At 34.9% G+C, this 144,179-nt stretch overlaps 9 protein-coding genes and 1 long non-coding RNA gene across 15 annotated transcripts; 7 read left to right on the top strand and 3 right to left on the bottom strand.

Moving 5' to 3' along the window:
- The first annotated feature begins 18,188 nt into the window (after window positions 1–18,188).
- LOC132308493 (uncharacterized) lies at window positions 18,189–23,906 on the top strand. Its single transcript, XR_009482442.1, has 3 exons — window positions 18,189–18,555; window positions 18,806–18,862; window positions 20,681–23,906. It is a non-coding gene; the product is annotated as an uncharacterized LOC132308493 (long non-coding RNA).
- Window positions 23,907–26,480: 2,574 nt separating this feature from the next.
- Window positions 26,481–28,234, top strand: LOC132308492 (DAG protein, chloroplastic-like). Its single transcript, XM_059806586.1, has 4 exons — window positions 26,481–26,921; window positions 27,468–27,565; window positions 27,655–27,720; window positions 27,803–28,234. The coding sequence occupies exons 1-4, from the start codon at window positions 26,527–26,529 to the stop codon at window positions 27,961–27,963; spliced, it is 720 nt and encodes a 239-aa protein (XP_059662569.1). The 5' UTR covers window positions 26,481–26,526; the 3' UTR covers window positions 27,964–28,234.
- Window positions 28,235–35,181: 6,947 nt separating this feature from the next.
- On the top strand, window positions 35,182–36,531 carry LOC132308491 (uncharacterized). Its single transcript, XM_059806585.1, has 2 exons — window positions 35,182–35,722; window positions 36,149–36,531. Exons 1-2 carry the CDS (start codon window positions 35,287–35,289, stop codon window positions 36,193–36,195), a joined length of 483 nt encoding a protein of 160 aa, XP_059662568.1. The 5' UTR covers window positions 35,182–35,286; the 3' UTR covers window positions 36,196–36,531.
- Window positions 36,532–41,132: 4,601 nt separating this feature from the next.
- LOC132308490 (uncharacterized) lies at window positions 41,133–45,967 on the top strand. Of its 2 annotated transcripts, none has more exons than XM_059806583.1 (4): window positions 41,133–41,597; window positions 43,694–43,877; window positions 45,230–45,323; window positions 45,465–45,625. In XM_059806583.1, exons 1-4 carry the CDS (start codon window positions 41,245–41,247, stop codon window positions 45,482–45,484), a joined length of 651 nt encoding a protein of 216 aa, XP_059662566.1. In that variant the 5' UTR covers window positions 41,133–41,244; the 3' UTR covers window positions 45,485–45,625. The 2 variants fall into 2 exon arrangements, with proteins under 2 accessions (XP_059662566.1, XP_059662565.1); XM_059806582.1 differs by having other exon boundaries at window positions 41,136–41,597; window positions 45,412–45,967.
- A 2,244-nt stretch (window positions 45,968–48,211) lies between these two features.
- LOC132308488 (uncharacterized protein At4g37920) lies at window positions 48,212–55,201 on the bottom strand. Its single transcript, XM_059806579.1, has 6 exons — window positions 54,763–55,201; window positions 53,496–53,908; window positions 52,841–53,009; window positions 50,525–50,769; window positions 49,324–49,511; window positions 48,212–48,739 (listed from the first exon to the last, which is right to left on the bottom strand). Exons 1-6 carry the CDS (start codon window positions 54,902–54,904, stop codon window positions 48,580–48,582), a joined length of 1,317 nt encoding a protein of 438 aa, XP_059662562.1. The 5' UTR covers window positions 54,905–55,201; the 3' UTR covers window positions 48,212–48,579.
- A 953-nt stretch (window positions 55,202–56,154) lies between these two features.
- LOC132308489 (mRNA cap guanine-N7 methyltransferase 1) lies at window positions 56,155–63,870 on the bottom strand. Of its 2 annotated transcripts, none has more exons than XM_059806581.1 (13): window positions 63,467–63,870; window positions 62,951–63,084; window positions 62,775–62,843; window positions 62,582–62,653; window positions 61,087–61,188; window positions 60,467–60,523; window positions 59,540–59,678; window positions 58,480–58,544; window positions 58,299–58,349; window positions 57,786–57,848; window positions 57,200–57,323; window positions 56,934–56,995; window positions 56,155–56,751 (listed from the first exon to the last, which is right to left on the bottom strand). In XM_059806581.1, the coding sequence occupies exons 1-13, from the start codon at window positions 63,543–63,545 to the stop codon at window positions 56,653–56,655; spliced, it is 1,116 nt and encodes a 371-aa protein (XP_059662564.1). In that variant the 5' UTR covers window positions 63,546–63,870; the 3' UTR covers window positions 56,155–56,652. The 2 variants fall into 2 exon arrangements, with proteins under 2 accessions (XP_059662564.1, XP_059662563.1); XM_059806580.1 differs by having other exon boundaries at window positions 62,951–63,087; window positions 63,467–63,868.
- A 7,351-nt stretch (window positions 63,871–71,221) lies between these two features.
- Window positions 71,222–73,672, top strand: LOC132308487 (large ribosomal subunit protein uL2). Its single transcript, XM_059806578.1, has 2 exons — window positions 71,222–71,720; window positions 73,123–73,672. The coding sequence occupies exons 1-2, from the start codon at window positions 71,281–71,283 to the stop codon at window positions 73,463–73,465; spliced, it is 783 nt and encodes a 260-aa protein (XP_059662561.1). The 5' UTR covers window positions 71,222–71,280; the 3' UTR covers window positions 73,466–73,672.
- Window positions 73,673–76,058: 2,386 nt separating this feature from the next.
- LOC132308485 (organelle RRM domain-containing protein 2, mitochondrial-like) lies at window positions 76,059–83,932 on the top strand. Of its 4 annotated transcripts, none has more exons than XR_009482441.1 (4): window positions 76,059–76,270; window positions 80,691–80,850; window positions 81,097–81,359; window positions 83,465–83,932. XR_009482441.1 is itself a non-coding variant. In XM_059806573.1 (4 exons), the coding sequence occupies exons 1-4, from the start codon at window positions 76,144–76,146 to the stop codon at window positions 83,556–83,558; spliced, it is 513 nt and encodes a 170-aa protein (XP_059662556.1). In that variant the 5' UTR covers window positions 76,061–76,143; the 3' UTR covers window positions 83,559–83,932. The 4 variants fall into 4 exon arrangements, 3 of the variants coding, with proteins under 3 accessions (XP_059662556.1, XP_059662558.1, XP_059662557.1); XM_059806573.1 differs by lacking the exon at window positions 80,691–80,850 and having other exon boundaries at window positions 76,061–76,270; window positions 81,097–81,165; window positions 81,253–81,475; XM_059806574.1 differs by lacking the exon at window positions 80,691–80,850 and having other exon boundaries at window positions 76,068–76,270; window positions 81,097–81,165; window positions 81,253–81,359.
- An 861-nt stretch (window positions 83,933–84,793) lies between these two features.
- LOC132308486 (organelle RRM domain-containing protein 2, mitochondrial-like) lies at window positions 84,794–96,057 on the top strand. The gene is made up of 5 exons (XM_059806577.1): window positions 84,794–85,031; window positions 90,267–90,335; window positions 90,415–90,521; window positions 92,373–95,293; window positions 95,820–96,057. The coding sequence occupies exons 1-4, from the start codon at window positions 84,875–84,877 to the stop codon at window positions 92,490–92,492; spliced, it is 453 nt and encodes a 150-aa protein (XP_059662560.1). The 5' UTR covers window positions 84,794–84,874; the 3' UTR covers window positions 92,493–95,293; window positions 95,820–96,057.
- A 23,029-nt stretch (window positions 96,058–119,086) lies between these two features.
- On the bottom strand, window positions 119,087–124,604 carry LOC132308483 (organic cation/carnitine transporter 4). The gene is made up of 2 exons (XM_059806572.1): window positions 123,930–124,604; window positions 119,087–120,367 (listed from the first exon to the last, which is right to left on the bottom strand). Exons 1-2 carry the CDS (start codon window positions 124,363–124,365, stop codon window positions 119,199–119,201), a joined length of 1,605 nt encoding a protein of 534 aa, XP_059662555.1. The 5' UTR covers window positions 124,366–124,604; the 3' UTR covers window positions 119,087–119,198.
- Window positions 124,605–144,179: the final 19,575 nt, after the last annotated feature.

Below are 144,179 nucleotides of genomic sequence, written 5' to 3'. Positions count from 1 at the left end.
GCCATTACGTGCAATTCCTCAGGTGGTTGGTGGATCAATGGTCCATATCGTTGGCATTTATCGCACCTTCGAGAGAACTCCTCCGCATCTCTTGACATGTTTGGCCAGAAATACCCTTGTGTCATTGCTTTATGCGCTAACGAACGCCCCCCAGAATGATTGCCACACACACCCTCATGAATAGCTCGCAATACCTGCTGCGACTCCGCGGGGGTGACACACTTCAAGTATGGGCCAGAGTAGGACCTTCTGTACAGCTGGTTACGCACGATGGCGTACTTTGCAGCATTCTTTTTGAGTCTCCTAGCTTCATCCCTCTGCATAGGCAAAACGCCATCTCGAATATAGGTAATGATGGGGTCAATCCAACTCGGTTCATACGGTATGACGTTGACTTGCCAAGGGTCAGAGTCCAAGGGTTCTTCGAAAATAGATGGCTGGGTCAGTATTCCTACTGGAATCACCCTCGCCAATGTTTCACCGGAACTCGAAGCACTACATGCTAACCGGTCCGCATCTGCATTCTGTTCCCTCGGTAACTGTATGAATTCAATCTTTGCAAAGTCCTTGGCTTTATACAGAACGGCAGAACGATATGCCCCCATCGTGTCATCCTTGGTCGCGTACTCACCATTTACCTGCCGAACAATCAACTGCGAGTCACTATACACAGTCAAACTTTTGATCTGTAGCTCTCTGGCCAACTTTAATCCATTTAGCAACGCCTCGTATTCCGCTTCATTATTGGTGGCTCGGAACTCAAGTCTGAGTGCTTGACTCAAGGAAGTACCCTCTGGGGTTTGTAGTTTGATCCCAATTCCAGCCCCCATCTGGTTAGAGGAGCCATCCACAAAAAGTTTCCAAGAGCCGTATCTAAGGTCTTCTTCCGTATCCTCGGCATCACATTCTAGCAGGAAATCGGCCACCGCTTGCCCTTTAACAGTTGTTCTCGGCTCATACGTTATGTCAAATGAACTCAACTCTATGGCCCACTTTGTCATTCTGCCCGAGAGCTCTGGCTTGTGCATAAGCGTTCTGATTGGAAAAGTTGTTAGAACAGCTATGGGGTGGGATTCGAAATAATGCCTCAACTTTCTTTTTGCATTTACAAGTGCAAGTACCACCCGTTCGGCCTTTGAGTATCTTTGTTCTGCCTCTGTCATTGTTTTGCTTACATAAAATACCGGGTATTGCACCCCTTTCTTGCAACGAATCAGAACAGCACTTGTCGCGACACCAGATACTCCAAGATATAGAAATAACTTTTCTTCCGGATCTGGGGCTGACAGGACTGGTGGATTCTGCATATATTCCTTCAAATGAGTCAATGCTTGTCGTTGCTCATCCCCCCAGACCTGCCTTCCATGGCTCCGAATCGTGTCAAAGAACGGCTTGCAGTGATCTGACAATTTTGAAATAAATCGACTTAATGCAGCTATTCGTCCTATGAGGGCTTGCACCTCTCTGATCGTCTTTGGCTCGGCATTCTTAATCAAAGCCTCTGCTTGAGCGGGGCTAACTTCGATGCCTCTGCGGTTGACCACGTGTCCCAGAAACTGTCCGGAACTCACACCGAACGAGCACTTGGTTGGATTGAGCCTCATCCCATATCGCTTCAGTACATCAAATACATCTTGCAGATGCTTCAGATGATCATCCTTCTTCCTACTCTTTACCACCATATCATCAATATAGGCTTCCACAATCTTTCCCATTTGATTCTTAAAAATTTTGCTAACAAGTCTTTGATAAGTTGCTCCCGCATTCTTTAGTCCGAAAGGCATAACTTTGTAGCAGTATGTTCCTCGCTCGGTGACAAAAGAAGTTTTTTCTTCATCTGCGGGGTCCATAGGGATCTGATTATAACCTGAATAAGCGTCCAGAAAGGTTAAACGCTCATACCCGGTGGTGGCATCCACCATTTGATCAATCTTAGGCAGCGGGAAGCTGTCCTTCGGACAGGCTTTGTTCAAATTGGTGAAATCAATGCATACTCGCCATTTCCCATTCTTCTTCTGCACGACAACGACGTTGGACAACCAATCAGGGTAGTGCACTTCTCTGATAAATCCCTCATCAAGCAGCCTATCGACTTCTTCCGCTATGATTTGATTACGTTCTGGAGCAAATCTTCGCTGCTTCTGTTTCACTGGTTTGAAATTGGGATTGACATTCAGGGAATGACAGGATACGGAGGGATTAATTCCAGGCATGTCTAGGTGACTCCATGCAAATACGTCGGCATTGTGGGACAAGAAATCCACTAGCTCTTGCTGCTCTTCTCTGGTCAGTCTTATACCTACTCTGGTAGTTCGTTCTGGCCTGGACTGATCGATCTGCACATCCAGAAGGGGCTCCTCGGTCAAGTCGACTGACTCCTCCACCCTGTTCTGCTCGGGCGGAGGTTCCTGTAATTGCTATCTGGGGCTTGCCGAACGGACGGGCGCCTTCCCTTTCCCAGCATGCTTTAGTGTGACGGAATAACACTCTTTGGCTGCAACCTGATCCCCCCGAATGTCTATCACTTTATCTCCATCGGGTCCGAGGCACCTCATGACCTGATGCAGAGTTGAGGGTACACCTTGGACTCTGTGAATCCATCCTCTTCCCATCAGGAGATTATACGAGGGGTGAATTTCTACAACCACAAAAGTTTCCATAAGAGCTCGTTCTGCAGCTTGAACTTCCACTTCCACCATCCCGACGGGCTCCACCCTCTTCCCATCGAACCCTAACAAGGGATTTCCAGTGGGCTTGAGCCTCTCTGGTTTAATCTCGAGCCTATCAAATGTGTCCCTCGGCATGACATTCGCACTGCTCCCAGGATCGATCAGAACTCTGCGCACCAAGCAGTCCGCCACTGTTAAACTGACTACCAACGGGTCTTCATGGGGCAGTTGAACACGCTGCAGGTCTGTCCAGTCGAACTTTATCTGCATCGACGGGCTCTGCTGGTGTAGAGTATTCACACTGCTGACCCTTTTCTTCATCTGCGCCTGCCGCAGGCGCGCCCGGAGTAGCTCATCTGACTCTTCACTAGGCTCGGGTCGACCATGGATATCATTGATTATACGAACTGGTTGTGAATTGTGGGAGCTTTGTTTATGACTCCTTTTTATTTGTTCCACCGGTCGATTCTGCTCTATCGCCGAGCCTTGAACATAACTCGCGAACTCCCCTCTAGCTATCAACATCTCCACTTGCCTCCTCAGGTTCCTGCATTCGTTAGTCTGATGACCGAAATCGGAATGGAAATCACAATGTTTAGTTTGATCCCTCTGTTCGAGGGGTTGCCTAATTGGCAGTGGTGAATGAAACTTATTTTTGTTCTCCTGATACAGCCTCGCCAGAGTGACCTTCAGCGGAGTAATCAGCTCTTCCTCCCTGGACCTTTTTTCTGCCTTCCAAGAGGTCTGACGTTGCGGCTGAGCCTGCTTCTGCCTGATCTTTGCCTTGGACTTTTCCTCGATCGACACGAGTGACGCTGTCCGAGCATTAGCTGCCTCCTCTTCTTCTAGGCGCACAAAGCCATCGGCTCTTTCATTGAGTTCATCCATAGTAGTCGGCGTGTTCACTACCAGACTGGTGTGAAACGGAGTTCCACGTGTCATGGCTAACTTGAAGGCTTGAACTGCTGTAGAAGGGTGGCATTCGATCACCATACTCTTAGTGAGATTAAACCTGGTAAGAAAAGCCTGGAGACGTTCATCTTTGTGCTACCTCATCGTGAATAGGCTCGAGATGTCCTTCGGCGGGCGCTTGTTCCCATAGTACTGGCTTATGAACCGATCGCACAGGTTTCTGAAGCTACCAATGGAGCTCCTAGGCAAGTTTTTGAACCAGCTGAGCGCCGGTCCGGCTAGGCTTGTAGGGAAACATTTGCACATTAAAGAGTCGTTTTCCGTATTCAAGGCCATTTTCAACTGGATATGGTACACATGATCGATCGGATCGGTTGTTCCGTCAAACAGAATAAAGACTGGCATAGCAAACTTCCTTGGATGCGGGGCATTCAAGATCTCGTCGGTGAATGGTGAATCAACCGTCCGAGCTGCGGATCGGAGAGCTTCATTTTCTCTCTGGAGTCCAGCGGTAGCTCTGTGAGTTACGGTTCTGCCCTCCGAACCGCGATGAGTGATAGTAGCCATGGAGGGCCGGTAAGACGGATCGAACGACCGTTCCTCTATGAACTCTCTTTGCCAAGGCGACGCTACTCGACGGCGATCAACCTCTATCACTTCCTCTCGGTCGAACCTTTCCCGATACGGATCGAAGGTTATGGCTTCATTTCGTCTAATCTGCTCATGTCGCGGATCAACGTGAGTCGATCCTTCGTGATCCTCAACTCGACGAACATTTGGCGGCAAATTGTCCATCATCCTTTCATCACGGTGGTGAGCTGACTGATTGTTCTCGTCCTGCTCGCCTTGACGCGCGATATTAGATTGAACACCTCCTTCACCGACCGGAAGTGGATGCGAAACCGCAGGTATTTGCCGATGTTGCATTCCAGCTTTCAATTCTGTATTCTCTTTTTTGAGAGCTTCAATCAAGTTCATCAACTCCTCAAGCTTTGTTTGCTGGACAGCCTCCATCGGATTGGAGCTTTCACCTATCATTATTCCTGAACGGAGTAAAGGCATTAATCTCAAGTTCGCGAGTAGATCCGAGCTTCGTGAGTGGGAATTTTTCAGATCTGGTTTCGAATTCTCCGAATTATGCTCACCGTTTACGAGATCTGAATTGTTTGAACTCTAAATCCGTCAGATCCTGCCACAATCGAACAACTCGTTGTTGCGTAGATCTGAAGCCACTTCTGCCAAAGCTTCAAGAATTGTAATTCCTCCAGAGTAGGTCACAATCGCTCAGATCTGGATCCAAATCCCAAAGATCGAGTCTCGATCAACCGAATTGGTCTGAATCCACTCGATATTCCTCATTGATCAACCAAACTTCCATGCGATTCCCACAGACGGCGCCAATTGAAGATGCAAGAAATTCATACCCTCTTTCTCTCTCTAGAATTCTTACACTTCAACCAAAAGATCCTCCTATTCTTTCCATTCCTTCCCTTATTTATAGATATTTACAAGATATTTACAAATATTGACGGATTGCTGGATCTGGGCCTGTTCCTCCATAAGTCCTGGTCACCTTTGATGGGCTTATTCGCGTTCGGCCCATGTGGCAGTGTCTTTTTATGGGCCGACCCAGCTGTACGGACCGGATGTCGTGCTTGCAAGTCAGATCCGGCCCATGTCGTCCTGGGCCTCCTCAATTAGTCAAAGACAAAAACATTTTACATAGAAGGAAAAATATATATATTTTCCAAGACAATTAAGAAGAAAAAACTAGAGAATATTGATAATAATGAACCTAATATGGAAATGATAAGTCAAATCAATAAGTTGTGGAAGACCTATTCAACAAGATTCTGAAAAACAGAATAATGTCAAATGAATGAAGGTACCACACTATAGTAACTCTTATAAAAACAAAAGGAATATACAATATTATTGTGTCCAGTTAATGGAGTCACTCTGTAAGCCTATAGAAAATAGTGAGTGATTGAAGAAAGATTAATGTAAGAAATAATTGTGCATCATTATTTAATACATATGTATATACGCATTCTTACAAAGAATGTTCTCCTCAATAGGAACACCCTATCAAGGAAAATTTATGAGCGCTTCAGCTCGCACTTGCATTCGTCAAACTGATTATGTGAGATTATCTCATTCTCAATTCAATAAATAGGGACGAGTTCACGTAAAAGAGTCTAAAAGATAAATATGCTAATTATGAAAATTTAATAGTAATAAGTTGAAGTAAGAAAATGAATTAAAATCTTTTTTTTTATCAACATTCGTCTGATTATTTTTTTTTTTAACATGTATCTGATTAATACCATAAAATAAAAAAATAAAGTTTTGAAAAAAATAACCACCTAAAAAAATCTGTGTTTTTGAATTTTTACTTTCATTCATTTATTTGGGAGCTTAAAAGATTTTTAATGGAGTTGATAGGGATGAAGACAAATTATATGTCCGTGGGATCCACAGCCCCGCCAATACTTTTCCGGAGAAAAGCGTAAAATCCGCGAAAAATATTCGGATGGGGTGTGCCTGTGTTGTGTGGGGGACCAGCCCTAGAGTCCCGTCACGTGTACCGTTGACCTGACCTTTGGATTTGGATCTCTCTCTCTCACACTCACTGGTGAAACAAGCACATGATGCCCTAAAAGAGGGCCCACTACCACTGCCCAATCACAGCACTCAAATCCACGTGGATCTGTCGTCTGCAGTTTGTTGCTTGGTCGGCTTTATAACTTGGGAAAAATATTAACAATCCCCATACATTCATTTTTTTTTTTCTTCTTTTATTTTTTTCTTTTAGTCTCTAATAAAACTAGCAAAATGACACTGGTAATTCATATTAATTTTCCATTAATTAAAAAAAAAGTATTTTAATTATAGGATTTAACCTTCCCTACACGTCATGTGTTTCTTAATTTCCACGGCTAGTGATGGAAACTTTATATATGTGTTAAACGTGGAACATTTAAAAATAAAACAACTACTACTCCCATTGACAACTCAAAATGGCATATCTATAATTTACCACCTTCCCTTACATTATTAAAATTTTGAATTATATGTGTTTGCATTTAAATTAGACATTTGTTTCACTTTGGCCTACCATGAAAGGGAGCTTAATTCAATAAATAAATAAAAGGTAGAAGAAACATGATTGGATCACATCTCGAGCCACATCAGCAACCTTCTCGACCATGAGAAAAATTTCTATCAAGTGTTACAGCCCTAGCTCCTTTGGTTTGTCCATATGTATATATAAATATACAGAGTTATCTACTTTTATCTCATCAACAGAGTCAAGGGATCAAGACAAAACGAATTTTAAGTGTTTACATCAAGCATGGGTAAACCGTTAACCTCAAAGGTCACATCCATGTCAACCGAAGGATGACACGTGTGACAATAATTTAAGAAACCTTACTAGTTGCAAAAATATTTCAATATAAATTGGTTTTGGACCTTTGGTGATCCAACTAGAGCCCATTGCAATTACACTAAACTTTTATGATTATAAATCTTATTACATTATAGCAATATAATTAACGAAAATCTAATCAAATTAATATCTATCTTGTTAATGGCCACCTTGCAATTAATTAAAAACCTTTTTAACACATTTAAGATAGCTAAATTAACAATTAAATGAGCAATTTAGGCACTAAGGTCATGTAAAAACATTTAATTTAATTATATGAATAATCATTCTGCCTCTCTAGATTGAACTACGCATAAATTGAAGCTTGGTATAATTAATTTGAGAATTTTCTTTGGGTGGCCACAAAAGAATCTATAATTACATAGTTTTTTTTTTTTTTTTTCATAGTAAAACTCGAATTACCCATCGACATCACCAACCAAACTAGCCACATATACTATTAAAAAAAATATCACGCAGGGGAAGCTTAATACTTTTCCACATCATCTCATTTAATTAGTGTCATCAGTCGCTTTAAAAAGACAATTTTGAAATTTAGGTTGGACACCATAAGAAGCTACGTAAGTTTGTATCCAAAAGATACATATCCATGAGCAACAACAATGACTAATCACTGACATTCTCTCACTAAAGGCTATTGATGTTTGAGTTTGATGCTATTATATCTTAACAATAATGGCGAAAACGAGATTTTTGAAGGTGATTGAAAGATTTAGAAGAAAAGTAGTATGGATAAATTAAAACTATATGGTCGATACACACAGTATGTAAGTTTTTTCCTTTTGAGACAATTGGTCCAACAATAAATCCATGATGGCGATTTGGTAACAACAATAATCAGCAATTTAATGGACAAAATACCATTTGACACGAGAGAGAGAGAGAGAGAGAGTGTGTGTGTGAGAGAGAATTAATGGGATGTTGGTTCCCACAATACAACTTTACACGCATAGTATGACAATGCCAACATTTGAATAACACAATTGTGAATATTTTTTTAATTTAATTCGACTAATTGATTAATAATCAAATTCAACCAATCACATGAATTCTCTTTTTATAATTTTTTCTGTCATTTATTATATTTAACTTTTAAAATCGTATCGTGTACAAGTTTATCCATAAATTTGTTTCATTACTAAAAAACAAAACTCCTAATTCCGCATTCACGAAGGCCTACTTGATTTTCACCTCCACTTTCAACTCCAATTGTCATTCATGTACAATCACTTCTCTATGTTCTTGACAAATATATTTTAATCTTTGTATCAGTAGAGTCTTTCAATAGTCTCTTTTAGTTTTTCGTGACATTTTTGTCGACCTATTCTCATTATTTGACCTGATATTTTTAGATTGGCACTTAATTCATGTCAATATTAATATCTCAAGATGCATTGTCAAATATGGGACCTTCATGGAGGACCCAAGATTGAAATATGTGTATGTATTATATATGTATATGTTTATAATAATAAATAAACATATACATTAATAAATAATAGTAGTATTAATCTAAGACTAGCTTACTAAGAACCACTCATCCAAAGTCCGGCCGTTGGCCAAAAGTTCACGTGAAATGTTACAACATTGAGTGGAACATCGAGTGGGGAGAAAAGTGACGGCTAAACTTGGGTGGTTGTGGACGCACACTTCTGTGTCATCTCACACGTGTCTATTCCTTGTCAAGACGATGCAAATCAACACGTGTGACCCCTACAGAATGTTGACCTTTGACTGGCCCATTCCACCCCACTCACACGTGAAGGATATCCGCTCTGTTTTCTTGCCGGGCCTTGCCACGAGGCCCACCTAAAGGGCCCAAAACTTTTTGTCATCAACAGTTATAGTATGTGCAACTTCATGGTAGTGCTACGACTTGCAACCTAACTAACTCCTATTGGTTCTTCATAATTTCGTATTTATATTCAAATCAAACAACATATTTAATAAGCAAGCATGTTTCTTGCCTGATCATGTCACATAGCAACAAATTAGTATATAGTCAATATTATTTTTGTTTATATAATCACTACTGTACAAATCGCATATCTCATTTCTAATACTTTCTTCAGTACCATATCCCTATGGGTTCGAAACGGAAAACATCTCCGTACACAAAAGGTAAGGGAGCAACCCTGCATACGTCTAAACTTTTTCCAAATCTCAAAATAACAAGAGTGTTGTGCACTGGCCTCAAGGAAGGAAAACGGAGCCGAGGATGATGTACTTCATGACGTGATTCTCTACCAACTGCTCTATTTCCTAGAGTTGAATATAAACAAATATGTATTGAATATATATACACACACACACATTATATATAACGTGTGTTGCCTAGATTTCTCACTACATGACCAAATCCCTGGATAACAAGTAGTAGTAATACTTATTATTATCCTGTGTGCTGATGGGGCTGTTGAGAAGTTCATATGTCTGTCTTCCCAACATCTAGCATTCCTGAATTAAACTAGTTTTGTCTTTCTCAATTGTGCTAATTATTTAAATTAAATCAACAAAACAAAGTAAGAAAACAAATATATAAAACCTATTCTATTCTATGTAGAAAGCATTTTGTTAGACAAGATTGATTAAAAAAAATAACAAGAAGAACCACTCTTTCTGACCATTACACATCATTATTCTCGTGTCCACGATCTCTGGCGACTATTTGGCTACTAGAACATTGTTGTTCAAACCTGAGTTTTCAGCTTCCATCACTGACCATGACTTAAACAATTCTAATATAAACAAAGACAGAGACAGTAACACTTTTATATAGTAACATATAGTGTTTTGTGTTCATTGCTGTTAAAACTTAAGTTCTAAGCTTCCATCACTCGTTACGACTTACACAACAAATCTAATATAAACAAAGAGAGAGGCATTAACACTTATATCATATACTAATGTTTTGTGTATTGAATGTAATGATGATGTTTATCTACCATTCACAGAAGACTGGAGCAACTATTATGGATAGATGATGACAATTCTTCTTTTTTATTTATTCTTTTAGGAGTTCTGTTTTCAAGATAATCTAGACGATGATGCTAAAAGATAATTTTCATATCCTTCATTTATACCTATATATTGATATATATACTAAAAGATAATTTTCATATCCTTCATTTATACCTATATATTGATATATATATATATATATGTGTGTGTGTGTGTGTGTGTGTGTTTTCTATGCTTCCCCAATTCAACGGAGCTGATGGAATGGACTTGGAACACTTGGATGAACTAGTTAAGTCATTTGATCCAAGCTCAACCTAAAGGTGGGCATTCCAGCTGGACCTAGGCCTGTCAAACAACCCTCTAAACTCTAAAGATTGGCCTAAATAAAGTCCTGAAGTCAGGAACTAGTTCAATGATCTCTTTTTCTTTTTCTTTTTTTTCCTTTTTATTTTCTTTTTTTGTCTGGCAAATAATACAATTACCTTTCTCGCTACAAGAAATTGAAAACTTGAGAAGATACTACTCTTGGTGATTTGTTAAATATCTTAAGAAGTGAAAAAAACAAAATGATACCTTACTTTGCCTTTCTTGTATTTGAATCTAGAACTTATATAGCTTAAAAAGCTCAACAATATCACAACAAACAAGTTCTTTAATTTCAAAGAGAATAGAAGCATATGAAATATGAAATACATAAAAATATTAATAATAAAAAAGACAAGGTGGAGTTAGGCACAGCTCAAGCTCAGTCCAAAATCAAATTCGGGCTTAAACTTGAGAGCAACCTCCTGGTCTAGTCCTAACTCAAACTAAGCTCAGGACAGAAACATAAGAGCAGAACTGGTAGATTTTGGGCTCGTCCAGCCCAATGACAGTCCTCAATGGACCAGTACTGACATTGCCACTCCAGTATGAGATTTCTGTTGTGGCAGTGAAAACAAGATAGTAAGGAGATTTTCTTAGGCATAGCTCTCTCGTCCTCTCTAATATCCGCCTCGTGCTATAGAGGTTGATGGATCCATAACTGTAAATAGGCCGGTCCTCAGAATTTTTCTCAAACTTAACTGAAGTGTGATCATATATCTAGAAATCAAGACAATATGGTTGTTTTGATAAATTTTTTACCTTTTTTTGGGTTTTTTTAACTGTATTCTGTTTTTTTGAGTTGTGACCCGAACATATTTGTAGAACACATCTTAGTATAGTCGTTCAGAGTTGTGTTCAAGGTTGTATTTGTTATTTGATTATTGCACTTAATTTTCAATCACACAGGATGTCTTCTTGTAATATACCATTGATATCAATGAATTTCTTCATTTTACCAAAAGAAATATATGTATTGGTAGAACAAATCAAAAATCAAATACGTTGGGATATATATAGATGTCTAAACGTCTTTTTCATTCTTTTTCCCACCTTAAGCCTGCGTGTTCTGTTTAGAAATCCATTATTCTTATTAGAAAACCAAATCAGCTAAATAATTAAACTGTTTTAAACCTCCTGTTTTTACTCGTCCACAGGAGGAGAGAGGGAAACACACATTGTACAATAATTGATTTCTTGTTGGGAGGAGGTAAGCATAGATAAGGAAATCATGCCCTTAAAACCTAACAGCTTTAAGCCTTTAACTATACAATTTTTTTTTCTTACTCTAAACAATTTCGAGGAATTGACTTCTGTAATCCATTCAGATTTTGATGATCGATTTCCTAAACAGTAATAAAGGACATGGCACAATTTATGAAAATTTGGCAAGTAAAAAAGACTGACCTGTCATTTGCTAATGATTAGATACGTCAAGCTTCCAACCAGATGCTACCGAAAAAGACAGACAAATGTTTTCTTCCCCTCCCTGGTGTTGGCAGTTGAATCCAGGGAATAATTCTGAATTCCACATCTTTCACAAGTCGAGACATATGGAGAGAGAAAATTTATCAGCTGGCATTATAAAAGACAGCTTGAATACATGTTCCAAATCCAAAGCATTTGAAAGTGACTACAGTGAAGCTATGAAAAAACAACTCGACCATAGTTCCCTTGCAACTAAATATCATGAATCTATGCAAGTACCACCTTTTTTGGTTGTTCACTTAAATAACATTGTTTCTTTTGTTTCAGAAGAAATCAGCATTCTCAAATTACAGTCCTTACTAAGCAACAACATCAGAGGATTCTTAATCTCTGTGCGTGTATTTATTTATATATATTATCCCCACAGAGACAAACAAGCCAAACAGCTTTTCAAGCTCAAGCAGACTGGAGTAGAAACCACATATAGACTTGGTTTATTAAGTATTTGCGTTGACATTACTTTTACTCCTAGTAGTTTAGATTTGGTAAAACCATCAGAAAAGCTGTTATTTCAGTGTTTAACTATAAAGAGGAAAAATAGCAAACAAAGCAAGTTTATTAAACCTGCATTATCCTCCACAAGTAAAACAATTTTGAAGAAGAGTAAAAACACTAATTATAAATTAGGAAGTGCTCTAAATTAAATGACAGTGATAATCTTTTTGTTGCTCTGGATATTGATGTTCCAAAATTTTAATACAATGCTTCAGCCTAGAATAGATTGAATACTGCCAGAATTCTATGTTCTGATCACCTGGTACAATCAATGAATATCACAACCACATATCTCTGTTGCATATATATTCCGCAGCATGTGCCAATTATTAATTTACTTATCAAAAGCTGAGTTAGGTTTTTCACCCAATGAGTATAAATGCGATATCAACTAAAAAGGAAAGGCCCTCAAGTCTATTGACAGGCAGCACCTGACAGAAGCTTGTTTCCTAAACCGGGTTATAAAAAAAAATAAAAATAAAAACTAATTTGGTTGATAACTGGAAATCTAGACTCACATTAAACATAAAAATTCCGCACTAGCTGTCAATTAGAATAGGTCCCTGAAGGAGACTGGCAGTATCTAATAAGCATAAAAAAACGGATACTTCACAAAAACAAGGGAACCATGGCAATTACAAGTTGTTGGAGATGTAAGAACCAAGAATATGGCCACACCTGTTCCTAATACATGTTGTACATTTGTGGATGCTTTGAAAGAGAAACTCCAGATAAGAAAGCATTGAACATGGCAGCATCCAACAAGAAGCAGACATCAAAACATACAACAGAAAGGCCCATATACATAATATGTGTTGTACGTGTTCGAACTTAAAACCAAAAAACAGAAATAAAAATAGTCGTGCTATACATTCTGCCCAAAGACTCAGAAAATGTCTAATCGAGTGACATGTTGTAACAAGACGGCCTAGAGAAAGCTGATCCACACAGAACTAATAGAAGTTTTGTTCCATGTTATTAGTTTATTTATTCAGACTATTTTTTGGATGAATTATTATTTTCTAAAATATCCAATAAATAAGAAGATGTTTATTTTACATTGAAACTTTTTGAAAAAGAAATAAATAGAGCTTTTTTGTCAATGACAGAAAGTGTGGATCATATTTGGTTTTCCTTTCATTTTTCTTGTGTGAAACTTAGTATTATGAGTTCAGAATTTGGTAACCTTTCAAAAAAGTAAAATAAAAAATAAATATGTATAACACATATCATATAAAGCAAGAACAAAAATAAACATTGTAGACAAGAATTATATATTATTATGTCCTAGGCAACTATTACACATGATCTTCAAAGCATATTTAGCATGGCGTTTGATCGTGTATGCTAGTTGTTGATAAATACTGTTTTTATTAATGGAACTATACAAGGGATAAATGCTAAATTAGAGGTACAGCAAGAAATTCTATAATTAAAGGGTTTTAAGATAAATAATATTAAAGCTAAGCACAAAGAATATGATTTTTACATATTGTGATTATAATTGAAAGTGTGAATTTCATAAAATAGTTTAAAAGGCTATACATTATGAGATATTTTGGGTGGCTATGAAATTGAAAACGTTGTAAAATGAAGATGGTCGAGATGTGGATGTTGAGAAGGATGCGGGGTAAGATTTAAATTAGAAATCTATACATTTGGAAAACAGTTGAAGTAGAATCCATTGTGGTTAGAGTTAAAAATAATAATAAATAAAAATAAAAATAAAAAATCAACTTATATAGTTAAGTCATTTGCGGCTACAACTAACAAATGTATTAATAAGGAAGAGTGACATGATCATACTAGAAATGTAAGGTAAAAAGGAAGACCAAAAAACAAGATTAACATGGATTTAGATACTAATTGGAGATAGGATACCATGTTAAGTTTATAAACATTCATTTACAACACCACTGCAATGACAATTTCATAATTACCCTCATATAACTTTCATTTTCATTGCATTTAATCCCATAAGAAGAGAGAGAGGGAAAGAAAAAAAAAAAAAAAGTTGACCCCATTGGGGTGATAGTGGGTGTGCGTGTGCTGGTTGTGTTTTTAAAAAAACTATGAATCATCATCGTCATCAATCCTTTGATGAATGATTCAAACAAACTAAACAATGATCACTACAACAAATAATAGTATTAGGGACAAATTTTTTAGCAAAAAAATTAAATTTGTTGCAAAAGGCTGCAATTTGTGACAAATTCAAATTTTGTTGCCTAATGTATATTTTTTTGCAACAAACATGTAAATTTGTCGCCTAATGTGTAATGTTTTGCAACAAAGTACGAGTTGGTTGCCAAAGGCACTATTTTAGGAGACAAATTCTGGATTTTGTTGCCAAGTGTTAAATTTTTTGAGACAAATATTTATTTTGTCTTAAATTGTGAATTTTTTGTCAACAAAAATATTATTTGTTCCAAAAGATTTGACATTTAGTGACAAATAGTTTGTTGCCAAAAAATACATTTTTAGACAAAAAAGTTTTTGTTGCAAAAAGTTAATTTTTTGCAACAAATCTCTTTTTTGTCTCAAATTGTGAATCTTTTGTTAACAAAAATATTATTTGTTCCAAAAGACTTGACATTTAGTGACAAATATTTTGTTGCCAAAAAATACATTTTTAGAGACAAAAGTTTTTGTTTCCAAAGTCAATTTTTTACAACAAATTTCTTTTTTGTCTCAAATTGTGAATCTTTTGTCAACAAAAATTTTATTTGTTCCAAAAAACTTAACATTTAGTGACAAATACTTTGTTGCCAAAAAAAACATTTTTAGAGACAAAAGTTTTTGTTGCAAAAAGTTTATCTTTTGCAACAAATCTCTTTTTTGTCTCAAATTGTGAATCTTTTGTCAACAAAAATATTATTTGTTTCAAAAGACTTAACATTTAGTGACAAATACTTTGTTGCCAAAAAATACATTTTTCAGAGACAAAAGTTTTTGTTGCGAAAAGTTTATTTTTTGCAACAAATCCCTTTTTTGTCTCAAATTGTGAATCTTTTGTCAATAAAAATATTATTTGCTCCAAAAGACTTGACATTTAGCGACAAATAGTTTGTTGCCAAAAAATACATTTTTAGACACAAAAGTTTTTATTGCAAAAAGTTAAGTTTTTGCAACAAATCTCCTTTTTGTCTCAAATTGTGAATCTTTTGTCAACAAAAATATTATTTGTTCCAAAAGATTTAACATTTAGTGACAAATAGTTTGTTGCCAAAAGATACATTTTTAGAGACAAATTTTTGTCGCCAATTGCTAACTCTTTGGCGACAAATCTTTATTTTGTCTCAAATTGTGAATCTTTTGGCATCAAAATTATTATTTGTGCCCGAAAAAACTAACTTTTGTGACAAATAATTTATCGCAAATAATCTATTTCTTGCTAATTACTATAATTGGTAAAAACATATTACTTATGCTCATAGGTAGAACTATTCATGGCCTAACCTGAGTTATAGCAAAGGTCCAAAAAAAAAAAAAAAAAGTTTCTTATCAGCCATTCAGCTCAACCCAATCCATAGTAAAACAAAAAGACCCAACCTTGCAAACCAAAGTTACAAACAAAATTTATAAGGCCTCAAAATTGATAGGCCATGGATGATGGGCCACCTAAAAAACAAAATTTAGGGCATATCATTTAACCTTGCCAATTGTCTCCAATCTGGTCCATTCTTGTTCCAAACCATTTACCACACACGCGCGCCCCGCTCGCCGGGTCCAGTCTTGATTGTAAAGTCCGGTTAATTTTTTATTAAACGGAATTGGGCTTGCTATGTGGACTGAATTTAATTTTTTGCTGGGCTTATTTAAATTGGTTTTTTCATTGAATGGGTACAGTGCGATTGGTCCAACCAGTGCATTAAAGGGTTGCAGCTAGTTATTTGAACCAGTACGTACGTGCTTCAGTTACCAAAGAAAGAATGGTCGTTGCACTATAGCGGGGCGAATCTTTCTTAAGGATATAGAATCAAATGGCCAAATTGAAAACATAAATTATATATTAATTATATACAATAATTAATAATTAAAAAATAATTAAAATTTTCATACTCTAATTACTTAAACTTATTTTAAAGACTCAAAAAATCTATACGATTATTAAGAGTACAAAGAATTCCAATACATTAGATTGTCACATTATTAGGTAAAGTTTTAGTACATTGTTTTTTTATTTTTTATTCATAAAATATTTTTAATAATAAAAATTTACTTTTTTCTATTATATTCTCTTTCTAACTATTTTAGAACTATAAAGTATTTATTTACCTTTTTCCCTAATTTTATTCTCTTCATGTCTGTTTCCCAAATAATAATTTACCCCTTTTTTTAATTTTATTACATTTCTAACTCTTTCCTAAATAATAATTCATATTTTCTCTAAATTTATTTCTTTTTTCTATTAATTTTTAATAATATATATTTTATTTATAATACATTATTAATAATATAAATTTATGTTTTCTATTTTATTCTCTTTTTAATTCTTCCCTAAATATAAATTTAACTTTTTGCCTAATTATACTAGTTTTCTAACTTTTCCCTTAAATAATAATTTAGCTTTCTTTTTAATTATATTATATTTTTTATATATATATATATATATATATATATATATATATATATATTGAAAAGTATTAATTATATTATCTTTCTAACTCTTTTCTATATAATAATTTATGTTTCTCTAATTATGTTCCATCTCTTTTGACAAGACCCCCCTCCCAAAAAAAAAAAAAAAAAAATCCAAAATAAGTTATCTCAATCTGCTGAATTAATTATCACATATGTCTCGATAGCCGTGTTAGTGCCTTTGGTGAATTTTGAAGTGCCAGGCTTTGATTCTTTACATCTACTAATTTAACTTCTAACATTTTTGTTTTGTAAAAATAATAATTATTATCTCTTTTGATAGGATTCAAAAAAAAAAAAAGTCATAAAGAAAATAAATAGGGTATAAAAGGTTAAAGTTTATACTATAAAGAATAAGTTGTGATATTTTAAAATAAAAGATGGTCCATTAATGAGTTTAGGGATTTTTTTTGTCATTTTATTTAAAAGAAATAGGGGCCGGAATGCAAGTGTAGAAAAGTGAAATGCGAATATCGCCACCCATTATGAAATTATTTTATGAAATAATCACGTTGAATTAGTATCGAGATCATTCAAGATGATTTTTAGTGAACTTAATTACGTACTTATCAAGCAGTTAGATACAATGATTAATATTTATTTTTAAAACATTAGAATTACCAGAGTATTAATATGTAAGTGAAGTTATACTCTAATTCATTTATTGGTCACATGATCAAAATTTTCTTAATCACAACCCTCTACTAAATAAAAAAATCAATTGAATTATCCATTACCATGGGATTAATGAGAGATTATTTTAAAAGAACTAATTAAACTTTTTATTATTATAAAAATTAATAATTCTAAAAGACCAAGAGATTAAGTTCTAAAAGACCAAGAGATTAAGTTTGGGTCGTATCTCATAAGTTTTGTCTGGGTTAAAATTGTTTCATGACAAATAATGGAGTAACTGTAGCTGTTAAAAATTAAGATAATTTAAAATTATAATGAAGAAAAACAAATATAAAAAATTTGTTATGTTGTTTTATAAATAGACTGATATTTTTTCATTAAATTGAAGAATGAATTTATTTATTTTGAAAGATAGATTTTTAATAATAATAAATAAATAAATAAACACAAACTTCCTATTTTGTGCTAAAATTCTAAAAAAAAAATTGGAACTCCCGCCCAACTTTGGGCGCCAGCACTAATTGGAAAAGGAGAACCAAACAGGTGCAATATCTTAAAAACCTTATACCAAACAGGTGCAATATATTTTTAGGTTAAATCATTTCAGCCGCCCCCCAATCGCCTCCATGTCTATTCTCGTTCTCACTGAACTTCGGGCCTCCTCTCTCTGCAACTGCAAACTACAAAATCTACAAGAATCAGAAGTTCAAAACCCATATATTTCAGTTTATCTATCTTTCTGCAAGAATCAAAAGTTGAAAACCTATTACCTATATCAAAACCCATATCGGCATATCATCTCAGATTGTTCAAAAAATCAAAACCTCCATTGCCCACTGTTCCAGTTCGGGTTCGCCGTTCGCAAGCTTCAGCCGCTGGCCCGCTGTCTCTCAACTCTCTAGCTTGCCCCCATCTCTCTCTGCAACCGCTAACTTATATGTAAGGGTTTTGTTTTAATTTTTTTTTCTAAATCAACTAATCAAGGTCCGTAATTCTTGTTTTGCAAACTAAAATCAAGTGTAATCTTGAGGCATTCAGTGGTTCGATTGAAGCCCTAACATACCCCAGTTTGATTGGTGGCCCTCACCTAGTTCGATTCCCCTATTTTACTTTTTGTTTCCATAAACACTGTTTTTTTCCTTCTTTATGTTTGTGTATTTGTTAAAAGATTTAACTTTTTGGCTCTCAGGAAACCTAGCGGCCAACTTCACCTCTCAACTCTGTCCTCTCGCCGGCAACAATCATGGTAGCATCTCTCTCTATCTCCACACACCCACACACATATATCTATCTCTGTTTTGTTGAACAATCTGCACCCTCATTTCTTTTGGGAAAGATTAGACTAAATTTGGGCATTTTCTCTTAGAATAAATTTGGGTGTTGTCTCTTTTTTTTTTTTTTTTTTCAATTCTTATTCATTCTTAGATCTGATATACTAGTCTTTGGCATGGGCAGTTGTATTCCTAAGGTGCCCTATTGTGGAGCTTGTGCATTAACTTTACATATATCCAATCGAAACAATTTAAGAGTTAAAAGAGACCTTAATGTAACTGTAATACTCAACATTTTATGTTTGAAGAGCATAAATTATAATCATGAGAGTGAAGTTGGAGATCAAATAGGAACAAGAGGAAGAAACAGGGTGATGGTAGGATGAAATTATAAGTTAACTCTCTCTCTCTCTTTGTCGCTCTCACTGTGTGTGTCACAAGACAGTTGCACTTATTTTCAGTTGCACTTATTTTGCCACTATTTGTATTTAAACTTTGTTTACTATTTTGCTCCATAATGTTCATCCTTTAGCTTGTGATCATAGGGAATAAACTAGGATGAATGTAAATTAACTTCGTGATGCTCATCCTTTACTGTACAATACATACATATATATGATTTTGATTATATTTTCTTTGAATTCCAATTATGATCCTTTTTTTTATGTTTCATGTTCTGATATTGTTTAGATTTTTGTGATAACCTTCATCCGCAATCACTTTGATAATAGGACTTGTTTGAGCTTACAAGGGTCATAAATGACTTCTTCATAACCATAGACAAAGCTGCTGCTAGGTTTCAATTTTGTTAGTAAAATCAGAATATGCTTAGTTTTTCAAAGCACTTAACAGAATATCAGTTGAGCTATATGGTGCTAATTTTTTCACCCTAACTATGGTGTTACTTTACTATGTTCAATATTTAAAAAAAAAAAATGGATCTGTTGTGGTAGATTGATGAATAGATTGGTTGATCGTTTTCTTTGTCTTTGACTTGGTGATATATGCTGTTGATTCAGGTTGGAAACATAAACAATAAGTTGACTTTATTTTCAAGTTTCAACATATTACAGTTGTAGCAGTACACTTCACTAATAAACTTGAATATAAGTAAGGTAGAAAGAGCACCTCAATTAGAAAATAAGTGCAATTAAACTCAAGGAAAATAGAAAATATGGCAATGACTCAATGAGGCTCATCTGATCATCTAAGTGAGAATGATTCCATTTGAATGCTCCATAAAATTAATTCTAAGCATCGAGTTTAACTAGTGATACGTCCTGCAATGCTTGTATCAAGGAGACTAATATATGGAAATATTGGGATTTTTATAATTGAGAAAAGTATAGAAATATTTTGGCCCACTATTTAAGTTTTTTTATTGAAAGGAAATAAAATTTTTAGAAAGATTATATACTACATGAAAGTGAAAAAAAATTTGGAGCTTTAGGCAATCGCCTACCTCTTAAGGTTTGAGCCGGCCCAGTTAAGTAACTTTCTTTTTCACAAAAAAAAAAAAAAAAAATATATATATATATATATATATATTTTTTCCAACATTTTAGATAGGTGTTCGGGCTCTGGTGGACTTGGTTAGGCTCGATAAATTTTCAAAAAGCTCGAACTTGACTCGAACTTGGTTAATAAGGCTGTAAGCTTATAAATGAACCGAGCGGAGCTTTGGTTCCTTCATATTTTTTATGATCTTTTTTATATAATTTTTATTTTATTTTATGAATTTTAGTTATAAATATTTTTGAAGTTAATAACTGAAATAGGATCTCCCTTTGCAGGATTTGAAAGACTAATTGGTAAATTTGGGTTGAACTTGAGTCTTGAACAAGCTGAAGATAAAGTAAATCAAGGTGCTAAGGAGAAGGTAAAGGATACGGAAGAAAATACAGAAAGGCAAGGTTATTATTCTTACAATTATATATATGCATTTCTCTTTTAAAATTGTGAAGAATCATAAGATTTTCTTTTATGATTGGTTCTTGCTAACTTTGATGATTGTGTTTTTTGTGGCTAGCTGAGAATTAGTTTTCGCTGTTTCAGCAGAACACTTAATGGGAGGATTAAGAGGTTTGATTTTGAGAATCTAGAAATGTGCCTTGTAACTGGAGTTGCTTAATTTTTTTTTTTTTTTTTATGAGTATAACTGGAGGTATTTAATTCTTAATCGACTTTAACCATAAAGCACAAAGTAACTGGGTTTTCAGGTTACGCCTTTGTCATATACTTATGTACCCATACCTCATGAACTCTTATGATTATGCTGGGGCTATTTTATAAAGTTTTTAGCTTCATGCTGAAACTTAATAATGTTAAAGAATGGCTTTACCAATTATGGTCTCTGTACTCAAGTTTGCTGGGAGGAATGAATGGGTACACACCTATATTTTTATTTGTACTAAGTGGTTGCTTGAACTGAAATTCAGTAATGTATTACTCAATATAACAAGTACAGTGAGCATGTTTGGGTATCTAGGAGTTCCTTTAAACCCATGGCTCTTTTAGTAGTAGATTAATAGTTTTGTTTACTGCACAACTTTTTTCTATGACTATTTTTGCTTATGGAAAATAGTTTTAACTCAGTTAATATCTGTTATTTGGTTTATAAAGTAATGGAATACATGGACAAAATGGAATTTGAAAATTGGATTCATATAGCCAACTTTAATAGTTGAAAATAGAGTTGGTTTGTTGAGTTGAGATGTTATAAAATATTTAACTAGGAAAAAAAATGTTATAAAATATTTAGTATTGATAAATTACTTGCTTTTTATTCCAATCTCAAGTATTATTCTAATTTTTATTAGGAGAAAACTTTGACAATCTTATGCTTTACTATTTGTTTGAGGACACATACCTACACCCAATACGTGTAGCTGAGTCCAGGTGACATAGCTTAAGTGTAGAGAAGAAGTTGGAAGCTTCAGCAAATATTGTGGGATAGGGAGATCTTGTTTCCTTATAATCAAATCCTAGTTAAATGCTCATATTGGAAGTGCTAACTGCTAAGGCTAATTTCTAGCCAAGTAGCCAGGCATGAACCCAGGATACTGGAAATCTTCAATTGTTATCTTTTCTTTCGGCTTTCATTGGTCTTCTTTGTTGGTTTTATTAGGTATTATCTTTGAGAAGATTTTTGTCCTTTACTTTTATTCCTTCTTCACTTTTTCTTGACAAGTGAAATTTTTTATAAGAATTTGGATGAGAATTATTTCAAATGCACTCTAGAACATACAAGGGGAGAAAAATATACCAAAATGCAAGGATGCATTCAAAAATACAGTAGGATAGAAGTGGGTTATGCTTACTCTTGACCTTGATTGAGCTTGGGAATAACTAGAGCAACCAGTTCACTTCATTTTCAGTGTCTTTTTGGATACCTTGTTAATCTTTATGCCTATATGAAGGAGCTAGTATTTTTAGTTGAAAGGTAAACTCATACCTCTAAATTTTACTGACTAGCTCCAAGACTCAAATGACAACTGGAAGTTGCGGGTATGTGGAGGCCTTAGGATATCACTAGGATGCATGAATTGTTTTCAGACAGAGGAATTTACAATCTTCATGCCCCTCATGTTTTCGCACTGAAAAGTTTTTTTTTTGGGTATTAATTTTGTGAGCAAACCCCTCTCCTTCCTCAGACGGCCTAGCTACAGGTTGCAACTGATGATTCGTGGGCAAAACGTAAAAAAGCTTGGACCATTTAATTTGGGATCATGAACTTAACTCAATAAAGCCTTAGCTCCAAGACTCAAATGACAACTGGAAGTTGCGGGTATGTGGAGGCCTTAGGATATCACTAGGATGCATGAATTGTTTTCAGATAGAGGAATTTACAATCGTCATGCCCTTCATGTTTTCGCACTGAAAAGTTTTTTTTTTTTGGGTATTAATTTTGTGAGCAAACCCCTCCTTCCTCAGACGGCCTAGCTACAGGTTGCAACTGATGATTCGTGGGCAAAACGTAAAAAAGCTTGGACCATTTAATTTGGGATCATGAACTTAACTCAATAAAGCCTTAGCTCCCAAATACTGGGGTACCATTTAATTTGGAATTGTGTACTTTTGGAGGGAGGTGTGTGAGTATTAACTAGGAAAAAAAAATTAGAATCGTGTACTTAACTCAAGAAGCCTTGGCTCCCAACTGATTGGGTTAAGTTGCATAAATTATTTTAAACCCAATCTAGAGTGATATCCTACATTTTTATGGAACCAAATATATGGACAAATGTTGATAGAATGTTTCAATAAGGTTTTTCACGTTTTCTCAATTATTTTTCTTTTTTATGTTTAAATATGCAATGTAAAAGATTCATTGGCATTAGTTCATCCCTCAGACTAGTTCATCTATGTTAAGGTAGTTTTTAGCAAAGGGCCAAGGAACCTTGGACTTGGGGCAAAATTTAGTATTTGTAATCATTCCAAACATGTTGGCTTTTGTATTAATGTGAATTGTTTAAGATATTTTTTTGTGCTGCCTTAATAATTATTTGTTATCTTGTGATTTGTTATTTGGTTTGTATTTTTGCATTCTTAGTGTGTAAAAAAGGCCTTGAAAATATGAGAAGAGCTTGTAGAAACTTAAATTTGTTGTAGTGGTTTTAACTAATCATAATTTTTCTTATTTTTTTGACAGATTGCATGTTGCTGGGATTATCTTTTTGACTTTTTGTTGCAGGCCCATTAACTATATTTTTTGTTTCATATTGGCTTAGGATAAACTAACTTTTGTACTTTTGGTTCTTACATGGGATTGGATTTATGGATCTCCAATCTTCCCATTGTTGGCAGATGACATGTAGATGGTATTAGTTTTTGTTATAGTCTCATTGATTATGTTTTTTGTTTCATATGGGCTTAGGAAAAATTCACTTTTGGATCTTCCAATTTTGTTGGATATAGGTTTAATCATTTTCTATGTATATGAATCTTGTCTTGATGTCATATTAGGAATATGTATGGATGATTAGATATATGAAAAAGTATTTTACTTTTTCATTTGTAAAATATTAGATTGTATATTTTGTAATTGATAATTTGTTTAATTGACATGTTTGGTATTAGTGAGAAAAAAAGATGTCTTATAAATTAGTTTATTGAGTGGAAGAAAAATATTATTGAAAACAAAAAAAATAAAAACCAAATTATGATTTTAATGCATTTATTCACAAATTTTAAAAAATTGGCAATTAAAAATATTTGTTATTAAATATCAACACTTGTGACAAAGGTAGTTTTGTTGCAAATTGCACTACATGAGGTGACAAATATATTTTTGTTGCAATTGTTTTATTTTTTAATAATGAATTCAATTTTGTTGCAAATAGATATATTTTTAGAAACAATCTAGTTTTGTTGCAAATAGATACATTTTTTAGAAACAATCTAGTTTTGTTGCAAATTATTGTATATTTAGCAACAAATTTCTTGGATTGGAGTTGTATTAAGCAACAAATTTGTGGAGAAATAAGGATAAATTGTTTGTTGCCAATTGTCATATCTTTAGGGACAAGTAAATTTCTTGTTGCAAAAAGATAAACCTTTTAGCAACAAAAGTCCTTTGAATGGAGTTGTATTAAGCAACAAATTTTTGGAGTAATGGAGACAAATTATTTGTTGCTAATCATTGTATTTTTTGTGACAAGTAAATTTCTTATTGTAAAAGATTGAACTTTTTGCGACAAAAGTTTTTGTTGCGTAAAACCTTTTGTGAAGCACTTATAGGGACAACCTCGCCACAAAATTTTTTTTTTGCAAAAAGTTTTTTGCAACAAATTGTATGTATTTAGCAACAAAAAGTTTTGCCCCTAATACCAATATTTGTTGTAGTGGATAGACGCATTTGTTAGTATCTAAAAAAATTAATAGAAGAATTCAAGCGTTGAAGGGTTACAACAAACCTATTTTATATTGCGAATGAAGAAATTCGTAGTGGGTTTGGCTTTTTTTTTTTTTTTTCTGGTATGAATACCATAACCTTCTTCCCAAACGCCGATGGTCCATATTCTGTGATGCGTGGAGAGTTTTTGTACAAGAACATGGGTCTCGCTACTTATAGTATTGTCAATTCCTTCAATCAAAGTTTTAAACCCAAGCACCAAAAACTGTGTTTGCCCCTCGCCTTTTTTTCACCAAAAACCCTTCAAAAATATTTGAAGGACACTCATTTGGATCGAGACCGTAAATGTCACACAGTCAATTTGACAAACGAGAGTGCCGACTTACCACGAGAGGAAAAAAACTCCTCCAATGACACTAGGGTTGATTCTTGGGTGGGCCAATCTGAACCCGCATTTTTATAGCTTGAGCAACTATTTTTTACAATGAAAATTGGATTTGAATTGAAAATCTTCAAATCATTTGAATTTAGATTGAGATGCTTACAACCAATTTCAATCCAAACTCAGACTGCTATTATTTTTATATATATTATTTTACTTTAAATATATTATATATAATATTTAAATTATAATCATTTTTTTCTTTTTTAACTTTTTTTAAAAATGTTAATTTATTGTATTTTATAGAGTTAAATTACATATTGATAAAAAGAATATATAAATCTCTTATATTTCCTTTGTTCTCACACATTGTGTTTGGTAGGAGAAAAAAAAAATGAATGAAAAAGAAGAGATGAGGATGAAACATATTTTTGATCTCCCTTCCTGTCTCTGACCTTTTACAAACAATTGATATTGTTTGATCGACTTGTCTCTAAATCTAAGATAGATGCATCCATACTTTAAACTATGAAAGTTTACTCTCTTTAATTTTTTCACCAACGAATGATACACCTAATTTTACTTTTACGCTAAATTTATAAAACACTCATAAAGTTTACTTTTTTTAGCAAATAACACCCCTCTTTTACTTTGGGTATATAACTCTTTTTAAAATTTAAAAATGTTGCAAACTATGACTTTTCAGTTGCTAACCATTAGAAAAGTATTGTTAACAAATCACGTGTCTCGCACATGACTAATTAATTGTATTAAATAAAAAAAAAAATAAAAAATACCCTTACCCTTTTGATATATAAAGGTCTTAATAGTCATTTTACATTAATTGAATTTTTATTTTAATTGTAAGAAGGTCATTTTAATATTTTTATCTCTCCATTAATGACTGAATGAGAAAAAATTCTTGTTCGCCCCTGAAATAAATTTAAAGGCTTTTTAGAACTTAACTATATTTTTGTAATCACTCAACTCATTCATTTTAACATTTTCATTTTTACATAAAAGCATCGTTTTTCCCTCATCAATCCTCTTAAGCTCCCATTCTATCCATTTTCCATCATACTCATTGTGTTTGAAAATTAAATTTACCTTCGTGCCAATTTGATTTATCTTGCCTTCTTTTATTGCTTTTGTTGCTAATAACACGATGGTACGTAAATATCAGACAGAGAAAACCCACAACATATCCAAACCTTAATTTCGAAAACAGATTTTATAACCAGCCTAGTCCAAAACCAATCAAGTCCAAGCCCAAGACAAAGCCTAGCCCATCCCATCCCATCCCATCCCATATTCACCCACTCGAGAGAAAAATCTGAGCACATATATAAATATCCTAATCTCACTCTCAACTCTCAAGTCCTAACCTCAGGTTCTCTCTCATTCCAATGGCTTCAGTCTGCAACGCCTCTTTCGTAACCCCCCAAACCCTAATTTTCTCATCCTCTCACCTTGTCCCCAACCCTAGACCCTCCGTTACAAAACCCTCATCAACCCCTGCTCTTCAACTCGTCTCTTCGTTCAGATTCAACTCACTGACTCGCCTCCCAACTCGTCCTCTCTCAACCTATCATGTTGCTTCCACGACGCCGGTTCGAGCCGCTCTCGACGGAGACTACTCGCCGAAGAGAAGTAGCAGCAACGAGACCAGGGAGACGATAATGTTACCGGGCTGTGACTACAACCACTGGCTCATCGTCATGGAGTTCCCCAAAGACCCTTCACCCACCAGAGAGCAGATGATCGATACTTACCTCAATACCCTCGCTCAAGTCGTGGGAAGGTTCGCTTTTTAGCCTCCATTTTCTTTTTGTGCTGTTTGTTTCTCGGGAAATATATTCATTCTCCGTTTGCGGCTTGCGAGAGAATGTGGGAGAAAAAACTTTTAAATATGGGATTTTCGAGAAAGTAAGAAAATTATCCCAATCTGTGCTTCTCATTTTTTGAATGTTTTAATAACCAATACAAGATGAAAACATTAAGTTGAAAATTGAACTCAATCATTGTTGTCTAACGTTTCATTCTCAACTCAGCTCATATAATGAGCTCACAAGCATGTGAATATTAAGTTTCCGATTTTATTTTGTTTTTTAAGAAACACCTTTTATTTTGGAGGAGATTGATTAGATGACTTTATGAGAAATTTAGTGCTTATCTATAACGATTTTAAAAATATTTTTTGCACTATATTAAGTAAGGCATCTGTTGATAACACATAGTTTTGAAAATCTTAATCAAGAAAAGGGGGCTTTTGCTCATGATATATTTCCTTTTTCCTCTTCGTCAAATGGTTGTTGTTGAGTTCACATTGGTTTTCTTTGTCGAGCAGCATGGAAGAAGCAAAGAAGAATATGTATGCTTTCAGTACCACTACTTATACTGGATTCCAGTGCACTGTGTCCGAGGAAACGTCTGAGAAATTCAAAGGTATGTAGATATAGCAAGTGCTTGATTGTTCAAAATATATGTTGTGGTGATGATTTATGTGTGTCAACATGTATTATCTCCTTGTGTAGGATTGCCTGGAGTTCTTTGGGTGTTGCCGGATTCATATATAGATGTTAAAAATAAAGATTATGGAGGTCAGTTTGCTTGACATGTTTGTAATTTTAATAAGTAGATGTGTGTTAACATAATCAGTAATGTTTCTTATGTGGTTTTTAGGTGATAAATATATAAATGGTGAGATAATTCCCTGCAAATACCCTACCTATCAACCAAAGCAACGCAGACAATCTAAATATGAGAGCAGAAGGTATGAAAGACGAAGGGATGGTCCTCCCTCCGAGCAAAAAAGACCAAGACAAGAAACAACACAGACATAATCTTCCTCCAGATGAGCTACTAATTCAGTATTAAATGTCTATGCATGTTTTGTTCTCCGTCACTTAATGCATATCATAATGATAGAGTTGATGATGTAGTTTTGTGTAATCTTTCATTGGCAGTTTGTTAATGCTTGATCACTAAGGGCGTAAGGCAGTTGTTCTCTGTAGTGCTTTAATATTTATAAAGGTATGTGATGGAAATACTTTTCAAAGTGTACTCACACATGTTACTGAGATTTCTAAATGGTGTACTTTTGTTTGGATGAAAGATTGTGATATATGAACTCGTGTTAGACAAGTCACTGAGTAGATTATGGCAACCAAACCCACCAAACCCCCCCCCCCCCCCCCCCCCCCCCCCCCTTCTTTTCTCAAACACACAGTATATATTCCTATATCAAATATTTTGACAATTGGGACAGCAGATGAATTCGTGTCAGACATGCTTTCCAACAAGAGTCCTTCCTTTGTTATAAAAAATCATGCTTTAAAAGCCTATCTTCTCATCATATTAGGACAATTGGCAATTCTTTTGTATGCCACCTGGTCACATTTTCATTTTAAGCTATTCTATCCCAACTCTCTCGAGTCAGTAATTGAAATGCCAATTGGGATCTTAGAAAACCATTTCAAGCCTGATACATACTGTTAGGAGAACTTTTAAAAGAGAGGAACTTGCATCTCAATATGCTACATGGACTCTTCAAGAATGTGTGAAGTACCCGTGTTGTAGCATGGCACCGGGATCTGGGTATGAGATGTGTGTTTGACACATCTGGTTGGATGTGCACCTAATAAGCTTTGTTATATAATTGCACATAAAACTTTATATCTTCCTTTTGTCACATATTGTTTCACATGAGTGAAGCGTCTATAGTGAATATTTCGTATTACATTAAATGGATTTTTAACTCCAGAAAAATATATATATATATATTGATAAGATGAGTATTTGGAATGTACCCTTGTCATTAGGTTTGGGGATTTGATAGTTCAAATGCTTCTGACATGTACTTGCACCTGACTCAAGCAAGTCAAGCCTATATAACATAATTTGTTTGTTGGTTACGAGGGCTGGTGCTAAGAACGTAGCTTTTTTAGTTGGATGATTCTTTACAATTTTCCTTGGAGTCTTTTGTATATTTTTTGATCGGTCCACGTATTCTCAAAGATGTATATAGATACTTCCCTCTTTGTATATTTCCGCATTGTGCCCAAAGCAGAATATGTTTTTGATAATCATATTTAATTGAGCAATATTATGATACCAGGTCCATAATTTTCTCTCAAGTTAGTCATGGTTATCTTGATAATTTCTTCCTTACTCTTGATGTTATCCATGTTAGCTAGGAAGGAATTCTAAGCATCAAACTGCATCTTAATCTATCCATGGTACTGGCATTTAGATTCAAGAAAAAATCGGGCATAGTTCAGGAGAACCATAAGGATATGATATGAAAGGACTTTAACCGCAGCATCTGCATAGTTTTGGTTTTATCCTTGAAATTATCATTCAAGTTTTAATGAAAAAAGGTTACAATCCCAGCCAAAACTTGTCTCGTGTGGTAAAGGGATGGGGTGAGGTTAAAATAGGTGTTTCTAAGTAGGAAAAGAATAAGAAAAGAATGATAAAGCCCCATAATTGCACAAAGAGATCCTCCTGATAGCTATATGCTTTCCTATCTTAAAATTTGTCTTGACATCCTTATCCAACTTTATGTATGGATCTAGAATTACATAGCTGCTCTGTTCATCTGTTTTGGTTTAATCATGGATATGAAAGTCTTTTATGTGTAGATGTAGTAGAGTTTGAAATATTAGGTTTATGATAAAGATTCTTGTCCGAGTATCGAGTTTTGCTTTTGCTTGCTGACAAAAAATTCTGTAAACAAGGCATGAGTGAAGACTTTCAAACCAACAATCAGACATCTTTTGACTGTTAAAAAATTTCTCTCCCCTCTGTTGTCTATCATTGTGTTTCGACTTCAAAGTTCAAACCCTTTTTTTTTCTTTTGATTTCTGGGAAGAGGGGGTAACGAGTGCCAACAGAATAGGAATATAACATTGTTGAACAGCCTGACAAGATTAGTTTAATTTATTTATTGGTTTTCATGTATTGATATCTTATTTGATTGACAACACACTGCTCTCTACTCTCTAGCATTTCCATTTAGAATTACAGCATTTATGGGATCACTTGCTTAGAATATCAAGGAATGAATTATCAGATTCCTGAATTAATTTTGGCTCGCTATCAAAACAAGTGTGGGATTTGAAAAATAAAATAAAAAACTATTGTATTCAATTCAAGGCGTTTTTCACCTGGTTTCAATTGCAGTAATGTTGTGTGCATAATTGTTTAAGGTCAAAGACACTCTCCATCCATATGCACCCCAATGTGTTGTGCTATGGAACATAGTCCGATGTGAAGATCTAACGCTTCCTTCTACAAATTCAAGAATCGCCATGGTGGTGAAAGCTCTGCACGACTGGATTGATGTGTTGGATTTGAAATTGAAAGAAATTTAGTTGGATTCAGTGTATTACTGAAACTAGAACCTTAGGTCCATTCCATCCCGATGTGACCTATGTTACAAATCATCCAGTATCTTTAAAATGTCCGAGAACATAAAAAAATAAAAAATAAAAAAGCTCGCTCAGATAAGAAGGAAAGTAGAATTGCAGAATCACACACTCACACGCACAGATAAACAGAGCTAAAATGATTCATGTCCTTTTCATCATCAAAGAAGAAAAAGGTGTTCCACTTTGGATTCTGAGCATTATTTATCGGCACAATGCAATATGTTAATCAATCATATAAATCAGTTGGTATTAGTAGATCGTAATAGTTGAGATAAAATGGGTGGATTAGGTTTACAGTTCAAGCCTCTGTGGAAACGAAATTGGTTTATGTGTTTGTATGTCATAGTTTCTTGGGAATTTTTTTTTTTAAAATAAAGGCAAAAAAAAATATTGTTACTTGTGAAGAAAAATAAATTAAAGACATAAATTCAATAAAAAGTGATATTTGACACTTCCCCAAATATACTCTCATACTGCAATATCGAAGTATAATTAGTATTGAAAAGTGGAATGTGAAATATTCCTCCTATATTTGAAAAAATATACATATATATTATAATATTCCTCCTATATGTGTTAATTTTTTAGGATAGAATATGTTAAAATTATATATATATATATATATATATATATATATATATATATGTTAAAGTATTTCATGAAATTGGAATATATTTATATATTTTGTAGTACTTTGGTGGCACACTTCAGAGCCAAATTCTTATATGATCATGAGAGCAAAGTAAAGAATGATTCCTTTGTGCTTCATTGCATCACTATGCGATATATTTAATTTTTAAAAATGTTTGTTTTCCTAAAGTGTGTTCTTTCATAGATATTGTTGGTCCTGTTTTTAGGCTCTAGATTATTAGATGAAATCTTGTTTCTATTTTATTTATTTAATTTTTTTTTAAAATAACAAAACAAACACATTCACACTTTTTGTGGACTTGAACCCTTTCCTTCTCGCGGATGGGAAAGTTGTGCCGTTTAATTTGGGTAACTTTTAGTGTCCTTGTGAAATTTTACAGTCACTATAAATAATTAATTAATTTAACTGGTATCACAATATGCATGGAGTAAAAATTTCTTACTCCGTAAAAATCGGAAGAAAAAAAATAGTCTCCATTCCCCTCTCACTGGAAACTATCCGGTGAGGGATAACTCGGCTGATGTGGTAAAATGGATAGATACTGTAATTTGTCTTATACCCTTTCTAATTGTACATAATTGTTTATACTTTGTATATACTTTCCTATACTCTGTATTTGATTTTCAATTTGAAATTCCCCCCAAAATGAAAATTCAACTTACCCCCAAAACTGATATATATATATACAAATCTGAAATATCCCTTTCATTTCTGAAATATATATACATTCAATCTGAAATATTCCTCTCATTTTTTAAATATACAAACTGAACTCTATGATCAAGTGCAATCGACAAAGAAAGCAACTAAGAAGCAAACATAGATTTTGGAGAAGAAGAAGCTGAACTTATGACGTTTTATGGAAGACAAAAGATCTCTGTTCAAAGAAGCTCCGTTTGGAAAAATCACCATCCAGTCCGACGAGAAGCTGAAGCTTTGATCATCCAATCCGGCGAGAAGCTGAAGCTAATTTATACATCTTCTTTATGCACCATATTATTGCATATTTCCAAAATCGTATTTGAGTTGCAATTTTCAATTTCTCCCCAAAAGGAAAATTGACCTTCCCCAAAACTCTGTTATATATACCATGTCTGAAATATTAAATTGGAAAAAATTTGAAATTCAGTGAAGAAACTCTCCCCAAAACTCTGCTATTTATGTTTATGTGTAAAAAACTCTCTTGGTGAAGGTTGAAGAGGCATAGTAAACAAAAAAAAATTTAGTCGGAAAAGTGACCATATATTCCGGCGCTAAGCTAAAATTTTCAAAAAGGAGAGATTCCCCCAAAATATTTGCGACAGTCTGGCGAGAAGCTGAAGCTCCGATCATTATAAGTATTAAGTTATTATTTTGAATTTCTTATAACTTTATTAATAGTGATATATCAAAGTTTATCTTATATGGCGGCAATCCAGCGGTGATTATTGGTAATCAAAAAATTTGAAGGCCGGGTTCATCACTTACTTCTTGTAACAGCATACAGATTAATTTATTATGTTCACAACTTATTAAAACATGTATTATATATGAATTACATATTGCATCAACATATTTTCCTAACACGTTAATAAGAATTACAATTCCTAATTTCCACAACTCAATTTCACAATTCCTAACACGTTAAAAAAAATTAATTTCCACAACTCAATTTCACAATTCCTAAATTAGTAATAAGAATTACAAATATTTTCAATATATATGTAGGAAGATTTGCATATTCCATCATTTACTTTTTGTAACATCATACAATACAAAGTTGGAGAGATCAAATTATTATTATCACAACTTTTTAAAACATGTATCATGTATGAATTGCATATAACATCAACATATTTTCCTAACACGTTAAAAAAATTAACTTTCACAACTCAATTTCACAATTTCTAAATTAATAATAAGAATCACAAATACTTTCAACATATATGTAGAAATATTTACATATTTCATTACTTACTTTTTGTAACAGCATACAATACAAAAGTTGAACATATCAAATTATTAATATCACAACTTTTTTAAACATTTTTCACGTATAAATTACATATAGCATCAACATATTTTCCTAACACGTTTAAAAAATTAACTTCCACAACCCTAAAATCTATATAATTAGTCAATTATTTCAAAACCCTAAAATCTCAAATAAATTTATATTTGGATACTGAAAATACATAATCAATGTTTAAGATTTGTAATTTTAGTGAAAAGGAATGGAATAAAATATTTTTGTATATAATATATTGTTATACATATATTTGGATACTGAATTATACTTTGTATATATATAATGTATAATTGTATGTTGTATGAAAATTTGTAATTTTACTGAAAAGAAATGGAATAAAATATTTTTGTATATAATATATTGTTATACGTATATTTGGATACTAAACTATGATATATTTTTGTATATATATAATGTATAAGTGTATGTTGTATTGAGATTTATAATTTTACTAAAAATGAATGGAATAGAATATTTTTGTATATAATATATTTTTGTATATAATATTTGTATATCTATTTGTGTATATATATAATGTATAAGTGTATGTTGGAGATTTGTTGTATTAGTACGTGTGGTTAAAAAAGAGTAAATCAATAATTTTGTTAACTGGGTGCTGAGTTGATTTGTGTCAGGCGTTGATGTGGCAAAAAAAAAAGGCTGAGGTGGTCTAATCTCAACACTTAAATTCTCACTTAATTCTGTTCAATGAGAGGTGCACTGGGGAGCAGATTTGGATCAAAAAAAAATCTTGCAAATAAGGTAAAGTAGGGACGGTGTTATTAGTGTTAGGTCCACGTGTGGTCAAATCATTAAAATGGATACATAGCTAGATACAGATGAGGTCCCTCCCTCTCCAGACCTCTCTTCCTCATGGGGTATTGCCATCATTGCTTATCAAAACTTGTGTCTACCCCGTGCCACAACAGACTCAATTCCTTAATGTGTGAGAGGTGTTTTATTACTTTAAATGTGTCATTATATAATGTAGTAACCAAAACACCACTCTATTCAAGTGTCGGACCTTCATTTCTTAGCTACACTCTTCATTTCTATGCAAAGTCATAGAAACTTCAAATTACTTGTTTACCCTTCATGTGGTGCTCACCCTTCTGCTTCCGGATGGGTCAATTTGACTCCCCATCTCTTGACCGTTGCGTTAATGTTACAGATTCTCTCTTCCACAATAATATACTGCTACTGCACATCATTTATTTGGCTATTGCTCATCTTTGTTTCTATAACCACCTTTGGCTTTCATATTTATTAGATTGATTATAACTGTTAGCCTTGTCCACTTGTTTTATGCTTCATGTTCTACATGCAATGCCATTGCGGTGTTCTCATCAACATTTCAAGTTTGATTTTGTTATATTTTCAATTCGTAAATGGCTATTTAAGATTCATAGTCATTGGTACATCATTAGTTTTGTTTGATTAAATTAGTTAAACCAAAAGTAAATTGAGTTCAAATATTTATATTTGGTCTTGTTACTATTAAAAAAAACTCTGCATCGAAATCAGGACCTCATGACTTACCGCTTACACAAGCTTATGCTCTTTAAAATATCAATCACTAAACCAAATAAAATTACAAAGAGAAACAAGATTCACATAAAGTTGGGAAGTTGTACACTAGTTTTTCCAAATTGTACCATTGCAAGGCCAAATCAAACTAAAAAACACAGTTTGATTCCGAAACCCTATTGCTAAGGTTTAAAAAGAAATTAAAAAAAAAAAATCTAGGGTTGCAAAAACATTTTTAATTTCATCAATTCAAATTTAAACGGTGGTCAAATGCTTGACTTTCTTGATCTTAGCCTACGCACAAAGCACCAAACCTTAAGCCCATTTTGTTAGTACAACATTAATCAAAGTAATTAAAACCAAATTAAACCCTTGGTCCCCCCACCCTGCCCACCACCAAGGGCAAATTTGAAAGACTGTTTCTTGGATCCTTTAAAATTCGTCTTTTCACTTTCTAAACTCCCTCCCTCCTCATTTCCCCAAACTCAGTAGTAAGCCACCCCTAAAACCCCTGCCCATCTCTCTCTACACAATTTCTCTCTCGCTCATGGCATCCCTTCAAAACATCTTCCCTCTTGTTTTAAGCCTACTGGGTCTCCTCCTTCTCTCTTCACCTCTGTCTCACTCCATGTCCATCCATGACCTCCTCAGAACCAAAGGCTTACCTGCTGGTCTCCTTCCCAAGGAAGTCCAGTCCTACACTCTCTCTGAATCTGGGCTTCTGGAGGTCATCCTAGATGGCCCTTGTTTAACCAAATTCGACACCATGGCCTTCTATGAAAGCGTTGTCACCGCCAATTTGACATATGGTGGTCTCACTGGAGTTCAGGGTATGTCTCAGGAAGAGCTTTTTCTATGGTTACCAGTCAAGGGCATCATTGTCAATGATCCTAAGTCAGGTCTTATCTTGTTTGATATTGGCGTCGCTCACAAGCAGCTTTCTCTTTCGCTCTTTGAAGATCCACCCAATTGCAAACCCCAAGGTAATTTTATGTGTTAAGTCCATCTGATCACCATCTTTCTTTTATTTTGAGATTTGTTTAGGTTAAATTGAGGTAGGTTTTTGTTAATTTTTTGTGGGTCTGAAACAGATTTGAATTTCAATGGCTGATTTTAATAGTCACATCCATAGATATTCATTCATAATAAAGAAATGGTGTTTTTGAAACTTTATATATTCTATGTCTCCTCCCAACACCGAAAAAAAAAAAGAAAGGTTCACCATTTTTCACTGTGTGCTACTTGTTTTTTCATGTGCTTTATGTTTTGGAAATCCAAGTTTATTGTTATGTGGGTGTGATAAAAATAAATAAATAAATAACATACACACTCAAAAGCATAATTCTTTTCTTTTATTCTAATTTTTTCCATTTACTAGTATTATAATTTATAATTGTGTGAATCTGCAGGTGTTCTGGAGGTGAATGCCATGAAGGAGAAGAGATTTGAAGCTTAAAGATAGAAGGAGATTCCACTCATATTTGTTACTTTAATTTTCTGTGTGTGTATATATATATATATACTAGTGATGATATATATATATGGTTGGTTTAATTAGGATGTTTCTAAGATGTTGGTGTGTCTAAAGATTTTGGAATCGGATCTCCTCATCGGAGTTGAAGTGCTAATGTTTCTAACTTTTTTTTTTTGAAATTCCTGTGCCCTAATCTCGAAAGATTAGATTACACCCGAAAGCAAAGGATCTATAATATCTCATTTATCCTTTTGTTATAGTAAATCTCATTTTGAGTTGAGTGAAAGCAATTGGTTGTGTTTCCATTTCAATTCAGTAGATCCTAACCACTTGCATTCATTGTTGAGATAAAGTTTTTTTTGATGAAAAAAAAAAGGCCCACCCTTCACGGGAGAAATTTCATTTGTCGTACAGGCAACCACCACTTTATTGGATTTATCAACATCTTGGACATTTTGAAAACCCTCTTTGGTTATGGCATGTTGAGATACATCACATACATCCACTAATGGCAATGGGGACTGCCTTTATATTACGCGGGAAATGTGTGGGGGTAGCTTTGGGACCCACAGTTACCTTCATCCACTATGGGCTTGTACACTCTACCCTTGAATATTACCATGCCATATGCCCCGTAACATATCTGGTTATGTGGAGAGGGGGAGAGTGTGTGTGTTTCTGTCACTTTGTCGAACTTAGTCTAGACATTGGACAGTAGTATGGTCACTGTTAAAGTCAACCTTCACATAAAACCCTAAAAACATGTTCACGGAGTGTGGGGCAACAAGTTCTTGATGATATGTTTGTTGGTCATTTGTAAGATTTTTTCATTTGGGAATCTGGATTTGGAGGTTGCTTTTCCTTTTCATGTTAAGTGGGGCTTCAGCAAGGTCATGTAATCATGTTATCTTTAACCATCATGCCCAATTTGAATAGTTTGTGAAGACAAATGAAAAAAAAACAAAACAAAACAAAACAAAATTTGTTCGTCCTACATAGAAAAATATCCGACCGAGCATGCATAAAAATCTTTATTTTCATTTAAGACAGTGTTTGGGTAGTCAATAAAAATTGATCAAAGCTAATCTCCTCATATATATATATATATATATACACACACACACACCAACATGTATCATTTTTAAAGCATGATAGTATACACTACTATATAGTAATATGTAACGTGGTGACGTGATGATGCATTATTATTCATGCTCTATATAATGAGAGCTCCTAATAAAAAATAAGGGTCAAATTTCGGACAGAAATACCCAAATTAAATAGAAGTGGTCACTTTCTTGATTCCTGAGCAACGGGGTTTTTATATTGTGGTTTACCGGCTCAAATTATGTAACTTTTTGTCTGCCAGGGGTTGTTATATAATTATATTGTTAATATGTAATTATAGTATCATTTGTCAAGAGATTGATTATTATTTTTTAAGAGGGATGACAGTTCATCTACTCAAAAAATAACTGATTAAGAAAAACAAAAGGTTATAGGTCACCAACTTTAGATATTTAATTTATAATAATAAATTGTCACTAAGTTCATCATTACTATATAAATGATTATACATTATGCCATCACTTCATAAAGCCAAAACTTTCACTATATCCTTAATTAGTATAATTATTTACTTTCTTTTTTTTTTCCCAATTTACATACCGTTTGTTAATTAGGTTTTTATTGCTTCCAAAGAAGAATTGTATAACTCAATTTTAAGTTGAATCTATAACCAAACACACAAGGTTAGATAATAGTTACTAATTAGATTAGGCATAAACAATGCATGAAAATAATCTATTCTTCATTTTACAACTTCTATTTGTAAATATTTTTTTACAACTTCTATTTGTAAATATTTTTTTGAAACTTTATATTCTCAAAATATATCTAAAGAAGACTTATTTTAGAAAGAGTTCTAAATTAGGACACATATATATGTATAATCAATAATTAATGAATGGGGAGAGGAGGAAAAAAAAAAAAAAAAAAAAAGAGGTGAGATATGAATATAAATTAATTAAGAGTTTTAATACAAAGTGAAAGGAAAGTTTTAAGAAAATAATAAGATAAATAAATAAATAAATATTTTTGGGACCTTCTATTAAAGCGGCCTCTGCTGAGGGCCGGCACTCGATCAAATAATTATTCTTCTACTTCTAAACAACCAAAAAAAACTTTAGTTTGGTTTAGATAAGCATGTTACTTTACTCTATATGAATAATGAATTGAGGTGTTAAAACAATAAAATAAAATAAAATGATTTAAAGATATCACGAATTCAATTTATGTGACCATAGTTTATGAGTGGAGATTTGTACCATATTGAATTTGGATTGTAAAGTGCTTGAGTATAAATAAGTGGGAATGCAGTACTACCCAACAGTTTAAATTTTTAGATAAATGGGCAAGCGTGATTTGTTACAGTTAGTATTAGAGTCAAACCTAGTCCTTAATCCAACGAGGGCATTGTAAGTTCGAATGGAAGAGAATGTTACAAATGGAGATTTGTTCTACATCGAATCTGAATAAAAGAATGATTCAGTATAAATAATTGAATATACAGCATTACCCAATAGTCCACCCATTACAACTTACCACTGCATTCACAAAAATTAATTCAACAATAATACAAAATGGTGAAGCCCAGCACCACACTATCATAAATTAAATTCAATTACTGGCATGTCACAGGAGTTGCGTATTTATTTGTTTTGTGTAACATTGCCAGGTAAAGTCTAAAGAGGAACCTTCGTGTAGCATTCATTCATTTTATCCCACTTCTTTCCACATTTCGTGAAGTGGTCATGCTACGCACAACTCTCTATCTTCTCGTGTAAGGATTGGTTAACTATGGAGCCTTACTTATTGATATAAAAAAAATTTTGGAGTATTTATACATAGTACATATAAGTAGAAGGCTTCATTTATATATTTATGTCATTTGTTGTAATGAATTGTCAAACCTACTTATTTAATTCGGTCCATTTATACATGAAAAATGATATTTCAATCGAAATATTTGATCGATTACTTTGGCAGAAACTCCGTAGCCTATCCAACTAGGTCACTTTCATCTCTTTCTCTCTTTCTCTGTCATCTCCTCTCTCTCCTTTCTTTCTTTTTCTCATTATATTTCTCTCTAATATCTCTTTGAAATTTTTTTATAAACTATGAAGAACAATATAATCAAACAAATAAATACACATGCATATTTACCTTCCAAAAAAAAAAAAATTACACATATGATACAATATATAAAAATATATATGAATATGATATATGATATGAAGTTGCAACCATACTTTAAAAATCAAAAGTTCTTTCGTTTTTTTTTAGTAATTAAAAGTTCTCTCTCTTCAAGTTAAGATGGTAAGAAATATTGTTTGAAGAGACGAAATGAAAAGAGAGAGATTTGATAACTATCAAAAAAGAAGAACTTAGCTTAGAACTTGACAGCCTGGGAAAGATGAATCTGCGAACGCGTATATTGTTTCTCCTTTTATTTTCTTTCCTTTTTTTAATTGTTTACCTGGACTGCCATGTATAACTAATATGCCGAAATTATTGGTCCATCTATCACTACCCTTTATGCATAAATAAAGAAATGGGGCCCTCCACCTATATATACTATGTATAAATAACCAATCAGAAACATTTGGTGCAACAATTCTGTGCAACAAATCGGTGGAAATATTATTACTCATATATTAATATGTAAACTTGTTTGATATTCTATTAATTTTAAATATTGAATTTATTAAGATTGTTTCAAAAGTTAAAATCTGAATGTTGTACGCATATATTACATTTTTACCTTAAATATCTTCTACATATAATATTATTATAAAAGATCCTATATTAAAACATAAATATGTATATAAAATAATAAATTTCACCAAAGGAATATATTAATTTATTAATAGATATTAATGTCAAACTTGATCATAAAAATTTCAAAATCAACATATAAAATAAATAATTTATGAAAATGAAATATTTATATAGTAAATTTGCATCACAAAGATAGTGTGAGTGTTTTATTGCATGATTGTTAATTATAAACTTAAGTGAACCATAATATATGTATTTATTTATTTATATTTTGTTGAATATTATGTATATTTACATGAAAATTACAATGAAACATTTGAAAAATTGGAATAAACTAAAAAATATTCATCAAAAGGAAATAACAACTCTTTACTTAATGAATATTATAATGGGCCCTAATTTAATTTTGAGCAAGAATTAAAGGGTGTTAGGGAAGAATCAAATCATTAAAATATGTAAGTGATAAATTATATTGCCTTATGAGTAATTCAAACTGTTAACCTGTGTAGGTTTCATTAGTCAAATTTATCCTTCAATTATATATAAGTAGAAGATTGTTGAAATGATCTTTGGTGATCTTTAAAATTTCTAATCAACATGAAAAATTTACTTAAAAGAGAATGTAAATGGAAGATTTTGATTGTGTAGAATTTATGAAGATTTTCAAAAAAGAATAAATATGCTATTACCCCTTTCTAAAAATGAGATCCCAATCTTTCTTTTTTTTTTGAACAAAAAATTCGATACATGGTAAAATTTTGACACAACACGCAATCAAAGGAGCTGAATACATGGTAAATTTTTATTATTATTTTTTTTTAACTAAAAAAAGGAGCTGAATTGTCATTAGGGTTAATATCCCCAATAGTCAGATTAGATATTCGTGTATAAAAAATTCACACTACATTTTTTTTCCATTAAATAAATATTTTAATATAGCAGTATATTTCTTTATCGGGGAAATAAATTCAATCTTATGGATACTTCAATAGTCAACGTGGCACAGTCCTAATTCACCGCAAATACGTCTCTCTCTTTCCCACTAAATATTTCACTATATATATATATATATATAATTCCACATATAATCGTCTCATCCACTACAAATCTAGAGATTGGAATTGGATGCTTTTCTTGTAGCGCAACGCAATCCCCATTTCAGATTTTCCTTAGGGTTTCAATATCGCGAAAATGGGAGGCGGAGGAGCCATGAGAGCTGTGGCTAAGGTGGCTGGAATCGGCGTCGTCAGCGGCGGTTTTCGTGGCATCCCCGCGTTGTCGCCTGCGGAGCACCAAGTCGCCGCCGCCGCTTGCAAAGCCTCTCGTCCTGCCTCGGCGATCCTTTCGTCCTCAGACGACGGCAAAACAAACGTCTTGAATGCTGCTGTACAGAAGCCGTGTTGGGACGACTGGGAATTCGCCGGCGGAGAGGATGAATTGATCTTAGAGTCCGGCGAACCTATGCCAAGGCTTGTCTTCGGAGAGGTTGCGACTCTTCAGGAAGCGAAAGAGGCCACTTCTGAACTCAGCGACGCTGTTGACAAGTATATATTTTTCTCCAATTTCTTGTCTTGTTCAAGTTTTTGATTTCTATTAATTATAATTACACTGTATCTTGCTTTGTCATAATATAATACAAAGATTTATATGGATTTGTTGTTTGTGAAAAAAAAAAATTTAAGAACTTTTGATTTATTTGTTTTTTTTGTTTACCGATAAAAAAAAACTTAATGACCTTTTGTTTTACATATTGAATTACTTGGAAGTCTTTGCCGCTTTTTTCCCGGATGGTGGGAGAAACCAGGTCATGATGTATAGGAAGACGGTGCTTGGTAGGATGTGGATGTGGATGATTCATGATTGAAATAAGTGTAAATGTCCTAGTGGTGTTGTGTTGTCAGCGGGGCTTGTTAAGATTGTGGGTTGTTAGTTTTCTTTCTCTCGTTTTCTCATTTTCTCACACCATGATTGATTGGATTGGATGTGTAGCTTATACCTAGTGCCATAATACCTTCTGTATTGCATCCCAATATCTTGGGAATATAAGCAAATGCATCTGCTGATTGTGCTAATACAGCACTACATATATACAGGAAGCACTTGATAAATAAATTCCAACGTGGCCTGTTACATGATATGGGTGTTGTTTTAAAATTTGGGTGCTTTTCTTCCTTCTTTGAAGAGATGGAGCATTTTGTTTATATTAGTTCATGACATATTAAACTCGTGTCTTGAATCCTTTATATATTGGTGAATGAAATGTCTCTTGTAAACTCCCCGGGGGCTGCCAGGTTTACTTCTGATTTTTGAGTTGTGATGGCAGATCTCAGCTCACTGTTTTCAAAACTAATGTGTTTGGGGTGCTGTTCAGATGTGGCGGTTCAGAATTTTTAATGGTTTGGGAAAGCTTCCATTTTTTTTCAATCACAGATTGTACAATTATGGTTCCGTGTTGCAAGGATTGTTAATTCGAACCTAGGTCAACTGTGTAGTTAACTCTTTTATCCTTGTTTTGGGAATTTTGGAGTTATGATAATATAAGTAATGTGATTTGTGGAGTTGAGTTCTAGTTGGGTTGTGGGTAATTGCTGTACATGGCTGCTCCTTAGAAGCTCTACCACTTTCTATCTAGTAACCATATTTTTACTGAAATAATATAAGTGTGTAACCAGGTTAGAGTATTAGGTTGACAACATAGGTTGAATCAAGCTTAGACGAGCAATGCCACCGGTTAACGGCGAGAGTCAAAGCACCTTTCAAGTAATAAAGTGAGTGGATCGACAAACCGTAGTCCGAAGATGCTTTGTAGAAATCCCCGGTCTAATTAATACAATGTTTTCTTTTCTTTGGCCATGTCTAATCTTGGGTCAGGATTTTCTTCTTGTAGTTCTGAATTTGAACCACTCTGACATGTCTATATAGAAATTGTGACTTAATTGTGAAGAATTTTCCGGAAGAATAATTGCTGATGATAGCTGCGGAAACAAAATTAGTTTTGACATCAGAGAAAAGTTGATACCTTTATGAGCAAAGCTTTTAATATTTTGAAGCAGGTTAGAGTGTCAATGGCCATTTCCTGACACTTCTATGCAACGTGCTAGGACTAGTTAATAAGAAGAGAGGTAGGAAGTGCTGGATGTCAAAGGTTGGTAGATACCCACTTAGAGGTTGTGGTTAGAACTTGATGCTCTTTGCAATTAAGTTCCTCTTTTATTGAGTGGTATAGTTTTTCATTAATGTTGGTTCTTCTTTTCTGTTGAGCCGTTGCAGCTAAAGCTTCAGAAATGTTTATTGCAGTAGACTGTTAGGAATTCTAGGTTATGGTTTGTAATTTGGTGACAGTGCATGTTGATATCCATTAAGATTTAGTTCAAATGATGAAACATCAGTTACTTGCTGCTTTTGAAGCCTGTATATCAACAGATCATCTAAATTTCATGTTTGTTTTGATTTCCTTATTTAACTCAGGATAAAGCTAGAATCTTATTAAGTGGGCCACAAAGTTCTGGTTAATTTTAGTGATTAGTGTTCAATTTTAGGTTTATGGACGATGTATCCTAAAACATTTGTCTTCTGCCTTTTTTTAAAAAAATTAAACCAGTGGGCATTATCTCATTTTTACCTTGACATGTTTTTTCAGGATGTATCTGTCTAAGTCTACTGTGGGCGAGGAACCAGTTAGAGCTGGTCTCGGTTCCAGCTTGTCCTTGCTTTCAAATTCAGAATATTTAGAGACCAAGGCCTGTGTTACCAGTGAGACAACACCACCTCCGACAGGTGCTCTTCAGGCATTTAGGCTCCTCAATGAAAATCCTTTGGCACAGGTTCTGATTTGAACTTCTTATCATTGTTTTTTTATTATAGGATCTTGAGTCTAATCCATGCGTAATAGGAAAATGAGAAATGAATAAAATGCTCATGATGAATAGAGGAACAATTAGAATGTAATTGCTGATGCCTCTGAATGATAAATCTGCAACATCATATGGGTCACTGAATTGTATGTTTTCTTTCTGTGTTCTTTTATATGTACTAAAGATTTTTGCTGTTTCACACCTTGAATTCTTATTTCAAGTGGTTTATAACTCTTGTAAAAAGTTACATAATTCCATGAGAGTTCTCAAATATATGGAGTCAATTGAATGTGGTCACTACCGTTAAATATTCTTATTGGCATTCCAAAGACAATATTGGCAGGCGTATATGTCAGATGCCTTAATTAAATGTGACTTGCATGTTCTATTTGGATAATATGATTTTGGCCTTTTTGTTTAGACTTCTTGTTGATGAAGAGATTTCCAGATTTTGTTGTTTGATTCAAGTGAAACTAAATCTGACCAAATTTGGCTAGATATATATTATCTTGTAGAAACTCTTGAAATTGAACTGAATATCTTGTAGCCTTTTTGGAATGCAATAGATGTCATTGATGCTATGTCACTGACTCACTGGATAATAAAATGTTGCAGCACTGGTATTTGAGAATGCAAGAGCCTAACTAATTCTGCATGAACTAGAATATTGTGCCTTATCTGATGGAATAAGTTGTGGATTGTGTTATATACCTATAATTGGGTTGTTGAATGTATGTACTTGGGTTCTATTTCTCACCCACGAGCTTTTTATCTTTACCAAAGAAATTGTGTACTTGAAAAAGTACTTATCCAAATTGTTGGAGTTCAATTTGTAACATGTGGGTACATCCAGATACCAGGAAGTGTTATGCTTGATAATTTTTAATCAGATAGCTCTTGGGGTCCCAAATTCAGGAAATTAGCTAAAAGATTCCTTTTTAACAGTGTATTTTCAAGAGTTTTCGACTGCGTACTGTGCTAAAGCAAAAGGTCTCTCTACCAAAAAGGGTGCAGCTTTAGTTCTTGTTTATTCTATAACATGGGGTGAAAAAAAATGTATACGCCTGATAATTATGTTCCCTTTATATATTCTAAAAATTTATGATGTGTTACATGCTATCTCAAAAGTGCTAGATCTAAACACGTACACAATTTTTTTTTGCTAATTATGAAGAAAAAAAAAATCAGCTCTGTTTTATATTGCTGGCCTTTCGCTCCTTGTTCTATGTGCTAGTTTTAGGCTACACACTACATAATTTGATAATTTGACCAATATATCTACTCCATGGATATAATGAGTGATTTGGTTTGTTTGTGCGTAGAGTGTTGTTGCTTCAATTGCTTCTGACCCAAATGTGTGGCAAGCTGTATTTCAAAATCCGGAATTTGTGAGTTACATCGACTTAAAAAAGACTGGTAAGAGTTGATCTGTCTTCCATTCATTTATTTGATTTTTGTTACTTCAAAATTTTATAATCTCTCATGTCAAGTGCTCCTATAACAGATAAAAATTCTGATGTAAACAAATCGTTTGCTGATGCTGAAATCCAATGTCAGCTTTATCCAGAGAGAGTTGATGATTCATCAAAATCAGGGCATTCTGAAGAGCCTGGAAATGGGTTTCTGGATTTGCTGCAGGACGTTAAGCTAACAGTGGTTGATATGATGAACAGCTTATCTGATTATTTTCAGTCTTTCTTTGGAGGTTCGTCCGCAGAAAAATCTGCAACTGCTGATGGAAGTGGCCCATCAACCTTTGTTGATAAAACCCTGGGAGCATCCTTCCTAGGATTGGCGGTCATGGTTATTATGATGGTGGTGCTGAAGCGAGGTTAAACTAAATAAATACTCATTTATTTGAAACATACATATCCATGTAATGTTTCTTATGTTTTCTTATTTGGATAACACTAGTTTGGATTGTCGCTGAATGTGCAAACTGCAAATGATCATATTTCATATGGCTTATTAGTTGCTCCGTGATTACATGAGAAGTTACTATGTACGGCTTTTGTGGCTTTGGGTTTTTGAATAATTTTTTACTATTATATGTTTTGGCATTTGTGTTTTTGGTCGAACTTATGTATTTTATCCACTGCAGGTATTTTCTGAGTATAATTTCAGCTCAATTTAGAATCTCAGCTTTATTTTTTTGAATTATCAAACTTTTGGCTTTTGCCATGAAAACTACGTTCTCCTAAATAAGCACATTGATATAAGTGGTCAACACCCTTATCATTGATAGCAATTGGTGAATTGGCTGCAGTTTCACATGGCTGTAGATGAGAATGCCAATACAAAATTGTGGTGGATTTGAACTTTAATTCCGGTTGTGGATGTGATGATTGATCGTTGGCTTGGCGCTTATCCTGGACATATAATGAAAGAGCCAAAGATGCACAATGGTTGTGGAGGTGAGAAGCCGAATCATTGGAGGTTGTGATTGTGGCCTTTCTCAAAACCCTAGCACCATTTGTTTCATCTAAGGAGAGAGATGGCGATGCTGCAATGAGGTCATTGGAGGTTGTGATTTAGGACTTTCTCATAATCCTAACACCATGTCATTTACCGTACATCTTTCTGTGGTTCATCGTATTAACCAATTCAAAACCTTTTTTCAAGGGTATGATACCGTTACACATCTCCCTCACTTCTCCAACCATAAGAACCAAACCCAAGCGCATCTCCCTCACTTCTCCAACCATAAGAACCAAACCCAAGCGCAAGTACGAAGTAGCCTCATTTGAAGTACCTTGTACTAGTGGGAAGTTTCCTACTACCCAATCCTTCTGCTTTCCTAACCGACCAAGAAAAAAATAAGTTTAGTTTTGTGTACTCGTGTGTGTGAGAGAGAGGAATCCTAATTTTAAAAAAGAGGACACGAAGCACCCCTGCGAGTGAGATCCTTAGATGGATGAACCATATGAATATATATTTTCATTTATATGTTCAATTTACTTAATTTTTAAAGGGTTTGTTGAATAAATCTGTTGAAAAAGAGTTGGTAACCTCTTCTATTTTTAAAATTTCAAAAGTGCCTTTTTTATGTGTCAAGAATGTTGGTACTAATTTTGTATACATTTAAACATTAAATAGGCCTGTTTGGTGTGCTTCAAGACTTGCCCAAATAAAACACTCTCTCTCTCTCTCTCTCTCAATGGTATTATCTCTCTCTAAATTTGTTTTCTCTTTTCTCTTTGTTTTAAATTTTCTCTCTATAATATCTTTTTGTGACCATTTCTCTATCTCAATTTTTTCTCTCTAAAATATCTTTTTGTGGCCCATTTATATCTCTAATTTTTTTTCTCTCTCTCTATAATATCTCTTTGTGGCTATCTCTCTATCTCAATTTTTTGTCTCTCTAAAATATATATATATATATATATATCACTATTTTTTTTTCTCTCTTTCTAAAATATCTCTTTGTTCTAATTTTTTTTTTTTCACTATAATATCTCTTTATGGCCGTCTCTCTACCCATCTCTCTCTAATTTTTTTTTTTTTTCTCCCTAATTTTTTTCTCTATCATATCTGTTTGTTTTAAAAAAAATTTCTTTCCATAATATCTTTTTGTAGCCGTTTCTCTATCTCAATTTTTTCTGTAAAATACCTTTTGTGGCCGCCTATATATACATCTCTCTAAATTTTTTTCTCTAGAAATTCTGTGGCAGCCAATATTGTTTTTCTAATTTTGTTTTTTCTCTCTAAAAATCCTTTTGCTCCCAATAGTATCTCTCTCTAATTTTATTTTTCTCTCTAAAATTTCTCTCTGTGCCAATCTCTCTCTAAATTTGTGTTTTTCTGAATTCTTTTCTTATTTGTTTCTTCTTTGCTTTGCTGTAATATTTTGTTTCTCATTTTTTTTCCTCTTAAATTTTGCGTTAACAGCAATGGAATTGGTTAGAAATTCAAGGAGCCAATCAAAACCACTCATACCACTGCATCTAACATAAATTAGAGTAAAGAACATAATCAACCAAAATGAGCAAAAAATTTATAACATCAGTAATTGTCATGGTGTATTGCATCTCATCATTCAATCAAACCATGACCAAAGAGAGTTGAGAATTGACTGAGACACACATCTCCTCCCTCACCAACTGTTTAAGTATACTGCAAGCGTACAGCTTCAGTCTCAACCACAATAAACATTAAAAACAAGTTGTAACACCGTGAGAGTAAGATCGTTCATGTTTTAAGAGAGCGACTGAGGAGGTGCGTAGTGGTGTCTAAGGCTTTGGGTGTGTTTGGTGGACACAGCACCTCATAGAATAAGTTTTCATGCATCTTATACCAGCAATACATCCTTAAAAATCCTGAATTTGCATAAGAAAATTTTCCATTCATATTAACGTCATATACCTCTAAAAGATGCCATATTATACATCAAAACTAACATGATACTATAGTTGGACGCACTCCAATTAATCTAAGATGATCAAGCATATGTGCAGTGTCGTATAGAGAGGTTCTCCTATATCTCGTGCCCAAATTCCGACGAGTCATCATCATCTATCACCTTTTGTAGCTGAATACAGTTCTCTGGATATTTTCTAGCAATGGACAGCCACAATTAAGGATTGACATCCATGAACTTCGAGAAATCCACAGTAAGATTGAGGATTTTCAGACCAAGGAACCTATAAAAGCTCATGGGAACTATAATTAATAGTCACATGAAGTTGTTCTGGACTAGCTTCTTTAACTCTTCCAGTTTTTGGATGATCTTCGGGTTCATCAAATCCCTGGCTTCCCTTATAAGAGTGCCTTCTCTGCTGAAATGATAAGCATCCACCACTGCCTTAATCCAGGTGTGCAATTCCTCTGGTGTCCTGTTAATGTCATGCTATCGTCACATCAAAAAGATTGAGAAGCAACAAAATTTACAAAAATCCTCATCTGTGTAGTTTCTAAAATAAAAACAAACATATATATATAAAATAAAATAAAAATCGATCATGATTATTGTTTTTTAATGGATTATTCTGTACCAAAGGACACTCAAAAAGGAACAATCATATGATTGGCCGTCAACAGTACAGTGTCAACACTTGGACAATTGTATTATATTCAGTCTATGTAGAACTGCATTTAATTTCAACAAGAGTAATAATACTTGCACCGATCACTTAGGCGAATTGTTAGGCCTAGTATATATGATTGGTCATTAATGCATTAGATAAGGAAGTGGAGGGTCCCATTTTTTATATTTGACATGCATTGACTAATCAAATATAGTAGGCCTAACAATTCTGCGTAAGTGATAGGTGCAAGTATCATTACTCTTTCAACAATGAAGTAATTAAGTTTTAAATACATTCCTACTTGGGCAATTATATTATCTTCAGTCTGTAAAACTGCATTTAATTTCAACAATGGAGCAATTAATTAGAGCAATTAAGTTTCAAATACATACGTGTATAGGAGGTCTACATCCTTCCCTTCAAGTTCTGATCCCGGAGTGAACGCATCTTTCAGGGCGCATAATTGCTCCTCAGGATCCTCAATTGTGAGAAGATACTTAATTATCCTAATCTCCTTTGGAATAAGCCTTTGAAGGTTACCTCTTGCACTCATGTACAAATGATACAATATGTCTTTTACCTGGAGCATGACAAATAAATAAATAATGACAACTAAAGCAGCATTCAGAGATTATCCCATTTTGTTATTTACATTTGAAACAAGTCATTTCTCTGTTCCCTCCCACCCCCAAAATAAAAGTTTACTTAATTCTACATGTTCTTTCAACAATATTGGTTCCAACTTTTCTATTTACTGAACATATATATACAAATCTCCATTGCATGTGATGACTTCATTCCAAAGCACGTGCAATGGTGAACCTTTCTTTCTTTTCTTTCCTTTTTCTTTTTTATTGCATAGATATAAACTGCAAATATTCACCTAGTAACAGTGTTGAATGGTTATTGTGAGTTGTAGATGACAAACACTAATTGTAAGAAACAAGAAACTTGATGCAGATATTTCATCACATTCCTGCATTATGACTATAACAGGTTTTAGGACCAACCTAATATGCATCCATTAAATGTTGAAGGACCCAACCCAACCCAACCCAACCCACCCCCAACCCAAACCCAAAAAAAAAAAAAAAAAGTCAATTGGTTATGATAGCACTGCACCTTCTCCCCCAAAAAACAAATATATATACACACACTATACTCTGAGATATTCTTGGCCTGCCACGTCAGCTTACACATCACCAGGTGTGCACATTGTAGCTGTTTTTCCTCCTCTACAAACGAAGGTTAATCGCCTTATAGTATTGATATTGGACCTATACACTACAAATGAGACGGTTAAGTCACAAGGGCCACAACATCACTATAAATACATTATATTCCTTTCTCTCCCCTGCTTTCTGTTATCTTGCCTATCATCATACTCCTGAACGCAGAAACAGTGGAAGAAGTTTGGTCTACCAACAGATTGTTCACCATATTCTTATGGGTGGCTCAAAAGATTAAGTAAAATTTCCAATATGTTCAATTATCATTGAAGACTTCCAAAAATCACAAAAAGCCAGAATTACCACCTGAGTTAACAAGTAGAAATTTATAAAGAGGCATCTTCTGGTAAAGCAGTTAATATACCTCATCTTTCATCATATTTGACTCCTTGGCAGCCGACCAAGCTTTTGTGATCATAAGCACCAATGCTGAATCAAGTTGATTTTTCTCAGCCAGATTGTCTATCTTTCGGCAAGCAGCATCTAAAGAAGGAGAATTAATTATATCTTGAAATTTCAACTCCGCAGCATTCAGTGCTTCAATACTTTCTGATGCAGTATCATATGCCTGTACAGCAGCCAAGCACATGTTTCCAAGCTTTGCCAAGTCTAATCAGACAGAAAAGTGAGATAGTATCAGGGTTGTACACTGTAAATAATTCAAACTAAGGGATGCAATTCTATATCCAGCTATTTGGCAAGCAAAATCCATAGGCCCATCACGTGAGGACAGGACAGGCCTAATTTTATCAGCCAGGTTACTTAGAAGGCCAGGAAATCCAGGCCTGCAAAGGCCTATGCAGGCCCAGTTTTCCACTCAAGTGCTCAAAATGTCTAATCATGTAAATCTCTTATCTTCCTATTGGCTAATTTTAATTTTATGCGCATTTAATCTTAAATATGCGAAGGTTTGAATTCAAGACTTCGTTCCTTGTGAGTATAAAAAGGGTTTTCTCCACAACAAGAAGTTAGGTTGGGTTGGACTTGAGCCATTAAAACGTAAAGACAACATGGCAGTGTCTCAGAATTAACTATGGATTTCAAATACCAAGCTGGAATGGAGCAAGGCTGTCAAATGTAAGTCACTGTGCATTAAGCCAGTGTGAACCAGGCAGATTCTACCTGTTTGTATGGAGAAAAAACAAGAAATTTCCCCACAAAATTGATCCCACTAATGTACATGGAGCATGCAACAATAGCAAGATAGCTATTAAAAACCCAAACTATTGAACTTGATATAATACAGAAAACTTCACCCAGTTCTATGCTACATAGAAGGAAAGACACAAAGGAGCCTTTATGAAAACAAAGAAAAGAAAAAAACAAATACTGATCTTTATTGCTGACAACCCCCAAACAAACCCCCACCCCTCTTTTCCGCTCCTCTTTTCAGTCATTAGCATAATAAGTTCACAATGGAATATACAGTGGCAGCTCTGGATATAATTTGTTGTGGTGAACAGAGATTATTTTACAATTTTTAAAAGATAAATTATTTCATATTAAATAAACAGAAATAGCAAACTTGATCTAATTGGATTGTCTTCCTATTAGAGGTTTAGAAAATCTCTCTGAGCTTTCATTACTTATGTCTCAATTTAAATCAATGCATCTGACTCCTGTTTCCTCTGCACTTCTTGCTTAAACAACTTGCATAACAGCCTTTTTTTTTTTTGGTTACAAGATATTCTTTAGTTTATACAAGACACAAACAAAGCAAAGTAAAAATCACCATTGGTAATTGACCTATACGTATATAGTGTCTTGATTGGAATACGACCTACGCAAACCATCAGAGGCATTGCCCAGGCAAACCTGAATGATGTTTTGATTATTATGGTTCTATTTAGGTTCTGGGATTTACGACTAGTAGTAAGAGTAAGAAAAAGAAATTAATTAAGGAAATGCAATCGAAGCCAATGATTTGGGGAAATATGTGAAGTAGGTGTTCTTTGTTAACGCAGCCGAGACCCTTTGTCCCAGCCATTGTAGCATGTTTGTCTCCCAGGGCATAAGGGGCATGATGACTTGACGTCATCCTCTCCTATACAGAATGGTAAAGGGTCATTAATTGTTAAGCAGACCTGACTACTATGCTATACCCTCATTTGAAGAAAACTAAAGCAGACTCAAGTTTGTGAGAAGTTTTCTGTGGTCCGTTGCTCCTTCAAGACGACCTCTGTCTCCACTCTCCAGTATCCTACATTATCGTATTAATAATCCCCTCAGAAATCAACTTTAGATAACTTGGCCAAGTAAGCTCAACAACTAGTGGATATAACACGTTACATAAATGCTACATTGTTGTATCTCTTAACAATTAACAGAACAAGTAAAAAATACTCTATGTAATTTGTTTAACCGCTTAATGGAATCTGCAGTGGGTGACAAAGACATATACAGGTTTAGCCAATCAGGTGCTCGTAGATATGGATCCAACTCCTAACTCTTTGAACTAATATCCAATGAGAAGGAGCAATACATTGGTGACATCAATAAAACAATTAGAAACTACTCAGTCATCAGTATGTCATACCTCCTGAAACTAATGACATCACCCAGATGGACAATAAGGACATAAGAGATAACAAGTTGAACAAAAGAAGCTAGCAGAAAAAAGAAAAGAAAAGAGAAGAGAAGAGACAGACAGACAGAGAGAGAGACAGGCATAAAGTCTCACCATTTTGTTCCACTGGATTGTCGTAATAAGATTCTGCTACAGTGTGAAGATGCATAAAGAATTCTTTTGTAAAATCTTTACGACGCCTAGCAACAATTTCATTGATCTCAGACGGTGCCCCCCTGATCACTTTAAGAAGTTCATTATGTCTTTCAACATCTTCATCAATCTGCAGAAAAGAAGTTCCAAGTGAATTCCCAAATAATCACACTACAAACAAAGCTTCTTAGCATTGCTTCTTTTCTTTTTCTTTTCTTTTTTTAACTTATCAAAGAATAAAATAAAAATAAAAATAAAAAACCTAAGAAAGGGAGCATGCCCATTTACCAGATAAGTTGACCAGTATGTAACTCCAGGAAAAAAAGAATTATTATTATTAGCAAGGAATACAAGGAACTGCATGACCAAGCATCTATGTTAAAGATGTATCCATTTAGCGTTTGGGATGGGATTGTTGTTCATGGCTACATGCATATCCCAACAAGAGACTAGCAGCTTCTTCACATTTCTTTTGTTGTATAATATTCTAAAACAAAATACAACATCAATCTTTGCCTTCAGATAACTAATTCTTAATTCAATAAATGAAATTAATCGAACATCATTTTAGCATTTTATAACTTGACCAACTTTAAGTCAGAAGAAAAATAAACACCTCTTTTAGCTTCCTTCCAAGCCGTAGTAGCTTGTGTTTCATACCAGGATTGTCCTCACTATCCGCTCGGTCCAAACAGCGCTTATAGAAGTGAGGCCGGATATCGCTCCATTCTTTGCTGAAAGCTATCAATCTTCTCCAGTCGGTTGGTGTGGGCTTGTCAACCATGAAAACCTCAATTAGCTTGTCACAAACCCGAATCATTTTATGGTCATCCAAGGCTTCGATATCATCCTCACTGTCCCTTGTTTCAGCATTCCTTGTGATCTCTCCATGATTGGCTGTGGGATCAGATAGATCAGGAAAGGGATTCTGTTCTTTGGTATGATCATTTGGTACCACGGGTGTATCGCCAACAACAGCTGTGCGAGAGGACCACTGCAGCCTGACTGGATTAACCAACAAACTCTGACCTGGCATTGCAAATCAGTCATCAATTACAACAACATGGCCTAGCTCACTTTCGAGCATGACAAAGCACTTGAAGGAGGGCAGATTGATGATTGAGCAATATCTAACTTTCTCATAGAGTGACTTAAGGAAAATGAACCTGTCGGAATTCCTAGAGATAGCTAATGCACGAATGAAGTTTTGATGACTCTAATAAGTAAATTACCTAAAAAGTCAACAGAAAACAAATTAGAAAAATGTTGACAGACCATAATGAATTCTGCTTTCAGCCACCTTCAATTAGATGCAATGCAAATTAACAATCCATCGCGCACAGAAAGTTGATAGAACATAAGAATTGTTCAATTATGTTTTTTTTTTGGTTCTAATCCTCCATTTACTGCGAAAAAATCACAAAAATAAAATAAAACATGGAATTTAACAACTGCTGCCACAACCAAATCCTGTTATAAGAATCCAAGTTCTCATTGTCTTCTCCACATTTTTCTTGGCACAAAATCAGAGCATGTCCTTTCCTAACTCCACTTAGTCTCAAGCTTCCTTAAACACACTATTCAACCACTTCAATTGAACCCAATTCATTCAACAAGTAACAGGGGCGAAAAATACTTTAAATACATCAACAGTACTGCATCAGATTACCACCATTACACCATCTATCATCAGATTCGACTATCAAAATTATCTTCACACGCTACTTAATAAAAAAAACAAATAGTCCATAGCCCATTTAGTTTTCGAAAAAAATGAAAAAAAAAAAAAAGTTTTATTTTTAAATTTCCTTTTTTTCCATTCTAACAATCTCTCAGCAACCAAACGTAAGATAAGTGGTTCGGATAAAAGTAGCAAAACTTACTTTTAGATTTAGAAGCGAAATACGATAGATTTCGATTTGAATTCCTGATGAGAGAGAGAGAAGGGGGGTAGTCTCTAGAATTAGAAGCGAGCAACGTGACTGAGAAGGAACAGTGTGGGTGGCTGAGAGCCATAGAAGCCATCTCCGTCAAACGTATTTATACCTTTACTAGTTTCTCTATCTAGTCCTTCGAAACAGCCATATCTATCAACACCTTACCAAAGAGAGAACATTTCGTGGCGGTGAACTAGGGTTTCAAAGCTGCACTGAAAATGCTATTATTTTGAAGGTGCAGCAATGGTGATACTTACTAGGGTTTCAAAGCTGCGAGTTTTGGTTTCTGATTGTGATGTATGGGAGTCAGGTTTTAGGATTGAGTTTAGGAGCTGTGCAGAGAGGAGGAAGAGTGCATTTGATTGAATGTTCGAGACAGACTTGGTCTTTGGAATGGCGTCGTTTTGAATTTTTGTTTTTTAAATTGGTGACATGGCAGACTGATAATCATTGATGTGGCACCGAAATAGAAATACTCCTTACCAAATATATATACGGAGTATCATCAATTTTATTAAAAATATATATAAAAAAATCTTTGGTAAGACTCTGTGCATTGGAGTTAAATAATTATAACCATAATTGTAGGATTTTTTTTTTTTTTTTTTAAGGTAAGGAAGAGGGACTTAGAGCTTGCTTAGTTTGTAATTATGAAAACAGTTCTCAAAATTTATATAATATAAAATAATTTTTAGAGAACAATAAAAGACAGTTTTACAAAAATAAACCTTTTTATAACGGTGTTTTAAAAAAACTGAACCAAACAGAATTTTTTTGTGCAGTTTTTTATTTTCAATTTTCTGTTTTCTTAGAGTTATAAACCAATAAGACCTTAATTCCTCATCATTCTATTCGAGAATGTGCGGAAATATTACTAGACCTGATTTAAATCAGCATCATTCTATTTGAGAATGTGAAAAAATACCACTAGATTTAATTTAAATCCTCATCATTCTATTTGAGAATGTGAGAAAATACCAACCACGTAGCCGGACTAAAATTACTTGGGAGAAATATGGTGACAGCAGATTCTGTTATCATGAATCCATTGTGTTGCTTTTATTAAGTTATTAGTTGGAAATTTAGTTAATTTTCTTCCCAAATGAATTTGACAGGTATACAACACAGTAAGGAATAATGAGATACACACACACACACACACACACACACACCACATTGTGACATACCGTTCCCCACATAGCTGTGCTTCTCATGTTAATTCATGACTTCCAACGTCAAATAACAACTAATGCCAATCCAACTCATTTGACATCATAACTTTTAAGGAGAAATATAATGGTACTTCTATTTTTTTTTTTTCTTGTTTGGGAATGTCGCTGGATGTGCAAACTGCAAATCAACATCTTTCATTATTAGCTTTTCATCTGCCGAGGAGAGTACTTGGATTTGGTAAATTCAGTAACAAAAAGAGTCTCTGGTTATCTAATACTTTGGCTCTCATAATACCGTTGAATGTATAATTGAATAGAATTACATATTCAGATCGAACATAGCATATATTTTTGCCAGCGTGGTGACCCGTGCCTTTGAAATCAGTCACCTACTGCTGCTTCAATGCCTCATCCAAAAAAATATTAATGTTTTTAGTTATTTGGAATTTGTCTTCAGTTAGAAGCAGCAGCAGAAGGTAAGCAACTCTGCAACATATTATTGCGATTTCTGCAAAACTGAAAAGCCATGCGAAACTATACAAAGAACTCATGGAGTAGAGGAAAATAAGACCGTGTGTTCCCCCAGCTATGAATTCCCTGTGCCGGTCATCCTTAACATTGTCCAGCTTGAAGATGAGTCTTCGATCTTCATATTTATGCGGTGTTATAGTTCATTGCCAATGTACCTAATGTCCTCCTTTGATAAATGCATCTTGCCTTTGTCCTGTCTTGCATTTACCTGTGCTTGGTCTGGCTTTCCTCTCTGCAAAAACAAAAATTGACCAAAAGCAACAAATAGAGTATCAAATGATACTGAACCGTCTGCCAAATACATGTGCAGTTGCACGCGCACAAACATACAAAGCAAAAATGTTACTTGTGGTGATCAACGATGATATCTATCTGAGTTTAATTTGTTAACTATACAAGGAAGGTGATTCGTACCTTCTTCAAAACAAATGACAGGTATAAATAAGCTACTTCCCATTCATCTGGTGATAGTGTACCTGGATGTTAAGAAGACAAAATCAAGAATCAGCGTATCAAAGAGTATGTGGTTCGCTATAAACATCACAATTTAAATTTCTAAAACCAGGACGGATAATAACTAAAAAAGAACGATCGACATGATTCCCAGCAACATACATCAGAAGTAAGGAAAGTGGGAAAAAGTAACAAAAAAGAACAAAAACTGACACAACCAAACTTACTCTGGTCTTGGTTTCCATCACCCAGAGCACCGAGTCTCCTCATTAGCTCCACAAATTCTGGTTTTTTCAAGTACTCATCCACAAATACATGCGAGTTTTTTACAAAAACTAGCTCCAAGTCATACTGCACATTTCAAACATAACCAAGCTATATGAACGAGACCATTCTGCATTCCATGCCAAAAAGTCGTAATTTTTCATATTCTATGAGTTGCAAGAGCAAAGACACAACAAAATTGGATCCGAACATAACAAAATAAGTGAGTGAAAACTTATATTTGACTCGCATGTTATTTAATTTTTTTGCTCTTTTTTATTTTCACTTTCACAACGATTTTCAAGATTTTTAGAATGATTTTTTTGCCATATATGGAAAATGACGAAAACCAGTTTGTTACAAGTTACTTTAAAATGCGAGTTGTCACCCGCCCAAATATATACGGCCCTTTCTTACCCCACCATTTCCTTGTTCGGACAACAAGTGATGTGCCATTTAATGGCAAATAGAAGGAAGGAAAAGGTAACATGCATGAATGATGTTCAGAAGCTTAATCAGAAAAAGAGTGTCTAGCAAACAAATCTGTACCTCTTCTGCCAATGATTTGAAGAGATGAAAAGGAACAATCCATTCAGGACAATCGACAGCATCCTACAACAAAAGGGCACAGCACTCTACAGATTACTGGCAGAATAATATATAAAATCATGACTTGAAGGTGAAACATGGAACAATAGAACACTAGTGACGAAATAAAAATAACCTAGAGATACTGCAACCAAACAACTGGCAGGAAGAATTAGTTATTTTTTTGGCTAAGCGATACCAACTCATCATCGTATCTATCTATCCATATAAAAGTGTATGTATATATATATATATATATATATATATATATAGAGAGAGAGAGAGAGAGAGAGAGTGATAGAAGTACAAACCAACTTTATAATACAAGAATGCACATCATTCAAATATAATTATAATTAATGGATCAAAAATAATTGCATGCATCATATAGAGAGATGGAACAGAAACAGCTATATTAGAGAAAATATAACCAACATTGGAGAGAGACAAGGGGAAAATAAAAAAGAAATTTACCTCTAGGTGGAACTTGTATTTTATACCGAAGGGGCTTGAAGATTTAAATTTCTGAACACAATACAAATATTTTTCATCATTAGAGGTAGTCCACAATAGTAAGCACATTAACAAAAGAGAATGTAGCTGCCAAAGGAGAGAGAGAGAGAAAGAAAGATGAAAAAAGAGCAAAAAAAATTACCTTATCCGAAAACTCTTCATCAAAACTTATATGGTAAATGCTATTGCCAAAATCCAGTCCTTCAGCTGTATATCCACAGTGAAAACGAGAATGGGAAAAAAGAATTGTCATTTTTTTATGCTTGTATGCTGAATGAAAACTTTGAATAACATGTGCATATTATATGGTTAGGTTATAAACGGTTCATAAAGATAATACCTACTCTAGAACTGCATAAAACAATATAACATGGATAAATTTCAAGTTAATGTTACCTTTCTGATTTTGTGAAGTTCGATCCATTTCGGTTTTTCATTTGATGAACTGAAAAGTCTCCTCATTTTCTCCTACCTCTTTTATTAAGCATTATTTCATAAACAGTTTGTAAATATCAGGACTCTATCAATGACATCAATTCTATATTGATTTTATTCATCAAGTTGTTCTAAAGTATCTTTTCTCTTGGTCACCAACTCCTATAGAATTCCATTGTAGCTCATTTGGAAATCCAGTGTTCCCAAGGACTGATGAAACGTCTTTACCGGGGAAAAAAAGGGACTGATGAGATGCAAGAGAGCACAAGAAAATATCATTGCCAAAAATCCAAGACATGCAAAATGTGGTGAAATATTCTGCTTTTTTGGTCAATATGATAATTGAATCTTTTTACCCCAGACAAATGGAGTGTGTTATAAAAATAAAATAAAAACTATCATATGGTATAAAGAAAACAAGAACAACTCTTTCGAGAAGGGTCACTGCAGGCAACCTTGTGCTATTCTTCTTACGGAGTAATATTTTTCAACAAGAAAAAAAATACACATGTAAAATATATTGTGTACATCATTTATCGAGGCCCAAACATTTCGAAAACCCATAACATAATCCCACGTAAGTTGGCCTATGCACCAACTGTCTGATAAATTACTTTTTGAAAATTGGAAGTGTAAAAATAAGAACTAAAAGAAGACAATAAAAGGAAATTACGTCAATTGTCAAAAGAACTTCAGATAAGTGAGCTGACACTCAAAATGCTAATTTATTCATAGAAGGAAAATATAAATAAAATAAAAAATAAAACCTTCTCTGAGCTTTTTAACGATAACATTGGCATCTGGCATTGTCCCAATGAAGATGCCACCTGGACGAAGTAATGCTGATACATTGGCCAAGGCCCGTCTTGCACGTGCCTCAGTCGACCATGAGTAATGCATGGCAAACTGCAAAATTTCAAGTATTGATGATTTACAACCATATTCTTCTGAATCTTGAAGAATCATAATCAATTGATACCCATATTTTGCACAATTCACTGGATAACCAAGAGTACATGGAAATTCAAGCACAGAAACACAGGGAGCCAATTTAATGAAAGCAGTTGAAAACATACAATCAATTTTTAGACAGAACCTTTATAACCTATTAGACTGAGTGATAATACTAAGGGAACCAATATAACATCAACACCAGCAGAAAGTCTACAAAATAGGAGTAAGATTCTGAATTTCATAAAAATTATCGAGGAAAAAGGGATTGACACTAACAATTCCACTAGAAAATAGTTTAGAAAGACATTTAAAAGTTGAACAGACCTCGTACTTCTATATCAAGGAAACCATACTATAGCAAGCGATATCAGTTCCTGTAACAGATTATAAGAATCCCCAAGGTCAATAATCTTCAAACAATTATCAACCCAATGAAGACAAACAATGGCTTGTTGGCTATTTTAAATGATGTGCTTTTATTTGTAATAATTTCCACATAACAATTAGAATTGATACTAAAAATAACAATCAAACAGCAAAATAACAGTTTCAAAGACTGACAAAGTACACTATAATTTAGATCAACATTAAGATATTAAGATAACAACATTATAACTATAACTAAAAACTTAATGTTGATTTTTGATAACAACATTAAGATATTTTAGATCAAATATTTGATAATCCAAATTGAAAAACGACACTTGCTTTGTTGTGTCAACTGCAAGAGAATGACTCACCTGGCAACTACAAATATCAAAAGGTCCATCATCTTCCAAAACTTTATCCAAGGGAACCTGATATTCATCAACACAAAATAGGATTCAGAATTACTTCCATTGATCTGTAGATAAAGCACTTTTACAATAACCAAAGTATCTCATACCATCGGTGGTTTCAAGGTAATTTTATCCTCGATAATACCAATCCATTGGGTAAAATGATATAGAGAAGGAAGAGGGGAGAAAAAGGGGGAAACAAAGGGTGCTCCTCCCTGCTTGGTAAATGGTAAAGAAATGGGGACATGAAGGGAGGAGGGAGGAGCTCTCACTCCCTGCATCTTTTGTTCCTGCACATAAGTGGATGGAAAAGGGGAGGGAAGCATTTTTCTTCCCCTTTTTGGTCCATGGTCAAATCACTCAATACCCCCCTTCCTTCTTTCCCATTTCCGTTCTGCAATAACCAAACAACATAAGAGGGAAGTTTCCTCCCTTTCCCTAGGTAAAGCTCTTACATTCTCCATAACTTGTCTTTTAACTTCCAGCCAGAAAAATGTGGAGAAAAATAAAAACTGAAACAAAAATCGATATCTCCAATGCTCGAAAAAGTCACATAAATTAACTTCTGTAATTCCAGTTACCTCAAAACAATCTCCACATATAAGTCGGGCAGGAAATGTGAATTTTTTGCGCCGCTGATGATGGTCTGCATCACCATTGTAGCGCATACGACAGTCTTCTATCTGTATATAACAAACATGTAACAGCAAAAACAGTTGAGAAATAATTCAGATAACAAAAAAAGGTCACTGCGCACTACGAAGACTTATCACTGTACAATGAAACAAACAATCTATCACTTGACAAATATAGATTTCCAAAAGTTGACACTTATGTATAACAAAAAGGGGATAAAAACAGAGAAATATAATTCAAGAAGGCAGGAATTTTGAGAAAGCTGATACACGTAGCATTAGGCTTCATTCAAGGCTAAAGGTAGAAGATATGACAAGGGAAAGTTAAATTTATATTTTCCCATTGTGTGAAATGATGTACAACAAATGCACTTTTATAAAAATAAATAAATAAAATCACTGATGGGACTTAACATCGTTGCACTTGCACATACTGGAGACTTTTACATTCACTCATCTCATATATACAATCTGATCTATTCTTCCAAGGGTCACACTTTGGCAGGAGGAGCACTAGGTAATGGCCTTCTAAAATTTCCATGCCAGATTTCCATAAATTTTGGTCCATGTTTGCTCTCTCATTGGTTACAAATTGTCATCTCATCGTAGTGGCGGACTGATTGGAGACTACTACTGACCAGTATACCAAATCCATTAGTTCTGCACCTTGTCTAGATTTTGGCAGTACCTCACCCAAAATTACTGACCATCAGTTCCAGAAGAGGAAAATGAAATCAAAATGCCTTCATCAACGCCAGAAATAATGGACATTTGAGGTAATAATGAATCTTAAAGAGGATAAAGTAGAAGTAAGAAAAGTGGATTTTGGGACAGCGGCAACAGGGACCATTACATAGTGTTGGTCCCACCTATGCAGAGTGGTGGAAGGGATGGATTGGATATTGACCTATTTTTTGCAGTGTTTCACATATTGCACTTAATTTTTTACATTTAACTGCCCAAACTTTTACCATTGCACCAAGTAGTGACATGGTGCAATATACTGATTTACTGGCCAATAAAAAACACTAGTTTAAGTGATATATGGGCATCAAGAGCCTCCCCATTTCATGTGGAATGCTCAACCTGCTTAAATGTGTGACTGTTGAAAACTTTTTTAAATATTTCATACAAGTGTTCTATACAAAAAAACTTGTGCACTGTAAAAATGTGGCCACACATGGCACAAAATTATGGAATAATTGTTAGAAAAAGCTTTTGTGTGTTCATTCATAGGAGAAGTCCATTACACAATAATATCATATTGATGAAGATAAAGTCCCAACAAATTAATATAGAAAATTTCACCAAATGTAAGTAGAACAATGAATGCCCAAACAGCCTGAAAGAAATTCTATCACACATTAAATCACAATCAAATCCAGCACAATGTACGTGGAAAAAAGTTAAACAACCAAAGTTGAATATTAAAGCACTTTACCGATCCTTCAGCTATATCAATGCCAACATAATATCTGATCTTTGCCTTGTCCCATTTGATTAGATCACCGCCCTAATTAAAACATGAGAGAAGAACAAAAATATTTTGTTTCAATTGAGCATTATATACATATGCATAAATACATAGTAAAAAGAAAACTGCCAATTTATTTGGCGCAAGGGACCTAAAATACCTTGCCACAAGCAAGATCAATAACTGCATCCCCTCGGGATGCATAAAGCCGAATTAAGACACTTTTAATCTGCTCAACAAGAAAATTAATTGATAAAATATTGAACAACTTAAACACGTTATATAATCATAAATGAAATTGGGAAACAGAAGGTTCCAGGGAATTGCAAGACATACCCAGTTGTTGAGTTTCTTCAAATGTATAATTGGACTAGCTGCTCTCTCTTCCAGAGTTTGATTGGTTCTCGCACTGTAATGGTCAGCCACTTTCCGGGCAAAAACTGTACTGTCGTCCTCTAAAAATCGTGAGTCTTCTGTATATGTAACACAAATCACTTGAACAGATTAACACAAATAAAGCAACGCTCTTTGGCTTAGAAAAATGCAGCAAAATAATAGATTGTTAAAATGTATCATCTTAATGTTACTTTTTCTCGTTTTTTAACACCTGGTGCACCAAATTAATTATAAAACAACAAATTTACGTGTCATAAAAAAAAATAATAATAAAATAAAAATCCATTTTTTCAGTATATACTGCTATCTCAGCAACCAAACGGATAGTAGTTTTTCTAAATTCGAAATCCCATGACCATAAAAATAGTAAATTAGCCAAATAATTAATATTTGCTTGATGAAATCCACAAATTAGAACAAGGGAAAATTGGGGTTTTACAGAAAGATGAAAATTACCCTCTGGATTGTATCTGAATCTGGATTGAGGCGGTCCAAGAGAAGCGGATGATGAAGATTCGTCGTAACCTCGCTTCATATCCGATTGGCGTAAAATCAACACACAAGATTGAAGATGAAATCAAGTTCTTATCTTTGAAACAATCTCTGAACTTTTGATTTCGTGCAAGAGAGACGTTCTTAACACCATATACGAGATTGAAAGTTTTTTTTTCAGTTTGAAACAGAGACCATGAATGGAGGGAAAATAAAGGAGTGAGCCAAAAACAGCGAAAGGTGTTCGACTAATGTCTCAGAGAAACTATATATGTACTTTCGACATCGTTTGCGTGATAGGGTGTGATATACATTGATGATAAAACTATACGTACACGGTTATAAGGTATGGGCAAACCGGACCAGATCAGGGCATCCAAAACGGCGGTGGTTGGCTATGTTATTTTTATTTTTATTTTGGTGAATTCCACCTACACAGCTGCGATATCCCACTTACACCCCTTTTATATTTCAATATTCCACTAAAACCCTTCACTGTGACGGCCTTTTACTTTAGTAATTAAATTGTGTAATTTTATAATTTTGCCCATCAATTATATATTACTAATATTTATAAGGGTTAAACGCGATATTATGTCAATTTAACACTTGAAATGCCTAAACTACCCATATAAGAAATTAAATAACAAATAATAATGAACTTCCATATATTCATGGGATAATTACACTGACCTCTCTTGAAGTTTCGTCAATTTACACTGACATTCCCTCTTGTTTGCTATATTACACTTACCTCCCTCGAGGGTTGTATATAAATAACATAGAGCTCCCCTCTTTTAACGAAAAATACTATTTTTTGACGAAAAATGATGATGTTAGCAATTTTTTATTTATCAAATTCCCATTTTACCCTTGTGAGCTTCGGTTTGGGTGACCATCATCTTCACCGAAATCGACGAGTTTCAATTCAATATAAATCCACATCTCTCTCTTATAAATTGGGTGGGGACGGTTTGATCAAAGAACTCTGCAATGGGTATCAATTGTTGATGGACGGTGATAATGGCCATCACGTTCGAGAGCCTCAAGAGGAACTCTGACCTGTTGGGTTTGCAAGACTTGACAAATGGTGATCTGATGAGTATGTTGAAAAAAGACGATTTTGACGGTGATGGAGTCCTCAATCAGATGGAGTTCTGCTTTCTCATTTTCAGATTAAACCCTGATTTGATGGTCAATCTGAATTTTTGTTAGAATAAACTCTTCAACAGGAATTCAAATATTATTGTTGATTTTCTTTACTAATTTCTCTATTGTTTGCATATTAATCTCTTACTTATTCAATTGTTGTTGTTGGGTTCCAAAGTATACAGAAAATTAAAGAAATAAATGAATCATTGGGCATCGCTTGATTAATTATTGTCTCTGTGTCTAAGTTTTTTTTTCCTTCCACATGGTCAAATCATGGACTCATAAAATCAACAATGAGGTTTATAGAATAATGGGTTATTAACAGGTATCAACAAAGGAAAGAATCATCCTTTTTCATCAACAACTTTCCATTAAGACAACTAGGAATTTAGTGCTCACCGTAACTTAATATGTGTGTGTGTGTGTGTGACTCTGTGTGTTTCTTATCTGGTAAGAAGTTTTAAAGGATAAGTGCAAGAAAGACTCCTGAAGTATACATTTCATAGCACTTTTAACCCCTATTTAAAAAAGTGTGCAAAAAACACCATTATTCTTTTAAATTTGTGCAAAACCACCCTTCAATTAATATAATGTCCATTTTACCTTTTTACTCTTCCAAAATTGTCATACCAAACTAACCTTATTCTTCTTCTTTTTCTTTGTAATGTCCTAAATACCAAACAAAAAAATCCAGAAAGCAAGGATTTCGGTGGAGATGTGGATGGGGTAGCGGCTAGCTTGAAGGAACAACACAGCAGCGAAGATGGACGACGGGACAGAATCGGCCGACAAGGATGGCTAAACGGCCGTGACGAAGAACTGCGACAGTGCGCTGGCGAGATAGATCCGGCTGGGACAGGCGAGCAAGGTGGTGACGGATCTGGCAATGTGGACCGGTGAGCAAAATGGTTCTCAAAAGGGCAGAACGGTCGCGACGAGCTCGGCTGACTGACAGAACTAGTGGCGGTTCACGAATTGCGAGGGCAGTGAGCTTGGAACAGTGGCCGGCGAATGAGATACCCCTCGGATCCGAGACACGGGTTGATCAGGCCCAGGCCCAAACCCGAGGGAATATCAAACAATTAATATTTTATAATGAACACGGAATACAAAAATAAATTAAAAAATGAAATTAAAGCTGGAAGGAACTAAAAATAGAATCCGCAAAATATTATAATTATTAAAATCCATCAAACCCAAACTCCAAAACTCCATCAGTTTACAACTTAGGAATCCATCTCTAGTGGACCCCTATTAAACATCCAAACGGAAGATAGAATAAATGTAATAAACGTCCAGAAATAAAACTATAGAGAGAGCCCTACATCGTCGGAAGAGTGAATAGAGACCTCTGCTCAGCACGAACACGTCTTAGCCTGGAACTGTCGTGTACCTGAAAAATAGAAGTGGGTCAGGCCCACGCACAAGTTCTATATTACTACAATCCAAATAGAGGCCCGATACGCATGTACATCCTAAACAATTCAACAATAGCTAATAGTCCATAAATATACATATAGTCACACTAAAGGACTCTCACTGGACTACAGGCCGGTCTCAACCTGAATAGAGGTAACATGCTAAAACGCACACGAAGTGGGCATATGTACCTATACCTAAACAGGGTACACCTCCAACCATCGTAGCCAGCTACACATCCCGATGCATATACGCTCCCTAGCCATCGGTCCTGAGGCTCAAACTCATGCCGAGGCACCATAACAGTACATATATAAAATCCATCCAAAATCCCTGGTATTGCCACTCAACAAGTAGTTGCCATGACAATACAAATCCACGGGACTTAACTTTTAGTTAATCCCATCCTTATTCCAAGTAGGTGGGTAATGGTATTCTTTTAAAAACCAAACCCATCCTTAGTATGCCACCGTCCCATACCGGTGCCTACTTTCCAATCCTCCAGTAGTCAATAATACCAAAGAATCAAGTATATATCAACTAAATTCCAACATCCAACATTCAATGTTAGCAGTCATAAAATAAGTATTGATAAACAGGGTCACAACAACAATATATACATGCCCAATTTAAGTTGTTCCATTTAGTCTGATATAAAGACAGAATTTATTAAAACTTCTATTTAACACCTTACAAATGACATACAGATATGTAGGGTATGTATCACAAAATCCTAACCTCCACAGTTGATACTAACTATGATAATGTAAGCATCAAAACAATATTCACAGTATGTATGTAGACATGCTCAAATTATAGTGTTCCACAAAACCAATCTAGTGTTAAACTCAAATCCTCATAGTATTTAAGTTCCAACAGTTTCTATTACAGAAGTTAAGATAGCTATCATCTAGACCCATCCTTCCAATAATTTATACTAGCAGTGGTAAGGAAAAACGTGAACCACATAACCACAATTCATCCACAAACATGCTTAGTCTAGGTTGAACAAGCATATAACACTACTGTAACTACCAGTTTCATAGCAAAACAAATATCATTTTAGTTTGGTTTAATCTTCATTAATCCTGGAATCATTTAAGAGTGCAAAGAGTATGAAGCCTAAGGGAAAGAGTAAGGATAGAATCTTGCCTCAGAAACTTTTGTTCAAAGTTTCAACGTCGTCTTCTAAAAAAAAATCCCGGCGAGTTCCAAAACCCGGTTACTGTTCACGGGTATGAAATACTATTCCCGAACTCAAAATCTAATCTTCACCGTTCAGATTGTGCGACACTGAGTCATGAACCTATCCTCCAAATTTCAGCTCGATCGTACCACGGACGAAGCGGGATCGGATGTTTGATGAAATCTGGGCAGAATGGAAAAAACTGTGCGACCCGGTTACTGTTCACGAGTACGAATCACTGTTCCCGAGGTCAAACTCTGATCTCCACCGTTCAGATTGTGCATCACTGAGTCGTAAACCTCTCCTCCAAATTTCAGCTCGATCGGACCACGGACGAAGCGGGATCGGATGTTTGATGAAATCTGGGCAGAATGGAAAAAAACCGTGCAACCCGGTTACTGTTCACGAGTACGAATCACTGTTCCCGAGGTCAAACTCTGATCTCCACCATTCAGATTGTGCATCACTGAGTCATGAACCTCTCCTCCAAATTTCAGCTCGATCTAACCACGGACGAAGTGGGATCAGAGCTTTGATCAAACCTTGGCAGAATGTGAAAAACTGCATTTTTCCTTCTCCACTTCCACAAAACGTGTGCATTGTTTAAAAAAAACCCTACACAGACGTCTACTTTATACTTATAGAGTTTTCCTAAACCCTAGGTTCATTTAAATCCAACTCACAATCCTAACCGGCCCATCCAATTAACGTAGAAACCTACGACAACTATAATATAAAACCCTAATTTATACTGTAATTGAAACCTTAGTTAGATGTATTTACCTAATTACCCTATTCACTATTAAATACTTAATAAATAATAATTAGTAAACCCAATTAAACCAAATAAGACACACATAAAATAAGACACACATAGAATAATTAAACCAATTACACTTAAACCATTAATGCCAATTAAATAATTAAAACACTAACAAGTAATTCCAATCAAATAACTAAAAAAATATATTATTTAAATAAATTAAATCACCACAAAAGAAAACAATTAAGCACCTAATAAAAAAATAATGACACATAATCAAATAAAATGGACTTAAATAGTAAATTAAATACCATTAAATATCAGGAATATCCTTTTTAAAATTAGGGATATTACAGCGAGCAAGGGGGAATCTCGGCTGGTGGTGGCGATGGCAAGGAACAGCGATTCCGGTGATAGGTTGTGGAAAGGACTGGTTCGGCCGTGAGCTTGCCCATTCCGGTGACGATTCCGGCAATGCGCTGTGGATGTGCCCAATTAGCCGCTCTGGTGACGTCGTGCCCATCCAAGCCCAGCCTTTCCGCTCGATAGATCCACATCCGTCGAATCACAAAGAGCAATTTGAGGAAGAGTCGTTCATTCGACCCGTAAGCCGTTGTATTATTGATCAAATTTCTCTGGTTTATTGTCTCTTTTTTTTTTTTTTTTAGAATTGGGTCTCTAGTTTATTGTTGTCATTCTATCATTCTCCGGTCAAATTTCAGTCCACTAAACACCAACCCTAATACCGATGAATAAATAAAAAGAAATATTCCACTATGACTAGTGACTATATTATTCAATTCTCAGTCTAGTCCTTTAGACCAGAAAAGTAGTGCTGTTAATAGAGTTTTGCAACCTTCCAAAATTTGTGGGATTATTTGGGCTAGTTGCTGGTAATAACAACTTGGAGTTCTTGTGGGATTATTTGGAGTGGGTCTTGACAACTTGGAGTGCTTGTTCACCAACCGATCTGCAACTCACTGAAGAGATGACGAGTCTTCTACAGTGTTCCGAAGATGAAGGGCCAAACCCTTTTAAGTCATTTCACAAAATATATATTTTTTATATATATTATAAAATGTGTTGCTAAGGGCATTTTGGTCCATTTTGTATAAATAGGACCTATTTGCACAAATGTCATAGTTTAGGGGTGTTTTTTTTGTACGGGAGGGGTGCAATGTGCACTGTAAACATAGTATATGGATGTTTTTTGCACTTGATCCAAGTTTAAAACAAAAGTTCCAAAACTCAGTAAGTTGCTTTTAACACTAAGCCAGGTGGCCCAAGTCACTTTACTTGGTGTTCAACACATTTCCTTTTCTAAACCAAAATTCCCATTATCTAAGATTTGTAGAACAAGATTTCCATCTTTGCTGATACTCGAAGCTCCCAATTATTACTGTAAATGGATTGTTTTTGTACTCTATGCCAAGGTACCGGAACTTCGCAAAGCTATACACATGTAAGGTGAACTTCTCAGTATATGTATGTGGATTTATATATATATATATATATGAAGTCGCAGAGCGGTCGCCACTATGGCTTTCACCAGATTGTACTGGGTTCATCTCCGTACCGTGATGTTATTATAAAGAGAGAGAGTGGACAAAAGGTAAATTAGTAATTGTACTTTTTCCATTAACGTCATCCATCTTATATGCATGTTAGGGGGGTAAGTGTAATATGACAAATAAGAGGGGAGGTTAGTGTAGGTTGACGAAACCTCAGGGGAGGTCAGTGTAATTATCCCTATATTCATTGATCTTATATATATATATATATTGATACCCCCAATTTTGGAACGCGGTTGATCAAGTCCTTGCCAAAACAAATTAATATTTTAAACTAAACACAGAATATAAACGGAATAAATAATACCACTAAAAATGGAAACTAAATAATAAATAAATAATTTTTTGAATAAATCCAACAATTTCCAACTGTAAATAATCCTCCATAATACAATTCAGGAATTCTTAATAAAATCTTGTTGTTGAAAATAATAATAAATGTCTAACGCTGAATAATAAAGACGTGATGAAGAATCCTATAATGACACTGGAATAGTGACGAATAGTAATCTGTATTTTGTACGAACAACCTCTAAGCCTACTACTGACCAGGACCTGAAAAAAATATATCAAATGTAACGAACAAGTTCTTTCTACAACAACCAAAACAGAGATTTGATGAACGATACATCCCTAGTTAACTCATGCGAGATGTACATAATCGATAGATATATATACACACACACTAAAGGGCCGACTCAATCGAACAATGAGTATCTCATGCAAAGTACCCACAAGGTGGTCACGAGTGCTCCTTCTACCAGGGCACACACATGTAATTACTTATATCTATTCATAATATACGCCTCAATCATAACCACTCATCACGAGACCTCAAACCTCCTACCACAATTGATTTTCTCTCCTTAGTTCACAACAACTGCTATCTCCCTCGCAGCACAGTAACTCTGTTTTTCTCTTCACACCATTGACATTCATCAATCATCTTAAATTTTCTTTTAATCTTTAGGCGGAATGATGAGGAGATAAAGACACTTATGGGTGTGTAAATGTATTTTAATTATAAATAAATAAATATATATATATATACATACACGTTTACACAAAATTTCAAAAATATTTTTACACTGCAAAGTTATCTAAAAAAAGTGCTCTTACAGTTTACTTTTGAATAAATTATTTATGTCATTTATTTTATTAAAAAAATAAAACAAATCAATAGAGTGTAAGACTATATCATAAGATTCCATACCCAATTTTAAAACTTACAAGCATGATACATCATTACAAATAAAGATGATATTAGTACTCCACTTATATTTCAAACCCTAACTCATCTTAGCAAGCATTGTAGTTGGAGTAATTTTTAAATTTTGTTAAACATTATTTTTTAAGAAAATAAATTAAATCACAAGCAAAATTAGAAATTTAGAAGAAAAAAAAATCTTAATAGTTAGACCATCGTTATAATAACAATTATAATTATTAAAAGAACACCCTTATTTACTGTTTGCCATGTCCTATATTCCTATCCCTACTCTAACCGAGAAATAAGTTCACACTTCACCAAACACAAACCGGGCCACAAATTTCCTCTCAACCAAACAAAACCTAGGGCAACCCTAATCACCTCCTCTCTCTCTAAAACCCTATATACATACAAACTCGTCTCATTTCCGCCTCTCCATTCCCTGCCGCCCCCAAACCGAGAGAGAGAGAGAGAGAGATGGGTCGTGTGATCAGAGCTCAGCGTAAGGGTGCAGGCTCAGTGTTCAAGTCTCACACCCATCACCGCAAAGGACCGGCCAGGTTCCGAAGCCTCGACTTCGGCGAGCGCAACGGCTACCTCAAGGGCGTTATCACAGAGATCATCCACGACCCGGGTCGGGGTGCCCCTTTGGCCCGCGTCACCTTCCGCCATCCCTTCCGATACAAGCACCAGAAGGAGCTCTTTGTCGCCGCCGAGGGCATGTACACCGGTCAGTTCGTGTACTGCGGCAAGAAGGCCAATCTCATGGTCGGTAATGTCCTTCCTCTCAGATCCATCCCCGAGGGTGCTGTTGTGTGCAACGTCGAACATCATGTGGGTGATCGTGGGGTCTTCGCTAGGGCTTCTGGTGACTATGCTATTGTGATAAGTCATAACCCAGATAATGGAACATCAAGGTATAACACAAATTCTTCGTTTCTATGAAGTATAAAGTTCACACACAGATGTATATGTATATATCATATTAATGTTCATTTTTGTTGCTTATTTATGTAATTTATGTTTTTGGGATTGTTTGTTTATCTTATTTCATTTAGTGTTATAGAAAATTGATGTGGCTGTTGAGTTTAGAATATGTTGATCTGTTTGTACGGCTGAATTTTTTGTAACTTTTGGCGTATTTTTTTCAGTTTTAATCTGTGTTTAGATCTGTGTGATAACGGGAATTACTTGTTCTCTTTATCGCTGCACAATTGGACGCCTTGCTTTGTAGATTTCACAAAATACCACATTATGTATATTGGCGCCATTTTTTTGGCTCTGTTATTGAATCGGTGTTATATCTTTGCACATATTTTTGTTTCCTGTAAGTTGATTTGCTTATAGGGGAATCCACTTCAGTGCTCGTTGATCTGCATCCGTCACTGTAACAGTTTATTGCATTTCATATGAATATGGGAATGGAGGTTCTATAATTTATTGTTAATAGATGTTATTTGATGGTGTAACAGAGGATATATGAATTAGGTGGCTTAGATCACATTTGATTGCTATGGTGGATTTTCTTTCTTGATTAATTGTTAAGTGTGTTTCTTATATGCTTGTCAAATTTTATGCATTCTATACATATGTAAATATTGTTATGTAAATTATACATATGGTCCATATGGAAGCTTTACATGAATACTTTATTGGTATGTTTTCATGTGACATTAAAATTATAGCTGCTTACCTCGCATTACTTTACTTTTTTTTGGTGTGAAATCCTTGATTTTGAAAGTGTACTTCTGCTTCACATTTTGCATTCTGTTAAACATCAAATTCCCGATACCATTCAGAAAATTGATTGTGCCTAAAGTTTTTCTATGTAAATCCTTCACTCATCAAACACCAACAAGCAAGTATTACTTCAAAAATTTTAATGCTTACCTTACATTACTTTTTTGTTTCAATATTTTTTTCGAAATTACACTGTTGCTTCATATATTTTGCATTTCAGTACCACTTAGAAATAGATCATGCTTAAAGATTTACATTTTCACTCATCAAACACCAATGGGCAAGTATTGTTGTTGTTGTTGTTGTTGTTGTTGTTGTTGTTGTTTTATTATTAATTTTTTTTTTAAATATTCCATATCATGAAATACATCAAGCTCTGGGATATACTAAGCAATCTTTTACATCTTAATTTTGATGTTTCTTAAAAGGTTGTCTTGCTTACTTTACTGTTTTCTTTGTTTGGGTTGGATATGTTGAAATTCATCATTTCCTGATATCATTGTTTCTAATCTCTATGTTTGATGATATTACAATCTTGACATAATTTTTTGGTTTCACACATAATTGTTCTATTGATAGGATCAAACTCCCATCAGGATCAAAGAAGATTGTTCCTAGTGGCTGTCGTGCCATGATTGGCCAAGTTGCTGGAGGAGGGCGTACTGAGAAGCCCATGCTCAAGGCTGGGAACGCATATCACAAGTTCAGGGTTAAGAGGAACTGTTGGCCAAAGGTCCGTGGTGTGGCCATGAATCCTGTGGAGCATCCTCATGGTGGTGGTAACCACCAACATATTGGTCACGCCAGCACTGTTCGCCGTGATGCACCACCCGGGCAAAAGGTTGGTCTTATTGCTGCTAGGAGGACTGGTCGTCTCCGTGGACAAGCTGCTGCTACTGCTGCCAAAGCTGATAAGGCTTAGATAGATTTAACAATGGTGGCTTTATCTTTGTTATGTTCTTTCCTTAAACTGTGTTTCAGTCCAATATTTACTTGCAACATTGCGGTGATTAGGAGGATAGAAGATATAGTAAGTTTTGTCTGGAACTATTATTGCCAGTGTTGTTTTGATTGTTTTATTGACATGGTTTTTAATCTGAAGTGCTCTTTAAATTACGTGGATCATTAATTATGGGCGTTGCAGTTGTAATGCTGTGAATTTTACTTGATTTGCACAGGTCTCCTTTAGAAAATTGTGTTTTGAATTGCATAATAATACTCCATAGCATGATGCTTAAAGGATTCTACATGTGAAATTTTCAGAATTTTGAAGTTGTTTGGTATTGTGTGATCTCTACCTAGGCATGATGCTTAAAGGATTCTACATGTTATTTCTAGGACATATATTTTTAGGCACTTTTGCTACCTGTAACCTATCCTTGTTAATTTGCTTCTTTAGATTGTAAAGATTATATTTTAACCTTTCTTTCCATCAAAATATTCATCCTTAGCAACCCAAAACCCACTACCTGAACAAAAATGGATTGGTTTATAGGCATTAAAATGTAATTTTTGTCTAGAGTTAGGTTGTCAAGTACGCTTGAATGGTGGGTCTGCTGAGTAGTATGCAATTGATTTTGTAAACATTTGTTTGGGGAAGGTTATAGACTTCCTAGTCAACTAGAGTTTTGTAGGTCGCCTATTTAATTCATTTTCTTTTTTCGTTAATTTTGTATTTTACTTGTTCATTGCCATGTCGTCCTTCTAAAATAGAGTGTTGCTGTATGAATTCTGAATGCAATCATTTCCTATTACCAGAACTAGAAGAAATAAAGAAACATAAGAGGCACACTATTGACATCTTTAATAGCCTCAACAAGAAAATGGGAAAAAACAAAAGTTTCACGCTTTACTATATGTTCTTTATTAGTATTATCCTTTGATCTTGTACTTTTGACAAGTTATGGGGATTCTGAGTCACTGTTGTTTTCCCAGATCTCCAGCATTTTTCTACTCTTAAACTGTTTCCTTTTGTTGTCTTTTTAGTTTTTGGATGGATGGTTTAAATATTTGCAGGGTACGCAAAAGGAAGATATTGAAATTACATTCTTGCTTAAAGATATACATTTTTCACTCATCAAACACGAACGATGGTGGTACGATGGTGGTGTTATAAATTTTGATTTTGATTCTGATTCATTTTCAAATTCCATTCTTTAAATTTTGATTTCTTGTATAATAATAACCCTTGAAAGATTAATCTGTGGGTAGTCTCATTATGACTTTGTAAGTCATTTTTTCATGGCCTACTTGCTTTTCAATTCGGTTTTCTATACCTGGTTAAAAATTTCGAATATGAATTAATCTCAGATTATGAAGCTCATGCTACAAGTGTTTCTGTTATCCCCTTGTATAGATTTCTTCATTTATATTATTCAGCCTCAGAGACTTTAACTAGCCACAGAGGCCAAACAAACCACTGAACACTTTCTCTAGCTTTCAAAATCAGCTGGCTGAGGCCATAGGTATAACGTTGCATGCTCTTCTCAAAAGGTTGACTCCTCGATCCATCCAAAGCACTTGAGTTGCTCTCATAGCCGTATAAGTGATTTCCGGTACCTTGTCAGAGTCTCACAGAGATAAAATTACACACCTGCACAGCAAAAAATACACACCCACAAACACAGACATATATTATGGTATTAATAAACAATAATATAACATATACTTCGTATTACATAGATAAAATTAAACACAAGTACTCGACAATATACTTTTGTTACCATGCACAAAGATAAAACTATCCTTAAATGAGTTTTTACTTTTAAATTTCATATTTGTTTCGAAAAAAAAGGACAATAGGCCATTTGATTTTAAATTAATATATATATTTTATCTTTTAGTTTAGAAGTTTTCTTGTTGCTCATTTGTTGGAATAGCAGGACCACTTGGAATGGGTTCGATTCCGATTTAGCTTGAAATTATACTAAATCAGACCATACTATTTTAGTCCGTCAAATTAAGTTATTTGTATGACAATGGGGTTGGACTTTGCTTGGGCTTGCCTACTCTTTAAAAAAAAAGAAAAAGAAAAAAAGAATCTTGATTTGAAATCGAACCCAATTGTCAGAAACAATTAGAATGGATTCGATTCTGATTTAGCTTGAAATTAAATTAAGGTGTCTATGTGACAATGGGGTTGGGCTTGCCTTCTTTGTCCTCTTTTGGTCAAAGGCCTACCTTATTTCAATTTAAATTTGCTTAAACTTTGGAGAAAATAATAATAATAATAAAATTTTAAAAACCTAATCTTAATAATTGAAGTTTTTAAGTGATAACTAAAATAAATAATTTTTTTTTTTTTTAATTTTTAACTTTTATCATTGAGTGATAAAATGATATTTTTGTAACATACGTAGTAATTTTTTACCCACATTTTATATTAAAATTACAGTACTATTTTTTAGTAATATATAAATTGCTTTATCAAACAAATTTTATTAATTGGATAAGGTTTAATCCGTTAATCAATTTGATCAAATGAACTATCAACTCTCTCATTATTTAAACGCCCTCGCACGCATCTCGCCACACTGTGTGTGTGTGTGGGAGAAATCCATCTAAGCTGTGTGTTAGGTTTGGGGAGGAGCTTAACCCCCTATGGCTATGAGAGCAGCAGCGGTGGCGGTGGTAAAACCGCGTGGGCTTAGAAGGCTTTTCTGCACTCAAACGTTCGTTCCGTCCCGGTCGCCTCCTGTTGAACCCTCCACCCAACTTTTGGTCACCGGTAAGTGTCTCTATGTATCCGAAAATACCATTGATTTCTTTGATTTTCCTCTCTTCAATATGTTATTGATAATCTTGTTTTAATTTCTACTTAGTTCTCAACGTTACTATTGTTTTATTGATCATACTTTTTCATGGTTAACTTTTAGCTAATCTGTGAATCCCGTTGTTAATTTCTACTTTGTTTGTTGACTGAGAAAATGGATATTAAAGGGAAAATGTTGCTTCTGGTTCATCAAGAAATGAAGAGTCAAATCAACTGAGTCAAATACATGGTGAATAAATTTTTATTTTTTTGGATTAGAATTTATTAATTTCTAAACAAAAACATTAGTCATTTGTGTATGATATATTATCTTTGATGTTTTGACTGCATACTTAACACCTTTGGGATTACCTACTAAATTGGCACTGTAGCCTTATGAAAGTGTAGCGGTACATTGATGCATTCAATTTAAAAGCTGCCGAACATCAAATGTGTTGACTTATCAAAAAAAAAAAAAAAACATCAAACGTGTTGGTATACGGGCCACAAATATTATACTTTGCCATAAGTACTTTAGGTGATTCGTTCATGCCCTCATGGGTGCCTCTATAGGCGAGTTTGACCAGTTTGGATGTTGGCCCTTTTAGCCTATTGAGGTGTATTTGGTTGGAGAGGAATAGGAGGTCATTTAAAGATGTTTAGCTGCTGGGATTTAAGATGAAACAGTTGTCATTGATCTCTTTGTTTTGATTGTTTTCAGGGTGGTGGAAAAGGGGTTATTGTTGTTATTGCATGATTTTATGTTGGGTTTTTGAATAAAATAGTAGGAATAATTGGTTCATTGTTGATTTTGGATGCTTTTAGCTGCAGCTTGGTTTGCATCCTTCTAAAGCTGTCTGCATGTGTTCTGTACTCATAATTTCATAAAATAATTTTGTTGTTACAATTGCAAGGGCCATCGTCCGGTGGTAATCATGACAATTCATAGTGCTGAGAAGCGAAACTAAGTGGTGGATACACACGTAACCTTCAGCTTCTTTTTGCATGAAGTGACAAAACCTGAACTTGAAATTTCTTGTTTATGCTTGTGAGTCTGAGCTTTTAGAATTATCTCAAGTAATTCCATTCTTCTTACAAGTTTGCTTTCTGTTTTGAAAATGTCACTTAATGATGTTCTAGACATATAGTATTGTTCCTGAAGTGTGATATGTGTTTGAAATTGCAAATTATTTTAAAATTATCGAAAAGTTTAGGAAGTAGGAGATATGCATCTGAGAAATATATCATAACTACTAGGGTAAAGTGCAAAAGAATCCCCTTGAACTATTCTCCATTTAGCAAATAACCTTTGAACTACAAATGTGGCGAAAAACCCCCTAAACTATCAAGTTTTGTTGCAAAATGCCCATTCTATTGATGTTCCGTTCTCATGTCCATCAGGTGATGGGTAATTTTTCATTAAATAACCAAAACACCCTTATGAAGATTAAAAGATTCTAATGCCCCTCTTATGATCATTGTATCCAAACAGTCCCAACTTAAATTTCCAAATCGTTCACTGGACCTCAAATATACATGCCATTCGTTTTGCTACTAGAACATTGTGTGTCCACATTTTACTTAGGGAACTATAACTTGTGGTGGATGAGAGAATCAAATTTAATGTTCATCTTGTTCTTGCCACTTTAAGTCCAAAAAAATTTCAAACGGGAAGATTCAAATTTGTGTTATTGGTGGTAGAATTCATAGGATTTACTATTGTGGAATTCAATTCAGGCACACATGTTCTTTTCAGAGCTTGAAAAGCCCCGATTGTTGATGTCTCAACAAATACAGAGCTTGAAATTTGGAATCTCGCGGTAGTGTATATATATATAGAGAGAGAGATGATGACAGAGTGATATATATATAGAGATGGTGAATCATTGACCGGTGTGTTGTTTTTCAGATCTCGTCGCAGGAAAGAATGGTGAATCAGTTACTTGCTATGTTTGGTATAGTGGAAAAGAAAAGAAAGGATAACATTAGTTAGGAGGGGAAAAGAAAAAACAGGAAAGGAGATGATAGTGTTAATTGCTTATCGTATTTGGTTGATTAATAAAGGAAAAGAAAGGAAATGATAGTAATCGTGTTTGGGGAAAGAAATGAAAGGAAACTATTGTAATGAATTTACAACCATACCCTTTCTCATAAAGTTTTTCTTTTATAAAAGTAAGGACAAATTTGGTATTAACAAAGTTACATTAATACATTAGCATTTCCGTCCCTTTCCCTCAATTTCTTTTCATTTTTGGGAGGATAACAAAAACTACTATTCATGCCTACTTCTATTCTTCCTAATCCTTCCATTTCCTTTACTTTTCATCCAACATTCCTACCAAATACAATTTTTATTTCCTTCCATTACCATTCTTTTCTTTTCCTTTCATTTCCATTCTTCCAAACTGGTAGGGTTTGGCTTTATTTAACTTTGTATGATTCAGTATTTCCTTTTGCGATGATTCGTTGTGTTGGACGAGTTCGCCGGAAGGTGCTATTATTTTCGCTCTTCATTATTAGCGTTGAACGAAGGCTTTACACCCTCATATGGTCCCCCTTGGGTGGGAAAGGAAGGAGCCCAACAAGCTGGGATGACAAAGACCAGGAGAGGAGAGCGAAGGATTTTGGCTTTTTATCTTTTAACATTCAGATGGAGTTTTGTTTGCCTGTAAAGCAACGGGATAGGATTGGGCGTGTTGTTGCTTTGTAATTGGTAACGTCATCCTTAAGTGAATAATTCTCAAAATGACGTTGTTTTGAAGATGGATAATTTGTCTTTTAGCCTTTCTGTCAACGGCAAGTGTCACATCTGTCCTTAAATGCAACATTTCGTAGTTCAGGTTTTTGTTTTGCAAATGGGGCATAGTTCAAGGGTTTTTTTTTTGCACTTTACCCTAACTAATATGATATGATACAAATATACCATAGAAATATTCATGTTATGTAAAGTTGTAGTGAGTTATTTTGTACTTTTTAGCCCTTGGATGAGTTTATTTTGTTGTGGCCTGTTAGGTAGATATATCATTTCACTTTTTATTTGCACTATTTGTTGTAACTCCAATGTAAATGGATTGTTTGCATATTAAATCCTTGTGCTCATTGAAGTAACTTTTTTGAATTTCCTTTCAATTTCCTAACACCTTTGCAAATGTTTACTTATTTAGACACGTCCACTTGACTAAGTAGGTCATCACCATCATCCTTGCCTTAATCCAAATGAATGGGGTCGGCCACACAAATTCTCTTTTCCCTTTCTTTTTGATTACACGTCGTCTCACCTATCATATATAACTTTTAAAATCAGTTATAATAACTTCATCCCACATTAGTTTTGGTCGCTCCTTTGCATCTTATCGTTTATGAAAACTGGTTCCATCTTCTTAGTCATTGTATGTGTCCATACCATCTAAGTGTACTCTCTTTTATTTTTTTCACTAATGCATGTTACTCCTTATTTTTCTCTCACTTCCATTAGTAATTCTATCTCTTTTAGTCCCTCTGACCGTTCATCTTAATATTCTCATTTCAATACATGAATGTGTTGTCAGCGTAGCCTCGTGCACGAGGCTCCTGCCATTCCGGGTTCTGGGGAGGACCAAATGTAAGCAACCTTCCCTTTGCATGGAGAAGTTGTTTCCGGTTTTGAACCCGTGACCTCCAGGTTACAATGGAGTAACCTTACCATTGTGCCAAGGACCACCCCAATACTACATAATGAAAGTGAATATTTTGAATAATCATTTGGTTTTGAAATGTGACCATTATTTTATCAAGATCTAAATCTTTGTTAAATTTTTAATTCATATACTCATTTTGTTAATATTTTCTATGCATGATTCCTAGTTATGCCTGACAACCACTGTGGCTCGCTTACTTGAATTCATACGCTTTGTTTTAATTCTACTAATTTTCAATTCTTTTGATTCTATGACATTTCTCCAAGTTCTTAATTTTATTGTTTTGTTTTCTTTGGATATCCAATATCACTGTATCATTGATAAACAACGTGGTGGAATGTCTCCTTCGAAGTCTTTTGTTATTTCATATAAAATTATTGCACATAAATATGGGCATAGCACTGATCCTTTGTACAATACTACCTTTATGGAGAAATAAGCAGTCTCACCACATATTGAGCGAAATATATTTTTGTGTTCTTATACATATATTGGATATTTTATTATTTGTATAAAAGTAGGGAAGTGATATCACGATTAGTAGACAAGAAGGGGATTATTTTACCTCTCTCAATTGCAATTCAGCTTCTAGAAGTTTAGGTTTTTGAAGTTGACGGAAGAAATCTTCTGTAAATATTTTGTTACTGTAATTATTTTATGGATTCTACAGACAACTTCAGGCCGTTTATTTACTTATTTAATACCTTTCTTGTCCGCAGATAGAATTTAGTCATGGGATCAAATATATATATATATATATATATATGGAATTTAATTAGTAGGCATGTGACTCATTGCTTGTTGCAATGGTAAAAGCTCGAGTAACAACTGTGATGATGTAGATTCGAGTCTGAGAGTAGTCACTTTGTCCAAAATAAGGTATTGTCTCTATCCAGTCGTCCATTCCCAGCACCCTGTGTAACTTGCATGCACTGTGTTATGAATTTATGTCCATATAATGCCTTGTTTACTTTTGAAATCATTTGGGCTCTTGTGAACCCTTGAAATTGGCAATCTTACTGTTTCTTCTTTTAGGAGTTGTATATGATAGCTTTTAATATTGTGAGGTAGCAATTTCTCAAGTTACTGTGAGTTTGACCAGATTCTATTTCCGCTGTATTTCAGATCTTAGCAAACGAACTACTTCAGACAGACTTAAAGAAGCCTTTTCGAAGTTTGGTGTAGTGGTTGATGGTCTGTTCTTCTCCTACAGAAGCAGTTAATTCTTTTTTATGAAAGGTTCTTTAATAATTGTTAACATTGATTCTCGGCACGTAGCAGCTAGAGTAGTGACTGATCGTCTATCTGGATATTCTAAGGGGTATGGTTTTGTAAGATATGAGACTATAGAAGAGGCTGCAGCAGGTATAAAGGGCATGGATGGCCAGGTGAGCTGGCAACTGACCACACACTTTTATGTTTTCTTAATTACACAAGAGGTTGGCCATCACGCGCGCGCACGCACACACACACGTACTAGCTCACTCATGCAAGAAGAAGAAAAGTAAGTTGGCCTATAACTTTATGCTAGACATATTGAAAAAAGTTTTACCTCTTTTTCATGTAATTTTTTTTTTTTTATCAACAATATCCTTGGGGTTTGTTTGGTTAGCCGGAAATTGATGAGGGAAAGTGAAAGGAAAAGAAACTGAAGTAAAAGAAAAGAAAATTATGTTTCTATCATGCATTTAGTTAGCATGATTTTTTGTAAAAAATCTATGGGAAAATGTTGTGTCATTAGTTTGGTTAGCAAGAAAGTGAAAAGAAAATGATTTATATACCAAAATTACCCTCATGAATTCAATACTAAGTAAAATACATCATACAACAAGGATAATAAAAAATATAAATAATTGATTTATGAATAAAAATATATGTGCGTGCATATGTATATATATATAGTCCTAATTTAAAAAGTCAGAAAATTATAACTTAATTAGGAATCCTAATTTAAAGAGTTAAAGAGTTAGAAAGTTGTAATATAAATAGGAGTCCTAATTTATCAAAAAGAAGTCGCTTCTTTTGTGAGTCTAAAAAGAAGGAAGAAAAATAACTACCGAGGGAACACATGATGATACAACTTTCACGTAACTGAAATTTTTGCGTGTTTTATAGAGGAAACATTTTAAGGAAAATCAACCGGTTGCGGGAATATTACTTTCCTGAAAATTTTCCCTTTCACGCTAACCAAACTACCAAATAATTTAAAAAATTTCCATTTCTTTTCCTTTCTAGCTAGTTGACTCTAACCAAACTAACCCTTGATGTAGTCAACAAGAAACTCAAGGAAAAGAAATTGTAAAAAGTGAGAGATCTTGGAAATTTGTTGACTTTCACGACGGGACTCAACTGGGACTTGCATAATCAAGTTTCTCTGGTGATTCATATTTTATGTTTTCATTAACTTCATACACTGCTGGTTTAGATTTATTTATAATTTTTTTGTTTTTTAAAATTTAGGGCTGAAGGATATTTTTATGATTTTTAGATTTCTGGATAATGGCAGTTATATGGGGTCTATCAGTCTTAGTTTCATTAACCTTATTTATTTCATATACTTTTTAGTTGGTTTAGATTGGTTTTATGAGTCCAAGGTTTATGTCCTAGTTGGAGTAGACAGAGTCCAGCAACCTACGAACGTACTTTTTCAAGCTCATTGAAAATCAGTTCAGAGGAAATTTTCAGAATTTTAAAGTAGTTGGGTATTGTGTGACCTATACCTAGGCATGATGCTTAAAGGATTCTACAAGTGATTTCTATATATGTCATGCATTCCTCCTCCTTTTTCCTTATTTTTTGGCACTTTTCAACCTGCAACCTGTCCTTGTTAATTACTCCTTTCGACCATAAAAATTATGAACCTTTCTTTCCATCAAATATTCAACTTTAGCGACCCAAAACCCATTAACGGAACAAAAATGGATTGGTTTGAAGGCATTATAATGTAATTTTTTTCTAGAGTTAGGTGGTCAAGTATGCTGGATGGTGGTCTGCTAAGTGCTAACAAGTATGCAATTGATTTTGTAAAAAATTGTTTGGGATTGCTATAGACTTTCTAATCAACTAGAGTTGTGTAGGTCGCCTATTCGATTCATTCATTCATTTTATTTTTCCGTGAATTTTGTATTTTACTTGTTCATTGCCACGTCGTCCTTCTAAAATTGAGTTTCCTGTATGAATTCTGAATGCAATTATTTCATAGTACCAGAACTAGAAGAAAGGAAGAAATGTAAGAGGCACACCATTAACATTTTTAATAGCCTCAACAAGAAAATGGGGAAAAAACAAAAGATACACGCTTTAGTATATGTTCTTTGTTATTATCCTTTGATCTTGTACTTTTGACTGGATTTTCTGATTCCCTGTTGTTTTCCCCATATCACCAGCATTTTTCTACTCTTAAAATTGTTACAGAAGTGCCCCCTTCCTCTTATTTTTTATTTTTAAATATATATTTTTTTATGATGATTATTTTTTCTTGTTGTCTTTGTAGTTTTTGGATGGATGGGTTGTATTTTGCAGAGTACGAAAGACCAGGACCACCACGTGGCCAAGCTCCCCCGTCTGAGAACGATGGATCTCCATGACCATGAGCATGCGTCCATTTTCAATTGGATAAGCTGGTCTTGTTATTAAGATATATTGGACCCTTTTTGTAAGGGGATAGCATTAAGAAGATATTGAAATTACATTCTGGCTTCACTGTGTTACATCTCGTTAAATATCTACTTCCAGTACCTTTTAGAAAATAAATTGTGCTTAAAGATTTACATTTTCACTCATCAAACACCAAAGAGCAAGTGGGGTGGTGATGGTAGTTTTGTTGGTTTTTCTTCTTATTTTATTTTATTTTATTTATTTATTATTTTTTTTAAGAACACAAGTTTATTGTGTAGAAGCAAACGATCTTACAAAAAGATCAAATACAAACATTTATGAAATGCTTCATTATGTTTGTAAAGAGCATTGGGAACTTGGTTCTTTACCTCGATAATTTTTTGTGTAGAAGCAAACCGTCTCACAATCATTTGCCGATAAATCTAAGATGATGGAAAATATATAAATATATTTGCCGATATAACTTGTAGAATTAGGCCAGTTGAATAAAATAGAGACAAGCTAATATGATATTATGTGATGCAAAAATTATTTTAAAATAGAAATTTTATAGAACAGTGTTAGAACAATTATGTTGTGATAAATAAAAGAAGTCAAGTTAATCTGGATAAAGTTATTAAAATTAACTTTAAAAGCTAAATATAATAGGTGAAATGACATAAAATAGAAAAGATTGGAACGTGAGATTCAGATTCAGTTATCTTATCTATTAATATAAGAATAATACCACTATTAATATAAGAATAATACCATGATAACGAAACTCATTACTTTTCAGTAGTTGGTTAAAGACTGACTTGAATCTCATTTTTTTTATTATTTTTCATTGCCAATATCTTCTAATTTTATTTATAAAAGAAATTAAGTATCATTTGAACCAAGTTAATTGTGCCAATTCTCTCAAAAAGTCATGTTAATGTCCTCCATGGTAATTAGTAATTACACAGTTAAACTCACCCAACATTTTGTAACAACATCGTTGCCCTTTGCTGTTACCGTCAGCAACGGTCAATACCGTGTACTGCTGATGTCATCCACACAAACTTTCAAATGACAATATTACTCATGTTAATTTGTATAAGTACATCTGAAGAGTATGAAGACAACACTTGCTTAGCCCTGAGTGTAGGGGTAGTTTAGTAATTTGATCAAATGAACTCTCAAGTCTCAACGTAAATATCTGTATACATGTGCCAACTCTCTCGGTACTCTAGAAATCTGACTAAAGCCCTGTGTTCATTTCAGTTTAGGGCATTTCTAAAACCCTCGCACACATCTATATCCCATGGCCATGAGAGCGGCCGTAGCGGCGGCGGCAAAACCGCGTGGGCTTAGAGGGTTTTTCTCAACTTTAACTTCAACTTCCCCGTTCATTCCACCGCCGATGACCCAAATGGAAAAGCCGCCTCCGGCTGATCCCTCCACCAACCTTTTCGTCTCCGGCAAGTATCTATATATCAGAAAATGCCATTAATTTCTTTTAATTTTCCTCTCTCTCTTTTATTTTACTGATGCATCATACATTTTCACGGTTAATTTTGAGTTTATATGTGAATCCAATTGTTACTTAATATAGGGGAAAAAATCCACGATTACTTTGTCTGTTCACTGAGAAAATGGATATTAAATAGAAAAACTTTATTGCTTATGGTTCATCAAGGAATGAAAAGGCAAATCAACTCAGCCAAACAAATGGTGAATAAAGTTTTTTTTTTTTGGATTAAATTTTATTAATTTCTAAACTACAGAATCAGTCATTAGTGTATGATATATAATCTTTGATGTTTTGATTGAAGAGTTTGCTGCCGTGAAATCTTTTTATATTTTTATGTTTGATTTTTAAGCTTGTTTTATTTCTTTAGTTTAACCCCTGCAGTTCAAGTGTATGTAACCTTGAAAGACGGTTATGCAGCCTAACACCTCTTGGACTACCTACTGAATTGGTACTACAACCTTATGAAGGTGAAACGGTACATTGATGTACTCAATTTAAGGGGTGCCGAATGTTAGATGTGTTGCCTACGGACAACAAATACTCTTGGCTAAGTACTTTAGCTGATTAATTCATGGATTGTCTCTATAGGTGAGCGAGTTAGACCAGTTTGGATGTTGGCCATTTTAGCTTATTGAGGTGTATTTTGTTGGAGAGGATAGGAGGTCATTCAAAGATGTTGAGCTGCTGGGATTTATGATAAAACAATTGTCATCAATCTCTTTGTTTTCAGGGTGGTGGGAAAGGGGTTATTAATGTTATTATATATGATTTTATGTTGGGTTTTTAATAAAATAGTAGGTATAGGTTCATTGTTGATTTTGGGTGCTTTTTGCTGCAACTTTGTTTGCTTGCTTCTAAAGCCTTCTGTATGTGTTCTGTACTTGTAAACATATTTTTCTTTGTACAATTGTAAGGGCTATTGTCTGGTAGTAATCATGACAATTCATAGTGCTAAGTAGAGAAAACTAGGTGGTGGATACACACATAACCTTCAGCTTCTATTTGCATGAAGTGACGAAACTTGAACTTGAAATTTCTTGCAGATACACACGTAACCTTCAGCTTCTATTCGCATGAAGTGATGAAACTTGAACTTGAAATTGAAATTTCTTGCTTATGCTTATGAGTTTTAGCCTTTTGAATTATCTCAAGCAATTCCATTATTCTTACTAGAGTGCTTTCTATTCTGAAAATGTCACTTAATGACATATAGGATTGTCCCCAAATTATGATATGTGTTTAAATTAAAAATTACTTTAAAATTATTGATAAGTTTAGGAAGTAGGAGACATGTATCTGTGAACCTTACTATAACTAATATGATAGGCTTTCAATTTCTTAACACCTCTGCAAATGTTGAATTATTTTTAGACTGGTCCACTTGACTAAGAAGGTCGTCTTCACCATCATTCTTGCCTTAATTCATATGAATGGGGTCAGCCACATCATCACACCTATTATATTTTACTTTTTAAAATCATTTCGAACTACTTAATCCCACTTTAGTTTTGGTCACCCTCTTTGTCTTTTACCTTTTATTAAAATCAATCTTCATCATCTTACTAACACATCTATAAGTCTTCATTGTATGTGTTGATTTTGTTCATACCATCCAAGTATACTCTTATTTTTTCACTTATAGGTGTCACTTCTTATTTTCCTCTGACTTTCATTAGTAACCCTACCTCTTTTAGTCACTTTGACCATCCATCTTAACATTCTCAATTCAATACACAAGTGCCAACACTTGGTTCTATATTGAATAGTTAACCTAATAACGTATCTATATAATTTTCTTTTTAACCTATTTTATATCTTTTACCACTAACTTGTCTTTATTTTGTCCGCTCTAATCCAATTCTACTAGTTATATCACTATCTGTCTCTTTGTCCTTTTGTATTACGATCCTAAATAATGAAATTGATTATTTTGAATAATCATTTGGTTTTAAAGTGTGACCCATTATTTTATCAGGATCTAAATCATTATGAAATTTACATTTCATATACTCTTTTTTATTTTTTTATTTTATTTATGCATGATTTCTAGTCATGCTTGACAACCACTCTAGCACGCCCACTTGAATTCATACACAGTTTTAATTGTACTAATTTTCAAATCTTTTAATTGTATGGTATTTCTCTACACTTCTAATTTTATTGTTAAGTTTCCTTTGCGAATATCCAATATCACTATATCATCCATAAACCACATGCACTGTGGAATGTCTCCTTCAAAGTCTTTTGTTATTTCATCTGAAATTATTGTACCTAAATACAAGCTTTGTACTGATCTTTGGTACGATACTACGTTTATATAAATGATAAATCATTACTCTCACCACATATTGAACGAACTATATTGTTGTGTTTCTTATACATGTAGTGGATATTTTTATTATTTCTATAAAAGTAAGGAAGTGATAATAGAGTTTATATCTTGATAATAATACAGATAATCAGGAGTGATCCTTGATCTAGAAATACTGTTGGTTTTACATATGTCAAATGTCAATTCACAATTGGTTTACAAGAAGGGGACTGCTTATTTTCTTTCCCCCTCATTGGTAATTCAACTTCTAGAAGTTTAGGTTTTAGAAAGTCAATGGAAGAAATGTTCTGTAAATATTTTGTTGTTGTAATTATTTTCTGGAGTCCATAAACAACTTCAGGCCTGTTATTTACTTATTTATACTTTCTTGTACCGCAGATAGAATTTAGGCACTAGGATCTAATATATTTTAGGGTTAAGTGCATTAAACCCCCCTGAACTATGACCCAATTGCAATAAACCCCCCTAAACTAAAAATAACCCCCTAAACTATAGAATTGTTCATTCTAGGACAATCCGTCAAAATTGTTAGTGGAAAAAAGTTTACTTTTTTGCCCTTAAGGTGAAGCAGCTGTTCTTTTATTTTCCAACTTAATATGCTGACATGACAAGGCAATCTTATTGACCAATTAAAAAGAGACATCACATCATAAGTTCATAATACTATACTGCTTGTTATATCTATTTCTCACGGCAAACAATCCTTCCCTTCAGTTATATTATATGCATGAAGCTCTCACAGAATTATATATGTATATACATATATATATAGACTGAATCATTCCTTGCTAACTTGCACTTCATCGTTGTTTGATCCAAACTCGGCCATTGAAATCATCTTCATTCTTAATTCCAAACTCAACGGTAGATTTCATCTTGACATCTTCAACCTTATCACAATTGTTTGGTTATATTGATTTCTAGCGCCATACAATCCCTTCATTTGCACATGATCTACGGCAAGAGTTCTCCAACAATTTATCTATTGGGTTTGGATGGATAGGGAGGGACAAAAATAGCAAACTTAAAAAAGAAAATGGTGTCAAAGAGTCGTGGATGGTGATGGGTTTGATTGATATAATAGAGTGAATGAGTAATTAGTAATATACAGAAAGTTGGGTTATCGGTCTCTGTCTCATTTTTCTTCATTCTCATCATCGTCGAGCTCCTGGATCTCAATATCTTTGCTGCTTTTGTAGCTGAATGTTGGATTCTTATTCCATGGCTCACTAGATCCTTTCCGATCACGTTCCATCCGGAGTTCTTTGATTGGGTTTCAGAAAAACTCTCTCTGATTCTGTATTGTAGAGAGAAATAACTTTTTGAGCTCAACATATACACTTTATATTTTTTTCCTCCATTGAAGCTATGTTCTCTTTCTTCCTTCCTTTCTTGAATTAGTCTGCAAAACAAACTCTAAAAGATAGGCAACAGTTCCATCACATTAAAAAATAGTTATCAATCATCATCTTCAATTCCATAACAGAATGCAGGGATGAACTATTCAAGAGATAATCAAAATTGGGCCTTTTCTCTCTCTACAATACAGAATCTGAATTGGGTTTTTCCAATTTAAACCATAGAAATAGTGAGTTGAAAAATTAATCAACTAAATGTGGATCGAACGAGCGATAATGGTTGAGAATTAAGAGTGAACAAAATTTGAGTTTATTCTCTATGGATTTCCATCTGTAGTGCTCTCTGTATATATATGGTTATCTCTAGCTCACATACATACATACATACATATATACATATACATACATACATATACATACATATATACATATACATACATATATACATATACATACATACATATACATACATATATACATATACATACATATATACATATACATACATACATATACATACATATATACATATACATACATACATATACATACATATATACATACATATACATACATATATACATACATATATACATACATATATATATATATCTTTCTATGGGGACCAGTATTGTTTTTGTTGTGTTCTAATTTCAGTTGACGTGGATCTTCAACTTCTAAGGGGGAGAGAGGCAGAAGTGGAGAGAAATTTATTGGGGTTATCTGTATAAATATGGTTATCTCTAGCTCATAAACATACATATATATATATATATACACATATACCTTTCTATGGGACCAGTATTGTTGTTGTTGTGTTCTAATTTCCTTTGACATGGATCTTCAATTTTCAAGGGAGAGAGAGGCAGAAGTGTGGGAGAAATTTATTAGGGTTTGAATTGTTTGACAAAGGAAGGTGGGAACATGGATTGGGATTTAAAATGAGTTAACCCAGTAAATATGGGCCATAAGGGTAATAGTGTCTTTAAAAAAAATTGAGTTGGTCACGTGAGCTGCAGAGGTGAAATCTCTGTGCTGAATCAACGGAAAGTTTGACGGAGTGGGTATTTTGCAAAAATTGAAATAGTTTAGGGGGTTTACTGTCCAAATAATAGTTCAAGGGGGATTTTTTGAGAAAGAGAAGAAAGTTCAGGGGGGGTTTTATGCACTTTACCCTATATTTTATGTTAATTAGTAAGCATGTGACTCATTGCTTGTTGCTATGGTGAAAGCTTGAGTAGCAAGTGTGATGAGGTAGATTCTTGTTTGAGAGTAGCCACTTTGTGCAAAATAAGATTGTGTTATGAACTTATGGCCATATAATGTCTTGTTTGCTTTTGAAATCATTTGGGCTCTTGTGAACCCTTGAAATTGGCAATCTTGCAGTCACTTCTTTTAGGATTTGTATGTCATGCTGCTTTAAATATTGTGGCGGTGGCATTTTCTTAAGTTACTGTGAGTTTGACCTGATTCTATTTCTTCTGTATTTCAGGGCTTAGCAAACGTACTACTCAAGAGGGGCTTAAAAAAGCCTTTTCGAAGTTTGGTGAAGTTGTTCATGGTAAGATAAGTGAGATAAATACATATATTTATCAAAGCTTCTTTAATAATTGTTAACATTGATTCTCTGCATGTTGCAGCTAGAGTAGTGACTGATCGTATATCTGGATATTCTAAGGGGTTTGGTTTCGTAAGATATACGACTTTAGAAGAGGCTACAGCAGGTATGAAGGGCATGGATGGAAAGGTGAGCTGACTACTGACCACACTTCTTTGTGTTTTTTTTTAAGTTTTGAAGTACTTGAGAGGTTGGTCATCACATGTACATGCACGCATACGCGTGTTCTTTCACACATTCAATAAGAAAATTAAGTTCGCCTATAACTTTATGCTAGACATACTGAGAAAAGTTTTACACCAAAAAAAAATATATATATATATATATATATATATTTCAAGTAAAAAATATTATTTATTTACAATATCCTTGATGTAGTAAACAAGAAACTCAAGGAAAAGAACTGTAAAGAAGTGAGAGATCCTATAAAATTGTTGACTTTCACGACGGGACTCAACTGGGACTTGCATAATTAAGTTTCTCTGGTGATTCTTATTTTATGTTTTCTCTAACTTCACACTGCTGGTTCAGTTTTATTTATATATATATATATATTTGTTAAAATACAGGGCTGAAGGATATTTTTATGATTTTTAGATTTCTGGATAATGGCAGTTATATTGGTCCATCAGTCTTAGTTTCATTAACCTTATATTATTTTGTACTTATTTCATATGCTTTCTAGTTGGTTTAGATTCGTTCAATTTTAAGTTTTAATATATAGATATTCTTCAAGGTTTAAGTCCTAGTTGGAATAGAAAAAATCCAACAGCATACCTATGTACGTTTTCAAGCTCAATGAAAATCAGTTCAGTTGAAAATTTCAGAATTTTAAAGTTGTTTGGTGTTAAAGAAATTTAGATTATTGTGTATATCAAATTAAAATGGCTAGCATTATTATCATTATTGATCAGTAAAATTCATGAACGTAAAAAGAGGGGGTTCTTTTATGGTAAAAAATCCATTCATCTCAGTTATTTCCCAAGAAAAAGAAGGAAAGAGAGGGTCCGTTGAATTTCCAGTATTCTTGTTCACCAATAAGTTACAGAGACTTACTTCCCATTTGAATTGCACAAAAAAGACTATTTATCTCAGAGGAATCTGCGGAAAATTCTGGTTGTGTGACCTATACCTAGGCATGATGCTTAAATGATTATACAAGCAATTTCTAGATACATTATACCTTTCTTCTTTTCCTTATTTTTAGGCAATTTTCAACCTGCAACCAGTTCTCTTGTTAATTACTCCTTTTGACATAAAATTATACTTCAACCTTTCTTTTTATCAAATGTTTTAACCCTAGCAACCTAAAACCCACTAAAGGAACAAAAATGAATTGGTTCATAGGCATTATAAAGTAATTTTTTTCTAGAGTTAGGTGGTCAAATATGCTGGATGGTGGGTCTGCTAAGTTTTTCTATGTGTGCAACTGGTTTTGTGAAAAAAATTATATATATGAAGGTTAGACTTGTAGTCAACTACAGTAGTTTAGGTCAATTCATTTTCTTTTTCCTGAATATTGTATTTTCCTTGTTCATTGCCATGTCGTCCTTCTAAAATTGAGTTTCCTGTATGAATTCTGAATGCCATCATTTCCTATTACCAGAACTAGAACAAAGAAAGAATTGTAAGAGGCACACGCTCTTAACATCTTTAATAGCCTCAACAAGAAAATCGGAAAAAAACCAAAGATGCATGTTTTAGTATATGTACTTTGTTATTGTCCTTTGATCTTGTACTTCTGACAAGTTATAGAGTTTCTGAGTCACTGTTGTTTTCCCAGATCACCCGCATTTTTCTACCTCTTAAACTATCGAAAGATTTATGTTTGGGGGATTATGGAAGTTTTTAAATGAATGGAAATATTATCTAATAAATCAGTTACAGAAGGGCAGCACTCCTCCTCTCTCTCTCTCTCTCTCCCCTTTTATACATAAATATATATTTTATGATGATTGTTATTTTTTCTTGTTTTTGTAGTATTTGGATGGATGGGTTATATTTGCAGAGTACGCAAGAGTGAGACCACCACCTGGCCAAGGTCCCCCATCTGAGAACAATGGTTCTCCACACGCATCTCCATACAATCGTCAATATTGAATGGAGTCGATTTTCAATTGGATAAGCTGGTCATCATTAAGATATTGTTTTGCTCTCAAAAGTGAAAAGCATTTCTTAATTATAATATCTATTTTGCCTCGGTGAGAGGTTTGGGTGGTCTTCTACTGTCTCGAGCTCTTTTAATTTGTGGAGAAGGTTAGCCTCACATGAGACCGGTTATGTTGAATCGAGAATTATATGGATTTAAATTTGTGCACTTTAAAACATGACTATGTGCTACTATTTGTGTGCGCCATTCATAAGCATTCCGTGAAATTTCGTACTTGTTAGTTGTGAGCCTGAATTGTACCTGTTTGAATTTTAATTATTCTGTTACCTTATGGGTGATTTTTAGCAATGAAAATATCTTTTGTTGTAAGAAATTTCTAGTTTTGGCACCCAACACATATTTAGCTCCTCAATCCTTCTGGTAATAGACTCACCGGATTCACATTTGTTCTTGTGCGCTCCAAACGGACACGGCAAATCTACACAACTTGATTAGTCAAAATTTTACTATTTTTAGTTGGACCCCTATGAGAATAATTCGCAGGGCTAGAGGATGATTGTTGTATGTTATTTTAGTAGCTTTTGTTGTTGCTCTGCTGCTCCTACTGCTAATGTCTGTCACCGTTGATTTCTTTTCTTCTCTTGTTTGTTGCTATTTCTGCCCTTCCATTCGTTTCGATTTTCAACCAGTTGGCATTATGCGAAAGGTCTCATTCAACTGATCTTGCTTGTCTATGTGGTAGACATGTTCAGTAATTTGTGGAAGGTGACACGATAGCTCGTGAAGGTTCTGCAACTATCGCGTAAATGCAATGTCCTACCGTGTTTGTTTTAGGCCTTAAATCATAGTTCGTTTTGCTCCATGCATGATTGTTTTTAAGCATGAACTGAGCTGTCTACGTGAAAGTGAATATAGGGACTCTGTACCCATTCATTTAATGTATCCCTACATAGGTGTACAATAATGAACCAGCTGTATAATCTTCCAGTGGCCCTAATGCCTTCCTATCGAAGCAACTGGGCATATCTATATGACACTGATAGTAACTGGACACTGGATATTTCAAACTTGTACTCTCGTTTCATTTAATTCGAATAAATTTAGATATTATATGGCATCAGTTGGAAGATAAGTATCTAAAACGATTAAATTTGCATCTACATGTGGCCTTTGGAATTGGTGGCGATTTCGATTGTTGAGTAGTAGTTTTCTACCTAGAAGGTTGGAAGGGTAGAAACAGTGTTGATAGAGAGAGAGAGTATGATAGAAAGTAATGTTGTGCTGAAAATGAGGCAGCTGAAGACTCCCTGCTCTCGTGGCCAGAAATTTGTGGTGCTAATGTGTTTGTGTTGCTTCTCTTGATATGATATGCTATGCAACTTTTAATGCCATTATTTCAACTAGATTGAAATTGATACGTGTAACGGTCATATCATTACTATAGATCCCTTAAGCCATAAATAATTTCCTATATAATTCTTTGGTTGATTACTTGCTGGCTTATATGTTGTTGAGAAAATAAGGTAAAAAAATATGTGCATGTGATGGTTAATTAAAGTAAGACATGAGTATATATATTAATTTATTTATAAATACATTTTAAACATGGATTTTTTTTTTTTTTTTTTGTGAGAATGGTAATACAAATAAATACAATTTTGTTCGCCCCGGGCTCAAACTTTGACCTAGTTCTTCCACAAAAATCTATTAATTATAAATTTATTAAACATTAACTATTGAAATGCGTACCTATAAATTAAACGTTTTGGCATTTGCTATCCCTAAGTACCTTTAGTTAGGTAACGAATTTAAAGGAAACGCAACCGCACGAAGTTACATGCATGGGACAAGGCTTTTCAGAATTAATTGATAATACTAGTATGATGTATGTCGGTCTTTTGATAAAATGAAATGAGATTTTAAAGATTGTTTGGACTCAAAACTTGTTCGCCCATAAATTTGTGAATCAAATCAGCTTAGTTCCTCAATTCACGAACCATATTATATTTTTAAATTTTCATGATATTTTATTTATTTTATTGCTTTCTTAATCAACAAAGAGGCACTGAATTTTTCAAAAATATTTTTTTAAAAAAACCATATTAATAGTTTGTCTTATTCATGGTTAAAACTCCAGCTCAATCCGTTTATTTAACAGTTGAACATTAAGCAATTCACTTCATTTTTATACAACCATATTTTTACGTGAAAATGATTACAGTATTACTCTAACTTCTGTCTTAAATTCTTAATTCATAATTAAAATAATAATTTGGGGGCAGTTTATTAGGCTCTTAGAAATTCTCTATAAAAGGTATGGTAGCTGAGCCAAACCATAGAAAGACTTTCCAATGCTTCCTCGCCTCACTCTGTAACCACATGATTCTTACAATTTCATAGCTCTTCTCTCTCTCTCACACACACACACCCACACACACATATATATCTGATTTATGAAGTTCTTGTTGGAAATTGTCTCCTGCTACGGGTCTAAGAATTCTCGTCCGAAGGTATCGATGACAAATCCGCCGTTAGTGGAGGAAACACGGTCTCTCGTGCCTCTGGCACCGCCGCCGCCGTCGTCTAGGAGGAGCTGCAACCGGTACCGCAGCCGGAAGCGGGGCAGGGTGGCCTCCTCGAGGTCTGGCTCTTTGGTCGAGTGGCGTCCCTCCCTCTTTGCAATTTCCGAGGAGAAAGATGATCGGTCCATTACCGTCCGATCTAAGTACCCTAAAGAGGAAGTTTACACCGACGGCCTGAGTTCACGTCAGAAGCTACAGCGACATTCTAGGTTATATTCCATTCTTCTTTACAATGGCCGTTAAATATATATATATGTATATAGATAGATTGAAAGGAAGTGTTGTCTATTAGAATGGACTAAAAACTCGAACTAACAACAATCATACTAGTGTAGGAGTCATTTTTTGTGAAGTATAATTAAGGTTTAAAAGGCTTTTTGTTGAGTTTTTTGAAAAAAACAGTTTTGAAGAATTTTATAAGAAGAATACAATTATTGAAAATAATTACTATATCTGGAATTAAATATTTTTTAACATTCAATTTTTATAGAATGGTTTCACCAGTTGTATTATGCGTGTTTCGCTGTATTATCTAATTACATAAAACCATTATCACAAACTCAATATCTTTATTATTTTATGTTTCAATGTCAACCTGACTAGTTTGGAATCTAAAGAAGTATTACTAAACTTTGTGTCTGCTTTGAATTTGGAGTTATTGTTTGGTCATGTGTTATTTGCTACTTGTATGATTGGTTGAATCTATTTGGTGACAAATATGTTGGATTTTTACAGACAATCGCCGCCTTCAACAATCATTCCGGCATTTTCTCCGACTCCGTTTCTATTTTGAAGCACGCGCTTCAGCTTCATTTTCGGTTCATCCAAAGTCGTGTTGATTTTATGCGTCAATAATTCTGTAAATTTTATGTGTAATCTCAAGACCTTTTGATACCAATTGTAAGATCCAAACAAATATTGAGATGTTGCATCACATTTGAAATTTCAAAATGATAATTTTTTTTACCTATTAGCCTAAGCAAGCAGGGACGGACTATAGCATATTCAGTTTTTTTTTTTTAATTTTAATTTTAATTTTTTTTAATTTTATTTTATTTAAATTACATGCCTATAAATTACAAAAAAAATCCTACGTCCCTCACTTAATTTTCTGGGTCTGTTCTGTAAGCAAACCCAAAACATACAACACTAACGGAGTAAAAACAAGTCAAAAGATTACTCAAATAGCCATTGATAACGATGATCTCGATTTTATAGTGGTGCCCATCACAAGATCTTGTATGTAACATTTAGCTGCTTGAATTTTTATCATAATATTGAAGATAAGTGAAGGATAGCATCTGCATACTCACCTACCAGAGTACAAAAATTAAGTGACAAGTGTCTTTCTAATATAAAGGATAATGCTTAGTTACACACTGGTGAGTAATTTCACCCTACTTATCCCTTATGTGTTCCAATAAAAAAATAACACATCAACTTTTTTTTTCAAAAAAAAAAAAAAAATCGACCCGTTTTAATTAAGTAATCATCATTTCTCTTTTTTCTCTCTTTTTATTCGATTCCCAAACCCACGTCCTCCTCTATCCATTGTGGGAATTAAATTTGCCCCTCCCATCTACATTATTCTTTGAGATGTTTGTTTTCAATTTCAATCCTTTATTATTCTTTTGTTAATTTTCTTCCCTTTTGTGATCTGTTTTGGGTTTATCATATAAATTAGTTATGATAACTCATATCTTTTTTTTTTCTTTTTCTTTTTCTTTTTTTTTTAAAATTTAATCCATCTGTAACTTGAGTTTGATTCGATCAATTTGGGTGTCGGCCAAGTATACGTCATATCGGTAATCTAGGTGATTGAAATATTCCATTTTGAAGTTTATGGTATAACCGAAATTTGAGTCAAATCAAATTGGGTATTGCTGGCGAACTTTACTGCTATGAACATGTTTGACTCATTGGGGTCTGTGGAGGGAAAAAAACTCCCTCCAATAAAAAGCGCACACGTCATCACTACACATATCTACATTCCAAGGACATATAAGGCCCATCATGCTCAAGCCCAAATTGAGGGTATTTATAACCCAAGACCATTGTTATTTGTCCTCCAACCTCCATCAAGGCCGAATCAAGAGGTCATCAGCCCAACTTGTTAATATTTAACATTCGGTCCGTTACTCAAGCCCAGCCGGATCAAAATATGTTCAGCCCAGTTATTCAAGAATACACAAGTCCTACCAGTTGAAGGATTTACCGTAGAAGGAAAATTCTGAGATAGGAAGTTTTGTACAAGGCAAGTTTTATGTATGGAAAATTAGACAATGGAAAAAATTCTATTAGTAAAGAATGTTTATATAGAAAGAATTGGAGGGCAAGCAACGCGAGTCCTACCATAATTTTACAATCTTTTGTATATAAATAGAGGTTTAGACCTCCAATAAAGGGATCAAGCAATTCTACGCTTCTCTATACACTGTTCTTATTTATTCTTATTGTTTTTTGAGTGTGTTGTTCTATTTTTCTCAATCATTATTGGTTGAGCGAAATTTTGCACCTACACTTTGGCGCCGTCTGTGGGAATCGTATAAAAATATACTCCCACTTGTTCTTCAAATCAAATCCTTAGTCGTATCTGGAATGTCAAACGGAGAGTCAGCAATGAATCAACAGATAGAATTGATGCAAAAGATGCGAGAGGAGTTCTTGCACCAATTTGAGACACTCCGGCAAGCAAACGATACGAGTGTCGCCCAGATAGCTGCGCTTCAGCAGCAGACTCATACGCTGCACACGGCAATGGCCAGGCTAACGCCACAACCACCACCAGGCGATGCTGCAGCACCACCCCCCACCCAGAATTTACCTCCAGTTCACGAGCCTCCGGTCAACGGGACACCACCCAATGGGGCTCGACCTAATGAGGTTCAGCAAAAGCAAGGGACGAGGTCCGAGGCGGTTGCTTCGGATAATCTCCCGTGCCGCACACAGGACGAACAGGCCGAGTCCAGCCATAGGCTTACGGTATGGTCTAATGGCGTTCCAGATGGCGCACGCGTACAAGATGCCTTCGACGAAAAGAAGCTATTAAGAGTTCAGACACCAGCTGAGATGGCTAAAGAGCACAAGAACTCCTTGGTCAAGACCCCCTTTACTGACGATGTGTACCTTGTGGAGAGACCAAAAAAGTTCACTATGCCATCCTTCACCCAGTTCGATGGGGCAGGAGACCCCTCTCGGCATCTCGATCATTATGCGCAAAAGATGGCACTGGACGATCATAACGATCCGTGGATGTGTAAGGTTTTTCCTACCAGTTTAACCGAAACAGCGTTAGAATGGTTCAGGAATAGGCCACACAAGTCTATCCCTGATTATGAGACCTTGTGCACTATGTTCTTAGCCCAGTATTGCGGAAATAAGAAGCAGAAGAAAAGTATCACCAGCCTTTTCACCATAAGGCAAAGGAAGGGAGAAACTCTGCAAGATTTCTTATCCAGGTTTAATATGGAGGCCTCGGAGATAGTAGATTGCCACCCTGCCACGGCAATCGAAACATTTAAGTTGGCAATGATCCAGGGAACCAAGTTTCACACATCCTTGGTCAAATATTCCCCCCCGGATATGCAGACTTTGAACGCTAGGGCACAAATCTAATTCGGTTGGAGGAAAACGTAGCCCACCGTGCACAGCACGCTACCCTCGTCACAGTGGAAAACAAGTCTCGAGAGAAAGCTGCGAGCACAAGGATGCAGAAGGTTCCTCATACCGCCACACAAGTCACCCAAGCGCCTGAGAAGAGGCGAAGGACAGAGGACAGGCTTACCCTTCTCCGTACTACCTTAGCGTGCCTATTCCAAGAGAATAAGACGAGGTTCGCAACTCCTCAGCCCATGAAACAACCCTTGGAGCAGAGGGACAAAAGCAAACATTGTGCCTACCATAGAGACTATGGGCATACCACCAATGACTGCAGGTCCCTTCAACGACAGGTAGAAAGCATTATAGCGAGAGGAGAGTTGGTGGAGTATCTCGCCACGAAGGAGTACGTAAACCTCGGGAGGTTAACCCTCGACGGGTAGAGGGCGGTCAGGTAAAGGTTATCCATGCTATACACAGAAGGTCAGAGGATGATGAAGAGTCTGAAGAGTTGTACAGATCCAGGCTGAGAGAGGCTCATAAGTTACGAAGATTGTCTTCGGTAAACACGGTTGCACCAGGCAGCATCAACATTGGATTCGGTAACAATGATCTGTCTAGAGTCCAGCGCCCGCATGAGGACCCCTTAGTCATTAGCCTCCTGGTAGTGAATTATATGATCAGGAGGGTGCTGATAGATCCGGGAAGTAGCGCCAACATCATTACAAAAACAGCTTTTGATCAGTTGGGGGTTTCACCATCGTCCATCAGGCCAACTTCCAGCCCCCTAATGGGATTTAATGGTACTAAGGTGAATCCGCTTGGGGTGATCGATCTATCCATTACTGCAGCAAAGAGGACTCTGAAGGAGAACTTTGTCGTGACGGAGATTCATCTATCTTATAACCTCATTATGGGGAGAGGTTGGATCCATCGTATGAACGGAGTCCCCTCTACCCTTCGTCAAGTAATGAGGTGTTTATCCCCAGATGGCAGGGAAGTCATCGACCTCTGGGGAGACCAGGTGGCTGCAAAAGAATGTTACATGCTAACGCTACATGAAGCAAAGAAGGCGTCGAAATCACCTCAGTTGGAGGCGAATCCCAAAGGCGCAATCACATAGCAGTTACAGTATCCTCTGCCGAAGTATCTCAAGGTAGAGGAAGAAGCCGAGGCTGAAGCACCTACCGAGGAGTCCCTCGAAGCTATAGAGGTAGTCCTCGAAGACCCTCAGAAGGTCACCTACATTGGCTCATCTTGCACAGCCGAAGAGAATGAAGCATTGATCGGGGTCATTCGGTGCAATTCAGATGTCTTTGCCTGGGATCACTCGGACATGGTGGGGATCGATCCTATGGTCTCATGCCATAGTTTGAGGGTTAACCCAGAATTTAGGCCAGTCAAGCAGAGGCACCGACGGTTCGCACCTGAACGGAATCGCATAATAGCCGAGGAAGTAAATAAACTATTACAAGCAGGATTCATTCGAGAGGTGCAATACCCATAATGGCTCTCAAATGTAGTAGTCGTTCAAAAGAAGAATGGGAAATGGAGGGTATGCGTAGATTATACCAACCTTAACAAAGCTTGCCCAAAAGATAGCTTCCCTCTGCCCAAGATTGATCAAATGGTGGATGCTACGACAGGTTATGAGAGGCTCACATTCCTCGATGCATACTCCGGCTATAATCAGATTCCCATGAATCCTGAAGATGAGGAGAAAACCGCTTTCATCACAGAGACGGGCACTTACTGCTACAGGGTGATGCCCTTCGGTCTAAAGAATGCCGGAGCCACCTACCAGCGACTTGTCAATAAAATTTTCAATAATCTACTGGGGAATACAGTTGAAGCTTATATCGACGATATGGTGGTCAAAAGTATACGGAAAGAGGACTACCCGAAGCACCTCCAGGAGGTCTTTGATACTCTCAAGAGGTACAATATGAAGCTGAACCCCACCAAGTGCTCCTTCGCCGTCTCGTCAGGACAGTTCCTCGGGCACATTGTAAATAAAAGAGGAATAGAAGTAAGCCCAGCTCAGGCAAAGGCACTCATACAGAACCAAGAGCCAAAAACCCGCAGGGAAGTGCAAGTTCTAACCGGCCGAATTGCGGCTCTCAGCCGGTTCATATCCCGATTATCTGATAAGTATAAACCTTTCTTTGATGCTATTCGATCCAAAAACAAAGATATGTGGGGACCTCAGCAGCAGGAAGCTCTCAATCAATTGAAAAACTACATGACAAAGCCCCTAATCCTTTCTGCTCCAGCGCCCGGAGACACTCTCATCCTGTACTTGGCAGTATCAGCTGTAGCAACAAGCGCAGTGTTGATCAAAGAAGGAGGCAAGGTTCAGCACCCAATCTTTTACACAAGCAAAACGATGACGGATGCCGAGACACGGTACAGCAAGACGGAAAAGGTAATCCTGGCGTTAATTTATGCCAAGAGGAAACTTCGACATTACTTCGAATCTCACAGCATAGTGGTACTTACAAATCACCCTATACGAGCTATCCTAGCTAAACCAGACTTGTCTGGTCGAATTACAAAATGGGCTATTGAACTTAGCTCTTTTGACATCACCTATGCACCGGAGGTATCTCACAAGGGGCAGTCAGTAGCGGATTTCCTACTAGAGTATGAAGATCAACCTGAGGAACCGACACTTCAAGAGCCGTACTGGGAGTTACGGGTTGATGGCTCTTCCAACCAGAAAAGGGCAGGGGCCGGGATTGACATCACAACACCCGAGGGTACCAAGCTGCAGCAGTCAATTTTGCTAGATTTCCCAGCTACTAATAACGAGGCCGAGTATGAGGCGTTGCTTGCCGGACTTCGGCTAGCTAAACAGCTACAGGTACGGTGTTTAAAAGTTTTTAGTGACTTACAACTTGTGATCAATCAAGTGACAGGGCACTATTCTCCCAAGGAGGAACGTATGAAGTCATACAAAGATGCTGTAGAGAGTGCTATCCGGGAGTTCGATCAAATCGAATTCCATCAGGTACCACGAGATGAAAATGCCGAAGCAGATCGATTGGCTGCAGCCACATCATCTTCAGATGAAGAGTTGATTCGGCTTGTTCCAATTGACGTTCTCGAAGAACCCAGCATTAATCCCCGGCAAGAGGTGATGGTAATCCCGGAAGTTCCACACGAGCCATGCTGGATTGATCCAATCGAGGCCTACCTCAAGGAGGGAGTTCTCCCAAATCAAAAAGCTGAGGCAAGGAAGCTTAGGCTTACCGCGGCTAAGTACTCAATCATCAATAACCAGTTGTACCGAAGGTCATTCTCCGGTCCTTATCTTAAGTGTTTAACCCCTACTGAGGCTCTCACAATTCTAAAACAAATTCATGAAGGAGATTGTGGAAATCACTCGGGAGGAAGATCCCTTGCACACAAAATTCTAACCCAAGGTTATTTTTGGCCATACTTGGCTCGGAATGCCGAAGAATACTCAAGAAGATGTGACAAGTGTCAGCGCCATGGTCCAATAAAGCATCAACCTGCCGAAGGTTTGCACACCATGGCTAATCCATGGCCGTTCGCCCAATGGGGGATTGATGTAGTAGGACCGTTACCCAAAACCATGGAAAAAAAAGGAGCATGTGCTTCTGGCTACGGATTACTTCACCAAGTGGGTGGAAGCTGAAGCCTTCTCTAGCGTCACCCACGAAGAAGTAAAGCATTTCATTTGGAGCAACATTATTTGCCGGTTTGGGGTACCAAAGGTCATCGTAATGGACAATGGTAAGAACCTCGATAACAGAAGTATAAGAAAGTTCTTTAGCGAACATGGAATCCTGCAAAAATTGGCTGCAGTTAGTCATCCACAAGGCAATGGGCAAGCTGAAATAACTAATCGCACGATATTTGGGTGCTTAAAGAAAAAATTGGAGAAATTGAAGACAAAATGGTACGAGAATGTCCCTCAAGTGCTCTGGGCATATCGAACCACTCCAAGACGACCCACGGGAGAAAGCCCATTTTCTATGGCATATGGATCCGAAGCTATCATTCCTACCGAGTCCATAATCCCAACCCTTCGGACATCCTTGGTACTGGAAGGGAACAATGAGCAACAACTCGAACATAGCCTTGATCTTGTGGACGAAAGGAGGATGCAGCAGCAATTCGGCTCGCGGCATACCAACAGCAGGTGTGTAACAGTTATAACAAACGCGTCAAATTCAGGAGCTTTGTGGTAGGCGATTGGGTTTTGAAGCAGGAGACAGCTCATGCAAAGAAACTGGAACCTAATTGGACCGGACCCTACAGGGTTACCAAAGTAGTGGGGAAAGGAGCATATCGTTTGGCCGAAGCTAGCGGACGTCCCATTGCGCGTCCTTGGAACGCAATACACCTGAAAAGGTATTTCCATTAGTTAAATTTGTCAATTTTACTACAAATTCTTCACAAATAAGGCTGAGTATGTCCATAGTCAGCCAAACTTTTCTTTATTTTGCTTCTATATTTAGTACAACTCTACTCTATTTTTGTTTCTTTTTATAAAAATGGGGGGCCATACTACTCTATGATTATGCAACTTTTATGCATGCATCGCATTAGGCAATTTTTACGCATGCCAAGTCGCACTATGCAATTTTTATGCAATTAGAAGCAAGCTGCTAAAAAGCATTCGTCACAATGATTTTTTAAAAAAAAAACAAAAAAACATGAATGATGGCCTATGCTTAAAACTTTATATCCCACATCGACAAAAAAGTATGTGCTACATTCTGTTATATATGGGAATATTCAAATAGTTAATTACGGTGTAAGGAGGGCCCACTGGTATTTAAGGCCGTCAAGCTCGATACCAGAGGCATTCCTTACACCGACCTTTTTGACAAAATTTAGTCTATATCCCACATCGGATAAAAATAGAAAAGAAATGCGATTCATATATGCGTGGTCCACAACATTTGGTTGCCAAGAAGGGAGTATCAGTGGAGGAAGAAAGTCTCCAAAGTTAACAAATAGGAAACTTCACAGCCACTGTTACTCGCTTTCTTGGCCTCTTATCATTTTTGAATCCTCGGCCTCATGATAAGTTGTTTGAGAAAAAAATATAAACAAACTTCCCTTCAGGCTCAGGGCCAGGGAGTAGTTCATTCGCTTCGGACCCTAAGTGTTCGGTTCGGCAAAACCTCCCCTCAGGCTCAGCGCCGGGGAGTAATTCATTTAACCTCCCCTCAGGCTTAGCGCCGGGGAGTAGTTCATTCGCCTCGGACCTTAAGTGTTCGGCTCAGCAAAAATCTCGCTCTGGACCCTAAGTGTCCAGTTCGGCAAAACCTCCTCTCAGGCTCAGCCCCGGGGAGTAATTCATTTAACCTCCCCTCAGGCTCAGCGCCGGGGAGTAGTTCATTCGCCTTGGACCTTAAGTGTTCGGCTCGGCAAAACCTCCCCTCCGGCTCCGCGCCAGGGAGTGTTTAATTCGCCTCGGATCCTAAGTGTCCGAGACAGCTTCGGACCCTAAGTGTCCTATTCAACACTATTCCTCCACACTCAGTGCCGAGGAATAATTCGCTTCAGACCTCTGGTGCCCGGATCAGAACTCTTGCCTCCGGAATCCAAGTGTTTAATACCCTGTGGATGTGGATATATCATAAGTTTATCATGATCCACCCCACATCAGGAACACACGAGAAGGAAAGAGTATGTATACGTCTACTGCAGGCAAGTAAAAGGCAAGGAGAGTTCATTTAACAGTTAAATCATTGTCCATATGAATCATCCTGAGATATCAACTAAACTGTTAAAAGGATCTCCTTCTTCCCACCATCCTTGCTTTTTCTCGGATAGCATAAATCCGAAACATAAAGACAATGTGTTTTGTTTAAACACATTACCAGTCAGAAAAATATGAACAGTATCAAAAGCATACAGCAAAAACAAATCAGGTATTGAAAGCCTAAAACAAAAAATTATATTCATTATCCCAAACATGATGTCCATAAAAACAAAATACATGGTTCTACTTCCTCTTCGGATCGAAGGGAGTAGATTAAAAAGCATCCACTACAGTAGGACTTGGGGTAGGAGGAATTGAAGCCGCAGGGGCAGAAGAGCTAGGAGTACCCTTCAGGTGCGCCTTCACCATCTCGGCAAAGCGGATTTCAACTTCCAAAGCCTCTGGCCCTTTATCATATGGGAAGTGCACCCCCACCTGCTTGTCAAAAGCGTCCGGATCCATCGTCCTAGGGCCTGAGCCCTGATTATAGCCAGACCGGAATGCTTTAGCACTAGCCAGGTGTGCCAGACAGGAGTAGCGCCCCTGCATTTGCTTCCCCGCTTTGAAGCAAGTAGTAAGAGCCTCGGTCAGGCGTTGAACTTCGGCCTGAAGAGAATCCACCTTAGCCTCAGAGGCTGACAACTGCCTCTTATACGCATCCTTGGCTTCAGAAGCTATTTTCAGATTGGTAGAGGCAGTGGCGGCTCTCTTCTCTGCATTGTCAAGATCCTTTTCCAGCTTCTTGATAGAGAGGGATTGGGCTTCAGCAGTGGCGCAGAGGGCCATGGTGTGGTATAGACTCTGTATAACAGGGGAACAAATATGAGCATAAATGGATACATAAGCAAGCAAGAGTAACATAATTCTGAAGGAGCAATGTGAACCTCTATGGCCCGGACCGGGGCAGAGTGGAGTAGTTGTTCCAACCCCATTTGGCTGATGGCTTCCTCGTCCTTTGGGAGCCACATCCCTCGAGCCACGGCCAGTGCAGCTGAAGGGTCTGTAATCACAGAATCCCCTGAGTGCAGGACTGACCTGTCAGCCCTGGTGAAGGAAGGAGTCCAAGGAGCCCTAGTCTCAGCCAGAACAAAGGCCCTGTCTTCATCTTCAGGTTCGGCCTCTCCAGCCTTTTTCCCTCTGCTTTTAGAAGGGACCTTGCCCTTGCTAGAGGATGGGGGGTTGAGGCGAGATTACTTCATTGGTGGTTCCTCAGCCTCCACCTCATCCTCAGTAGATCTAATAACGACCAAGGGTTGGGCATCTTCGGCTTTCTTTTTTAAAGCCTCAGCCCTTCGTATCTCCTCCTCAGTCATGGGGAAACTGTCAAAGGATGGTAGAGACAGATCCATGAGGTCTGCAGCAACAGCACTGGAGGCAATATCCTTGAGGTTTGAAGAAGTTAGCAGGTCCTCGATAGGCGAGGGGTCACTCCAGACTCGTTCCTCAAGAAAAGAAAGTCTGTTCCTTACTGCGAAGGATGGGAATGTAGCTGAAAAAACACAAAGAAACTCATAAGTACGGCGAAACATTAAGACTTGGCAAGGAAAACAGCCAGAACACTTGGTATGAAGGGAGGTTAAGTATTCTATACCTAATTTCCCGAACTTGCGCGGGATGGGGAGCGTAATTGATAGGGGCACGAACCATTTTCCTTTAACTATAACCATCATTTCTTTCCACTTCTCTTCGGATGAAGGAAGGTTCGTGCATATCCTCTAATGAAGGGGAGAGGTGAAAAAGAAGCGACCAGGCTCGGTTCCATGCTTAGATATATTGTAAGTAAGCAGAAGGTCGGCAAGGGTCAAATCCAGAGCCTCTAATTTTCGGCGCACCAACAGTGCCGAAAGGATGCGAAAGAAATTAGGATTTACATGAAGGGGGGCAAGACCTAACTTGTTGAAAACTAAATGATAGAAGGGATGAAGAGGGAATCGGAGGGCGTTAAGATGCCCTACCGAAAGAAGCAAGTCATTCTCTTCAATTCCCTCGCCGGAGGTAAAATCGGCACCCTCGGGATATTCTGCAATTTCAACTTCCTCAGAAATATCAAATTCTTCCATTACCGAAGCAATAGAGAACTTGATGCGGCGAATAGAGATGATTGTTTTCCTCTCTTCATGAGTAAGAACATAATCAGAGCCTGAGGTAGATGTCTCGGCTGGAAGGGGGGAAGTACCTAATGGATTCAACGAAAGACGATCTGTAGAAACCCTAGGAGGGGGAGCCCTGTGATACCCCTCGGATCCGAGACACGGGTTGATCAGGCCCAGGCCCAAACCCGAGGGAATATCAAACAATTAGAGTATTTTAAAATGAACACAGATGACAAAAAGAACAATAAAAATAGAATAAAACTGAAAGAAACATTAATTATAAAATCCTCCATGTACAACTGAAAATTTAAACTCCAATCCTCCAAAACCTCAAAGTTACAACTTGGAAATCCACTGATGGACCCCTAACTAAAAGTTCAACTGAGAATGAAACTGAAAATAGATAATACTAGAAACATCGAGAGCAGTCCTACGTAATCAGATGAAAGTGAGACTGTCCTCGACAAGCACGATCAAGCTCTAAGGCTGGAACCGTCCTGTACCTGAAAAGAATAATAAAGGAGTGGGTCAGACCCACGAGCAAGTTCTAATCTAACTGCAATCCATACAGTGACCCGATACGCAGATACACCGTAGATACCTCACAATATCTATTTAGTCCATACGTATAAATATATCCACACTAAGGGACATTCACTAGTCTATAATAGGGGTCTCAACCTGAATAGAAGGCAACATGCGAATACGCACCCAAAGGTGGGCATGAGTACCTAGACCTAACAGGATACACCTCAACCTATTATAACCAGCTACGCATCCACTGCATATACGCACCTTAACCAACGAGTCTGAGACTCAAGCTCAACTCGTGGTACCATAAACATCTATATAAAGTCCGTCCAAATCCAGGGTAAGCAGTTCAACTATTTATTAAACTGACCTACAATAAACCAACTAGTTAGTCACTCAACTTATTCAGTGGATATGACTTAACTACCATCCGTTAATCCAGGAAGTCATCCAACTTGGTTACAGCTGATCTGACTTAGCCACAATCAGGATTTGATATCTTTCAATCCATTCCATTAATCCATTAGGTTAGGTTTATGCGTTTTGAGCTAAACCGTCCCTAGTATGTCACCGTCCCATACCGGTACATATAATCCTCCATATCCATGTAAATTACAACATATATAACAGTTCAATAATTTACAGTCCAAAAATCACCATCCAATACTTGCAGAAGGAATCTTAACAATCTAGCAAATAAAATCCAGTAATAATCCATGTAATTGCATCGGAGAATAAACTATTCTAACAATTAACATTCAACACATGCATAGTTCAAATTTAATAAAAATAATGACCCCATCATGTATTTAAAATTAGTTCTATAATAATATTATAGTCCAATAAATCGCTAAATTAAACTAAGCGATCCAGTTCCCTCCATCCGGTAACAGAATACTAAGTCATATACTTATACTGTGTTGTAACCTTTAGCACAGAGCCCCCACTATGCCACAAGTCCAATATACTACTTTAAAAGACTTCATCGTGCATCAAAAATAAATTTAAAATCATTTTATAGCACCCTAAACCATCAGATTAAAATTAATCAACAAATCTCCTTCCAGCCGTTAACTGTACGCAAAGTTGTCAAATAGCGTACTGTTAATTCCATTTAAACTAAGGGGTAAATTTATGCAATTCAAGACCTTAGTTACAAGTTAAAATTATTATTTAACACCCAACTAAAATTTTAAAACCGATTAATAACCCAGATTGCCCAAACAGTGAACATAGTACGTAGAAAACTTAAAAAAAAAATTAAAATAAACCAAAAAGAACAAGGGAGCCTGCTCCAGAATTTGGAGCAGGCTCTTTTCCAGCCTAGAGCCGGCTCTAGGACTTCTTAAAGCCGGCTCTACTTTGTTGTGGGAGCCGGCTCCCACTTCTATGGAGCCGGCTCTCACCTCCTTTGAGAGCCCCTGTCCCCGTTACTTCGTTTCAGCCCTGTCCCCAACATCGATATGTTGATACCGATCCTCATCACGTAGAAATTTCCGTAACATGGAAACATGAAACACATTATGGACGCGATCCAAATTATCCGGAAGTGCCAACCGATAAGCGACAGCTCCCACTCGATTCGTAATCATGAATGGACCGACAAACCGCGGAGACAACTTCCCTTTCTTCCTAAAGCGCATAATACCCTTCATAGGAGATACTTTGAAAAGAACCTGATTCCCAACCCGAAACTCCAAAGCACGAGTGCGACGATCAGCATAGCTCTTCTGCCTACTTTGGGCAGTACGCATGTGATCTCGAATAAGAGCAATCTTTTCAGAGGTATCCTTGATGAACTCAGGACCTAAGAATCGATTCTCTCCAACCTCCATCCAACAACCAGGTGATTGACACGGTCGACCGTATAACGCCTCAAAAGGTGCCATCCCAATAGTCTTCTGGAAACTATTGTTATAAGCAAACTCCACAAGTGGCAAATATTCCTCCCAGTGGCCCTTGAAATCCAGGACACACGACCGAAGCATATCTTCCATAATCTGATTCACCCTCTTAGTCTGTCCGTCAGTCTGAGGATGATAAGCAGTACTAAGGTGTAACTCCGTACCTAAAGCCTGCTGAAAACTCTTCTAAAATCCAGATACAAAGCTCGAATCCCTGTCCGATATAATAGACAATGGAATGCCATGTAGCTTCACAATCTCTGAAATGTAAAGCCTCGCCAACTGCTCCGAAGTGTAGTCAGTGCAAATAGGCAAGAAATGAGCTGACTTGGTCAACCTATCCACAATGACCCATATGGAATTATGCCCCTTGAAAGAATTTGGCAACCCTTCCACAAAATCCATAGATATGCTCTCCCATTTCCACTCCGGAATTGGTAGTGACTGTAGAGCTCCTGGCAGCCTCTGATGATCAATCTTAACCATCTGACAAGTACTGCACTGAGAAACAAAAAGAGCAATGTCCCTCTTCATACCTGCCCACCAAAACTGCCGTTTCATATCCTGATACATCTTATCGCCTCCTGGATGAACAGAGAACTCAGAGTGGTGAGTCTCAGTCATCACATCCTTCCTCAAATTATCAGCAGAAGGTACCACTAACCGTCCCTTGTACCTTAAACCTCCATCAGCCCCAACATAGTAGAATGGAACCTCTCCGGAAGCTATCTCTGCGACCTTGTCGACACACTGCTGATCGGTGAGTTGTGCTTGTAAAACCTTGCGAATGATGGAAGGTGTAACCACCATGCAAGCCATAAAAGCGTCTGACAACTCATCTACATTCTTCAAAGCATTCCACTCAATAGCGAATAGAGCAGAAAGACTACCAACAGGTCGGCGACTGAGTGCATCCGCCACCACATTCGCTTTCCCTGGATGGTACTGTATAGAAAAATGATAGTCTTTTACAAACTCCAACCATCTGCGCTGTCTCATATTCAGCTCCCGTTGAGTGAACAAGTACTGCAGACTCTTGTGATCACTGAATAATCTGAAAGGCTCACCCAACAGATAATGCCTCCAAATACGCAAGGCAAAAACCACTGCTGCCAACTCCAAATCATGTGTTGGATAATTAAGCTCATGAGGCTTAAGTTTCCGAGATCCATAAGAAATCGGTCGCTCCTCCTGCATCAATACACATCCAAGACCCTGCAATGAAGCATCCGTGTAAACAAGATACTCTATCCCGCTCTGCGGAGTAGCCAGAACCGGTGCAGAAGTCAGCTTCCTTTTCAGCTCATCAAAAGCTCGCTGACAGTGTTCATCCCACACGAACTGTACACCCTTCTTGGTTAGATGAGTGAGTGGTCCTGCTATCTTGGAGAACCCCTGGATGAATTGCCTGTAATATCCTGCCAGACCGAGAAAACTCCGAATCTCTGTAGGTGACATAAGCTGTCCCCACTCTACCACCGCTGAAACCTTGGCCGGATCCACTGCTATCCCCTTTTCTGACACCACGTGACCCAGAAATTTCACCTCCAGCTGCCAAAATTCACATTTCTCGAACTTGGCATATAACTGGTGCTCACGAAGCGTCTGCAAGACTATGCGAAGATGTCTAGCATGATCGTCCTCCGACCGAGAATAGATCAAGATGTCATCAATAAAGACAATAACAAACTGATCCAAATAAGCCCGGAAGACTCTATTCATTAAGTCCATGAACACTGCTGATAAGTGCTTAAATGTTGCACATTTTAGCACCTAAGTTAGGGTATTTCAGTCGTTGTAGCTATCTTAATTTCATGTTTTAGTCCTAATTTATGTTTATGTGTATTTCAGGGCAATAAAGTTAAACTGAGCTAAGAACGGTCCATTAAAGTCTTTTTAGAGTCAAGCAAAGATATTCAGAAAAAGCTCAGAAAATGGCAAAAAGGAGGTCGCAGCCCATTGCTCGTATAGTGTGTTTATTCTTCAAAAGCGGTCAATCTCAGGCTTTTGATGATGTTCCCAAAGATGGAGAAGCAAACTAATGAGTTCGGGGCTAAAATGGAGCTAAATAGGGCTTAAAGGAAATTTTCAACTCTGGGGGGATCGATCCCCAGGGTGGGGGATCGATCCCCCAGGACTTAGCAACATTACAGTTTTTATTTAATTTTTGGGCTCATTTTGGGAACTGTTGGGCTTTAATGAGATTGTTACTTAAGGCTCAGTGAAGCATTAGATTAGGGTTAGTTTTAGTTTTTATTTAGGTAAAGATTATTAGAGAAAAAAAAAAAAAAAGTTTTAATTTATTTATTTTTTCTGTATCGTAGTATCGTATTTTCTCTCTGGAAAAACACGCGAAGAAAGGGAAAAAGCAAGAACAGGCTAGGGTTTGGAAGAAAAGTTCAGAGAAGATGAAGCAGATGATGGGGATTGTCCTGTCTTCGACTCCATCAACCATGAATGGCTGATTCTTCTACTTAGGGTTGGATAAACCCTAAGCATGTAACCTATTCTCTCTCTCTTTTCATACTTTTTGGGGATTAATTTATGTAATTAGTGTATAGTCTTGAATATTATGAATTAAATTCTTCCAATTGATTATCTGTATTAATCTCATATTGTCTTATGTGTGGTTGATTGATAAACAAATTTTACACATGAATTCTTTGTTAATTGATTCTTGTGATGGCTATGCATGGTATTGCTTAGTTGTAATTGTGTTTCAAATTGATGAAAAATGCTTCCATTTGATGGATGGTACTACATGTTTAGGTTAATTTGTTGTCTAATTAGGTTTAAATTCATGTTTAATTAGTTTAATTTAAGTTTAATTAATTTAATTGCAATTCAATTATTAGGTAAGTAGACCATCCATACTTATGTTTGAATTCCATACTTTTTGTCACAATTGCATTATCTTCTAGATTAATGTGTGTTAAATTTGTAACTTGGATTGATAAATCATGCTTTGAATGGGTGAATTGCACTACACTTAGTTTAATTGTCATTAGGTAATTGATTCATGCTTGAAATTGATGGTTTACACTTTTCATTGCACTTGTTAGCCACATATAGATTACATAGTATTATTTCCCCAATTAGTTGAAAGTGAGTGAGTTAGGGAATGTGCTTAGTGGTGAATCCTACACCCTAAGTCTCTTTCCAATCTCTTAAACTCTATTTCTTTATTGCAATCATTTAGTTTAAAATTAGTTTTAATCACAAACAAAACCCTTTTGGCAATCACATAAGCACTAAAGTAGAATTCAATTCTGGAAAACCTATAATTGTTTAGATCTCTTGGGACGATCCCTGCTCACTTCATACTCCATAGTATAAGTGTTTAATGGTTTTATAAATTTTAAAATATGGTGCCCACTTGACATTATTTCTAAACCTAAAGTGTTGTGCATTATTTTATGCACACGCTCGGTCGCACCATACAGGTGCATTAGTCGTCCCAAACGGCATAACACGAACTCATAAGAACCATATCTCGTAAGAAACGCTGTCTTAAGAACATCCTGCTCCCTAACCCTCAGCTGATGATACCCAGAACGCAGATCAATCTTGGAGAAGTATGTGGCTCCCCTTAACTGATCAAACAAGTCATCAATCCTGGGCAAAGGATACTTGTTACGAATCGTAACCTTGTTCAACTCCCTGTAATCTATACACAGACGAAGTGAACCATCCTTCTTCTTCACAAATAAAACCGGTGCTCCCCAAGGTGATGTACTCCTACGAATAAAACCCTGGCTGAGTAACTGCTGAATCTGATCCCTCAGCTCTCTCATCTCTACCGGTGCCATCCTATAGGGTGCCCTAGCAATAGGCGCAGTGCCTGGAGCTAAATCTATCATAAAATCAACCTCGCGACTAGGTGGCAACCCTGGAATCTCCTGAAATACATCCGAAAAATCCTGTACAATTGGTATGTTATCCAATGACACAGTAATCCCCCAATCCTTTTCCTACTCCACATGGAACAAATAGGTGCTACCGCATCCTTTAGAACGTGGCATAGCTACTACATGCATATCCTGACCAGGTATGGTAAAAATAATAGATCTATCAAAACAATCAACTTGAGCATGGTAGTGAGACAACCAATCCATCCCAAGTATCACATCATAAGTGTGCATGTCCAGAACCAATAGATTGGCTAGAAATCTGAGTCTGCCAATATCTAGTGTCACAGGCCCATCACTCTCATATATAATAGCTGTATCACCCAATGGTGTAGAAATACCCTGAGGTCTAGTGCATACCCTCGTCCTCATCCCAGATAAAGCAACAAAAGTCCTAGCTACAAATGAGTGTGTAGCACCCGTATCAAATAAAACACGTCCATGTAAACCATGAATAGGAAACTTACCCTCAATAGTCTGAGGTGCCTGAACATCATGTGGCTTGGGGTTATACACCCTGCCATAGTGCAACTGCTGTGGTGCCTGTCCCTGAGTCTGTGGCGGTGCCGGTAAAGCCAGATGTGTCTGTCCTGAATCCGTGGAAACTGTAGAGCTGGTAGAGGCACTGGCGCCTTTTCTCCCTGCTACACATACTGTCCCTGTCCCTATCCTGCTTTAGGACACTGCCTGGTGGTATGACCATACTCTCCACAAGTATAACAACTACCCTGGAAAGTACCAAATGGCCTCCTCTGTCGGTTAGCCTGTGGCTGTCCCTGTCCTGCCTGTGGTCCCCCATTCTGTTGCCTCTGAACAGGTGCCCCATTCCGATGAGCATCTGAACCACCCTTGTGCTTCTTCCAATGCTGTTGCCCTTGGAACTTGCCTTTGTCATTCTGCCGGTGACCATTGCCGTTCCCCTTTTCAGCTGTCTGGTTAGTAGAGTCTTTATCACCCCGCTTCTCACCACGAGCCTGTCTGATGTCCACAGTCAAGTGATACTGTTGTAGCACAGCGTCTACCTCCCTGACTGCATAGGGAAAATATTTCTCCTCAAAGCGAGCACTGAACTCATCATAAGTCAATGTCATCCTCTCCTCTGGGGTGGTAACTGACTCCCACCACTGTAGTGCATCCCCAACAAGTTTGAAAGTAGCAAGCATCTGCTTTTGAACCTCCGTGCACTAAACCAAACGAAGATGACGCTCAATGTCTTGTTTCCACTGGTGAGCTGCTCTCGCATCGATGGAGCCTGAGAACACAGGTGGACTCCCCTTTGTGAAAGAGCTCCTTGCCTTTCCCCAAGAATCCGTCTGAACCACTGGTGCTGGTACAGGTGCCTGCTGAGCCTGTAGTTGGTTCCGGAGTGCAGCTGTTACCCCAGCCTCTATAGCCCGAGCAACAAGGTCATTGAGGTGTGGAGGAATCTCTGAATCTCTGTCCCGACCCTGAGTCTGTTGAACTTCCTCCTGCTCCTCCTGAAACCCTGGCATTTGCTGCTCTTCTTCTATTTGTCGACGTTGTAGACGTTCCTGCTGTCTACGTGCCGCTTTCCTCTGTCGACTGTTCATGTTATGTCCTCTTCCAGTGTTAACCATGCTGTTAAAATAGAAAGACAGACATCAGTACGAGTTTAAACGAACCGTAAAAGAATTCAACGAATCCTAAACATAAGCTCTATATAAAAAAAACGCTACGCGGAAGTCTTAATACGAAACGTCCTAGAGACACTTGAACCTGGAGTGCTCTGATACCAACTGTGATACCCCTCGGATCCGAGACACGGGTTGATCAGGCCCAGGCCCAAACCCGAGGGAATATCAAACAATTAGAGTATTTTAAAACGAACACAGATGACAAAAAGAACAATAAAGATAGAATAAAACTGAAAGAAACATTAATTATAAAATCCTCTATGTACAACTGAAAATTTAAACTCCAATCCTCCAAAACCTCAAAGTTACAACTTGGGAATCCACTGATGGACCCCTAACTAAAAGTTCAACTGAGAATGAAACTGAAAATAGATAATACTAGAAACATCGAGAGCAGTCCTACGTAATCAGATGAAAGTGAGACTGTCCTCGACAAGCACGATCAAGCTCTAAGGCTGGAACCGTCCTGTACCTGAAAAGAATAATAAAGGAGTAGGTCAGACCCACGAGCAAGTTCTAATCTAACTGCAATCCATACAGTGACCCGATACGCAGATACACCGTAGACACCTCACAATATCTATCTAGTCCATACGTATAAATATATCCACACTAAGGGACATTCACTAGTCTATAATAGGGGTCTCAACCTAAATAGAAGGCAACATGCGAATACGCACCCAAAGGTGGGCATGAGTACCTAGACCTAACAGGATACACCTCAACCTATTATAACCAGCTACGCATCCACTGCATATACGCACCCTAACCAACGAGTCTGAGACTCAAGCTCAACTCGTGGTACCATAAACATATATATAAAGTCCGTCCAAATCCAGGGTAAGCAGTTCAACTATTTATTAAACTGACCTACAATAAACCAACTAGTTAGTCACTCAACTTATTCAGTGGATATGACTTAACTACCATCCGTTAATCCAGGAAGTCATCCAACTTGGTTACAGCTGATCTGACTTAGCCACAATCAGGATTTGATATCTTTCAATCCATTCCATTAATCCATTAGGTTAGGTTTATGCGTTTTGAGCTAAACCGTCCCTAGTATGTCACCGTCCCATACCGGTACATACAATCCTCCATATCCATGTAAATTACAACATATATAACAGTTCAATAATTTACAGTCCAAAAACCACCATCCAATACTTGCAGAAGGAATCTTAACAATCTAGCAAATAAAATCCAGTAATAATCCATGTAATTGCATCGGAGAATAAACTATTCTAACAATTAACATTCAACACATGCATAGTTCAAATTTAATAAAAACAATGACCCTATCATGTATTTAAAATTAGTTCTATAATAATATTATAGTCCAATAAATTACTAAATTAAACTAAGCGATCCAGTTCCCTCCATTCGGTAACAGAATACTAAGTCATATACTTATACTGTGTTGTAACCTTTAGCACAGAGCCCCCACTATGCCACAAGTCCAATATATTACTTTAAAAGACTTCATCGTGCATCAAAAATAAATTTAAAATCATTTTATAGCACCCTAAACCATCAGATTAAAATTAATCAACAAATCTCCTTCCAGCCGTTAACTGTACGCAAAGTTGTCAAATAGCGTACTGTTAATTCCATTTAAACTAAGGGGTAAATTTATGCAATTCAAGACCTTAGTTACAAGTTAAAATCATTATTTAACACCCAACTAAAATTTTAAAACCGATTAATAACCCAGATTGCCCAAACAGTGAACATAGTACGTAGAAAACTTTAAAAAAAATTAAAATAAACCAAAAAGAACAAGGGAGCCTGCTCCAGAATTTGGAGCAGGCTCTTTTCCAGCCTAGAGCCGGCTCTAGGACTTCTTAAAGCCGGCTCTACTTTGTTGTGGGAGCCGGCTCCCACTTCTATGGAGCCGGCTCTCACCTCCTTTGAGAGCCCCTGTCCCCGTTACTTCGTTTCAGTCCGTCCGCTCCTTCTCTGATCAAATTCAACCACTCTGTTGGTCTCTAAAACTAATCTTAGGACTCTTAATTTAGTCTAGAAGCATTCCCCAAGATTGTCTACAATAGTTTTGCAAACAATTACAGAGTTTAATCAAGCCATTTAAACTAGCATAGTTGAAGAACAATACTTAAACTAAATTACGACATTAGTTTTATCCCAACCCCTCTATTCTTCCTCCAATTTTAAATTTGAAGTCTTAAATTACATCTAGTATTCAATCAGACCTCGGTTAATTTCAGTAAGATTCAAAATAAAAATTAAATCAGTGAGACGTTACGCCAAAACAGAGTCAAGGAGACATACGTGCTACCACTGTTTTGTAAATAAATTTCACAGATAAAACAATCAAGTAAAACATATATAAAACATGCATGGTTCAGTTTAAGGCCAATTAATCTCCTAGAGATGTCCAGGTGCACAGAACACAAATCAAAGGGAAGGAGGAAGATAAGAACTTGCCTGTACAGTTTTATAAACAAAACCTTGTCGTCGTTGTTCTAAGCTTTCCGATAACCACTGACTACCTTCTAGCCTCCTCTGGTTCTGATCTAATCCACCAAACACCCCCCTTGGTCCTCTCTGTTATTCTCCTTGACAGACCGTTACGATGCTCTGTTCTCTCAACTTCTCTCTTTACTGTATACGGGAATATGGTGAATAGGGTTTTAGAAACCCTCGGCAGACGTATACCCATATATTTATAGAGTTATACCAAAACCCTAAATTAATTAAAGCCCTAACTAAATCCTAACCGGCCCATAGAACTTAATTAAATCCTGTGTCGGCTAAAGAAACTAAACCCTCAATTATGGAAAAAAAAATAGTTAATTAAAATACTTCCTAAATTAAAACCTTTAATAATCAATTAAATAAAATAAAATGCAATTTAAACAAATAAATAGATACCAATTAAATACACGTCATACAGGTAAACAATTAAATAAAATAATTAAACCAAATAATCATGCAAAAATACAACAAAAATAATAAATAACTGCCGAGACTATCCTTTTAAATTAGGGGTATTACAAGCCCTAATGCGAACGGGGGAAGATGAAGGTGTGGATTCAGAATCCCCAATATCTATACGTTCGGGAGTAGATGAAGTACTCATAATGAAAGATTGAAGAGAAAGATGCGAAAAAAAACTAACCTGACAAAGCGATGGAATGAAGAACGCAGAAGTGCAGCAAGGGCGAATGTAACTCTTGCAAAATCTTGTATGACGGAGTAATAATGAAAAACCTCGAACCGTTTCTGAAGCAAAGTAAAAAACCGGTTTCAATTCCCTCTTTAATAGGAGCCGTCACTCAATTAAAAATGAAATTTGGGGCAAAGTGTGGAGAAAAAAAAACTTCCTCCAATAAAAAGCGCACACATCATCACTACACATATCTACATTCCAAGAACATATAAGGCTCATCATGCTCAAGCCCAAATTGAGGGTATTTATAACCCAAGACCATTGTTATTTGTCCTCCAACCTCCATCAAGGCCGAATCAAGAGGTCATCAGCCCAACTTGTTAATATTTAACATCCGGTCCGTTACTCAAGCCCAGCCAGATCAAAATATGTTCAGCCCAGTTATTCAAGAATGCACAAGTCCTACCAGTTGAAGGATTTACCGTAGAAGGAAAATTCTGAGATAGGAAGTTCTGTACAAGGCAAGTTCTATTTATGGAAAATTAGACAATGGAAAGAACTCTATTAGTAAAGAATGTTTATATAGAAAGAATTGGAGGGCAAGTAACGCGAGTCCTACCATAATTTTACAATCTTTTGTATATAAATAGAGGCTTAGACCTCCAATAAAGGGATCAAACAATTCTACGCTTCTCTATACACTGTTCTTATTTATTCTTATTGTTTTTTGAGTGTGTTGTTCTATTTTTCTCAATCATTATTGGTTGAGCGAAATTTTGCACCTACAGCGTCCCAGCGTGAGGACTTTTAATTCTCATGTCCGTTAAGCATTGGAAGCCAAAGGCATTAAATTATTTGCTTTCTTATACTTCTTCGCACACGAAGATATATAAAAATAAATAAATAAATAATGCCGCAATGTGTGTTTTGCTTCTACTGAATTGACAGGGATGCAGGAATTAACGTTTTGCAGTACTCTATGGAGAGAGGAGGGCGTGATTTTGGGAATCGATGAAAAAAAGAGAGAAAAGAGAAAGGGTAGTTACTCAATTAAAACGGGTCGATCTGACTTTCTTTTTTATTTATTTTTTATTTTTTAATTTTACTAATTTTGTTATTAAAGTTAATATATTATTTTTTTTATTGAAACGCGTAAGGAGTGGTACTGGAGTTAATCCCTCCCGTCACTCTACTCTATCTTCCCCTTACGTTTTGCATTAATCTCACCACTAACTCGACTTACCATAGGTCCATAGTAGTTTAATGTTGTTTATGTCAAAAATATATATGAAAATCAATCAACTTGACTCCGTAGTTCATACTCATAGATTTGCTTCCCTGCATTCCTTAACCTTTTGTCAACCAGACCAAATTTATGTTTTCTCAACTAGAACACAACTAACATGAGCCCATGAACCAAAACAAAAACAAAAACAATCGCTACGAAAATAAACATTGACCGATCATGGAATTAAATTAAGCTTACAATATGTATTCTTCAAGTGACAAAGTTGAGAGCCAAATTAAGTTATAACTTGGAGCTTAAAAACAACTTAAGCAGTCCCAAAAGCATTTTCCCCGCCCTCCATTCCAGCCATGGTATCATACAACGGCCGGTTCAAAGTCTCCGGCAGGTAAAACGCAAGCAATCCTCCCGCAACCCCACATACCCCAAACACCGCAAACGGCAATCCACCACCCAACACCACCACAAATGGTGCCAAAATCGCCCCCATCTGCACAGCCTGGGTTGCACATCCAAGCGCTGCATTTCTAACTACAGTCGGAAACAGCTCCGTTGTGTATATAAACAGCAAATTATAAGTCCCGGCCATCCCAAATATCCCCAAAATCCCACAAACCATCCTCACTATCTTCCACACTCCATAATTTCCCACCAAGCTCCCTATAACACAGAACAGCCCACTGAACCACAGTGTCCCAATTGCTAATGGCTTCCTACCAAACTTATCCAACAACACCGCGGTCAATGTGAAGGCAGGCATTTCCGCTACAGCATTAAGGAGCACATTGAGGTACAGATTTGTTTTGAGGTTGACCACGTTTAAACTAAGTCCATAGTACACAACTGAGCACAAGAAGTTAATGGCCACTGCTAGAAACAATCGAACACGAGTGAGTGGAGACCGTATCACATCAATCACCGATCCTGTTATGGCTTCTTCTACCTTATTTTTTTGCTTAGTATCAATTGGGGTATCGTTTGCTTCCTCGTCTAGCGCAAGGACGACACCTTGGGGGAGGTGTTTTCCATTGGTTTTGGCGATGCTGTGCATGATTTCCAAGGCCTGATTGCTCTTCCCGCGAATGAGGTACCATCGCGGGGATTCAGAGATGAAAGGGAGGATGAGGACGAGGAAGAGGATGGAGGGGATGGAGGAAGCGATGTAGAGAGAGCGCCATGATTGGCAAACGTAGGCTATGCCGGAGAGGAGGGCTATCCCGGTTGAGAAGAAGTAGAATGTGGACATTCCTGCAGCACCACGCTTTGTTGGGCCTACGGGTTCGGTGGCAAGGACGAAAGCACAGAGGCCAACGCCACCGGTGCTGAGGCCGGTGAGGAGTCGGAGTAGTGCATAGGTCAAGAAGTTGGGAGATAGTGCTGTTAAGCAACCAAAGATGGCGTTGAAGATACAAACAACTGTTAGAGATCCTTTCCTTCCCAGGATGGAATCTGAGAGGTGGCCAAATATTCCAGCACCTGAAGAGCCAAATTGATTACCGTTAATTTGGAAATACTTGTAAACAATGAGAAATAAAAAAATGATCTATAGTGACAAGATGATGACACAATGTAAAAGTCATATAAATATACTTCTTAGTTTTTTTCCTTTCAAATATTACATCAGTCTATACTTGACTACTTAAACCATCAAAGCAAAAATTATTTTAAAATTGACCTCCATTATGGATTCATATGGAAACAACAAAATCAAAATTTAAAGTTTTCTGATCATGTTCAATGCATGAGAGTTCATGATTGAATGCAAAAACCTGATTACTGGTTGCCAGGTACCCGAAAACTAACTGTTCATCTAGTACTAGTGGAAAATTATTGTGACCAATTTGTCAAAAAGTGCACAGTACTCGTCACTATTGTACCCTTTTTTTCTTCTTTTTTTTTTTTCGGTGGTAGGATGTGTTCCACTCGTTAACCAATATGATGAACATATTTACTCGCAACAAATAATATACCGTACAAGTTAAGTTCAGAAAAAAACAATGAACTTAAAATGTCGAGTTTTTAAACCCTCACTTTATTCAAAAGTATTGTTAATTTCGCACTGATTAGCTAGCTATGGCTTACACCATCTGCTACAAGTTCAACAAGGAAATTGTGGTGAGTGGCAATTAGCAATATTAATTACCTTACTGAATCTAAACGTGGGCACAATGAAAGTGAAGAAGTCTTCGTAATTCTTGTCTTAATCCAGAAACAAATGAAATTGATCCCGATATGAAAAAGGGTTATTGAGTGCAAAAGGCACAACATAAATAATGAAAATCCGGGTGAATATTATGTTGTTAAAGAAGAAGAAAAGAATTTTGATTTAACTATAAATCTATTTAGACTTGATTAGCCTAATTTTATTTCATGGGTCATGTTATCCATCTTTTGGAGTGTTTGTTTACTTTTTTTCTATCATTTTTAATCGATGGTACTTGGAGATATGGTATTAAATATCACCTTGTCTACTCTCAAGCTTAAGACTTAAAACATACATTTTTTTTATTTTTGAGCTTGATAAGAAAGTTGTGCACCTAACACACATTTATATTGGTACTTGAAGTACTCGCAATTTTTTCCCAAAGGGTAAATGTCTTTGCCATCCAAAGGCAACACTATTGGGACTCATAGGCCTCTTGTGATTTGTTTGTTTTGTTTGCTTTATTTGGTAAGAAGGAAGAAAGAGGGTGGTGGAAAGAAAATAAAAAAGAATGAACAAATTTTTTTTGTTATGTAAAAATAATACAAAATTTTTTTTTTTTTTTAAATGATTATAGGAGAGATGATATGTTATCCTTCCTCCTATACAAATTTTTGTTCCTCCAAAAAATAACGTAAAAGATGAGTCAGGAAAGTAGACTATTATAAAAGTTTTAAATTAGATGTTATTCCAAATTATACAAGTTTTAAATTATAATATTATCGTGTATTAATTATAATATTACGGTAAAAACAATTTAAACTTTATTTTTCCTTCTCTTATAACCAACATTCTCTTCCAACCAACCTAACAAAAAGAAGGAAAGATGCAATTTCTTATCTAAAAATATCTCATCCATCATTTTTTTCTTCTTACCAAACTCAACATTAATCATCAGTCACTATTCTTACATAAATAATTTCACTCCCAAATTTTCTCCAAGCAATTTTAATTGAAACTTTTCTGTAATGATATTTAAATTAGTCAAAATAACTCCTACTTAAATCTTTTTTATGTTCACTTTATTAGTTTAGAGTGTCTTTGATTCAGCCGGACCATATGGGTCACCTCGACACGTGATGGTACCTTTTTATGTCGTCATCTGGTATGTGAAAAAGATGCGGCGTGAAAAAGAAAAGGATTCTTAGCCTTTCTAATTTGAACCATAAGCATTCGGACACTGCACAATTTTTCTCGATATATATCGCTCTCGTGTCTTCATTTTCGTTCTCATTCTGTGTCAATGTGACTTAAATTTTGCCAAACACTCACTCTCATTCCTGTCTTATATGATTTAGATGGAGCATGCATTCAAATATTAGTTATTTATATCATTTAAATATGTACAGAGTATAAATAAAGAGCTTCTAGATATAATTTCATAGAATCAAGCTATATCCCTTAATTACAGTCATACAATCTTCTATAGTCAAATATAATCTCTTAAAATAGGAGAGAGAGAAAACTTAATCCATAAACCTAATGACAACCTAACTCAACATTTATATCATTGAAGCGTTTCAAACGAGCATATCCTTGGGGCATTAATTAAGAGAAGTCTAAAACTGCGCTATAATTTTATTTTTATTTTGAAATTACAGATAATTCCAGGATATTTTAACTCGAGTACTAAACAATACCCAATTAGCCATACCGTATTTAAAATTTTATGCAAATGTACATTATTATATTTTAAGATAGTTACTTAGTTGCAACTTGTTTCCCCCACAAACTGAATTAATTTCACTCATATCTTATCAATAATAAAAGTCACGTTGGAATAATATAAAAAAATATGAACCTTGTGAAATGTGAATTCTTGGAGTTTGAGTTTAATGGGAAAAAAAAAAAAACATATAAGGAAAGTATAAGGAATTGACATAAAAGGAAAAAATGTTCATGGAAAAAAGAAAATATATGTATAAACTAGCTAGAAATGACAAAAACATGTAAGAAATTGAAAAAAAATTGAGTTTTTTTTTTTTAACAAACATTCTTGAAAGTTGATCAATTAACTTCCATTGCACACTAAAATTTTAATTAAAAATTCTAACACCGGTGATTTTAGATTGGAACAAATTTAATACAAATTTTAAGCTAATTTTTTTATAATTTTAAATCCAAAACATTTATTATTACCTCCAAACATAACTTAACATAAGTGCTTTTGACCTTCTATTTCAAAAGGGCAGATAAAATAGTACCGTGTGTTTTTGGTCCATTCATGAGTTTCGGTGAAAAGTTGGTAGACTAGTTTGAAGTACCACAAGAAAAAGGTTACAACAATGTGCACCAAAGAGATACGTATCTAACTTCTCTACTTATGAAATATCTCTTAATGTAGACATGTGCAATGTAAGTGGGCATTAACTTAGCTTAATTATGACAATAATAATAATAATAATTAATATTATGAATGATGATTACTAAATGGAAACTAATGAAAGCACAGATGAAAAAGGACAAAATGCATATTCAGACAGCTTCTGTCACCTCTCTGACCTATATATACAATTATTATTATACACATGTATTATGTTTAGTTTCCAACTTTCCATCTATATCTTAAACAGTAAATGACCATTGCATCCTCATCATCACGCCTATAAATGCATTTTTGGAACACCATAAAGACAAACTTGGCATCGACAGTTGTAGGATTTCCCAATTATATAGTATTAATTTTTATATTAAAGATGCAGCTAAATTAGACCAAGAAAATTATATATACATATATATATATATATATATATATATGGACAGATAAGATAAGAAATTAATGAGAGTCAGAGAGCATGTGAGAAAAACCTAGAGAGAGAGAATAGGACAACTCACCGATCAAGCAGCCACCAAAGAACAGGGACTGGACCAACCCAACCTTGTACTTGTCACCACAGACCAATCCCCACTGAGCTACTGTCGAGCTTCCTGGACCACCGATCCATTCCCACGAACCGGGCTCCAGCCCACAAACACTCTGTACGGCGGATGACCAACAAACCGTCTCCGGTCCACCGCCCACACACCGCCACCCCGGTTCGCGGTCCGCGAAGATCATGACCATGGCGTGGAAGGCCTCAAGAGCCCAAGCCAAGCTCGTCAACACAAAGTGCTTCAATTGCCATGCCCCAAACTCGCCGCAATATTTTTGGAGCATGTCATCTATGCATAGCTTCTCGGCTTCGGATTCTCCGTCGAGATTCTTGGCCGGAGGGATGAGGGGTGACCGGAGGTCTGGATCACCAAAAGGTGACGACGACGTTTTCACCATATTATTTTTGAAGATATAGTGATCTTCTCATGGAGTAATTGTTTGGCTTATATATATACACACAGACGTGTGTGGAAGAGAGTGGGATGGTGAATTTATATGGGACATACTCCTACTTGTTTGTTGTCTTAAATTAGTGGTGTTGACCGTGGTGTGATTCTTTGGACACGTGGATACTGATCGGGCCTTTGATTTGGTACCCATAGGGGATTTACAGACTAAAATAGCCAAAGGAACTGTAATATTCTTTGGAATCTACCAATCTGGTACGTTGAAGAAAAGGTTCTGGGAACTTAGAAAAGAACTCATTTTCTCTTTCTTTTCTGAAAGGTACTAAATTTGTTTTTCTGTTAAAGTTTAGTGACATTATATCCAAATATATATATATATATATATAATAAAATTATGGGTATATGCTCCATGCCGTGAGGCGTGACCAAAATCAGTGCACAATACATACACGTCTGTCTATATATATATTTATGTATAGTATATATGATTAGGAAAAATAATAAATTTTCTTAGTTGATTTTTGTTATTAATTGATGTGTTAATCAAAGATTCATAATTATAAATACTTTCAAAAAAAAAAAGGAAAGTGCATCTTATTTTTCTACAAAAAAAAAAAAAAAAAAAAAAAAAAAAATTGAATTTATTCATATGATAAGAGGATACAAATTCATATGCTCAATTTGTTATCTATACAAAGATATAGAGATTTGGATCCATAATTTCAAATTCAGGTATGTCCAAGTCGGCGTATCCAAAAGAAATATAGATTTTACTACTTTAAACCAAAGAATATTAATTTAACTTTTGGTCTAATGTCCTGCTTCTTTAGCTTGCCGAATATTTTGGCGGCTAAGAGCAGCTAAGAACAGCATTCATTGGCGTTTGATTAGTAAAATATAGGTGTTGGGAAAATAGATCTACTTCTTGTACGGCTCCGAAAGTTATAGGCACGGAGTCAAATCAAGAGAAACATATGGAGTTTGTTTATTCGGTAATTAATTATTATGTCCAATAGGCCTTTGACGCTCTGGGGCAGATCTCGGATTTTCTCCTGCATCGGGCGATTTTATGCACTCGTATAATGCAACAATTCTACATTGTAATGCAACACAATATCTTTGATACAATAATAATGTAATAGTTATGCAATTTATTTCGAGTATATAACATTTATACAATATATTATATTTTGTTACGATATTATAATACCAATAAATTAAAATTTTAACATATTTTTATAATTGTTACATTGTTAATTTAAAAGTATCACATTAACGAATTAAAATTGCTGCATTAGGCATTGACACAATACCAAAATAACATAAGAGAGGATCCTGATTTTATAAAACAAATCATAGCGCCAAAATTAGAGCATTTTCCATCTCTTTTGATGCATCCTTGTTTCATTTTCACCATGACATGTCATTAGTGTAGTATTAAAAATACTTCAATGTTTCTGAGATATTTACTGATAAAATATTCACAATGACCCACTAAAGTAAGTATATTATATTTATATTTACTTAAATTAAATATAATATTTTTACTTTAAGTTAAATAAAACAAATTATAGCGCCAAAATGACTTTTACATTAGTGACACCGTTAAAAATGGATTAAAAAACACTCTTACCTTTAATTTTTTTATATTTTTTTATTCTAAAATATCAACTAACTAAAATGACTATTGTACCATCATTTATTACTTCCATTTACCAACATATATACCTTTTTTTCTATATTTTTGTTTGTTATTAAATAATTTTATTTCGAAAGCAAAACCCTAAAAACATAAATATACATACATATATAGAGAGAGAGGGACTAATGGATGCTAGCAAAAAACCCTAACCCTTAAAACAAAAAAGAGATGAAACCCTCAGAGTTGCCATAATCCAACTGTTCTCTCACTCGTTTTCATATCAAACAATAAACCTCTCTGATTCGTCAAATGAAACTCGCATCCTTTTGGGCGTGCTTATAGTCCTAGTCGTCTGATCCGCAGGAGCTTTTCTCTGCCCTTAGCCGAGGGTGATAATTGTTGAGCTAGGTAGCGAAGCCCTCAAAACCAGATGGTAGTTCGATTCTTCCAGCCGCATCATACTCCCGCTCGATCGATCTTGTAAGATCAGCTAATTCAACGGGGTTAATGTGGTCCGAAGTTGTCGGGCTGTGGACCGGTGAGACAGATCCGGTGAGGGAGGTAAAGCTCGGCTGTGGTTGGCAACGGTGTTGCGACGTTTTTTTGTTGGACTTGGTTATATATATATATATATATATATATATAATGGTGCTAATGTAATAGTGTATATATGTAAGGGCAAAATTGACTTTTCATAAGTTCTGATATTTTACCACAAAAATGAATTAAACATTGAAGGACAATCTCGTCTTTTCTAACAATTTAAGGGTTTGTTTGGATCAAAATTCTCACAGGGGGTGTCATTGTTCAAAAAACGGCTAAATTATATATGGTTGTCAGTATGTCAAACCTCAAGGGGTGTCATTGTAATTAACCCTATTTTCTTTTATTAAAAGACTCAAAATAAATGATAATTTGTGGTAGAGTTTTAGAGAAATTATTTTATTTTTTATATCAATTAATTAATATTTTTTATATTAATAATTATTGTGTAATTAGATTTTCTTTATTAAAAAAATCATAATAAATAGATAAATAAGTAATTCAAAATCAATTCAAAATTAAGTCCAACCGAAAATCAATAAACATTGAAACCCTACTCAAAATGATATATTAAGAATGAACCAAAAATAAAAAATGATAAAAATTGAAAAAAAAATAGCATATAAAAATTTTTTAGCAACAAATTCAATTCAAATTCAAGTACAATTGAAAATCAAAAAGCATTGAAATCAACTCAAAATAATATATAAAGAATGAACCAATAATAAAAAAATAAAAACTGGAGAAAAAAATTACAATCCAAAGTAAACCTACAAAGAGTAAAATAAAAATAAAAACTAAAGAAAAAAGAATAATGATACTTTTGAAAAATAAAAAGTAAAGAAAATAAATAACAATAATGACTCAAAATAATAATAATAAATTATGAATGAACCAAAAAGAAAAAAAAAATCACAATCCAAAGTAAACTTACCAAATCAACTACTACTAAACATCAATTAGAAAGAGAAAAATAAAAATAAAACAAGAGAAAAAAATACTAATAATGCTTCTAAAAATGAAAAGTAAAAAAAAATTAAAAAATTAAAAAATTGAAGAAAAAAAATCAACCACTTCTAAACATTTATGAGAAACATCAATTAGAAAGAGAAAATAAAAATAAAACAAATCAACTACTTTTAAACATCGATTAGAAAGAAAAATAATAATAAATCAAAAGTAAAATAACATAATAATAATGCTTATAAAAAGAAAAAGTAAAGAAAAAACTTACGAGACCAATTATAAAGAGAGAAGAAAAAATATGCACACCACAAGCCTGATCTAATATATATATATAGGTTATATGTGATAGAATTTTATAGAAAATAAAAATGGTAATTAGTGATAGAGTTTTATATAAATTATTTTATTTTCTTTAAATATATCCTTATCTAATAGAAACTTTTTTTATCAATTAATAAATAAATACTAAAATACTGAAACACTTTGCACATTTAATAATAGTATAGATATATATATATATGTAAAATTATTGATAAATAATGTTTTTAGGGAAATTAGCTCGGTCTGAAAAAGAGCTTTTCTCTTTTTTGAATGCAAGTTCTACCTCCACGAATAGGGAAGGGACTACAGCAAGTGTTGACGACGGACCCACTGGCCAAGCTCGCCGTCGCTCTCATCGCCGGTCGCAGATCACAGCCAAGTTCTCATTGCCCGCCGGTGGACATTATCAAAGCCGAGAGTCCCTGCCGGTGGACATCCGGATCTGTCTCACTAATCCACAGCCACTAGCCGAGCTCCCCGTCGCTCTCATCGCCGGTCACAGATATCAACAACCGAGTTCTCCTTGCCCGTCGGTGGACATCATCCAAGCCGAGAGTCTCTCCTTGTTCACCACTACAGTTAACCAGCCCGTCTCTATCGGTTCCATCAAGCCGTCACAGCTAGTTCGTCACCGCTTTGCCGCAGTTCATCCACAGCTACCTCTACTCTCTCTACCATTATCGCCCCTGTTCATTATTTCAAGATATATATATATATATATATATATATTTGCCCACAAAATTGAAAAAACATATTGGATAGACACAGAGAAAACATTGATTATTACTTATATAAAAAAAATTAATAATATGCAATAATTCTCACCAAATCCATTTAAAATTTCTCTATTTCGTTTTTTTGGTGGAGGTGGCAGTGGTCGGTGGTAATGGCGGAGTAGTGGTGGTGGTTTTGGGAGTAAAATTTATGGGTTTTCAGTGGGAGATGATAGAGAGATAAAATTAGGATTAAGAAGGGTAATTATGTCATTTGAAGATTTGGATATTTTAAATCAAAAATTAGTATTTTATTGAAGGGCAATCTAGTCTTTTCTCGCCTTTTAAGGGTCTGTTTGGATAAAAAATTCTAATAGGGAGTATCTTTTTTAACTTTATCAAACCTAAAGGGGTGTCATCGTTCAAAAATGATCTAACTTGTACATACATGTCATTATAGTAAACCCCAGGGGGCGTCATTGTAATTAACCTAAGAAAATATAATTAGACAAGGATATATTTAAAGAAAAAAAATTAATTTCTTTAAAACTCTATCACATATCACATTATTCAATGATATATTTAAAGAATTCTATAAAACTCTTAACACAAGTTAACTAATTATCTATTTGTTATGAGTTTTTTATAATAAAAAAAAAAATGTAATTAGACAAGAATTATTAATATAAAAAAGTATTTATTAATTGATATAAAAAGAGTTTTAAAAAGAGTTTCAATCAAACTCTAATACAAATTACCTAATTATCTATTTATTATGAGTTTTTTAATAAAGAAAAATCTAATTAGACAATAATTATTAATATAAAAAATATTTATTAATTGATATAAAAAATAAAATAATTTCTCTAAAACTCTACCACAAATTACCAATTATTATGAGTTTTTAATAGAAGAAAATCTAATTAGACAAAGATATATTCAAAAAAATTAAATATATATATTTATTAATTGATATAAAAATAGTTTTTAAAAGATTTCAATCAAACTCTAATACAAATTACCTATTTATCTATTTATTATTAGTTTTTTAATAAAGAAAATTCTAATTAGACAAGAATCATTAATATAAAAAATATTTATTATTTGATATAAAAAACAAAATAATTTCTCTAAAACGCTACCACAAATTACCATTTAAAATGAGTTTTTTTAATAGAAGAAAATCTAATTACACAAAGATATATTTAAATAAAATAAAATAGTTTATATGAAACTCAACCACAAATTACCTATTTTATTTTCAATAAAACTCAATCACATTAAACGAGGATATATTTTAAGAGTTTCTATAAAACTATAACACAAATTACCTATTTATCTATTTATTATGAGTTTTTTAAGGAAAAAAATGTAATTAAACAAGAATTATTAATATAAAAAATATATATTTAGATTACCATTTATTATGAGTTTATTAATTAAATAAAATCTTTTTAGACAAGGATATATTTAAAGAAAATAAAATAATTTATTTAAAACTCTACCATAAATTACCAATTTTATTTTTAATAAAACTCTATCACATTATACACTGATATATTTAAAGAATTTATATAAAACTCTAACACAAATATATATAAAAATAAATAAATAAATAAAAATTATTATTATTAATTGATATAAAAAGAGTTTTTAAAAGAGTTTCAATCATATTCTAATACAAATTACATATTTATCTATTTATTATGAGCTTTTTAATAACTGAAAATTTAATTAGACAATAATTATTAATAAAAAAATATTTATTATTTGAAGTAAAAAAATAAATAATTTCTCTAAAACTCTACCACAGATTACTAATAATTATTAGTTTTTTAATTGAAGAAAATCTAATTAGACAAAGATATATTTAAATAAAATAAAATAGTTCATATAAAACTCAACTACAAATTACTTATTTTATTTTTAATAAAACTTTATCACATTAGACAAAGATATATTTTAAGAGTTTCTATAAAAATCTAACACAAATTACCTATTTATCTATTTATTATGAATTTCTTTAAGGAAAAAAATGTAATTAGACAAGAATTATTATTATAAAAAAATATTTAAATTACCATTTATTAAGAGTTTATTAATAAAAGAAAATCTTATTAGATAAGGATATATTTACAGGAAATAAAATAATTTATTTAAAACTCTACCACAAACTTATTTTATTTTTAATAAAACTCTATCACACTATATAATGATATATTTAAAGAATTTATATAAAACTCTAACACAAATTACCTATTTATCTATTTATTATGAGTTTTTTAAGAAAAAAAAATGTAATCAGACAAGAATTATTAATATAAAAAAATATTTATTAATTGATATAAAAAGAGTTTTAAAAGAGTTTCAATCAAACTCTAACACAAATTACCTATTTATCTATTTATTATGAGTTTTTTAATAAAGAAAAATCTAATTAGGTAATAATTTTTAATATGAAAATTATTTATTATTTGATATAAAAAATAAAATAATTTTTCTAAAACTCTACCACAAATTACCAATTATTATGTGTTTTTTAATAGAAGAAAATTTAATTAGAAAAAAATAAATTTAAATAAAATAAAATTGTTTATATAAAACTCAACTACAAATTACCTACTACGTATTTAATTTTCAATAAAACTATATCACATTAGACAATGATATATTTTAAGAGTTTCTATAAAACTATAACACAAATTATCTATTTATCTATTTATTAAGAGTTTTTTAAGGATAAAAATGTAATTAGACAAGAATTATTAATATAAGAAAATATTTATTAATTTATATAAAAATAGTTTTTAAAAGAGTTTCTATAAATTTCTAATATAAATTACCTATTTATCTATTTATTATAAGTTTTTAATAAAAGGAAATCTAATTAGGTAAGAATTATTAATATTAAAAATATTTATTAATTGATTTTAAAAAAAAATTTAAAAGAAAATCTATAAAACTATAACACGTATGACTTATTTATCTATTTATTATGAGTTTTTTTTATAATAAGAAATTTAATTAGATAAGAATATATTTAAAGAAAGTAAAATAATTTCTATAAATTCAAAACAAATTAGCTATTTTATTCTCTATAAAACTATATCACATTAATTTATTTATTATGAGTTTTTAATAAAATAAAATCTAATTAGACAATAATATAAAATCAATGACAATAAAATATTTATTAATTGATATAAAAAGAATATTTCTTTTTTATGAATAATTATCACAATATAACCGGCCCAGCCCATTCAGTATTTTAGTATTTATTTATTTATATAAAAAAAATATTTAGTAATTGATATAAAAATAGTTTATATAAAACACTAAAAACGAATATTTATTTTTTTAAAAATGAATATTATTAATAAATTACCTAATAAAATCTATCACAATAAAATATTTATTAATTGATGTAAAATGAATAGTTATTTTTTATGGATAATTGTTGCAATATAATCAACCCGCCCAGTTAAGATTATGTCATTATCAGGAGAGGACACATGTCATAATCCTATTAATCCAAAAAGTTCTGCAAAAAAGATTTAAGTATTTATTTGTTTATGTAAAAAAATATTTATTAATCAATAAGAAAAGAGTTTTTATATATATATATAAAAAAACTCTATAAAACTTTAAAATCTACCTAATAAAATTCAAATTAACCTATTTATCTATTTATTATTAAGAATTTTTTAAAGGAAATCTAATTACATAAGAATTATTAATATAACAAAAATTATTAATTGATATAAAAAATTAAATAATTTTTCTAAAACACTACCACAAATTACCTTTAATTATGACTTTTTTAATAAAAGGAAGACAAGAATAATTAATATAAAAAATACTATATAAAAGTCTATCACAAATTAGCTATTTTATTCTCTTTTAGTATTTCAGTATTTATTTATTAATATAAAAAATATTTATTAATTGATATAAAATGAATTAAAATAAAAGAGTTTCAAATCATTATTAAAACAACTAAAAAATAGGTAAAATAAATAATTATTTAATAAAATAATTTACCAGATAATAAAATAAGTTAAAAAACATTCATTACGTGTATCGCACGTAGCTTTTCCTAGTATATATATATATATATCAATACTCCTATCAGATTTGTATTAGAGGTAACAAAAAAAAAATATTATAATTTTATATGTACAATAGTGTGGTGTTCTCATCCACATACTAATAAATCTCCTAATAAATATACTAATTGTACTCTTTATTCATTTACAAAGAGTAAATAATTTTTTTTTTCTTTTCCTTTCATATTATACTCATCTTTGATTTTCTATTTTTTTTCTTATAATCATTGTTTTTTTTTTTTTTTTTTTTTCTTTTGACATTAATTTATATTTCATTTTTTTTGTAGGGCAAATTTCTTAAAACCCCCAAAACTATTAAAAAGTGATCATAAAACCCCAATCAGTTATAAAACCCCCCAACAATATAACAATGTTATCATTTTACCCCAACTCTGTTAATTGGCCCCGTTAACCCAGTGCGTGATTAACAAATGCTTTGACAAATTGAATTTTGTGACGAAAATACCCCTGCTGTCACATGTACTAACGAAGTGATGTGTATTTAAATGTGTTATACCGAAAATACCCCCAAGCTTGTAATAGTAAAAACACACCCACAGTGTCATCGTTTTAGTTCATCTTCTCTCCTCCATGCGTGAGTTTCAGGAAGCCCTAAAAGCCACCATTATTTCATCCATTATAGAAAGCAGTGGAAGCGATTATGATAATTACTCGGGTCATCGAAATGCAAATCGAGTTTGGTGTCGAATTTGAATCGAGAACAAGGGAACAATTTGTTGGTGAGTCGATTCAGAGGGGATTGTCTCTACATTTGTGATTGGCCTGGTTGTGTGCACACTGAAGAGAAGCGAAACTGGTATGTACGGTATTCATGTGTGTGGATTAGTTGATCTTGAAACGGCATCGTAAGGAGGAGGAAGATGCATGGGGAGAGAGTGTAAGATTTAGGGGAGTTCTCGATTTGGAAAGAAAATTGGATTTTGGAGGAGAGAGAAGAGGTAACGAAGGACTCGCGCAAGGAGAACCAACTGATGAGGCTTAAGGTCTCGCACAATTGAAGCATGCTTCCTAACTGAATACTTACAAAACTAACAACACAAAATTGAAACTCAAATCAAACCCAAAACGATTCAATGCCCACAACACAATTGAAACCCTAATCAAACTCAAAAGCTAATCAATAAAAAATGACAAACAATTGCAATGAAAATCAACAAACCCACAAACCAATTCATCAAATTACCTAATGCCCAATTGGAGATTCAACATCAAATCGTAATTCTTATACCCTTTCGATATAGTCTGACCCGGTTTCTTCACTTCCCCAGTAAAACAACATGGACCCTTTCGAAACTAGTTAACCCCATCACGATCCGACCTAGAACCATCTCTGTAAAGCATCGAAGCCTCCATATAATCGATTATATCGCAAGTGATATCACCAGCTTCACCATCGGATTCCCAAATACAAATCCTTGAAAAATTTCTCTCCGTCCAGCTCCCTCTGGAAGTGTCCACCGATGACCTCTTCTTCATCACCATCTCGTTCGTCGCCACCATCAACCCGTAACTCTCATCCATCAATGGAATTAACAATTTCTTATTCACGTCACCTAAAGAGGAAGAGAAACGTTGGATCAAAGAGGCTAATGTGGGGCCCGATATTTGTATCTTCTATAATGAAAGGTCATCCATGGCTGCTATGCTAGAGAAAGAGAGAGAGGAGTGAAATTTGTGCGACGTCGTTTGAATTTAATATTATACCCACTGTTAGGTACACTGTAGAGGATAATATTGTAATTTCTAAAATATGATTTTTTTTTTGTTTTTTAAATAAAAGAGAATATAATAAGGGTAATTTAGTCATTTTACATACCTTTAACGGTCAATAGACAGAGTTGGGGTAAAATGATAACGTTGTTATATTGTTGGGGGTTTTAAAAACTGGTTGGGGTTTTATGATCACTTTTTAATAGTTTTTGGGGTTTTGAGAAATTTGCCCTTTTTTTTTTATAAAAAAACTATATTTTTTTCGGATCGAATATCCATTTATTAACAAATTGGATTCGGATTGACTTACAAAATATCCGTCGGATTATTGGATCGACTAAAATACTTATCAGATTCGGATCGGATCAGGACTGATCCGATCTGAATCCGATCCATTTACATATCTAATTGTTGGTCGTTGTGAAGGTGACCAGCAGTCGCCCGTCTGTCAGCATACAAATTTTATTTATTTATTTTAGATCGATTACATGGATTGCAGCATGGGTCGTATGACCCATAGTGCTACCATCACAATTCAGAGATTGTTGGTCGCCGTGAAGGCCACCTTCAATCACCAGCCGCCTACCTGGCGACGACTTATATGTATAAAACCTATTATATATATATATATATATATTGGATGTAATCAACTTATCTCGAAAAGGCAAAGTATGCAAGGGGTATTTAAAATAATTCTTTAGGACTAAAGGGGATATTAACAAAGTCAAAATGCTTACAATGTTATTTTACATGCAAAAAGTGTTTTGATATCACTGAAAACGTTTGGAGTATGAATAAAAAACAAACTAAGTGTTTCTAAGTGAGTAATGATAATTTTCAAAATATATTTCTATGTAATATTTATCCAAACATCATTTTGGATATAGTGAAATTAACCCTACATATTATCGAGGGATGTCTGATATCAATTATCAAATGTGGAATTTCATACCTATGATATATATAAATATATGCACACACTAATGTATGCAAGCTTTATATGGTATAAGAAAATATTATATGTTAGTTTAAAATTGATGGTTTCTAATCGCGAGAACAATGAATATTAGTGGTTCATAAAAAAATAATAATAATAAATTAAAAAAATTGAAAAATAAAAAATAGACAAATATAAAAAAAGTGAGAGCGAAATAAAATAATAAATATATATTTTTTCAAATAATATGACTAGACTACAAAGAGTAGACGATGTTAGGCCCAATAAACACTGTTTTATTTTATTTTTGTTGATAAATCCAGTAGACATTAACATCAAGCCTCTCAATCTTTTTGTAGAGGTTTTATTTTTGACTAGAGGTTTTCTTTTCGTATGCACGGGGGGCATATTGGCAACCATTTCCATTTTACATTTATGTTTTTAATCGAAACAAAAACAACTTTTTGCTTTGGGGTGTGTTAAAAAGTGATTGGAAACATGTTTCATAATGTAAATTTTGTTACAAATTTTTTGAAATAAAAAATATGAAAACATGTTTGGTAAAAAAGTATTGTAAGATTGAGAAATAAAATGTCTAGTTAAAAAATGTCACCTGGAGTTTTTTTTACTTTTTATTTATTAAATATTGTTCATCGTTGGTTTGGGTTTCTTTTCGATAATAAACACGATATTATTCATTGCAACAAAATTTACAAAACGCATTTTGGTGTTTTGCTTCACTACTCTACACCACTCGAAACAAAAAATAAGAATGATTGTCAAACATACTCTAGGGGTGTACAAAAAATCATTGGAACCGGTACGAATTGAACCGTTTCAGTTCAGATTCAGTTCCAGAAATAAGGAATCATTATTTCATAGTTCAACGAAAAAAATAAATGCGAGCCTTGCAAAGACTTATTTTGTAGTTTCATTATGAAAAATTGTATGCATACAATGTTATATCATGATATTAACGGTGTTTATCAATATTAAGGTAGATAGCATTATACCAATAGCTATTAGTTTTCATTAAATGTTGTATGTTATAATTTTTTGTCTTATTTTTTGCATTTAATGTTATATTCTAATATTAACAAAAGGTACTTCCACACTTGCAATGGATTGGAAAACCTTTAATTGTGTCTAATTAGGTTAATTTTTTAAAAAGAAAATCATTGAAGTTTAAGAGTTATGTTTCAGAACTAAACCGAATTGGTTCGGTTTTGTTCTTATTTAGCCTAAAACAGTATCGAATCGAATCGTGTGCACTCCTAGTATACACATATCAATATATTTATCTATCGATATATCTATACTACTATTAAAAAGAAAATGTTACACTTCACAAATTTTAATTTGTGATTTTATCTCAAATTAGGCGATTAATAGTTAGTGCTAAATATAATGGTCCACGTGCAGGTTAGAGACTTGTGACAAATCTTTGATAATAACAAACATGTAACTAAAATCTGGATGAATGAAACATGACTTCCTTTTAACAACGAAAATTTTATAAAATTGTACGGAAATATTATTAAAATGATACCTCCTTCTTCTTCTTCTTTTTTTTCTTTTTCTTTTTTTGAGAAAAGCAAAATATACCAAGGTCTTAACAAAATTGTATATGAGTATTGGTCTCATGATTGATTTCTGCTAAGTGCAAATAATTCTTTAAAAGGGATATATAAGTACGTACTAAGAAAAAAAAAAAAGTATATATACCAAAATATATATAAAAAAAAAATTAGAGTATAATACTAAAAAAATAATAATAATAATCTAATGGGGACAATTGCCCACGTTGTGTTAGCAATAGGCTAGTGCCAGCATACAAATATGTGTCCTTAATATGTCTTTGTCAATGCAACACGAACAATGATTGAAAATCAATATTACATAAACTTATCATAATTATATATATATAAATATTTAGAATTTTTCATAGTTTCCTAAGATTCTCATGTTATTTTACTATTATTATCATTCTTTTTTGAAAAATGATATTACTGACTACTTTAGTACCGTGACTTAAAATTGACACGTGATTATACTAAAATTCAATTGAAATAGGTATCATTACTATTCTTGTTTATTTTTTATAAAATACGTCTACTTCCTTTCTTTATCTTTTCAGTTTTCCATAATCCATTTCCTTTGTCTTTTTAGTTTTCCATAACCGTATTATCTTTTTTTTCCGTTTTCAGAGCAAGTTTCATGGTACTCAAATTTAATAATTTGATTTGTACAAAATCTAGAGCAAAAACTACAATTTTTATAATTTTTCTGCTTTGCATTTTTTTTTTTTTAAATTCTCTTCTTGTTTTTGTTTATGAGAGTATGATAGATCATTAGTTTTGATCATTATAGTAATTAACAAATGCCTATCAAAGTAATAAATGGATATTAATGATCAAAGACACAATCGGAAGAATCTGAATCAATAGTCCTTACAGAGATGTAATTTGAAATATAAAACAAATATATATGGTTGAAACTTTAATTGCCAACAAAAATAGTATTAGATTAAGATAAACCTATAAAATGAATTACAACTTTTCAAATAGCCAATTACCCGACAAAAACACATTTCTTTTCATTATTTTAGAAAACTTGTTAGATTTTTTCTATTACCATATATCAAATGCCATATGACCAAAATGACAAAATTAAACATTCCATAAAGGAAACAAAAATTTAAGAATTCAGTAATCATGCCGCCAATTGCAATAGGTTTCTAGCTGTTCAACAACATAATCCAATAAAAATGTTATTGCTTCAACTAAAAACAAAAACATAGAATTTACTATTCATTCCCGTTTATTACAATAGATTGTTAATTGCCTACGGTTTAACAATCGGAAGCCATTGCACAAATTGACTTCCAAAATAAAATAACTATGAAGTGAGGGTCGAAATTGAGGAGCTCAATATAAGATTTAGTTGTTAAAAATATGATGACCAACTATTAAGTTGAAAGCTTATGTAACTATAAGTTATGGACAATACTTAGGTTATTTACATCATTTTTATCACATATGTGGCATAATTTTATTATTACACATCATGGTGAATAAAATATGAAAGACAATCAGTATGAATAGTGAAAGACATATATAATCATTGTTTTAAAGTCGTTTGACATCTATACGTTCACGTACTAGCAGTCCTATACGACTCCAAGATACAACACATACCTGTCAGTGATCTTGTTCAGGTCCATCTAAAAAAAAACAAAGTGTACTAGTATTTTCTTCAAAGGTGACCCAAACACGATATAAAGTAATGAAATGCATATGTTACGAATCCAACAAAGTTATAGGAAAGTGGAGATAGATAGAGATAAAAATAATTTTCTAATAATAGGCACAAAGCCTCACACCTATATCATTGAAGTGTTTTGCACAAACTGTCACGTGGGTCAATTTTGAATATAGATCTCCTAGCCTGTGATGGCACTAAACGAAAAATAAAAATAAATTTTCTATGATTTATTACTTAGCTCAACCAACCCACACTTGTTGTATAAGACACACAGCAAATAAAACACTCTCACACACAATTTATAGTTGCAAGAATGTAAAGAATGCACACCTATGAATTTACAGAAGCCTAAGGCTTCCAACATTTTACTATTATTAATAAAATAGTACAATGAAATGTCTTAACCTGCAGAAACATACAAGAATACAGAACTATACAAGAGTCTCCCACAACACTCTTCTCTATATCTCACTGCATTTCTCTCTCTGTGTATCTCTCCCCCAATATGTATACACTATCTGTATCTCACATTTCATCTTCTACATAATCCTCCTATTTATAGACAAACTATCAAAACAACCCACAATAGCCACTAAAATGGTGGATGACACCCCCATCCACCTAGGGTTATGCTGGCACAATCTCAGAGTACCAGCAATACATTTACATTTGACAAGCCCAACTGCATAGCTTGTTGGCATGCCTAACACATGTCATCTGTCCATAGAAGGTTGCCCATCATCGACCAGATATCTATATGACTGTATATATCAGCATTATGAGATAAATTAATCATCAACCACCTGTGTGTTATTGCCACAGTATTGTGCCACGTGTATGGGAGGTTATTCAGCACACTTGTAATAGACCCAAACCTGGGGGTCCGATCGCTAACCGAGTCCCGACCCTGTCTGAGAACAACAAAGGGTAAAATGGTCTACATGACTCGTACCCAGCCTTAGAAGTCTAATTGAAGTCTTAAGAGTTAATCTTAACCATTTTAGATTGCTTAAGAATGAGAAAATCAACCCTGGTTATTCTTCGGGTCACTTAGGGTTATAAGGGTAAATCGGTCTTTTTGGACCGTGCAACTCATTGAGGAACTTCTAACAATTTTCTAGGCCACATGTGATCATTTAGAAATGAAAGAAATTGACTTGGTTCAAGACCGTCCATTTTATTGCTAAAAGAGTAAAAATGTCATTTTAGATTGTTCTACTCGTATCCAGACGCGGCCATAGTGATCTAGGCCTTTTAAATACTACGTGGGACGCATACAATGAAGCTCGGGGTTAATGAATAAAGTTAAAAAAAAAAAAATAGTACCTAAAACCTAATACTGAGCACTCGGCTGGTGTCCTCTTAGCGCTCAGATGACACCCCTAAGCACCCTAGCACGCGCAAGGACACGCCGCGCGCAGGAACCAAATCCCACTAAGTGTTCTCACCCCTGTTGTGAGCGTTCGGGCCTCTCTAAATAATAGAGCCTTTTCCCATTTTGCCCCGTGCTTGCTCCCAAACTTGTTCCCAAACATTCCTTAGTCACTTTTGACCTCCTTGCCCCTGTTCTAACTCACAAGCATGCATAAAATACAAAATATGAAATCAATACAACAATTTACAGTCTTGGAAATATAAAATCATATTGAATTCATTTACATGGTCCTTATTACATTGAAAATGGTCTAATTGACAGCAAGTTGCAAACTCAGACCCTTACGGTCGAATTTACAATACTTTACAATAATTTACATCAACTATGCATTTGATACAAAAATAATAAAAGTAAGTTTTCTTCAACCCTAACTACGCATATGAGGGTTCGTCATTAACCACTTCGCGCATCATGACCTGAAAAATGTTAAAGGAATGGGGTGAGCACGAAGGCTCGGTAGAAGATGCCTAAGGCGCCAACTTTGGACTCCCTTGAGCCACACATCACATATTAGGGATAAAAGAAAATCAGAATCATACTTGGAGTTTTTTCATAGCATTTAATTCATAAATCAATCTCAACAATAGCATTTAGGCATTTCAATGTAAGTATGCATAGAATACGATGCCCCCACAATTTCCCAACCTTGGTCTCAACAGACCCTAAACTTGGCCTCTATCTACCTTAAGCTCATATTTTGAAAACCGCTAACCAACTTTACCGAGGCGAGATTGATAACTGTCCCTGGTTCCAAATTCGGCAACCATTTTGGGCCTATTAATAACTTTTTCACGTCCTCACCGGCACGCGCTCCCTCTAGGGCGAATTAACACCGGATTCGCGAAATTCGGTTTATTTTATAAAATTCCTTTTCGAGCCCTTTCTCATTCTCTTTTCCCGCCATGTCATGTACATGCCTCAATCCCATCAATTTTACTTAAATTTCATTAAGATAACAACAACGGCAATACATGATATTTTCCATAATGTAGTTTCAACATGGCATTCTTCTAGAAAATGAACACAAGCATGGTATCTTATTACAACTAACCACAAACATGTTCATCATAGAATCTCACAACATCATAGATCTTGCTAACATTTATAATTTAGACAACTTTGTACCAAAGGCATGTTATACACATTTTTAGCATATAAATAAACACATTTTCGCCTCAATCAGTAGCATGCTTTTAATCGTATCAACACATCATCATCTTAATTCGTTTCACATTCAAAAATGGAATTATCAAGAAGACAAGGTAATAATGTTCAATTAAAGGTAAAGTTTATAGTGTTAGATATTCCCTATCTCAAGTGTGCTAGCCAAACAAGCCCCTAGGCTAACCCCAAATTTTGAAATCCCTCTACCTTTGTAATATTGGTGTCAAATGGAAGCTTTCTCCAAGCTGTCCAACTTATCCTTCTTGGTGTTCTTCAAATTCTCTCTCTAATTGCCTTAAATCCTAACTTTTAACAAAATGGACATATGTGTGTATAGACAAAGAGAGAGAAAGAGATGAACTAAAAAGAGAGAGGGGGTGTTGGCCGAATTTTTGGGGGGGGGGGAGGGCTTGGCCTTGTCTTGCATTTGCTTCATTTGTTCACAATGTGCCAAGTGTCAAAATTTGGGTGAATCACTAACTTATGATCAAGTTACCATCATACCTGTATCCTTTCATTGCAACTCCATCATTATCCTCAAAATATCCTCCTCAATGCATATGTACATGTATATGTACATGTGTGTGAAATGACCACAATGCCCCTCAAAACAAATGGCAAAACCGGGAGAAGTTCCCGTACCCGAAAATCGTCTCGACTTCTAAAAAATTCTAAAATAATATCGTCGCATTTAATTGACTTAAAATAATTAAAATGCACTTCTAAAATCCTCGGCTCAAGAAAATGACCTAAACGGCCCTCGGGGTCTGCGTGGCACGCAAGATGAGACATGAAAAATAAAAAAATAAAAAATTGAAAAAATTCAGAAAAATCCGGGACATTACAACACCCCCACTCCCTATAATATATATGCATCACCCACAACCAACGGAGCCTACCTAGCCATGTTATGCAACCATGAGCCATGTCTGAGTCCCTTGAGCCACCCTTGCATGCTGAGCCTAGTATACGCCTACTGCCTTGTGCCCATGTCTCTGACTTGACCATGCCACACGTCCATGACTTGCGGTCCATACTTTAAGTAACATATAAGTCAACCTTGTGAACCTAACCCATGTCAATCCCACTGATCTGAACCAAGCTAACCTATGCTCATGAGTTTTCCCGCGCCTTGGTCTGTTGGGGCATAGCGCTGAGCCATGCCAAACTTTGGTCCATCCGAGTCACATCCTTGCTTGAGGCAAGTTAGAACAATCCAATGACTCATATGTGCTAGTCTGCTGAACCATGCCACAAGGCTTGGGCCTTGCTTGTGCACACATATTGGCATGGCGCACACACCACGTGTGTACCCATAGCCTGCCCAAGTGTGCGTGCTAGTGCACATACTGCCCGTCCTTGGTGTCATTGACGCGCCACCAAATGTCTCCTTATGTTGGTTAAACTCCCACGTGTTACATGCAAGGTTTGCTATGGCCTTGCTGAGGGGAATGGGTGCTAGAAAGTGTCTCCCTATTAAAGTATAAGTGAATTCCATAGCTCTGACAATAGTAAATATTTTATATGTCCGATGAGTCATAATAGGCAAAATTAACTTTTTGGACCTCCAAATTCAAATCTGTCTTCACCAATAGGCTTCTTAGATATCAAGAAAGCTCACATAACTTTTCCAAACCCAAACTCTAAACTTCATTTTTCAGCATATTTAGGAAAATGCCACTATACACGCTGACAACACCTGTAATACCCCCATATTTCCGCATGTAGGTTGGCGAGGCCCACACCCGATAGTACGGGGATATCAAAAACAAACTGGTAATAAACGAACACAGAATACAAAATGATAAATAAAAATAGATAAAAATATTGAAATGAAAACTAAAATGATAATCCAATATTTAAATCCTCAAAATAAATTTTTATTAATTAATTTTTCTGATACAATTAATCCTCCAATAATACAACTCAGAAATTCATATTATGTAGACCCCTAGAAAACCAAAACAAAAAAGTAACAGTAATAACTGTCTATATCTGAAAACTAAAACATAACTGAAACTCCTATGTAAAATCGAAAGAGTAAAGTAGACTGGTCTCTGCTTAGCACGAACTATCTTTACATCTGACGAATACCTAAAAAATAATAGTGGGTCAGGCCCACGAACAAGTTTTACTCTACTACATTTCAAATAGAGATTTGATACACATATACATCCTAATCAACTAAATAATAATTAAGTAGTCCGTATATATATTGATACACACTAAAGGAACCTCACTGAACTATAGGGTTGCCTCAACCTGAATAGTAGGCAACATGCAAAACGCACATATAGTGGGTATGAGTATCTAGACCTACCAGGGCACATAACTATATCCAGCTACACATCCCTGACAATATACGTACCATAACCATGATCCTGATACTCAAGCTCATATCATGGCATATATCTATACATATATAAAATCCATCCTATCCAAATATAAAATAAACTATCTAACCATTTTATTTCAATGGCATGCCATCCAACTGATTTTGTTGACCTGACACGAATAGGTAGGACTTAATATTTTAGTTAATTCGTCTCTAAAATAATACAAGTAGGTAAGACTTAACTTATTAGTTAATCCGTCCCTAGTAAGCCCCCATCTCTTAATATGGTGCATTAATCCATATAATCCAATAATTGACGCAACAGATATAACAATTCATCAAGTAATCTAGAAACAAGCAAAATAAAAATCAGATAAATATTTAATTATATTATACTGCCAATACATGATTAAAATCAAATAACATCCATTTAAATTGCTAGCATAATATTAAACAATTTATCATCCATTAACAATATACAAATTTAATTAAAATTTCATATTGTTCCAATCCTTAGCATATTAATGTGAATTATGCATTCTAGGTATTTAACATGTCCATTTAAATCATTTAAATTAATTAAAACGAAGAAAATACACATTGTAACCAAGAAACCAAGTCACAGCCGAAACCAATTTACTAGCTC

This window comes from Cornus florida, unplaced genomic scaffold (genome assembly GCF_030987335.1).
Source record: "Cornus florida cultivar Cherokee Brave unplaced genomic scaffold, ASM3098733v1 CherokeeBrave_3.0.0_Hap2_Chr05, whole genome shotgun sequence".
NCBI lineage: Eukaryota > Viridiplantae > Streptophyta > Magnoliopsida > Cornales > Cornaceae > Cornus > Cornus florida.
Note: the sequence above shows the minus strand (reverse complement) of the source record. Positions and strands in the feature narration are given on the sequence as shown.

What these genes read in the sequence shown, in the direction of transcription:
- LOC132308487 (XM_059806578.1), top strand. Translation starts at nt 71,281, where the DNA reads ATGGGTCGTGTGATCAGAGCTCAGCGTAAGGGTGCAGGCTCAGTGTTC. An exon ending in CCAGATAATGGAACATCAAG is followed by an intron (nt 71,721 to 73,122) that starts GTATAACACAAA and finishes TTCTATTGATAG; the next exon opens with GATCAAACTCCCATCAGGAT.
- LOC132308490 (XM_059806582.1), top strand. Translation starts at nt 41,245, where the DNA reads ATGGGAGGCGGAGGAGCCATGAGAGCTGTGGCTAAGGTGGCTGGAATC. An exon ending in CTCAGCGACGCTGTTGACAA is followed by an intron (nt 41,598 to 43,693) that starts GTATATATTTTT and finishes ATGTTTTTTCAG; the next exon opens with GATGTATCTGTCTAAGTCTA. An exon ending in CATCGACTTAAAAAAGACTG is followed by an intron (nt 45,324 to 45,411) that starts GTAAGAGTTGAT and finishes CTCCTATAACAG; the next exon opens with ATAAAAATTCTGATGTAAAC.
- LOC132308485 (XM_059806573.1), top strand. Translation starts at nt 76,144, where the DNA reads ATGGCTATGAGAGCAGCAGCGGTGGCGGTGGTAAAACCGCGTGGGCTT. An exon ending in GTTTGGTGTAGTGGTTGATG is followed by an intron (nt 81,166 to 81,252) that starts GTCTGTTCTTCT and finishes GGCACGTAGCAG; the next exon opens with CTAGAGTAGTGACTGATCGT. An exon ending in CTCATGCAAGAAGAAGAAAA is followed by an intron (nt 81,476 to 83,464) that starts GTAAGTTGGCCT and finishes TTGTCTTTGTAG; the next exon opens with TTTTTGGATGGATGGGTTGT.
- LOC132308488 (XM_059806579.1), bottom strand. Translation starts at nt 54,904, where the DNA reads ATGGCTTCTATGGCTCTCAGCCACCCACACTGTTCCTTCTCAGTCACG. An exon ending in TTTCGCTTCTAAATCTAAAA is followed by an intron (nt 53,909 to 54,762) that starts GTAAGTTTTGCT and finishes TTGCAATGCCAG; the next exon opens with GTCAGAGTTTGTTGGTTAAT. An exon ending in CAAATATGATGAAAGATGAG is followed by an intron (nt 49,512 to 50,524) that starts GTATATTAACTG and finishes GTCATGCTCCAG; the next exon opens with GTAAAAGACATATTGTATCA.
- LOC132308486 (XM_059806577.1), top strand. Translation starts at nt 84,875, where the DNA reads ATGGCCATGAGAGCGGCCGTAGCGGCGGCGGCAAAACCGCGTGGGCTT. An exon ending in CACCAACCTTTTCGTCTCCG is followed by an intron (nt 85,032 to 90,266) that starts GCAAGTATCTAT and finishes TCTGTATTTCAG; the next exon opens with GGCTTAGCAAACGTACTACT. An exon ending in GTTTGGTGAAGTTGTTCATG is followed by an intron (nt 90,336 to 90,414) that starts GTAAGATAAGTG and finishes TGCATGTTGCAG; the next exon opens with CTAGAGTAGTGACTGATCGT.
- LOC132308483 (XM_059806572.1), bottom strand. Translation starts at nt 124,365, where the DNA reads ATGGTGAAAACGTCGTCGTCACCTTTTGGTGATCCAGACCTCCGGTCA. An exon ending in CTTTGGTGGCTGCTTGATCG is followed by an intron (nt 120,368 to 123,929) that starts GTGAGTTGTCCT and finishes TTGGCTCTTCAG; the next exon opens with GTGCTGGAATATTTGGCCAC.
- LOC132308489 (XM_059806580.1), bottom strand. Translation starts at nt 63,545, where the DNA reads ATGAAGCGAGGTTACGACGAATCTTCATCATCCGCTTCTCTTGGACCG. An exon ending in TGAAGAAACTCAACAACTGG is followed by an intron (nt 62,844 to 62,950) that starts GTATGTCTTGCA and finishes CTTGTTGAGCAG; the next exon opens with ATTAAAAGTGTCTTAATTCG. An exon ending in ATGAAGAGTTTTCGGATAAG is followed by an intron (nt 58,350 to 58,479) that starts GTAATTTTTTTT and finishes TATTGTGTTCAG; the next exon opens with AAATTTAAATCTTCAAGCCC.
- LOC132308492 (XM_059806586.1), top strand. Translation starts at nt 26,527, where the DNA reads ATGGCTTCAGTCTGCAACGCCTCTTTCGTAACCCCCCAAACCCTAATT. An exon ending in CTCGCTCAAGTCGTGGGAAG is followed by an intron (nt 26,922 to 27,467) that starts GTTCGCTTTTTA and finishes TTTGTCGAGCAG; the next exon opens with CATGGAAGAAGCAAAGAAGA. An exon ending in AACGTCTGAGAAATTCAAAG is followed by an intron (nt 27,566 to 27,654) that starts GTATGTAGATAT and finishes CTCCTTGTGTAG; the next exon opens with GATTGCCTGGAGTTCTTTGG.
- LOC132308491 (XM_059806585.1), top strand. Translation starts at nt 35,287, where the DNA reads ATGGCATCCCTTCAAAACATCTTCCCTCTTGTTTTAAGCCTACTGGGT. An exon ending in ACCCAATTGCAAACCCCAAG is followed by an intron (nt 35,723 to 36,148) that starts GTAATTTTATGT and finishes GTGAATCTGCAG; the next exon opens with GTGTTCTGGAGGTGAATGCC.